At 44.4% G+C, this 144179-nt stretch overlaps 1 long non-coding RNA gene across 1 annotated transcript; it reads right to left on the bottom strand.

The window, feature by feature from the left end:
• Positions 1-48387: 48387 nt before the first annotated feature.
• On the bottom strand, positions 48388-107541 carry LOC134761710 (uncharacterized). The gene is made up of 3 exons (XR_010140776.1): positions 107380-107541; positions 104434-104503; positions 48388-50256 (listed from the first exon to the last, which is right to left on the bottom strand). It is a non-coding gene; the product is annotated as an uncharacterized LOC134761710 (long non-coding RNA).
• Positions 107542-144179: the final 36638 nt, after the last annotated feature.

The following is a 144179-nucleotide window of genomic DNA, read 5'->3' as shown; positions in this document are numbered from 1 at the left end:
CTTGAGAATGTGAGGAAGGGCTAATTGGTGTTGCATTTTCTTACCAAGCTGTCTCACAGTGACTCTGCACCAAATTAAGCCGGAAGTGCGAGCACGTTCCTAAAGAGCAGGGCAGAAAGCTTCACCAAAGCCTCCTGCTCATGATGAAGAAATATGATGTTCTTAACATCAGAATTGCAGATATTTTTCACATAAGTGCATTCCAATGATATAACTTTACATTTAGGGAAGCATCCTTCAGAGGAACTGCATAATATTTTTCAAATTCAACCACAGAATTAATCATGTTCTCTCCCTGCTTTATTTTAAAGAGGAAAAAATGTCAGAAAGTAAAGGCAGTTTTTTGTTTGTTTGTTTGTTTTTGAGATGGAGTTTTGCTCTTGTCGCCCAGGCTGGAGTGCAGTGGTGCAATCTCAGTCTCTGCTCACTGCAACCTCCACTCCCCAGGTTCAAGCGATTCTCCTGCCTCAGCCTCCCGAGTAGCTGGGATTGCAGGCACGCATCACCACACCCAGATAATTTTTGTATTTTTAGTAAAGATGGGATTTCACCATCTTGGCCAGGCTGGTCTCGAACTCCTGACCGCAGGTGATCCACCTGCCTCGGCCTCCCAAAGTGCTGGGATGAGCCCCAGCACCCGGCCAAAGTGTTTGTTTTGAAAACAAATATAAAATCAAGTTTCCCAAAAAGGAGTTTTGAGGTGTCATTAGAAGATAATAAGATGAAGAGGGAAAGGGCATTCTGGAAGGGAAGCCTGGGACAGGGTGTCCTGCTATGGCTGGAGTGGGAACTGAGACTTGGAAGAAGGCAGGTGCCAGATCACAGGAAGCTCTTAGCGCTAATTTAGGAGATTTGAACACGTTCCTTCAAGAGGAGGCTTTGACAACTGTTATTAGGAGAGAAATGTGACCTGATTTCTATTTTAGAGCCTTCAACCTGGCTGCCTGGTAAATTGAAAGTTACGTTGGAAGAAATGCAGATTGGAATCAGGCAGACACAGTAGGAAGCTACTGCAACAGTCCATGCAAGAAACGGCAACAACCTGAACTGAGACAGTGGCAGAATGGAACTAGGGAGGAAGGGAGGCATGGTCGGTGATATGGCTTGGCTGTGTCCCCACCCAAATTTCACCTAGAATTGTAATAATCCCCAGGTGTCAAGAGTGGGGCCAGGTGGAGATAATTGAATAATGAGGGTGGTTTCCCCCATACTGTTTTCATGGTAGTGAATAAGTGTCATGGGATCTGATGGTTTTATAAATGGGAGTTCCCCTGCACAGGCTTTCTCTTGCCTGCTGCCATGTAAGACTTGCCCTTGTTCTTCCTTTGTCTTCCACCATGATGGTGAGGCCTCCCCAGCCATGTGGAACTGTGAGTCCATTAAACCTCTTTCCTTTGTAAATTACCCACTCTCGGGTATGTCTTCATTAGCAGTGTGAGAACAGACTAATACAGCAGGAGGTATCTGCTTGTCAGAAGGGTTGAAGGAGATGTGGGCTAAATTCAGTGAACGGATGGCTGTTATTGGCTCACCTTCCTCTGTGTGTGTCAGTACAAGAGCTTTGCACTGGGATCAGGCAGGCCAGTGTCTCCTCCGGTGCTGTGACTGTTTGCCTTTTAGAACTTGACCATTCACCTCCCAGGGTCAAGCTCTGTTAGGTAAAATAAGACAGAGCAGCTAACTCCCAACCCTGACATCATGGGAACTCATTCTATGTCTTCATTAAGGCCTCCATAAAATTAGAAATTATTGTACAATTGCCCTTTTCTGCCTTATTTATACATTGCTCTGATTCTCTATCACAGTCTAAAAACCTAAGAAATATCACCCTCAAAATATAGTGGCTTAAAACAACAATTTATTGATTGTTCACGGTTCTCTGGGTTGACAGGGCTCAGCTAGGGACTCTCACTTGGTTTTCTCATGCGCTGGAGCTGTAGTCATCTGAGCTGGGGTGAACATCCAAGATGGGGCACTTACATGGCAGGCAATTGATGCTGACCATTGGTTGAGAGTTCAACAAGGGCTATTGGCCAGTGTGCTTACATATGGCCTTTCCACATGGCTTGGGCTTCTCACAGCATTGCAGCTGGGTTCCCAAAGGGAACACCCTACAAGTAAGCTTTCAAAGAGACTCAGGCAGAATCTGCAAGGTTTCTTTTGACCTATCTTTGGAAGGCACAGACTATCACATTCACTGCACTGTATTGGTCGAGCAAGTAACTAAGGTCAATCAGATTTATAGGAAGGAAAATTAAACTCCACTTCTTGTTGAGAAAATGGCAAAGTCACATTACAGGAGAACATATGGGAAAGGAAATACTGTTGCTGCTATTTTTGAAAAATACAATCTGCCATATAGGTATTTGAAAACATAACCATTTTTCCCACTAACTCTTTGAGAATGGAAAGTTTTGCTTATTTTATTTTTATCCTCCCTGTTTCCTTTGTTCTATATCCCAATCTGCATGCCTACTCTATGTCAAGACTAATATCATACACATTCTAGAAAGTAAATGGGTTTTGTTAAGTTTGAATTGAGAGGGTAAAAGAGAAACCTGCACTTTATTAAGTGAGGAGAACAAAGAGCGAATAAATCTTTACAAGATTATTTTAGGGGTGTGGACAAACCTTTCTTTGTAATTTTATTTTTTAGATATTGGGTCTTGCTCTGTCACTCAGGCTGGAGTGCCATAGTGCAATCCCAGCTCACCGCAGCCTCAAACTCCTGGGCTCTGGTAATCTTCCTACCTCAGCCTTCTGAGTAGCTGGGACTACAGGCATGCACCACTGGGCTTGGCTAATTTTTTATTTTTATTTTCTTGGAGATACTGTATCTTTCTATGTTGTCCAGGCTGGTCTCAAACTGCTGGCCTCAAGTGATCCTCTTGCCTAGGCCTCCCAAAATGCTGAATTACAGGCTTAAGTTACGGCATCCAGCCTGGGCTTTTTTTGTCTCAATTTGTGGATTGACTGTGTATTATCAGGGTTGTCCAGTGAAACAAAATCAATAGGAGAGATACACAGATGACAGATGGAGAGCTAGATAGCTAGATGGTCAGTCGATAGACACATATCTCTGTAGATAGCAAAACTAACTAAAATAAAATGTTGAGGGCAGTAGAGGAGATATGGTGCTCAGAGCAGAGAGTGAACAACTGCTCTGAGGGCTGACAACACCCACAGTGAGAAATGGCACATGTACCTCGTGTACCTCCCAGCCCATCACTTGACAGAGCCCTCTATGTGCCCTACTCCCGTTAGTCCATCTAAAATACCCAAGGCTCATTGTTCCATTGCTCCCTAAAGATCTATAGGCAAGATCATCAACTCTTATTTGTTGAATCCAGTATCTGTCAACCCTGGGTACATAATAGAATCACCTAGGGAAGCCTTAAGACATACTCAGACTAGGCCAGGCATGGTGGCTCATGCCTATAATCCCAGCACTTTGGGAGGCCAAGGTAGGTGGATCACCTGAGGTCGGGAGTTCGAGACCAGCCTGACCAACGTGGAGAAACCACTTCTCTACTAAAAATACAAAATTAGCCGGGTGTGGTGGCGCATGCCTGTAATGCCAGCTACTCAGGAGGCTGAGGCAGGAGAATTGCTTGAACATGGGAGGCGGAGGTTGCAGTGAGCTGAGATCCTGCCATTGCACTCCAACCTGGGCAATAAGAGGAAAACTCTGTTAAAAAAAAAAATGGAAAAAAAAAAAAAAGACATACTTATACTAGACATTCTGAGTATCCCAGGAGGTCTGCCTGGTAGAGGTGTCAGAGCCACATCAGAGAGAGGCTGTGTGAGTGCATCATGAGAGCAGGGGCCTAAGAGATGAACATAATGTCCCAGAGAGCATGGCCTGCATCAGATGAGAATTCAATGCTAGAATTTCTCTAATAAACGCCCACCTCAACCCTAATCTCACTGAGGAAGAACTGGAGTTTAGGCATCTGCTCTCTGAAGCACCACAGCAGAAACATCAGGACTATTCTGTCCTATTCCTCTCCATGGTGGTCTGAAAAATGTCTCCCACCTCTCAAAAATATCTAGGTCCTGCTCCCTGGAACTTGCAAATGTTATCTTTTTTTTTTTCTTTTTGAGATGGAGTCTCACTCTGTCACCCAGGCTGGTGTGCAGTGGCGTGATCTCAGCTCACTGCAACCTCTGCCTCTGGGTTAAAGTGATTCTCCTGCCTTAGCCTGCTGAGTAGCTGAGACTACAGGCACATGCCATGACACCCAGCTAATTTTTGTGTTTTTAGTAGAGATGGGGTTTCACCATGTTGGGCAGGCTGGTCTTGAACTCCTAACCTCAAGTGATCCACCTGCCTCGGCCTCCCAAAGTGCTGGGATTACAGGTGTGAGCCACCACACCTGGCCTGCAAATGTTATCTTATTTGAAAAAAGCATGGCTGGTCACGGTGGCTTACAGCTGTAATCCTAGCTCTTTGAGAGGACGAGGTCAGAGGACTGCTTGAGCCCAGGAGTTCAACATCAGCCTGGGCAACATAGTGAGACCTTGTCTCTACACTTTTTATATATATATATATATATATATATATATAATTTACATATATATATAATTTACATATATATAATTTACATATATATAATTTACACATATATATGTAAATTAGCTGGACATGGTGGTGCATGCCTGTAGTCCCAGCTACTTGGGAGGCTGAGGTGGAAGGATGGCTTGAGCCTGGGAGTTCGAGGCTGCCGTGAACTCTGATCACGCCATTGCACTCCAGCCTGGGTGACAGAGCAACACTTTATCTCAGAAAAAAAAGTCTTTGCCGATGTGATTAATTTAAGGACCTTTGAGATAAAGAGATCGTCCTGGGTTAGCCAGGTGGGCCCTCAATGGAACCACAAGTGTCCTTATCAGAAAGAAACAGAGGGACAATTACACACAGAAGAGAAAGAGGCAGTGTGACCACAGGAGCAGAGATTGAGTGACACAGCGACAAGCCATGGAAAGCCTGCAGCCACAGAAGCTGGAAGAGGCCAGGAACGGATAATCTCCAGAGCACTGGAAGGAGCTCAGCCCTGCTGACACATTAATTTCCACCCAGGGCTACCAAATTCAGATTTCTGGACTCTAGAACTGTGAAAGAATACATTTCTGTTGTTTTAAGCTACTAAGTTTGTGGTCACTTGTTACAGCTGCCACAGGGAACTAATACACTCCCCTCTGCAACCCTGGAAGAGCTGTGCTTATTAAAAAGTACAGACAGGCCAGGCATGGTGGCTCACACCTGTAATCCCAGCACTTTGGGAGGCTGAGTGGGGCAGATCATTTGAGGTCAGGAGTTTCAGACCACCCTGGCAAACGTGGTGAAATCCCGTCTTTATTGAAAATACAAAAATTAGCCAGGTGTGGTGGCACCCACCTGCAATCCCAGCTACTTGGGAGACTGAGGCAGGAGAATCACTTGAGCCTGGGAGGCAGAGGATGCAGTGAGCCAAGATCACACCACTGCACTTTGACCCGGGTGACAGAGCGAGACTCCGTCTCAAAAAAAAAAGTAGAGAAAAGAGACAGAAAGTAGCAGGGAAGAAGCAATGTATGGGCAGCTCCAAGCCTGGATCCATCCATCCTGAGCTGGTAGCAAGGAAGAAAGCTATTGAATTATATTCAGTTCATCAATATTTGGAAAAAAAATATGGACGTTTTTACTTAGGGCAGACTAGGCTCTTTAGATATCCAAAAGTAAGGCTGAAACAGGTGAAAGTGAGTGAGGAAGCTATGAAATTGACTTACAATATTATCCATGAGCAGGTTCATGGAAGTAGGTAGGAAGAGTGATGGTTTAAACAATAAACAAAGGATGGGTACGGTGGCTCATGCCTGTCATCCCAGCAGTTTGGGAGTTCGAGACCAGCCTGGCCAACATGGCAAAACCCTGTCTCTACTAAAAATACAAAAATTAGCCGGGCATGGTGGCACGCGCCTATAATCCCAGCTACTTGGGAGGCTGAGGCAGGAGAATTGCTAGAACTGGGGAGGCAGAGGTTGCAGTGAGCCAAGACTGTGCCACTGCATGTCAGCCTGGACAACAGGGTGACAGTCTGTCTCAAAAAACAAAACAAAACAAAAACAAAAAGAAACAAACAATAAACAGAAATCTCACATGAGTACCTGGATTGCAAGCACCTAAATGGAAGAAAGGCAGAAATACTGAAAACACCTCCGATGAGAGACAGCACATGGACCTCCCAGTCCTTGACAGAGCTCTCTTTGAGCCCTGCCTCAGAGGCTGGTGCGTCAGCTGTGCAGAGTAGAGGGGAAGCGCCCATTCTGGGCCAAGGTGGGGTAGGCCTGTCCATGGGCTGCGGCAGTGGCACCCACCATTTAGGGCAGGAATAACAAAGCTTCCACTGGAGAGCACCTAAATCACGAGAGTCCTGCTGTCATCTCTGATCCTTACAGTAACCATGCAAAGTGGTTATTTCACACCATTTTCCAGATGAGAAAAAGAGTGGGTCCAAATAATTAAAAGTAACTTGCCGACTGGGCACGGTGGCTCACACCTATGATCCCAGCACTTTGGGAGGCCGATGCTGGCGGATCACGAGGTTAGGAGATCGAGACCATCATGGCTAACACGGTGAAACCCCATCTCTACCAAAAATACAAAAAATTCTCCAGGCATGGTGGCAAGCTCCTGTAATCTCAGCTACTCGGGAGGCTGAGACAGGAGAATCGCTTGAATCTGGGAAGCAGAGGTTGCAGTGAGCTGAGATTATGCCACTGCACTCCAGCCTGGGCGACCAAGTGAGACTCTGTCTCAAAAAAAAAAAAAAAAAAAAAAAAAGGTAACTTGCCAAGGCTTACACATCCAGTAAAAGGCAAGCCCCCCACCTGCCGGCTGTTCTGCTCTTGACGTGAAAATATGCCATCTATTGTCTATTTTTCTATTCTACTCACACATGTCTAATGTCAGGCCTGCAGTCCGATTTAGCTTCTTTCCAAGAGCATGGATATGGTTTGGATCTGTGTCCCCACCACATCTCATGTGGAATTGTCATCCTTCATGATGGAGGAGGGTCCCTGGAGGGAGGCAGTTGGATCATGGGGGTGGTCCTTCGTGAATGGTTTACCCCATCCCTTTTGGTACTGTCCTCATGACAGTGAGTGAATTCTCATGAGATCTGATCATTTAAAAGCATGTAGCATCTCCCTACTCTCTCTCTCTCTCCTGCTCCCACCATGTAAGACACTTTACTCCTCCTTTGCCTTCTGCCATGATTGGAAGCTTCCTGAGGCCTCTCCAGAAGCAGAAGCCTCGAAGCCTCGATGCTCCCTGTACAGCCTACAGAACCATGAGCCAATTAAACCTCTTCTCTTTATAAATTACCTAATCTTGGGTATTTCTTTAGAGCAATGCAAGAATGGACTAATACTAACATTTTATTATTTTTTATTTTATTTATTTATTTATTTTTGAGACAGAGTCTCACTCTGCCACCCAGGCTGGAATTCAGTGGCATGATCTCGGCTCACTGCAACCTCTGCCTCCCAGGTTCAAGCAATTCTCCTGCTTCAGCCTCCCAAGTAGCTAGGATTACAAGCGCAAGCCACAACACCCGGCTGACTTTTGTATTTTTAGTAGAGAAGGGGTTTCACCATATTGGCCAGGCTGGTCTCAAACTCCTGACCTCAGGTGATCCACCCACCTTGGCCTCCCAAAGTGCTGGGATTACAGGTGTGAGCCACCATGCCCGACCTAATACAAGCATTTTAACTGTAGGAGCCAGTACTCAAGAATGAGAAATCTACCCTATGGAGTGTACTCGTGATTAGGCCAGCACCTGTTATTTATTTATTTATTTTGTTTTGCTTTGAGTCCTGTGTGTGTGTGTGTGGTTTCTTTTGAGTATCATGCATGAGTTCAGGAGACTATCTTTGCAAATATTCTGTGAAATAGATTGATGGTTGCTAATTTGTTTCTGTACATGAAAGAGGAAAGTGACTGACTTCTTTTTGAGTTTTCATAAGGTATGGATGGTAGAAGAAATATTCTAACATAATACAGGTTGAAAATAGGACATATGTTTATTTGCTTGTTTTTGTTTTTGTTTTTTGTTTGTTTGTTTGTTTTGTTTTTGTTTTTGAGATGGCGTTTCACTCTATCACCCAGGCTGGAGTGCAGTGGCACAATCTCAACTTACTGCAGCCTCTGCCTCCCAGGTTCAAGTGATTCTCCCACCTCAGTCTCCTGAGTAGCTGGGATTACAGGCATGCACCATTACGCTTGGCTAATTTTTTTTTTTTATTTTTAGTAGAGAAAGGGTTTCACCATGTTGGCCAGGCTGGTCTCAAACTCCTGACCTCAGGTGATCCACCTGCCTCGGCCTCCCAAAATGTTAGGATTACAAGGATTAGCCACCATGCCTGGCCATGTTTATTTGATTACACATTTTTCTACCATGATTGACAAGACCCTAACCTCTGCAGTTGAACAGAAATTACTATGTTTAAATACCCCTTACCCAAAATTCTTGGAACCAGAAGATTTTGGATTTTGAATATGTTCAGATTTTGAAATATTTGCACTCTACTTACGGGGGTTTAGCATCTCAAACCCCAAAATTGGAAATCTGTAATGCTCCAATGGTATGCTCAACCTGTATTCAGTTCACATTTTAATAATTATTTGGATTTTGTTAAAAGAAAAACTTCAGGCAAATTAAATTTAACAGGGTTTAATTGAGCAAAGAATAGTTCATGAACTGGGGAGCCGCTGAACCAGAATAGGTTTAGAAAGTCTCTGGCAGAGCCATTAGGTGAAAGAAGATTTATGAACAAAAAAAAGGAACGTGACCTAAAAAAAAAAAAAACAGAAGGGAGGGACAGAAACAGCTGGATTGGTTACAAGTTGGCATTTGCCTTATTTGAACAGGGTTTGAACAGTTGGCCACCTTTGATTGGCTGAAACTTGGTGATTGGCACAGGAGTAGGTGACAGTGTATTTACATGTACAGTTAAGTTATAGTTCCCTATGTATGAAGAAATCTTTAGGCCCAACTTAAAATGTATCTGGCCGGGCGTCATGGCTCATGTCTGTAATCCCAGCACTTTGGGAGGCCGAGGCAGGTGGATCACCTGAGGTCGGGAGTTCGAGACCAGCCTGGCCAATATGGTAAAACCCCATCTCTACCAAAATACAAAACTTAGCTGGGCCTGGTGGTACGCCTGTAATCCCAGCTACTCAGGAGACTGAGGCAGGACAATTGCTTGAACTCGGGAGGTGGAGATTGCAGTAAGCCGAGATCACATCACTGCATTCCAGTCTGGGTGACAGTGAGACTCCATCTCAAAACAAACAAACAAACAAACAAAAACCAGCTTTAATGTATCTTACTGAGGATCAAAGCATATAATGCACATGCGTGCTTAGTAGCACAGAGCCAGCACATGTGACAGCGATGGTTTTTGTGGTTAAAGTTTCTGTCATTGTCGTCATTTATCGGTGGCTTGTCTTGCCTGCACAGACCTGGCACCATGAAGAGTCCAGCATTCTCAACCTTTTGTCTTAGTCACAAAAAAGAAAAATATTTAATAATGTAAGTATAATTCACCTAATGGTTATTCTAATGTCCTTTGCATTGTATTATTTGAAAGCTTGATTTGCACTTACAGACTCAACAAATGAATTTTGAGGAAATAACTGAAATGATTTGAAATGAAATGAACTGACACAAAGAGTATGTGGTGGCCAGGCGCGGTGGCTCATGCCTGTAATCCCAGCACTTTGGGAGGCTGAAGCAGGCAGATCACGAGGTCAGGAGATCGAGACCAGCCTGGCCAACATGGCAAAATGCCATCTCTACTAAAAATACAAAAAATTAGCTGGGCATGGTGGCGGGCGCCTGTAGTTCCAACTACTCGGGAGGCTGAGGCAGGAGAATTGCTTGAACCCAGGAGGCGGAGGTTCCAGTGAGCAGAGATTGCACCATCGCACTTCAGCCTGGGTGATAAAGCGAGACTCCGTCTCAAAGAAAAAAAAAAAAGAGTACATCCTGCAAGGCTTCTAGAGAGATGAGAAATGAAAAATGCAGTATCTCATTGTTACTATGTACTATTAAAATGTTATTAATACTATTCCTGGTTACTGATCAATCTTTATTATTTTCCTTTCATAAAGAAAAAAATGTATAAAGGCATCTAGTTGTTACTATATATTGCCAAAATGTTATTAATACTATTCTTAGTTACTGATCAGTATTATTATATTTTCATAAAGAAAAAATTTATAAAGGTTTTCATAGGTTCATTGAGTTTCTGTCTCAAACACCCTCATTTTTCTAAAAGAACATCTGTTTATTTGATCACACATTTTTTCAACCATGATTGACAAGACCCTAACCTCTGCAGTTGAACAGAAATTATTATTTTTGAAGGGGGGAATGTCGATATATAACCAAACTCAGAGATTAAGTATGAAACCTCAATTCTAGTATGAAACCAGAATGCCAACTTACTAATTTACAGATAGGAAATATGACAGTTAACCTCACATTATTAGCAATCTAAGAAAAGCATTTTTCCCTAAAGAAAAGAGAAAAAACAATTGACTTTATAGACTTTGGGCCTTTAACTTTTTTCTAACGACTATAGCAGGGAGCTATACTTAGCACTCGCTCTCCTAATACAATATTTTTGTATTTTTACTAGAGACCGGGTTTTGCCATGTTGGCCAGGCTGATCTCCAACTCCTGACCTCAAGTGATTTGCCCACCTCAGCCTCCCAAAGTGCTGGGATTATAGGTGTGGGCCACCTCATCAGCCATTCTGGGTAGATATTAAAGGTTAAGTATTAAAAATAACCTAAAGAGGTAACATAATATTGCTATGTATTTCTGAATATATAGGCTGCTCTATTCAGACACCACACACACACGCACACACACACACACACACAGAGATGTGGCTGACTGCCACAGCTACAACTTGAGACCGTCACTAGGGCAGTTACTACTGTCACTACTTGAGACCGTCATTACGAAACTGAATGAAAGGATGAACGTAGAAATGAAAACTTAAGACAAAAGAAACTATTTTAAAGGAAGGGGCCAGGGGAAGAAGAAGAGGGCTCCCTGCTTCTAGTGAGCAAGGGCAGCAGCCCCGAGCTTCTTCAGCGCTTCATATTTATTGGGTAGAAAGAGCAGGGAGGATGAGGTAATGATTGGTAAGCTACTTAATTGATCACAAATTCATATTATTACTAACAGGCTTCAGATGTACCTAATCACAAGAAACACTGCGCTTGGGGGCGTGATTGCCCTCAGCATTCCTTCTGGGTGGCAGACGCAGTTGGTCGGTCTGCCAACATTCTGCATTCATGAGAAACACTTTGCTGCTTACTCATACAGCCTCCAGTGGTATACTGAGTTGATCACGACCCTCATTCTTTCTGCCTCCAACACACAGACACATCCTTGGTATTCCAAGTGACTTCTCTCTCTAATGGTTGCTTGGTTTTACTTGCTATCACATGTCCTTTTCAAAAGTAACATTCCTTTTCAAGAATTCTCACTGCTATCTAGTAGTGGGTGTTCTGAGTCATAGCTTCCAGGCCTTTTAGCAGACATGGCTTGCAGTGAAAAAAAAAAAAGTGTCAGTGTTTGGATCTAAGAATGTCTTTGTGCAGTTCTCTTACATGAATGACAGCCTGGCTGGATACAGCAGCCTGAGTCATACCCTGATAGCTCGAGAACATGTCAGTCAGTGACTTTTGGAATTGACGGTGGAGTGGGACACTTATCTCTATCCCCTCCCTCTGTTTGGAAACTTCTTCCCCAAGAAATTTAACAGTTGGATGTTTTATTATTTATTAAGTTTACCTGGGAAGAAAGCAATATTTTAGAAATTTCCCAGCTTGTTTCTTTTCTTTTCTTTTCTTTTTTTTGAGACTGAGTTTAGCTCTATCGCCCAGGCTGAAGTACAGTCACGCGATCTCAGCTCACTGCAACCTCTGCCTCCCGGGTTCAAGCAATTCTCGTGCCTCAGCCTCAGCTGGGATTGCAGGCACCTGCCACCACACCCACCCAATTTTTTTATTTTCAGTGGAGACGAGGTTTCGCCATGTTGGCCAGGCTGGTCTCAAACTCCTGACCTCAAGTGATCTGCCCTCCTCAGCCTCCCAAAGTGTTGGGCTGACAGGCATGAACCACCGTGCCCGGTCCCCAGTTTGTTTCTTCAGTACCAGGAAGCATTACTGGTTCGTGTCATTTGGTACCTTATATTCAATGCAATTTCCATGAACTCTCCAACAAAATACTTCCTGGAAACTTAGTTCTAAAATCAACCTAGAAAACTGAAGAAAAGTTCAAAAATGGAGACTAATCAATCGGGAATTCCTCTTCAGTTATTGACCTATCCTAAATGCTACAATGATTAAGTAGGTGAGTGGTGGCTTAAGAACCGGCAGACCAGTAGCCTATACTGGAGAGCTTACAGATAGACCTATATGCAGAAAAGATTACTCAACAAATAATTTGGGGGCATTTAAAAATTATCTAACCGCCCCCCCCCCCCCCGCATATTATCACACACACACACACACACACACACACACACACAAATATATATATTCTGGATAGATTTTTTTTCTTTTTTTTTGAGAAGGAGTGTCACTCTGTCCTCCAGGCTGGAGTGCAGTGGTGCAATCTCGGCTCACTGCAACCTCTGCCTCCCAGGTTCAAGTGACTCTCTTGCTTCAGCCTGGGATACAGGCACTATGCCCAGCTGATTTTTTTTGTATTTTTATTACTGACGGTGTTTTGCCATGTTGGCCAAGCTGATCTCGGGCTCCCGACCTCAAGTGATCCGCCCTCCTCAGCCTCCCAAGTGCTGGGATTACAGGTGTGAGCCATTGCACCTGGCCATTCTGGGTAGATTAAAGGTTAAGTATTAAAAATAACCTAAAAAAGTGACATAATATTGCTATGTATTCTCAGTACAGACAACACCTTCTGGAACCTGGCACAAAAATCAAATATCACAAAGGAAAAGACTGAGACATTTTCCTATGTAGGAATTAGAAATTATTGGGAAAGATACAAACATAAGAGCCAGAATTTGGGGGGTAAAATGTTACTAAGGCATGTAATACACAAATGGTTAACATTTATGACATTACATCTCTTTCATGTAGTTTTGTTAAAGGTGATCATACAAATTGGGTCATTCTTGTCATACTCAATGAAAACAGAATAGACAGACCAGGGTACAAAGTGCTCGGGGTGCGTAACATTGCTCTGAGAATGCAATTCTCTGCAAGTCTGGCTGCAGTAACTGCCTGCTGTCACCTGAAACCCTATTAATCTAATAGCTACTGAAACAGCTCGCTCAGATTCTACAACTGGTCTCACCCACCGCTGTCACTCACCCATCAGAGCTTGCCAGCTCCCCAAAACTCACTGGTGCCAATGAATTTTCTTTCAAGACAATGCACAACATTTTCCTTTGTTTTTTGTTTTTGTTTTGTTTTGTTTTGTTTTGTTTTGAGATGCAGTCTGTCTTGCTCTGTCACCCAGGCTGGAGTGCAGGGGCGCGATCTTGGCTCACTGTAGCCTCTGCCTCCCGGATTCCAGCGATTCTCCTGCCTCAGCCTCCTGGGTAGCTGGGATTACAGGCTCCCGCCGCCACATCTGGCTAATTTTTGTATTTTTAGTAGAGACAAGGTTAGGTGATCCACCCGCCTCAGCCTCCCAAAGTCCTGGGATTACAGGCATGAGTCACCGCGCCCGACCTGTTTTTCCTTTTTTTTTTTTTTTTTAAATAAAATCTCCAATCTCCGGTTTGTTCTTTGGACATACTGAAGGCCACCTCATCTATGTGTATCCCCCAAATGACAATTCCTGCCTGTCAAATAAAACAGTTGAATTCAGAGATTCATCTCTACGTTTTTATTTTGGCTTCAACAGTTTAAATTTGGGGATGAAATAAATGATAAACTCATAGACTGAATTTGCCATCTTGATACATAAATCGGAGGCTGGGTGTGGTGGCTTACGCCTGTAATCCCAACACTTTGGGAGGCCAAGGTGGGCGGATCACCTGAGGTCAGGGGTTTGTTTGAGACCAGCGTGACCAACATAGCAAACCCTGTCTCTATTAAAAATACAAAAATTAGCCAGGCGTGGTGGTGGGCACCTGTAATTCCAGCTACTTGGGAGGCTGAGGCAGGAGAATGGCTTGAACCTGGGAGGCAGGGATTGCAGTGAGCCAGGATGGTGCCACTGCACTCCAGCCTGGGTGACCGAGTGAGACACCATCTCAAAAAGCAATAATAAAATAATAAAAAAAAAATCTTGTTGAAACTTTTTACAACTCCCTCAAATAAAGTAAGGCCTCGACTTGGGGAAAGTAATTCTATAATCTTTTTTTTTTTTTTTTTTTAGACAGGGTTTCTCTCCTGTCACCCAGGCTGGAGTATAGTGGTATATTCTTGGCTCACTACCACCTCCGCCTCCCAGGCTCAAGAGAACCTCCTGCCTCAGCCTCCTAAGTAGCTGGGACTACAGGCGTCCACCACCATGCCTGGCTAATTTTTGTATTTTTAGTAAAGATGGGGTTTCACCATGTTGGACAGGCTGGTTTTGAACTCCTGACCCCAAGTGAGCTGCCCACCTCAGCCTCCCAAATTGCTGGGATTGCAAGTGTGAACCACCAAGTCCAGCCTCCCTTGGCCATTCTACAATCTTTCCTAAGCTTCCATGAGCAGCCATGGTCCCTCACCTCCAGGAATGAAGTGCCCTGACATTCCAGAGGAGACCAGAATTTTGAGGACTAAGCTCACAGGAATTCACTGTGTAACCACTGGTATCGACAAAGCTGTGTTCACGTACCTAGACTAAAGTTACAGAAGAGGATATGAAGTTTAACACCTACTTTGCCAACTCAGCCCTGTATTCCACCTCATTCGTATATGGGTACGTCTCTGCTCTAGCTTTTATACATTCAAATGTCTCTGTTTCTCTTGTTCTATCATCTGAGACTCAACAGCAAGGAGTATTTATTTGGTTCTCTTCGTAATCTTTCTATCATGCCATTGGCACTTGATGCCTCTACTTAGAACCTTCCTCTTTTCTTTCCCTTTCTTTTTGAACTTCTCTGGTTTATTCCTACCCAACCCTCAATCTCAGCTTCCTTCTTTTCCTCAGAAACCACATGTGCTTTCATTCCCAACGATTTACTCAATGCCTAGGATAGCCCCTTGCAAATACTAGGATCCCAATACATATTTCTTGGATAAGTAAGTAAATAACATAGCAGATGCTACAAATGTGTAAGGAAAATATTGCATAGAATTCAGCACAAAAAAAATGGGCAGAACTTATGAACAAGCAAGTCACAGGAAAACAATGTATCAGTTGGGTCTAAGGAGTGAGGTACTGTTATATACTATAAATAGCTTATGTCAGGATAATTTTAGAGGGAGGGATTTTGCCACTGTCAGAGTAAAACTTGTACATACCCTTTGGTCCAGCAATCCTGGCTCTACACAGAAATATGCTGTCATATACACAAAGGTACTCATTGAATCACTGTATGAAATACTCAATAATTGGAAATGATTCCATAATCCATCCTTATAAGAATAGTAAATATGTCAAGCTGAAGTCTAGATCACAGCCCAAGTGACTCTCTTTAAAGATGTGAATTCAGGCTGGGCACAGTGGCTCACGCCTGTAATCCCAGCACTTTGGGAAGCCGAGCAGGCGGATCAAGAGGTCAAGAGATCAAGACCATCCTGGCCAACATGGTGAAATCCCATCTCTACTAAAAAAATACAAAAAAAAAAAAAAAGAAATAGCTGGACGTGGTGGTGCTAGTCCCAGCTACTTGGGAGGCTGAGGCAGGAGAATCGCTTGAACCTGGGAGGCAGAGGTTGCAGTGAGCTGAAATCGCACCACTGTGCTCCAGCCTGGATGACAGAGTGAGACTCCATCTCAAAGAAACAAAACAAAACAAAACAAACAAACATATATGTATATATATATTTATATATGTATATATGTATATATATACATATATTTATATATGTATATATGTATATATATTTATATATGCATATATGTATATACGTATATATATTTATATATGCATATATGTATATACGTATATATATTTATATATGCATATATGTATATATGTATATATATTTATATATGCATATATGTATATACGTATATATATTTATATATGCATATATGTATATACGTATATATATTTATATATGCATATATGTATATATATGCATATATGCATATATGTATATATGTATATATATGCATATATGCATATATGATATGCATATATGCATATATGCATATATGTATATATATTTATATATGCATATAAGTATATATGTATATGTATTTATATATGCATATGTGTATATATGTATATGTATTTATATATGCATATGTGTATATATGTATATGTATTTATATATGCATATGTGTATATATGTATATGTATTTATATATGCATATGTGTATATATGTATATGTATTTATATATGCATATGTGTATATATGTATATATGTATTTATATATGCATATGTGTATATATGTATATATGTATATATTTATATATGTATATATTTATATATGTATATATATTTATATGTATATATTTATATATGTATATATTTATATATGTATATATATTTATATGTATATATTTATATATGTATATATTTATATATGTATATATGTATATGTATATATGTATATGTATTTATATATGTATATATGTATATGTATATATGTATATGTATTTATATATGTATATATGTATATATTTATATATGTATATGTATATATATTTATATATGTATATATGTATATATTTATATATGTATATATGTATATATTTATATATGTATATATGTATATATTTATATATGTATATATGTATATGTATATATGTATGTATATATGTATATAGGTATGTATGTATGTATATACGTATATATGTATGTGTATATATATACACATATATGTGTATATGTGTATATATATACACATATATGTGTATATGTGTGTATATACATATATGTGTATATACATATGTATATATGTATATACATATATGTGTATATACATATGTATATATGTATATACATATGAGTGTATATATACATGTGTGTATGTATATATACACACATATGTACATATATGTACATATGTATATATACACATATATGTATGTGTGTATATACACACATATGTATATATACACATATATGTATGTGTGTATATACACACACATGTATATATGTGTATATGTGTATATATGTGTATACACATATATGTATATATGTATGTGTATATGTATATATGTATATATGTATATGTATATGTATATGTATATATGTATATATGTATATGTATATGTATATGTATATATGTATATATGAATTCAAAGGCCCAGTCTCTCTTCGAGTTGTGATTCTACCATCTTAGAATCCTTTGTTTTCACTGTGTGGATGAGGTAATGAGTGAGGATGACATTATGACATATTTTCTCGTCAGCCTGGAAGTGTTCTCCACCACCTGTGCCCATGACTTAGTTACATGGTCCCACCTCTCTCCAAGAGGAGCTAGGTTCTTCGTGTGTACATGGGAGAAAAATTTAAAAGTTGCTCTGGAAATAGTTTCAAGGTCATTTGCTAACGTGCAAAATGTAAGCTGCAGAATGCATGCAGGGAATGATTTCATATTTTTAAAAACTGCAGTGATTGTGCTCTTGCTCTTATGTAATAGTTAACATTTTTATAAGTATATTAATAGTTAACATTTTTCTAAGTAACAGTATATTGCATGGAGTTTTTCCTGTTGCCCTGAAATTAATGACTAGAGTTCAAAGTTGATGTCAAAATGGGCTTAGCATTTCCATATTCTATTAATTTTTTCTTTTTGAGACAGGGTCTCACTCTGTTGCCCGGGCTGAAGTGCAGTGGTACAATCATAGCTCACTGCAGCCTCCACCTCCCAGGCTCAAGCAATCCTCCCACCTCAGCCTTCTGAGTAGCTGGGACTATAGGCACAGATCACCACACCCGGCTAATTTTTTAATTTTTTTGTAGAGACAGGATCTCACTATGTTGCCCAGGCTGGCCTTGAACTGCTGGAGGATTATCAAGTGATCCTCCACCTCGGCCTCCCAAAGTGCTGGGATTACAAGCATGAGCCACCATGCCCAGCCAACATTTCCATATTCTAAAGAGGACTATACCCAAATGTCACCACCACACCTCAATCGTCTGAGACTCCACCCATGTACAAGTGTAAATAGGGAAGATACTGTGGGGAGGAGGTAGAGAGTCACTGGAGCCTTGACAGGGGGCTATAGTTATACTCTGAATTGCTTGTTTGTTTGTTTGTTTTTTGGAGAAGGAGTCTCGCTCTGTCGCCAGGCTGCAGTGCAGTGGTATGATCTCGACTCACTGCAACCTCCGCCTCCCGGGTTCAAGTCATTCTCTTGCCTCAGCCTCCCGAGTAGCTGAGATTACCGGCACCTGCCACCATGATGGGCTAATTTTTGTATTTTTAGTAGAGACGGGGTTTCACCACGTTGGCCAGGCTGGTCTCAAACTCCTGACCTCAGGCAACCCACTCACCTCAGCCTCCCAAAGTGTTGGGATAACAGACGTGAGCCACCACGCCCAGTGTTTGTTTATTGCTTAAACCATCATTCTTCCTACCTACTTTCATCAACTAATTTTTGTATTTTTAATAGGGACGGGGTTTTACCATGTTGGCCGGGACGGTCTCGATCTCCTGACCTTGTGAATCGCCCACGTCGGCCTCCCAAAGTGCTGGGATTACAGGCGTGAGCCACCGTGCCGGTCTTCTAAGGCTTTTTCTTCTGTCCCCAGGAGGACTCCAATAGTAAAACGTGCTAAGATGCAGGGAGTCTGCTAGAATTGGACATTTGTATCACCTGCCCCAGCCGTGTGTTTGTTGAGCTGAGGAATCCACGTGGTCACGCAAGTGCAGTCCTCAGGACAAAGAGAAGTATAGTGAGGAGTTGTTGGAGGGTTTGTCATGGATCCCTGGAGTTTGGAAGCCTGTGTGAACCACAGCCACTCCCCTTCCAGAGATTTCTCAATGCAGGAGGCTCACTGCACCACAAGGGCAAAAGGCAACTGTAGAGTAGTGTGCCTGGAAGAAAAGGATGAGTGGATGGAACGAGTCATCCACACTCCACCTCTCCCATTCTTTGGAGAATTAAAAGACCTTCCTGGCTCCTGCAACTGCTCACAAGGGAGCCCTGTGGTCAGAGGAGGGAACAGACACAGTAGGGCTGCCCGGCCAGCAGGCAACACGCTATTTGTCAGAGGTCACATGATCTGATGGTTGGAGGGCAAAGGAAGAAAGCCATTTGGGAGTCCAGATGGAGGATGGGTTGAGGTGTAGTTGAACTTGACCTTAAGAAAACTCACATTGCATCTATGAAGATATCAATGGCTACATCTGCAGAAGCAATAGGGAGTTAGAACCAGAAATGCCAGAAAAAAAAACCTGAGAAACCACTGAAAAATGACAATTATTTCCTGAATCCCCTCTTCTTTCCCCCAAATGACTAGAGGACCTGGAGCATTAGGGGAGAGTAGCAGGTGGCTCATCTCAGAGCTAGGCCTTGCTTGCCAACTCTTCTCCACTGGGAGGTTGGTGAAGGCACAGAGAGGAGAGTTTAGAATGAAATGTTAAAGTAAAATCAATTTTGAGACTGAAGTCTTAAAGTAGACTGAATGTAATCAAAAGTGACTGAAGTTATTGGATCTCCCAGAGAAACCCTTAATGGCCAAGAATAGGTGATTTGATACTTCGTGGTTGATCAGAAAGAGTATAAAGGAGTTTTATTTTTATTTTATTATTATCATTATTATTATTGAGACAGTCTCACTCTGTTGCCCAGGCTAGAGTGCAGTGGCACAATCTTGGCTCACTGCAGCTTCCACCTCCCAGGTTCAAGCAATTCTTCTGCCTCAGCCTCCCTAGTAGCTGGGATTACAGGCACCTGCCACCATGCCTGGCTAATTTTCGTATTTTTAGTAGAGACGGGGTTTCACCATGTTGGCCAGGCTTGTCTTGAACTCCTGACCTAAAATGATCCTTCCGCCTCTGCCTCCCAAAGTGCTGGGATTACAGGCATGAGCCACCATGCCCAGCAAAGTTTTGTCTTTATTCCCCACTAAAGTAAACTTCCAATCAGTTTAAATTATGTCTTTGAATTAAAAGAACAAAGTTAAAAACTGTATCTTGGTAATGCTCTCTGCTTATTAGTTTTACCTGGAGTTGAGTAAACATTTTTAAATTTCCTTCTTTTTTTAAGCTATGGATCATTCTTTGCTTATACCTGTGGTTACTAATTCTGCACCATCCCTTTGTCTTCTCCCCTTTTTATCCTGCCTTCAGTGATGGGTTGGAGTTCCACATGTGCTCTCCTACGTTCATTACTTTGCATTATTTTTCTATTAATTTTTTATACGGTGTCTTTTTCTTGATTCTGACTTTTATTTGGCTGATTTGATTTTCTGCCACATCAGTTCAGCCTTTTACTGTTTCGCTAATGATCTGATTTTGGTTATTGCATTTCTCTCCATGGACTGGCTTTGTATATTAACTGCAACATCTTTTAAAGCGCCTCTTGAATTATAAGTAAGATCCGTTTTGGGGGGCTGATTACTTGATTTTAAATCCTAATCCTTCCATTTAAAAACTGTGGTGACCTTATCATTATAGAGAAAGGGATAAACCAAGAACTTTGAATTCACTGTGATATGTTCCATAACAGCAGCGAGAAGCTGGCAGCGTGCATTTAAAGAGCCAAGAGAGATTTGGGTCAGTGGAGACAGAGAAAGCCATGCGAGGGTGTTCAATCTTTTGCCTTCCCTGGGTCACATCAGAAGAAGAAGGACTGTCTTGGACCACACATAAAATACACTAAAACTAACAATAGCTGACGAGCTAAAAAAAAAAAAAATTGCAAAAAAATCTCATAACGTTTTAAGAAAGTTTACGAATTTGCGTTGGGCCACATTGAAAGCCATCCTGGGCCACAGGCAGCCCATTGGACAAGCTTGATCAAAAGATTCAGTGTGATGGAAGTAGGAATGGCTGGGTTTGTGTGCTAAGATTAGAAGTCAAAAAAAAGGTTAGATCCTGCAGGTTCTTGTATGATCAAATCAAGTATACGATTTTATCCTGTAGAAAAGGTTCTCCTTAAGTACATACCCTGGACTCAAGAAACCTCAGGTTATTCTTGTCACATGTCCTTGGATTTCTTATTTTTTATTTTTATTATTATTATTTTTTGAGACAGGGTCTTGCTTTGTCACGCAGGCTGGAGTGCAGTGGTGCGATCTCACTGCAGCCTGGACCTCTTGGGCTCAAGCAATCCTCCTGCCTCAGCCTCCTGTGTAGCTGGGACTGCAGGTGTGTGCCACCACACCCACCTAATTTTTTAAAAATTTTCTGTAGAGACGGGGTCTCACTGTGTTGCTCAGGCTGATCATGAACTCCTGGGTTCAAACAATCCTTCCACCTCAGCCTCCCGAAATGCAGAAATTACAGGTGTGAGCCACCATGCCTTGTTTCAAAACAGTATTTTAAAAGTATTGGTTAGGTGTGGTGGCTCTTGCCTGTAATCCCAGCACTTTAGGAGGACGAGGCGGGTGGATGACCTGAGGTCAGGAGTTCGAGACCAACCTGGCCAATATGGCGAAACCCATTTTTGTCTTTACTAAAAACACAAAAGTTAGCTGGGTGTGGTGGTGGGTGCCTGTAATCCCAGCTACTCAGGAGGCTGAGGCAGGAGAATCGCTTGAACCCGGGAAGCAGAGGTTGCAGTGAGCCAAGATTGAGCCATTGCACTCCAGCCTGGGTGACAGAGCGAGACTCCATCTCAAAATAAATAAATAAAAGAAAAGTGTGAATTAAACAACATACACTCTATGGCATAGAATACAAAATCAAACTAAAATGCTAAGATAAACCTGATATCTGTCCAGGTATTTCTGGTGGCCCACCCCGGGCCCACAGGAGTGCCCATTCACTCCCATATACCACTTGGGATATCAACTAGGAGACTCCATCCGCATCCCCACAACCTCTCAGTGCAGGCTTCACTCCCTGAAGAAAGGGTTTCCTCTTAATCCTTCCCACATAAGCCATGAGGGGCTCTGTTTAGATGGTTTAGCTGTAATAACATCCCAGCCCTTCAGAAGCCAGAGCTCCAAACAAAGATAAACTAAAGACAGTGTTCTCCACTAATACTGATGTATATTCAATTTATGCAATCCAGAGTGCAGTGGTCTGCACCGTCCCCTGCCTGCAGTGATTAATGGCCTGGCCCTAGCTAGGGTCCAGGAAGAGAGAGCCAAGGGAAGGAGACGCACTGGATTTTATATTATCATGACTGCAACAAACTCATTCGGTGGTATCAGCGCTGACTGCGGGGTTCTGATTATGAAATATGATGCATGTTGAATTTAATGACTTTCTCTGCCCTTCTGGTGAGTTCACTGCTTCCCAGTGTCATTTTCTGTTCTCATCTGAGTGGTAATAAAAGGAATATCATTGACTGTGGTAGCTCTGTAACCACTGTGTGTTTTATAATAAATTGCATTTCGAGACCTTTCTCCCCAGGGGAAAAGTGCGTGGTCAGAAGGATTATTCTGAGATGGGCTCTGGGACCCCAGTCTCCAAAAGGATGGGGAATAAGGTGAAGCTGCCCTTTTTTAGAGAATGATTCCCTAAGAACACTCATTTTTCAAGCAGTTATATATCAAAGGTCAGTGTGGACCCGTGGAAAATGATAAAACACAGTTTCTAAAACAAAAATGACTATGGGCCAACCAGAATCAATGCAGGCTGGACAAGGTCTAACCTCTCAATAATTCAAGAAGGGGAAAACTGGGAGAATACAAACTCAAAACTGGGATGGCAGTCCTGAAGGTCCTGTTCTTTTTGTGTGTGTTCAAACTAACCTTTTGTTATTTTCCTATGGGAAGGTCATCCCCATTTGGGGACAGGAAGAAGGAGAAGAAGAGAAATACTTAGTGAGTGACAACTGTGTACCAGACCAGTGCTAGGCACTCCACAGCATAATGTCACTGACTCTCACAACACGTGTGTAAACCAGGCCTCATCACCCCCAGTTTGTAAATAGTGAAGTTTAGGCTCATCTAAGTTGAGCAATGTTCCCAGAATCCGAGAACCAGTGGGGATCAGAGCCAGGGGTCCAGTTCACGGGCATCTGATGCCAAGAAGTGTGTTGTGCAGGCCAGAAGCACCGGTCTTACCTAGGAGCTCAATGGAGATGCAAGCTCTCAGATCCCTGCCTCGCTGCACCTGTGAAAGTGTGAGAAGCACGCTTTACACTCCAAGCCATGAAGCTGGCAGGGGATGGAAAGTTTCCTAACATTTGGGGCCATTAGGACATGCTCCTCTCTCCACTGTCCAGAGGGACTGCTGTGTTATGTAGCAGTGACCACCAGAACTTTCGATTCATTCATTGGTCATCCTGCTGGAAGTAGTGTTTACTCGGGACAGGGCTGCTCAAACTTCAGAGTGTCTGACAAGCACCTCTACTGCTGGTCAAAGGACAGGTTCCTTAATTCTGTGCTGTAGTAGTCATAGTCCTCCAGACAAAAAGAACTAATGAGAGAAAGAGAAAGATACACAGATAAATACACAGATAGATAGATACATACATATATACACAGAGAGACACATACATATATACATACATAGATGACAAATAGATCAGATACACGACTGATAGATACATACATACACACATACATACATAGATCTGTATATGCACAGATAGATACATAAATAGGTACATAGATAGATACATAGATAGGTACATAGATATGTAGATAGATAGATGCATAGATAGATAAATGATATATAGATACATAGATCCAGATAGATAGATGATATATAGATACACAAATACATAGAGATAGACAGATGATAGGTACATAGACAGATACATAGATAGGTGATATATAGATAGATAGATACATACATACATACAGATAGATGATTGATAGATACATAGATGATAGATACAAAGATACATAGAGATAGATGATAGATGGATAGAGATAAATAGATAAATAGATAGATATATAGATACATATGTGTCTATGTATAAATAGACAGATACATAGATACATATGTTAAGGAGAAGTCTCATAACATTACGGAGGCTGACAAGTCTAGACTTTGCAGGTCAGACTGTCAGGCGAGACCTGGGGAACAGCTGATGCTGCAGTGTAAGTCAAGGCCAGCCATCTGCTGTCAGAATGTCCTCTTGCTTGGGGGAGATCAGCCTTTTGTTCTATTCACATCTTCTACTGATTGGATGAGGTCCACCCCACAAGGTGGGGCAATTTGCTTTACTCAAAGACCACCAACTTAAATGTCAATCTCATTCAAAAACAACCTCATAAGAACATCCAGAATAGTATTTGACCACATATCCAGATACTGTGGCCAGCCAAGTTGACACGTAAAATTAACATCCCATGTATCTTAATTGCAGTAGTGGTCACGCACATCTAGATATGTGGGAAGAATGATGTGGAACTCTACTCATACATGGCACCAATGTCACATATTTGGTTCTTATATTGTCCTATCATTATTCAATTATTCAATAATTATTTTAATTACTTAAAATTAAACAATTGTTTAATAATTATTAAGATAGAACCATCGAGGGCTCCTACACGGGAGTTCACTGTACTATCTTTGCAACTTCCTGTGTGTCTAAAATTATTTCCCAAGAAAAGCTTGATTTTTTTTTTTAAATCATGCAGATTCCTACCCATTTGCAGCTGCTTTTCCCCCTTTCCTAGCTCCAGGATTCCGATGCACTTGGACTACTGGTGATTTGGTTGCAAAGAGGCTACTGCTGACCTCCGTGTAAGAATTGTCCCTAACAGAGGCATAATCTGGCTGGAGCTGTGATTTAATATGTGCAACAAGGAACTATGTTATAGCACTTTTCTACCTTAGAGGGGAAAAAGGGAGTAGCAAATTAGAATGTAGTACTGCAAGTAAACAACAATCCTTTGTAATTTTTGGTGTAGAGCATCATCCAATGTTATAAAAGGAAGGGACAGTGGGGGGTGTCTCTTCCAGATATCTCATTGGACAGATGAGAAAGAGACCAGAAACATAAATTGCCTCCCTCTTGAGTTACCTGTCCAGGCACTCTCCTCCTTAGTAACAAAATCTGGACCAGAAGCAGAGCCCTGGGACTCTCAGGGCCTGAGCCAACCAGTCACAATCTCACTTCCAGATTAGTTTCACAGGACTTCCAACACGTTGTCATACTTCATTCTCTCCAAAGTCCTCTGCGGTAGGGAGGGTAGATATTGCCAAGGTCATTTTACAGGTGCAGAGACCAAGGTCAGAAAGGCAACTCTCCTTGGGACAATGGACTTGGCAGGTGCTCTTTCCCCTTCAACAAAGTTAAGTAACACATCTTAAGTCCCACAGACCCAGACTTACTAACACTAAGACAGTCTGCAAATAAGCACAGCCAGCCCCAGGATGTGGTATGAGCTCTGTTGAAATATGAATCAGCATCCCTTGACATATCCACCTTCTGATCCCAGCCCAGGCACTAATTGTATTAACTAGGAAAAATCCTACTGGGGTTCTAGTTTTCTAATGTTTAAAGTGACAGCATGGAACTAACAAATGAAGGATTGTTTGTTTGTTTTTGTCTCAATTTTCTCTGTGATTTATAATCTAGCCTGTACTTTGGAAAAGCTCACATATTAAGATAATTGTCAGTAATTTTCTGGCTTTTGCAAAAGTATCTGTGCTTGCACGGTGGAGACAGAAGATAATGTGACAAGTGGCAGAAAATAAATGCCTATACTGGCAACTTGGGGCCACTTTACCTCAGGCTCTGTTCCCCACTTCCCCACATCTAAACCATTACAGATTCCAATTGAATCTACTTCTTTCTTCAAAGTAAGACTTTATTTATTAGGAAACTTTTGGGTTCACAGCAAAATTGAACAAATTGAGCACAGTGTACAGAGACTTCCCTTATATCCCCAGCCCCCACGCATACACAGCCTCCGCCACTATTAACATCCCCCTCCAGAGTGATACATTTATCAGGAACTTGCATTGACACACCATTATCAGCTAAAGCCCACAGTGTACATTAGGGTTCATTTCTGGTGGTGTACATTCTATGGGTTTTTTTTTTTTTTTTTTTGGAGACGGGGTCTTGCTCTATCACCCAGGCTAGAGTACAGTGGCACGATCTCAGCTCACTGCAAGGTTCACCTCCCTGGTTTATGCCATTTTCCTGCCTCAGCCTCCCAAGTAGCTGGGACTACAGGCACCCGCCACCATGCCTGGCTAATTTTTTGTATTTTTTAGTAGAGACGGGGTTTCACCGTGTTAGCCAGGATGGTCTGGATCTCCTGACCTCGTGATCCGCCCCCCTCGGCCTCCCAAAGTGCTGGGATTACAGGCATGAGCCACCATGCCTGGCCCATTCTATGGGTTTTGATGAATGCATAATGACATGTGCATCCATTATGGTGTCATACAAGTATTTTCTTTTTTTTTTTCTTTTTCTTTTCTTTTCTTGTTTTTTTTTTTTTTTTTTTTTTGAGACAGAGCATTGCTCTGCCTCCCAGGCTGGAGGGCAGTGGTGCAATCCCGGCTCACTGCAACCTCCGCCTCCCGGGTTCAAGTGATTCTCCTGCCTCAGCCTCCTGAGTATCTGGGATTACAGGTGCACACCACCATGCCCGGCTAATTTTTGTGTTTTTAGTAGAGATGGGGTTTCACCATGTTGACCAGGTTGGTCTCCAACTCCTGACCTCAAGTGATCCACCAGCCTCGGCCTCCCAAAGTGCTGGGATTACAGGCGTGAGCCACCGCACCTGGCCACAAGTATTTTCACTGCAGTAAACATTATCTGTGTTGCACCTGTTCATCTCTCCCTCCCCTCAATCCCTGACAGACTCTGATCTTTTTATTGTCGCCATAGTTATGCATTTTCCAGAATGTCTGATAGTTACAGTCATACAGAATGTAGCCTCCCCAGATTGGCTTCTTTCACTTAGTAATATGCATTTCAGTTTCTTCTATGTCTTTTCATGGCTTGACAGCTCATTTCTTTTTAGCATTGAATAATATTCCATTGGCAGGATATGCCCGTTTACCCATTCATCTACTGAAGAACCTCTCGCTTGCTTCCAAGTTTTTGCAATTATGACTAAAGCTGCTATAAATATCTGCACACAGGTTTCTGTAGGAACATGAGTACTCAGTTCCTTTGGGTAAATACCAAGGAGCCTAATTGCTGGATTCTAAGGTAAGAGAATGCTTCGTTTTGTAAAAAACTGCCCAACTGTCTTCCAAAGTGGCTGTACCATTTTGCATTTTCACCAGCAATGGATGAATGCATTCCTGTTCCTCCACAGCCTCATCAGCATTCTATGTTGTCAATGTTTTGGAATTTGGCCATTCTGATACGTGTGCAGTGGTGGTTCTACTTTAAAATGTGCCTCGGCCTGGCGCAGTGGTTCATGACTGTAATCCCAGCACTTTGGGGGGCTGAGGTAGGCAGATCACCTGAGGTCAGGAGTTGGAGACCAGCCTGGCCAACATGGTGAAACCCCGTCTCTACTAAAAATACAAAAATTAGCCAGGTGTGGTGGCGCACACCTGTAATCCTAGCTACTTGGGAGGCTAAAGCAGGAGAATTGCTTGAACCTGGAAGGCAAAGGTTGCAGTGAGCTGAGATCATGGGTCACTACACTCCAGGCTGGGTGACAAAGCGAGACCACTTTTCAAAAAATAGATAAATAAAATGTGCCTGAAATGCATGTTTATCTCTGGATTCCCATAGCCCCAGCCAAAATTCAGGCTTCTCATCATTTCTTGACTTCTTAACTGTGACTCCAACACGAGTCTTATCCTCTTTTTTTTTTTGAGAGAGGGTCTCCCTCTGCCACCTAGGCTGGAGTACAGTGGCTCAATCATGGCTCACTGCAGCCTCAACTTCCTAGGTTCATGCAGTCCTCCTCAACCAATCCTCAACCTACAGAGTAGCTGAAACTGCCAGTGCCAGCCACCAGGCCCAGCTAATTTTTGTATTTTTTGTAGTGACAGGGTTTCACCATGTTACCCAGGCTGGTCTCAAACTCCTGGGCTCAAGTAATCCACCGGCCTCAGCTTCCCCAAATGCTGGGATTACAGGCGTGATAACTCAAAAGCTTTTCATCCTCTTTAAAATGCAATTAAAATTCCCTAGTTGGGATTCCAGGTCATCCATGGTCTGCCTCTCGGATCTTATTACTCTTTGTTGTCCACACTCCAGAACCACTGGCAGCTTCCCATGCACCATTCACCTGGTGTCCTACGGCCCTTTGCCTTGGATACTCTCCCTGATCTCTGCCCATGATAACTCCTGATTATTTTATTTATTTATTTGTTGTCGGAGTCTCTGTGTTGCCCAGGGTGGAGTGCAATGGCACAATCTTGGCTCACTGTAATCTCCGCCTACTGAGTTCAAGCAATTCTCCTGCTTCAGCCTCCAAAGTAGCTGGGACTCCAGGTACACGCCACCACACCCAGCTAATTTTTGTATTTTTAGTAGAGATGGGGTTTCCCCATGTTGGCCAGGCTGGTCTCAAACTCCTGACCTCTGGTGATCTGCCTGCCTCGACCTCCCAAAGTGCTGGGATTACAGGCATGAGCCACCGGGCCTGGATACTCCTGATTATCCTTTAATATCAGGCATTCATTCCCCAGTAAAACTTTCTATGCCCCTTGAGACTGATTTGACAACCTTGTTCTGTATTCTCATGGCATCCTATAAATTCCATTGCCATCCTGCCTCCCCTGTTCCCCAGGCAGTGAGCTCCTTGTGGGAGATCTTTTATTGCCCAGTACAAGGCAGGCACTGCATTGGCTAAGCCAACTATCATGCCATGAGAAAATGAAACAATACCTTGGCATGGGAGATGTTAAGGAATTCAATTGGAACATAACAGGGTAAGAGATAATGCATTCATGTATCTAACAAGCATTCACGAATCACCCCCTCTATGTCAGCCTTGTGCTATGAGACAGAGACGAAATGATAACACCATCACCTCTAACTTATTCTTGCCCCAAATTCCAATTGAATTGCATCAAGCCTCAGACATAGCTACCAGTTTACAAGACATTCAGGGTCCAGAGCACCAGGTTTAACAAGACCTTTGGGATGTAATCAGTAAAGTTCAGAATGTAGAAAGCTATAGAGGATAAATGACCGGGTTTATTAAAAAAAATAAATTGCAAATAAAAATGTTTTTAAAAGAGATGAAGATGGAACTTCTAGATTTAAAAACACTTAAGGGACACATTAATCAAATGCAATGTGTGGGCTTTAAGTGGATCCTATTTAATAAGTGAATTCTTTAAAAAAATATTTATGAGACAATTGGGGAAATGTACAAACTGCACAGATGGCTATTTGATAATATTAAGGAACTATTGCTAGCTTTTTAGGATGCAATATTGGTATTACGATTATGCATATTTAAAAATTCTTATCATTTAGACACGCATTCTGGAAAATTTATAGATACCTGGGTTGGGGCAGCATGGATGAGAAAAGATTGGCCATAAATAAAGAATTGTGAAAGCTGAGTGGTGGGTACCTAAGGTTCATTGCTATGATTTCTATTTCTGTGTATGTCTGAGATTTTGCAGAACAGGTGTAAAATGGTGAGCATAACAGACACCCCTGTTATCACGTTATTTATAATTACTAAATAAATAATGACCAGTGAGTTATTTATAGTTGGGATAAGGCCAGAGATACTTACAACCTCTGATGTATTAGTATTGACTTCCATTTAAGTACCATAGGAAATGCTTTTCCAACATTTTGTTTTGCTAAGGTCGGCAGTTTATAGGGGTCAGGGCTAGAGCTCTTCCTACTCATTGTCAAAAACCCTGTGGGTATGTTCATGAAGATCTGGGTTTGGGGCTGGGTGAGGTGGCTCACGCCTATAATTCCAGCACTTTGGGAGGCTGAGGCTGGAGGATGGCTTGAGCCCAGGAGTTTGAAACCAGCCTGGGCAATATAGTGGGACTCTATCTCTATAAAAAAATCAAGAAATTAGCCAGGCCCATTGTCCCAGCTACTCAGGAGCTTGAAGTGGGAGGATCACTTGAGCTCGAGGTACAGGGGGTCAAGGCTACAGTGAGCTGTGAATGTGCCACTGCACTCCAGCCTGAGCAACAGAGTGAGACCATGCTTACAAAAAACAAAAAGAAGCATCATGTGCTTATTTTCGAGATAATCCGATAGAGGTATTATGGGCCTGCACTAATGAAGATTTGGGGGAAAGAATGTCAAAGAGAAAAATGGATGTTTCTTTTTTTTTTCTTTTTTCTTTTTTCTTTTTTTTTTGAGACGGAGTTTTGCTCTTGTTACCCAGGCTGGAGTGCAATGGTGCCATCTCGGCTCTGCGCAACCTCCACCTCCGGGGTTCAAGCGATTCTCCTGCCTCAGCCTCCCAAGTAGCTGGATTACAGGCATGTCCCACCATGCCCGGATAATTTTGTATTTTTAGGAGAGATGGAGTTTCTCCATGTTGGTCAGGCTGGTCTCGAACTCCTGACGTCAGGTGATCCGCCTGCCTCAGCCTCCCAAAGTGCTGGGATTACAGTTGTGAGCCATCACACCTGGCCGAAAAATGGGTGTTTTCAATGGAAGAGAACAGACTAGTCAATCCCTAGGAACCAGAGAGAGTAAATAAATATGCCAATTAAATGTTTAATAAATAAATGAATGAAAAAATTCATGTTGGATCCACCGATCAATGAGTATCTATTAAATACCAGCTATGAGTCTCACTATGGTGAAACCAGAAAAGGAAGTTGACACCACTTTTTTTCTTTTTTAATTTAATTTTATTTTATTTTAGATTCAGGGGGTGCATGTGCATAGGTGGATTGCATACTGATGGGATTGGGCTTCTAGTGTACTCATTACTAAGAGTGAACATGGCACCCGATGGGCACTTTTTAAGCCCTTGCCCTTCTGCCACCCTCTCCACTTTTGGAGTCCCCAGAGTCTATTATTTCCATCTTTATATCCATGTGTACCCATTATTTAGTTCCCATTTATAAGTGAAAACATTCAGCGTATGGTTTTTGTTTCTGAGTTAGTTCACTTAGGATAATAGTCTGTAGCTCCATTCGCTTTCCTTCAAAGGACATGATTTCATTCTTTTTATGGCTGCATAGTATTCCACGGTGTATACGTACCTCATTTTCTTTATTCAGTCAACCACTGATGGACACTTATGTTGGTTCCATGACTTAGCTATTGTGAATAGTGCTGTGATGAGCATAGGAGTATAAGACATCAACTCTTTTCTTAAAGAATATACAATTAGTTGCACAAAGAAGAGAAATACGTATTAAAAACCAGAAAACAGGATAGACTACTATGGAACTAAGTGCTTTGTAGAGACATTTATTGCTGGGTAGAATTCACTGGAAATGGCTCCATGGACGTCATGCCAGTTACCCTAAATCAGGCTAAAAAGGGTAGCTCTTGGAAAGCAGAGAAAAGCTGTGGTGGATTTCAAAGACAACGCCATAGTTTGGATGTTTGCCCCTCCAAATCTCATGTTGAAATGTGATCCCCAGTGTTGGAAGTGGGGCCTAGTGGGAGGTGTTTTGGTCCAGGAGGCAGATCCTTCATGAATGATTTGGTGCCCTCGCTGTGGTAATAAATTACCATGAGATCTGATTGTTAAAAAGAGCTTGGGACCACCCCCATCTCTCTCCTCCTTCCTTTCCTGCCATGTGACACACCTGCTCCCCTTTCACCTTCTTCCATTAGTGAAAGCCTCCTGAAGCCTCACCAGAAGCCAAGCAGAAGTTGGCACTATGCTTATACAGCCTGAAGAACTGTGACCCAAATACACCTATTTTCTTGATCAATTACCCAGTCTCAGGTATTCCTTTATAGCAATGCAAACTGTGTCTGGACTAACACAGACAATAAATGCCTAAGCATGTGCACATGCCCATGAAAACCCAGAAATTGTGGGAAGGATTTGGACTGGAAGGTGGTGAAAATCCCACTGATGAAGTCAGGAAAAATGTCCACTGAACACATGGAATCAAAGGATTTCTGGATTAGGAAAAACCTTGAAAGTCATTTACCTAACACTTGAATCCTTTCTACAACTTAGCCTCTGGCCATCTCACTTCCTGTTTCAGAACAGCCTCCTATCATCTGACTTCCTGTTTCAGAATAGCCTCCCACCATCTGACTTCCTGTTTCAGAACGGCCTCCCACCATCTCACTTCCTATTTCAGAACAGCCTCCCACCATCTCACTTCCTGATTCAGAACAGCCTCCTGCCATCTCACTTCCTTTTTCCTATGTGTAAGAAACAACATAGATGTGATTTTGGTCCATCAATGGATGATTGGATAAAGAACATGTGTGTGTGTGTATATATATATATGTGTGTGTGTGTGTCTGTGTGTGTGTGTATAATGGAATACTATTCATCCCTAAAAAAGAATAAAATCATGTATTTTGCAGCAACATAGAATTAGAGGCCATTATTTCGTGCAAAACAACTCAGAAATAGAAAGACAAAAGCCACATGTTCTCACTTATAAGCAGGAGCTAAATACATGTAAAAGGAGTGTGGAATGATAGATACTGGAGACTCTGAGGGTGGGTGGGGGCTGGGGATGAGAAATTGCTTAACAGGTACAATGTACGTTACTGGGTGCTTGGGTGATGGACACACTAAAAGCCAAGACTTCATTACTGTGCAATATTACATGCAATAAAATTGCACTTGCACCCCTTTAATGATACAAAAACAAAACAAACAGACAAACAAACAAAACCCTAGAGAAAGCCTCAGTCAAAAGAACTTGAGTAAACCCAAGGTACCGATAACCTCAGAAAAACAAATTACAAATTAAATTTAGGAATCACTTCTCCTAACCCCTTAATTTTACAAGGGAGCAAATTGGACTCAGAGAGGTAGAAGGCTTTCCAAAGGCCACACAGCTTTCCAGAGCTCCCTCCAGGACACTGTCCCCCTCCCAGCCCCTGCCGGGTCTCATAACACCTGGCCCAGGTCTCCACTGTGTCCAAGAATTCCCTGGCCCTGTTTCGCGCCTTACTTGATTTCTCTCACTACGCATGAAAAATGTTAATAACATTTTCTCTCCAAACATCCTTTCTCCAAGGGATAATAGATCAAGGAAAGAGAAAGGTTTGCCATCGTGGAGGGACATTATCATTTTTATACAAATGCTAAAACAATTCTGAGCTCTCAGCCTGAACTAAGCTACCTTAATCTTACCTGTGTCTCACACCTGGGGAAACTTGGTTTAGCAAAAGGAGTCAAATCCGTTTCAAGTGTTCTATCTTAAGCCTCTCAGTTTTCACTCAGTTTGTTTTATCACAGAGTGATAGGAATTAAAGGCCTTCGCTGCAGTTTAGGCAGCTTGCCAATACCTATTTTATAGCAATAAAATATGTACAAATTAAGGAATCTCATGTGGAAAATTCATTCAACAGCCTCAAAAGCCAAATGAATGGTAATTACTTTGAACACAATGTGGCGGCAATCAAGCTGGATTGGATCATGCTTTTAAATGTACGTCTACATTTTAAGAACGAAGATAATTATGAATTATGAAAATAACTAACAGAGACAATGGCACAGCAAAGCTGTTGTTTATGAAACATGAAAGGGACATTTTCAGAGGAGTAGGGGGAATGAGTCATTCTCCGCACCTGCCAGGGAATATTGAATATGAGACAGAGGCAAAGTACAAGGCTGGGATCGGCTTCTCTCCCCAGTCATTTCACATGGGGATTCATGCTGCTGAGCTTGTTGATTGCAGAGGTTGACGTGGGGGTTGGGGGATGGGGGGTAAGGTTTCCAGCTCTGTGTCTCACACAGTGTGGGAGTAAATATGCATCATCATTCTCTACATTACAATTCTCTAATAGAACCAAGCAATGCCAAGATACCCGGATGAAAATGTTCTCTGGATGATCAGTTGCCAAACCCTCTTTCTCTAAACGAAATTATTTTGTGAAACATTTCTTGCAACACAGGGTCTGTGAAACAGGGTTTCTTTTGTCGGTTTTCCTATCAGATGTGAGACCCTGGGGAAGTCATTTAACCTATCTGTTCCTCCCTTTCCCCAACTTGAAAGTTAAGGAGGCTGGGCATGGTGTCTTATGCCTGTAATCCCAGTACTTTAGGAGGCCAAGGCAGGAGGATCACTTGAGGCCAGGAGTTTGAGATCAGCCTGGGCAACATAGTGAGACCCCATTGCTATAAATAAATGTTAAAAATTAGTCAGATGTGGTGGCGTACACCTGTAGTCCCAGCTACTTGGGAGGCTGAGGCGGGAGGATCATTTGAGCCCAAGAGTTTGAGGCTGCAGTCAGCTATGATCCTGTCACTGCACTCCAGCTTGTGCAACACAGTGAGTCCCTGTCTCAATAAAAGAAAAAAAAAAGAAAGTTATGGGATTGGCTAACAAATCTCCAACATATTGTGTGTCTGTGCTACAATGGAGATGGTGTCCCTTGGAGATGTGAGTGTGGAGGCCATATAGATGCCTGGGGGAAGAGCTGTTTGGGAGGAGTAGGCAGCATGGTCTTAAGGCATGAACATGTCTAGAGTGCTTGGGGAGTAGCAATGAGGCCAGGGTTGCTGAAGTGAGGGAGGGAAATAACAGGACATAAGACCAGAGAGTTAAACCAGGGCCAGATCATGCTAAGCCTTGAAAACTACTGTGTCAGTTTTTACCCTGAGAACAATGGAAGTTTGGTGAGATTGTGACTTGAGGAATTGTGTGATCTGACTTAGCATTTTACCGGGGTTCCCTCTGACCTGTAGGGTAAGAATAGACTGGAAGGGACTGAGGATGGAATCATAGAGATCGGTTAGGAGGCTATGACAATCCAGGTAAGAAATGACAGTGGCTGGTTACCAGAATAGGAGAATTAGAGGTGATGATAAATTGTCCAATTTTGGATTTGCAGGGGAAGGATGTAGGGGACATTCAGCAGAATGTGCTGCTGTTAATCCTCCCTACAAGCCTTCCGTATAACTGAGAATCCCAATGACCTCAAAGATAAATATAATCTTCCATCGTAACAAATGTTGGTGACACCGTTCCCAGCTCATGGCTCTGACATCTTCCATTTGCATTTTTAATTTGCCAATAAAGCTTCAAGTACATATATATTTCTCAGGTTCAGTTTCAGTATTTCTGAACTTCTCTCTGAATAACAAGTCCTCACAGACCACAAATGGCGTATCACAGACTTTTCCTGAAACAAAGCAAAAGTGACTTTTTTTATGTCCAAATACCTACCGGCTTAGGCTGAGTTGTCTCAAAAAAGCAGAACCTCAGACAAGGGTTTATTGTGGGCAGCTTATTTTGGGAAGTTATCCCAGGGAACAGGAAAGATCTTGGAAAAGGGACACGGGGAAGGAAGGTATATCAGCCAGTGCATTCCACAAAAACAAAATCAATCAATCAATCAAACTATCTATCCATAAAACATTAGATCTATTTACATCTATCTATAAAATATTAAGAAATTTATTTTAAACGATTGACTCATGCAATGATAGGAACTGGCAAGTCTGAAATCCATAGGCCAGGCCAGCAGACTGGATGCTCAAGGGGGAACTGATGCTGCAGCCTCAAGACAGAGTTTCTTCTTTGAGAAATCTCAGTTCTTATTCTTAAGGTCTTTCAAAGGATGGGATGAGGCCCAGCTGTTACAGGAAAGGGATCCTGATCCAGACCCCAAGAGAGGGTTCTTGGATCTTTGCAAGAAAGAATTCAGTGTGAGTCCGTAGAGTAAAGTGAAGGCAAGTTTATTAGGAAAGTAAAGGAATAAAGAATCACTATTCCATAAACAGAGCAGCCCCAAGGGTCACTGGTTGTTCATTTTTATGATTATTTCTTGATGATATGCTAAGCAAGGGTTGGATCATTCATGCCTCCCCTTTTTAGACCAGATAGAGTGACTTCTTGACATTGCCATGGCATTTGTAAACTTTCATGGCACTGGTGGGAGTGTAGCAGTGAGGACGACCAGAGGTCACTCTTATCGCATCTTGGTTTTGGTGGGTTTTTGCCGACTTCTTTACTGCAACCTGTTTTATCAGCAAGGTCTTTGTGACCTGTGTCTTGTGCTGACCTCCTATCTCATCCTGTGACTTAGAAAGCCTTAATCGTCTGGGAATGCAGCCCAGTAGGTCTCAGCCTCATTTTACCCAGCTCCTATTCAAAATGGAGTTACTCTGGTTTACACACCTCTGACAAAGCCACATTACTAAGGGTAATCCCCCTTACTTAAAGTGAAGTGGTTATAGATGTTAACCATGTCTACAAAATACCTTCACAGCAACACCTAGATTCCTCTTTGATTAAATAGCTGGGTATAATAACCTACCCAAGTTGACACATCACACTCACAGTCATAGAAAGTGTAGCCGAATATTCGCAAAAACGGTTGCCATTATTCCCTTCGCTGTGTAGAAGTTCATCTGCAATGCAGCCTTGTGGCTCCTTACATCCAGAGATAGAGTATATTTGAATCTGGGCTAAACTTGTGATTTTCTGGGACAAATAGAATGTGTCAGAAGTGACATTGTCCCAGTTTCGGCCTAGACATCCACAGGCTTTGCACACTTGCTTTTGTTTTCTTGGGACTCTGCAACCTCCAATGTGAGGAAGCCCAGGCTACCCTGAGGAAGAACAGGAAACCACAATGACATCCCCGCAGAGGCTGCCCTAGCCTATCCTATGCCCATCTGACTCAGCACCTGCCCACAGAATGCATGAGCCAGCACAGCTAAGATCAGCTAAGTCTGGAATAGATAAGCAGAATGCCCATCTATCTGAGCCACACATTTATGAGCCAAATTAGTGGTTGTTACCTTAAGCAACTAAGATTTGGAATGGTTTGTTATATAGCAAAAGCTTTCTAATACAGAAGCAAAATCAATACAAGGATGATTTATCAAACTAGTCATTGCTAAGGGAAATTGGGGCTGGGCTATGAGCTTTAGGACTGTTCATCTGAGAGTCAGAAGAGAAAAGCATTAACCCACTTGTCCACTTCTTAGTTGGTCAAGGATTGCCCCATGGGGTGTTGATGTTTTCATACCTCCAGAATATGGGTGAGTAAGTGTCCACAGGATTCCTGTATGAGTCCCATGCTGCAACATCAAAGAAGCCCTTGATGGAAAATCAAGACCCCTGTAGTGCACCTGACTCAAAGTACTGTCAATTTATACATTAACAAATCAGACAAAAAGTGAACTAAGGGGATGTAACATGGGGCACACGGAATACCCAGTATAGTTGCATGACTGAACTGTTCAAGCTCACCACAAAGTTCAGTCTGTCTCAGACCTTTTCAAGGTGGCAGGCAGCTGGCAGCAATCTGTATAAAACATTTAATATAATAGATTAATAGATTAATGGATTAGTGGATCCCATGGTCATGCACTAAGCTACAATTCCTGCTATTGCAACTGGTCTTGAGAGTGCAATAGATCTATCTCTTTAGTCGACCATTCTTTTAGACCCTCTTCACTTTGACCAGCACCTCAGTAGGTCCTGAATACTTACTAAATGGGATGACCTACAAAATCTTTTTGTGCAAGGGGTCTGAGAGCTTCTTTGCTTTGCTCTTCCTGAACTGAGTTTGCTACAATTGCACATTTCCAGCTACCTCTGAGCATAGAAGCACCAAGAGGAATCTTACTGCTTATTTTCTGCCCTCCTAGTGTGTAGCCATAGCCTCATTTCCTCATGGTAATCAGGAAAGTATTAACACAATATTTCTTCTAAAATTGAGATTTTTTTCTTTGCCTCCTGGTCCACACACATGAAGAGCCCAGCATGCCCAGGTGATAGCTGTGGTTTCAACATTAGTGGAATTCTTACTGTGACCCCTAGTGGAAGAATTTCCTCCTTAGAAACCAGAACTTCTATTCCAGCAAGGACTAAGGTTTCAGGAAGAAGAGTCATAAACATTTTAAATGTGTCATTAAGAGTGATAGTGAGAGGATCTAAACCCACTTTGTTTTGTTTTGTTTTGTTTTGTTTTGTTTTGTTTTTGAGACAGAATTTTGCTCTTGTTGCCCAGGGTGGAGTGCAATGGCATGATCTCAGCTCACCACAACCTCCTCCTCCCAGGTTTAAGTGATTCTTCTGCTTCAGCCTCCTGAGTAGCTGGGATTACAGGCACGTGCCACCACGCCCAGCTAATTTTTGTATTTTTTAGTAGAGACAGGATTTCACCCTTTTGGCAAGGATGGTCCTGATCTCTTGATCTGCCTGCCTCAGCCTCCCAAAGTGCTGGGATTACAGGCGTGGGTGTGGGTCACCACACGGGGCTCCAAACCCACCTTCACTGCTTGGCTCCTGGATCCTGGCATTCGAGTTTCTTGGGGACATAGCACCATATATAGGCTTCACTGCATATACTGCATTCTGGAGGACAAGTCTCCAACCCAACAGGATTTTTTTCCCTTGAGCTGGCACCTTCACCAAGACTTTAACAGATCATTTATGTATTGTATTAGAGTGGCTGCTTTAGGGTGATATCATTTATGATAGAAGCAGTGGATCCCATGGTCATGCACTCTTTGTCACAACTCCAAAAAAATATTAGGTAGGTGTAAAGTAATTGCTGTTTTTTCCATTAAAAATAGTAACCTGGGCCGGGTGCAGTGGCTCACATCTGTAATCCCAGCACTTTGGGAGGTTGACACAGGTGGGTCATGAAGTCAGGCGTTCGAGACCAACCTGGCCAACATGGGGAAACCCCATCTCTACTAAAAATACAAAAAATTATCCAGGCATGGTGGCATGCACCTGTAATCCCAACTACTCAGGAGGCTGAGGCAGGAGAATCACTTGAACCCGGGAGGTGGAGGTTGCAGTGAGCAGAGATCACACCACTGTACTCCAGCCTGGGTGACAGAGCAAGACTCTGTCTCAAAAAATAAAAATAAAAATAAAAAACAAAAAAGTAGTGACCCATGTGCTGCACCTGAGTTAAGGTACTGTCAATTTATACATTGGCAAATCAGACAAAAGACAAAATAAGGGAATGTAAAGTGGGGCACATGGAATACTTGAAAAGTAATGGTGAAAACTGCAATTACCTTTGCTCCAACCTAATGGGTCTCTTGCTTTGAAGCAATGTTGTTGGTAATTCTATATCAGTAAATCAGGCATTCCCTAGCCCTTGTGTGGCAGTGCCAGCAGAAGCACCAAGGGCAGGGAAGACAGACCATGTTTGGAATAGGTAATAATTCAAGTAAACGTGAAAAACTATCATCTCTAAGGTGGAGGAAGATCAGTTTAATCAACTTGCCACCTAATAACCACCTAGAGGGGTTTCTCATGGATGGCACTGTAATACATGCTCAGAGCCAATATCTGCTGCTAGCAAGGTAAATATTCAGCAATAGCAATAACTAGATCAATCTTGGACCCATGTGTAACTTGCCCCATGACCAACTCTTTAGCCAGTTGTACAAGCACCAACATAGCCTAGGAGAGAGAACAACTAACACCTATCATCACTGAGTCATCCCATCCATCTGGTCACTAACCAACCATCGTGGGGAAGACGTTCTCTGGTGAGCATTAAAATGATGCATTGACCAGGCGTGGTGGCTCACGCCTGTAATCCCAGCACTTTGGGAGGCCGAGGTGGGCAGATCACAAGGTAAGGAGTTCAAGACCAGCCTGGCCAATATGGTGAAACCCTGTCTCTACTAAAAATACAAAAAAATTAGCAAAGGATGGTGGCGCATAACTGTAATCCCAGCTACTCGGGTGGCTGACACAGGAGAATTGCTTGAATCTGGGAGGCGGATGTTGCAGTGAGCAGAGATCGCACCACTGCACTCTAGCCTGGGCAACAGAGTAAGACTCTATTTCAAAAAACCAAAAAACAAAAAAAATGAGGCATAAAGATTAGCACACGTGTCCTCCCACCTCTGCCTTCCACTTTCTTTTCTCTGATCTTTCAGTCTTGCCTTTTTATGCCTCCAACCAATCAGATAAGCCATGAACCTCTGCCAGGAGTACAAGTACAGTTACAAAGTACACCGTTCACAGTTTTACCCACTGGTAGTAGCCTCTTCACCCTTGTCCTTCAGGGATAGTCAGCTGTGGAACTGTAGTACAGCAACAGTCAATTTTCATGAGTGGAAACATATTAAATATTATAATTATATTATATATCAATTGCAATATTTATTATATTTATATATGCATATGTTACTATTTAGTAATACATAGTTATATAAAATAACAATATATAATTAAAAGTTGGGCGCAATGGCTCACACCTGCAGTCCTGGCACTTTGGGAGGCCAAGGCAGGCAGATCACTTGAAGTCAGGAGTTTGAGACCAGCTTGGCCAACATAGTGAAATCCTGTCTCTACTAAAAGTACAAAAACTAGCTGGGCCTGGTGGCATGCACCTGTAATTCCAGCTATATGGGAGGCTGAGGCAGGAGAATCGCTTGAGCTTGGGAGGTGGAGGTTGCAGTGAGCTGAGATTGTGCCACTGCACTCCAGCCTGAGTGACAGAGACTCCATCTCAAAAAAAAAAATAAGATAATACTATATAATTATACACAATTATAGTAACATATGATTGTATTATATATGCATGTTACTATATATTATTATATTATATTATAATTACCATATTAACTATAATTATATATTAATTTATATGATTTATATTACATAAATAAAAATTATATTATAATTAATATAATTAATATGTTATAATACATAATTGTAAATATAATAATGTAAATATAGTGATATGATTATAATATATATGCTTGCTAATATATAATAATATATAATTATATAATATATAATATAATAATATGTAATTATATAATATATATATTATATAATTATAGCTTCTGTCTGCTTCACAGTTCCCTCTTCCTCTTGGCCCCATCCAAACGGGCACCCTTATGATTTACTCTATAAATGGGTAAGAGTGGTGTTTTCCCATGCCCTATGTGCTGCCTGCTATTAAATAATACTGAGCATATGAACCTATCTGTCAGCCATGTCTGAATGTCTCCTCTGTCAGCTGATCAGACGGAATATCCACAATGCCATAAGCATAAGCTCAAGGTGAGTTACTTAGCATGGAAGTCTAGACCATCAGTTCATGCTTCCTATGTGTGCCTTCTGGCCTTGTTCAGATCCAACTCTAAATGGACCATTTCCATCATACAATAAATTGTTGCTGTACATACCCAAGCTTATGATTCCAGCATGTTTCATAATTTTTAGCTAATGATGGGCAACGTTTTTCTGAGGTCCTGTGGTTGTTCAGTCTCTACTAAGGCGCAATAACATGGCTGGAGGTGATTTTTCAAACAGCAAGCCGTTCTCTGCCACAGAGTGCATGGCCTTGCTCCAGAATGCTTCAGGATCCTAGGGGTCTACATCGTGACTCTCCTATGGGGATCTGTAGGGTACCTCTAGTACTGTGGAATCTGCTGGGGCATATGGCCTTCACAGCAGGATGTCTTTCATCATAGCTTCTGTCTGCTGCAGAGCTCCTGCTTCCTCTTGGCTCCACCCAAACTTTCAGCCTTATGAATTATCCTATAAATGGGTCACAGCAGTGTGTTCCCATGTAGTACATGCTGCCTCCGCAATCTGTGGATGAACTAAGCACAGTGCCTCTTTCTTAATGGTAGGGGCCACATGGCTCACTAACTTTGCCCTTTATGCTCCAGGCCACTGACTGGATCCATAAATACTTTACTAATATGGCAGAACTCTGAATTTCATAGAACTTATCTTCCATCTTTTGGCAACATGTATCATGTTAGTGTACCCAGAGTACTTGACATTTCCTGCTCAACAAATCCAATGATCACGATGTCATTGATATAGTGGACAACTGTGATGTTCTGTGGAATGTCAAGAGGACCAGGGTCCCTGTGGAAAATGTTATCACAAAGAGTAGGTAAGTTAACATAGGGCAAGTGGTATGTGTATTACTGTCCTTGCTGTGTAAAAGTTAACTGCCTTTGGTCTTCCTTAATGACAGGGATTGAAAAGAATGTATGTGACATATTGAGAATCATATATCAAGAGTCAGATGCTGTGTTGATCTGTTCTAGTAAACATATCACATCTGAGATCACAGTTGCAATTGGGGCTATTACCTGGTGAAGGCGATAAAACAGCCCACTGTCATCCATCATAATCCAGATGATCCTTGTTGATGAGCTGATGGGATTTGGCGGGATCACCGCACTTGCATCATTTAACTCCTTGAAAGTGGCATTTATTGTTTTACTTCCTCTTGGAATACACTATGGCTTTGGGCTTTGTGGAGGAAAAGTTAAATATTAAATTTGAACTCAATTGAATGTGGACACAAACAATGGTCACCAAGTCCCAAAAGAGGGTGCATGAGCCCCTTGAGGCATTCTTCCAGTACTGTTTCAGAGAAATCTCTATTTCAATCTATTCCTACACATTAATTATTGAAAAACAACAGACAGCAGCAAAAACAAGTTGATCTTTTTGTGTTCCTTGAGCCCAGTTGTGAAGGGCCCTCATGACTGGGCCTCATGCCAAACAACTTGTTACAAAAAGAGCTAAGGTCCCAGACCGTGTCGGAGCTTCATGATACCTCTCCTCAGCTGTGCATGAATGGGTGGCCGACTCTGGAGCCCAGGCTGTTGCTTCCCAGTCTGGTGATGAATCCTCCATAGTCTGGTAAGTATATATATATATATCTTTTCCCTTCTCCCTTTCCCATTGCAATTTGCTTATTATATCATTTGCTTATTATATCTGCATTGCCATTTACGTGGGATAAAGGTTGTTTGCCCTTAAAAGTATTGTGTGTGACTTTTCCTTTCCCCTCATGTGTCTCTCGCATAGAACAGGCTTTTACTTGTTTTTTTTTTTGTTTGGTTTTTTAATAGAGGATCTTACCACATAGGGCAGAAAACCAATGTGAGTATTCCATGTATCCATAAGATAACGCACTTGGAGGCTAGGAGGATACTTACAGGGTAGTTCTGTAAATCTCTTGAGCCCTCTGTGACATAGACTTGGGTCAAAGCTCTATCTGTCACTTGGTTTCCATAAGCCACCGTACTAAACAAGGGACTTTGTGAATGTTTGAGGTCCCCTGCTATCAGGGTCATTTCACACTACATCCCACAGCTCTTGAAAAGTCTAGCTATTTCCAGTGCACAGTTAATCTGACTGAAGCTTCCTTTGGGAACTCACATAACTCTACATGCTTATGATGGGGTTGCAGAATCCTCTTGTCTTTCTCTTCAATAGGGCATCTAGCTTTGTTCTGAAAACTCAGTCATCATTACTTCCATTGTAGCAGCTGGCATCAGCTTCCTGGTGCACCAGCTACCAATTTTCTTCTTACTCAATTTTTTTCCTGGTTATCCACGTCACATAACACCCTAGACAACTTTCTGTCTTGTCTCTAGGAATGCCATGGTCATTGTGATAGATCTCTGTGGGTCGGGGCACACTGGCTGCCATGCCAACTTTATTGCTCACTATATTAATTAACTCTGCCTTGCCCTGTCAGTTAAATGCCACCACCAGGCTTCTGGAGTTCTGAGATTCTATTACCCTCGTTGACATTAGGAAGCTCAGCTTCATGGCAGCATCTCCTAGTACCAACCTCAGCCAACAGAAAACAGCTACCACTGAACCTCTGAAAGAAGTCTGTGCTTCCTTTACCATCATATTTCTTACTGTCTTGGTGAAGAGAGTGAGGTAAGAGAGTTTTTTGTAAAAGGATGGATTTTCTGGTTTCACATAATGAATCTTTCTAACATTCCCACCTCTCTCAGTCTTTTGACTGCTCACTCAATATTCTGCCAACACAAAGTTGGCAAAGCCACCTTATTTACCTCTATGGTTTGGCTGTTTCCCCACCCAAATCTCATCTTGAATTGTAGCTCCCATAATCCCCACATGTCATGGGAGGGACCCAGTGGGAGGTAATTAAATCATGAGTTTCGGTCTTTCCCGTGCTGCTGTCATGATAGTGAGTAAGTCTCATGAGATCTGTCAGTTTTATAAATGGGTGTTCCCCTGAACATGCTCTTTCTTGCCTATTGCCATGTAAGATGTCTCTTTGCTGTTCCTTCTTCTACCATGATTGTGAGGCCTCCCCAGCCTTGTGGAACTGTGAGTCAGTTAAACCTCTTTCCTTTATAAATTACCTAGTCTTGGTTATGTCTTTATTAGCAGCATGAGAATAGACTAACCCATTTACTAAGAACCATCATCCTGTGTAAGCTTCAAGGAGCCCACCCAGCAAGATTGGAGGACTGGCTCCATGTGACCTCACCAAGATATTAACCCCTAAGTTATGGGAAAGTGTTCTCATATTAATAAATTTTCCTTATTTACCTGTATATGCTACCCCACCACTAGCAGCAGCACTCTTGGCCTAACACCACAAGTTTCTCTCCTATAAATCCTCTCAATGTATATTTGCTCAGTCTTACAATTCTTTTTTTTTTTGAGACAGTTTCACTCTGCCGTTTAGGCTATAGTGAAGTGGCACAATCTCAGCTCACTGCAGCCTCCACCTCCTGGGTTCAAGCGATTCTCCTGCCTCAGCCTCCCAAGTAGCTGGGACTACAGGTGCCCACCACTACACCTGGCTAATTTTTTGTGTTTTCAATAGAGACAGGGTTTCACCCTGTTGACCAGGCTGGTCTCAACGCCTGACCTCAGGTGACCCGCCCACCTTGGCCTCCCAAAGTGCTGGGATTACAGGCATGAGGCACCACGCCCAGCCGAGTCTTGCAATTCTTTAGGTGAGTACATTATTTTCCTCCAAAGCCCAAAGTGGCTGGGCTGGGCTATAGCCTGGCCATGTGAAGACACAGGAATGGGTGATATGGTGAGCAAATATCATCTTGCAGAGTGTCTTCATGTGAGCTTTTTGCAGACTTCCAGGCAAAGAGAAGCTGCTCTTCTCCATCAAGGAAGAGCACTGCTTCTGCTGGACTGAAAGATTCAGGAGAATCCAGGTTTCAGTATTCTCAGGCTATCCAACAAATATCTCCATCTCTGTCTCTGCGTCTCAGTCTTTTGGGTTTTCATTTTGACAAAGGATACCTATCAAGCCTATGCAATTCATTTTCTTTTTCTGTTCTTACCATACAGTGCTGTGCCAAATTTTCAGCACGGTTTGTCCTACAGCCAAGAGAGACGGAAATATCTGTAAATGTGTCCATGAAGGCTTTCTGAGTTGATGGCTGACTAACCTGAGTCTTTTCATTGTATTTCTTCAACTCTTCCAAAGCTGTTGACAGAAGCCAGCCAACTCCAGAAGCTTTATCATGACCAGCAACCTCATACTCATCAAATGTGCATGCTTGAAGTAAGCCGAAGCTTTGCCTTCTATTCAAATCTCAGCTTGATCCACCATCTATGAGAGGCTTAGTCACTGTGAGCCTTCTGCAGGCCAGAGGTTACCACTACCCCACTTTCCCAGTCAACGGGGTCCAGGTTGCACCTAACTGAGGAGTGAGGGATCAGGTCTCTGAACCCCATCCTGAAGATCTGCTTTCTAGAGACTCTTCTATTGTAGCCAACATTCCTCTGGAGAGCACAACCTAAGAGAAAGATTTTGCCCAGGTAGTTTTTCATTGTTGTTTTGTTTTTTATTTAAGGGGGTGAGGAGTAGAGGTCTGGGAAAAGTGCATCCAGAAAGCGGGGAAAAGCCAGGCATGATGCTCACACCTGTAAGCCCAGTGACTTGGGAGGCTGAGGTGGGAGAATCACTTGAGCCCAGGAGTTTGAGACCAGCCTGGACAATGTAGCAAGACCCTCTTTCAACATTTTTCCAAAAATTAGCTGGGTTTGGTGGTGCACGCCTGTAGTACCAGATACTCAGGAGACTGAGGCAGGAGGATCATTTGAGCCCAGGAAGTCAAGGCTGCAGTGAGCTATGATCATGCCACTGCATTCCAGCCTGGGTGACAGATCAAGACTCTGTCTGAAAAGATTAAAAATAAATAAATAAATAAAAATAAAGGAGCAAAGGCAGATATAGGAGTATGCCTGTGGGCTGGTCCTCCCTTCAGCAGGCACCTAAGTCTTGGTCCCTCTGAGATCCTCTTAGTCAGTGTGATGGTTAATAACAGGTGTCAGCGTGATGGGGTGGAGGGATGTCTAGATGGCTGGTGAAGCATTGTTTCTGGATGTGTCTGTGAGAGTGTTTCCAGTGGAGACTGACATTTGAGTAGGTGGACTGGAAGAGGAAGACCCATCCTCAATGTGGGTAGGGACCATCCAATTGGCTGCAGGAGCGGCCAGAACAAAGTATGCAGAAGAAGAGGGCCGAGCAGCTCAGAGAGTATCTTGCTCTTTCTCTCTTCCTGTGCCAGGCACTTTGCTTCCTTTCCTCCTGCCCTTGGACATCAGACTCCAGGTTCTTCAGCCTTTGGGCTCTGGGACTTGCACCGGCTGTCTCCCTGGGGCTCTCAGGCCTTCAGCCTCACACTGGGAGTTGCCCTGTCAGCTTCCTTGATTGTGAGGCTTTCAGGCTTGGTCTGAGCCACGCTACTGGCTTCTCTCTTTCCCCAGCTTGCAGAAGACCCCTTGTGAGACTTCACCCTGTAATCATGTAAGTCAATTATCCCTAACAAACTCCCCCCCCTTTTTTTTTTTTGAGATGGAGTTTCACTCTTGTTGCCCAGGCTGGAGTGCAGGAGTGCAATGGAGCAATCTAGGCTCACTGCAACCTCTGCCTCCTGGATTCAAGAGATTCTCCTGCCTCAGCCTCCCAAGTAACTGGGATTACAGACATGTGCCACCACACCCAGCTAACTTTTTTGTATTTTTGGTAGAGGTGGGTTTTTACCATATTGGCCAGGCTAGTCTCAAACTCCTGATCTCAGGTGATCCACCTGCCTCAGCCTCCCAAGGTGCTGGGATTATAGGCGTGAGCCACCGTGCCTGGCCTAAACTCCCTTTTACATATACATATGGCCTATTTGTTCTGTCCCTCTAGAGAACCCTGACTAATATAGGCAGGTAGAATGTCCATGGTAGTGCAGAAAAGGGTAACATTTACCTCTAAAGCTTGGGCCAAAGGGTAATCATTTCCCCACCTTTGGGTTCTGGGCATGTTAGATGCTAGGGGTTCCCACTCCATAGACTCTCAGAAACTCTAAGACAGAAGGAGAGCAATTCATGGTGCAGAATAAGGCAAGGCTCATCAGAGAAATGAAGACACTGGAGTATTTACTCACCAGCTTCTATCACTCATAGGTGGAAGGTCACTCCTGTGGAGTTAAATCCAGGCACATCCAACTTGTCCCCAACTCAAGAGGCAAGCACAGTCCTTTGACTAAAGAACCCTGAGACTTAGGAGGCCACCAACACATATGGAACTTGACATGGTTTAGCTGTGTCCTCACCCAAATCTCATCTTGAATTGTAGCTCCCACAATTCCCACGTGTTGTGGGAGGGAACTCTGTGGGAGGTCATTGAATCATGGGGGCGGTTCCCCCATACTGTTCTCCTGGTAGTGAATAAGTCTCACAAGATCTGATGGTTTGATAAGGGGAAACCTCTTTCACTTGGCACTCATTCTCTTTCTTGCCTGCCACCATGTAAGATGTGCCTTTCACCTTCTGCCATGATTGTGAGGCCTCCCCAGCCACGTGGAACTGTGAGTCCATTAAACCTCTTTTTCTTTATAAATTACCCAGTCTCAGGTATGTGTTTATCAGCAGCGTGAAATGGACTAATACAGGACTTCTGCAGGTGACTTCCATGGTAGGCCACGGGCACAAGAACCGTAGACACCAATAAGGTTCCTACAATTACCTCTGCCTCTACAACCAGTATTGGGAAGGGCAACAGGCCAGGTCAATTAGAGACGTTGGTTCCAATAACTGAACATATCTCCCAAATCCTTTTTGTCATCCTCTACATTAGCAAGCTTCTGGCAAAACTCCCTTCCCATAAAAGGCACCTCCAAAGCACCCCTCTGATGTGTCAGAATTTTCTTTCTGAATAAATGCATGCCTTTTTCATTCTCACATTCCCAGGGTTGTCAGTAGTTTTGAAATTCTCTTGCAAAACTACCGCTTTGAGCCTTTGTGCAGGGAACAGCAAAATAAATGCTCTGATTACTGCAAAAGATCAGACATGCATGCCGTACAAGACATTATCTTAAAGCCACCACAAAAGACCTCTTCTCGTTTTATTAAAATTGGCAGGCAATGCCGGAGTGCTGGAGCGCAGGGCCAAGGAGCTTGCAAGGGCAATCCACACGCCGTTCAGCACTAATAGGCGACAAGTTCTGATATTCCAAGAATTTCTAATTTGTGTCTGCTTTCACCTTCCCAGAGCCGATATCCAAATTGATTCTGCCTACTTCAGTCTCAATGTGTGAAAATGCTGACAGACAGAAACACCTAAGGGTAAGACGTCTGCCGAGTGATTGGTTAAACAGCTATTCATTTTGAAATATATCTTTGAGAAGCAGAATAACAGAGGGCCACAGTAGTGTGCAGCCCATTAATTATACAGTTGACAAGAAAATTACCCTTCAGATCAACGTTAGTGGAGACTTGGCTGGAAGGGGGGTGTGAGGACGGACGGGGGAGAAATGTTCAACAGGTTCATCTGCACAGCCTACAGTGAGTGCGGTCCTCCTAGCTCAGGAAGGAGGAAATTGGTGTATATGTCACCTATAACATGCTACCAAACTGCAGGACAAGCCAATAGCCACTTAACAGATGTCCTTACCCTAAAATTCTAGCAAAGGACACCCTGGTGTGCATTCAAGGACTAGCTTAGTCCAGTGGAAACGGCATATGAGTGAGAATAATTCTGCAAAAGTCACAAATTCCTGTCCGTGTGATCTGGGGATATTTCATCACCTGTCATAAGCCTCATGTCTCTTATTCATAAAACGGGGAAGGAAAAAGCAGCCTGGAGGGTAGTTACGAAGAATACATGGGAATACAGGTAAAGTACCTGTCACATATAGGTGCATGTTCAATGCACACACGCCTGTGTTCCATTTTGGGGTTTTCCTGTGCTCTATGGCAAAATCCTGAGCACCTGGTTGTAACCATGAGACCTCCTGGCTGTGTATCTGCTCCTGCAGCCCTCTCCAGTAGTTTGTCCAGAGGCTTGGAGTTCAGACTGGCAGTTTTAGGAGTGCCTGCCTCTCTAGAAAGGGAGGAGGGGAGTCTAGACGTGGTATGCTGCTCCTCAGCCCAGGTCTAAATTTCTGGAGGGGCCAGGCGCAGTGGCTCACGCCTGTAATCCCAGCACATTGGGAGGCCGAGGTGGGTGGATCGCTTGAGGTCAGGAGTTTGAGACCAGCCTGGCCAACATGATGAAATCCCATCTTTACTAAAAATACAAAAATTAGCCAGGTGTGGTGGTGCACGCCTGTAATCCCAGCTACCAGGGAGGCTGAGCCACAGCAATCGCTGGAACTCGGGAGGTAGAAGTTGCAATGAGCCTAGATCACACCACTGCACTCCAGCCTGGGCAACAGAGCAAGACTCTGATTCAAATAAATAAATAAACAAACAAACAAACAAATAATTTTCTGGAGGAAACCAAGCCTCCAGTGCTTCTCTGACATCAGGTTGTAACCTCCTCACCTCCCCCTGCTGAGGACGGCCCTTCGGGCTGGCTGGTTCCCCCAAGTCCACTGCTACGTCGTGGATCCCACCTCCACTCTCCTCCGGAATTGATCCTGATTGAGAAACCTAGTTCATCCCATTGAGGCCCTAGATCTAGATGGCACATTCAAACTGGGTCTTTGCAGGAAAGTTGAATAAGAGGACCCATAGACACAACTGTGACCTTTAGGGACACAAGGGAGGGAGAGCTTAGCGGAGCTCAGAGAGGAAGGGCGGACTCAGCTGTAGCATTTCATGGAGGGATGCAGCCAGGCCATGGCAATCTTGCAGGAATGGAGCCCGGAGGATAATGCCCCTGACTCTGCTCTGCCTTCTCCCATGGCCTGTGTCCAATCAGAAGCTGGAGAATGAAGAAGCCCATTGCTGTGGCCCAAGCAGGTCAGTCGTCTGGGGCACAGACAGAATAGAAGAGAGAAGAGAGAAGGAGTCAATAGACAGCAACAAATACTCAGCCCCACACCACCCCTGGTGGTACCGTTGAACTGGAACTGGGTGACAATGAACTGAAACTGACTGGCCTCACAGAACATGAGACTCACAGGACTCCTTGAAAACACCGGACCAATCTTAGGTGCAAGTTTTTTCAGCTCCATCTCTGACTCCAGTGGCTACTCTGGTAAGCCTTATTTTTTTTTTTTTTAAGTCTTGCTCTGTTACCCAGGCTAGAGTGCGGTAGTGCCATCTCGGCTCACTGCAACCTCCACCTCCCGAGTTTAAGCGATTCTCCTGCCTCAGCCTCCTGAGTAGCTGGGATTACAGGTGCCCGCCACTGCGCCTGGCTTATTTTTGTATTTTTAGTAGAGACGGGGTTTCACCATCTTGGCCAGGCTGGTCTCAAACTCCTGACCTCACGATCCACCTGCCTCGGCCTTCCAAAGTGCTAGGATTACAGGCACGAGCCAGCACGCCCAGCCTCTGGTGAGCTATTTGAAGCAGGCTTCCTCCAGCTTTAAGTGGGTGACATGGCAACTCTTTGCCCTAGACCAGTCCAAGGACACAGCAGAGATTCCTATAGAAATCTCCTCATCTTTTATCCATACACAACCTGAAGTGTGGAGAGTTCACATTGTGGGGCTACGCTTGACTCACAGGTGCCAGGAGCCAGGGATCCCCATTAACAGTTCAGAAACATATTTCATAAGCTGCCTTAAAAGGTCTGAATTCAGCCAGGCACAGTGGCTCACGCCTGTAATCCCAACACTTTGGGAGGTCTAGGTAGGCAGATCACCTGAGGTCGGGAGTTCGAGACCAGCCTGACCAACATGGAGAAACCCCATCTCTACCAAAAATACAAAATTAGCCGGGCGTGGTGGCACATGCCTGTAATCCCAGCTAATCAGGAGTCTGAGGTGGAAGAATCGCTAGAACTCGGGAGGCAGTGGTGGCAGTGAGCCGAGATCATGCCATTGCACTCCAGCCTGGGCAACAAGAGCAAAATTCTGTCTCAAAAAAAAAAAAAAAAAAAAAAAGTCTGAATTCTTTTTTTATTTTATTTTTTAAAATCTGTATAAAGTGGCCAGGCATAGTGGCTCATGCTTATAATCCCAATATTTTGGGAGGCTGAGGCTGGAGAGTTGCTTGAGACCAAGAGTTTGAGACCAGCCTGGGCAACAGAGTGAGACCTCATCTCTGCAAATAAAAATAAAAATAAAAAAATCAGCTGAGCAAGGTGACCTGTGCTTGTATTCCCTACTACTCCAGAGGCTGAAGCAGGAGAATTGCTTCAGCCCAGGAGTTTGTGGCTACAGTGAGCTATGATCATGCCACTGCACTCCAACCTGGGCTACAGAGTAAGACCCTGTCTCAAAAAAAAAATTATGGGGTACAAGTGTAATTTATGGATAGATTGCATAATGGCGAATCGGGGCTTTTAGAGTATCCATCACTCAAATAACGTACATTGTACTCATTAGGTATATTTTTATTATCCACCTCCCTCTCACCCACTCTCATGCTTCTAAGTCTCCATTTTGTATCATTCCACATTCTACATCCAAAAGGTCTGAATTCTGCTTTTCAACTTTAACCCTCTGGGACCTGGACACCTTAATTTTCACCTAGTGTCTGCAACTCCTTTGCCTGAGTAGATGGTATTGTTTCCAGAATCTCTCTCACTGGCCTGGATTTAACTCCCTGCTCTAGATTTCAGACTCTTAAGAGGCTAAATTTCCTGCCCAGTCCACTGAATCATATCCAGGATCCTGGCTGGAAACAGATAAAAAAGTAAACATGGGCTATTTGAGAATTACATAGAAGGTTTATTTATAAGATGAAAGTTGTTATTGGTTCTAGGCCCAGGGAGTAAGTTCCAGTTTTCCATAGCAGTGGTTGACTCTATGACTTACCTTTTTTTTCTCTTTTTTGAGATGGAGTCTCACTCTGTCGCCTAGGCTGGAGTGCAGTGGTGCGATCTCGGCTCACTGCAAGCTCCACCTCCTGGGTTCAAACAATTCTTCTGCCTCAGCCTCCCCAGTAACTGGGATTACAGGCACCTGCTACCATGCTTGGCTAATTTTTGTATTTTTAGTAGAGACGGGGTTTCACCATGTTGGTCAGGCTGGTCTCGTGTGATCTAACCGCCTCAGCTTCCCAAAGTGCTGGGATTACAGGCGTGAGTCACCACGCCCAGCCTCTGTGACATCTTTGAGTTGGTTTTCCATCTTTCTCCTCTGGTCCCTCACTCCAGTTCCCTGACACCATTTTGCAGATAAACTCCCTGCACTTCTCCAGCCTCTGTCTCAATACCTGCTTCCCCATTGCCTGGCCTCCTAAACTAACAGATATTCTTTCTCAAGTGCAAATTTAGGACTTCTGGAAGGCCCAGCCATTTCAGAGCCAATTCGTTACTTCTAACTCACACTCAAAGCCCATCTCTCTCTTCCTCCATGCTGTTGAGAGCACCTAGGATGTCTGGCCATGCTCTGACCACGATGCTCTGGGAATGGCTTCTCTGTGCCTTTCTCTCTTCTCTCCAGCCCTTGGATCCACCCTTCTGAACAGGCCCCTGGAGACCTCCATGCATACGGTTTCTTTGTACCTTGGAACCAGAAAGGATCTCTCTAGATTGGAGGCATCAGAAGCAGTTAGGAAACTGAGGACCTGACAAAAAACATGGCAGTGGATATAAAGAGAGGTGGATGGAGCTGAGCAAATCAAGGGATGTATTAAGATTTAATGTGACAGTGTAGGATTTAATGGCTGTGGGAAGGCATTGGAAAAAACAAAGGCAAGGCTAGGTCCAAGCCTCTCCTTTGGGTGCCATTGGTTAGACCAGTCTCTGAGAACATTTCCTAGTGGAAAGATCATAGTAATTCTAGTCATCCTAGCTTCTCTCCCTACCAAATGTTGACCTCTTCTATATCCCCTACGCATGTTCAGCCAAGTTCCATCTGACATTTTGGGTCTAGAACTCTACATGTCTCTAAAATGCATTCTTTGTTGGTTGAACTAACACAAGTTCAAATTTTTAAAATTTAATTTTGCCAAGAAATCTGAAGAAAACCAAATTATACTAAAGACATGGCTGGGTGTGGTGGCCCATGCCTGTAATCCTAGCACTTTGGGAGGCCGAGGTGGGTGGATAGCTTGAGGTCAGAAGTTTGAGACCAGCCTGGACAACATGGTGAAATCCCATCACCCTAAAAATACAAAAATTAGCCGAGCATGGTGGTGCGCACCTGTAGTCCCAGCTACTAGGGAGGCTGAGACAAGAGAAACACATGAACCCAGGATGTGGAGGTTGCAGTGAGCTGAGATTGTGCCACTGGACTCCAGCCTGGGCAACAGAGCAAGTCTCTGTCTAAAAAAAAAAAACCAGCATGGCACATGTATACATATGTAACTTACCTGCACATTGTGCACATGTACCATAAAACCTAAAGTATAATAATAATAATAATAATAATAATAAAATAAAAAAATAAAAATAAATAAAAAAAGACTTGGAGGAGTGACACACTAGCTTGCCTGGCAATTTACAGGGCATGGAGTTTCTTACTTCCTGTTCTCAGTGCTACAGAGGACTTCCTCTCTCCTTTCCTGGCCTTAGGAATTACCCCATCATCTGAGTGCTATTTCCTAAGGAGATGGAGGACATCTTTTTTATTCATAGCCCTGCTTGAGCCACAGATAGTGCTTGCACTGAGACCTGTTGTGACAGCCAGAGTCTGGGAGGGAGAAAAGTCAGTCTGGATACACAAGAATATATAGTCCAAAACCACTTATGGGAAAGACTCAGGTCAAAAACGGACAGGGGACAGAGGCCAACCCACAAAGACAAAATTCTAGATAATCATTCCAAACAATGGTGACATGAGACAGAAGCAACCCACCCCAACCCGCCCGGCCCCCACTGTGAGGCTAGAAAAGCAAGATCTCAATGCTAGTCAGAAAATTGAGGCTGGACAATTTGCAATTGCAAAAATGTGGAACCAACCCAAATGCCCATCAGTCAATGAGTGGATAAGAAATGCGGTATGTATATATACAATGGAATATTACTCAGCCATAAAAGGAATGAATTAATGGCATTTGCAGTGACCTGGATAAGATTGGAGACCATTATTCTAAGTGAAATAACTCAGGAATGGAAAACCAAATATCGTATGTTCTCACTTGTAAGTGAGAACCAAGCTATGAGGATGCAAAGGCATAAGAATGATACAATTGACTTTGGGGACTCAGGGGGACAGGAAGGGAAGGGGATGAGGAATAAAAGACTACACATTGAGTGTAGTGTATACTCCTCAGGTGACAGGTACACCAAATCTCACAAATCACCACTAAAGAATTTACTCATGTAACCAAACACCACCTGTTCTCCAATAACGTATGGAAATAAGAAAAGAAAAAAAAAAAGAAAAGTGAGGCTGAGAAGTGTGAGTGAAGGTAGGTGTCAGAGAATAAAGGACAGGCTGGGGAAAGGATCACTCTTGGCATGGACATCAGGTTCCAGTAGCAAATGTCTTTCCCATGCAATGCACTGGAAAAGGGCACAAGAGGCTGGGCACGGTGGCTCACGCCTGTAATCCCAGCACTTTGGGAGGCTGAGGTGGGTGGATCACCTGAGGTCAGGAGTTCAAGACCAGCCTGACCAATGTGGTGAAACCCTATCTCTACTAAAAATACAAAAATTAGCTGGGCGTGGTGGCACGTGCCTGTAGTCCCAGCTACTCAGGAGGCTGACGGAGGAAAGTTGCTGGAACCCAGGAGGCGGAGGTTGCAGTGAGCTGAGATTGTGCCACTGCACTCCAGCATGGGCGACAAGAGTGAGACTCCGTCTCAAAAAAAAAAAAAAGAGCACACGTTCAAGATGGTAGATTCTGTCCTAGGAGAATACAGCTTTCCACCATTAGCAAGACAGGCTTGTTTACTGACTGTGGATGGTGAGCCAAGCACTGTTGTAAGGCCCTTGACTCACACATTTTGTGAATGCTTCCCAGTCTTAAGGTGGAGATTATTCCCCTGACATATCAAATTAGATACATATAAATTAGGAAATTAGAACCTGGAGAAGTCAAATTACTTGCTAGCTGTGCTGAGATTTGAATATAGGTATATTGCCTTCTAAAGCCCCTGGTTTGTTTGTTTGTTTGTTTTGAGACAGAGTCTTGCTCTGTCATCCAGGCTGGAGTGCAGTGCTGTGATCTCAGCTCACTGCAACCACCACCTCCGGGCTTCAAGAGATTCTCCTGCCTCAGCCTCCTGGGTAGCCGGGTTTACAGACACATGCCATGACACATGGCTAATTTTTGTATTTTTAGTAGAGATGGGGTTTCACCATGTTGGCCAGGCTGGTCTCGAACTCCTAACCTGAAGGGATCCACCCGCCTCGGCCTCCCAAAGTGCTGGGATCACAGGACTGAGCCACCATGCCCGGCCCAAGCCCCTGTTATTTTTATTAGAGTATTCTAACTTCTCTGAACGGACTTGCCTTCTCTCCCTCCTGAAGTGCTATTTATATCACGCTTTGGCTCAACCATGGTACGAGGCATATGGCATCTCAAGAACATGAGCAAGCGGGAATGAAGAAATCAGGGGCTGATGAGTCAAGAGCTGGGCCCAAGCCTAACTCTAAATTCTGCAGGGTCTGGGGAAAGAGTACGAATGGAGGCCTGCACAGCACAACCCAAAATATTGACAAGTTATAAGTCAAGTCAACAGACTGATCAATCCAATATGACCTATCCATCATCCTCGATAAACAGATTTTCATGAGAACCCAACAAGCCAAGTTAGAGTTGACAGTTCTTAGGTTTCTCTAGGTTCTGTGCTTGTGGCATTATGGAGCCTCTCAGCTCCCCAGCTGATACGTTTTTTTGTTTGTTTATTTGTTTTAATTTTGAGATGGAGTCTCACTCTGTCACCCAGACTGGAGTGCAGTGGCACAATCTCGACTCACTGCAGCCTCTGCCTCCCAGGTCAAGTGATTCTCCTGCTTCAGCCTCCTGAGCAGCTGGGATTACAGGCACCCACCACCATGCCTGACTAATTTTTGAATTTTTAGTAGAGATGAGGTTTTGCCTTATTGGCCAGGCTGGTCTCGAACTCCTGACCTCAGGTGATCCGCCCACCTTGGCCTCCCAAAGTGCTAGGATTACAGGTGTGAGCCACTGTGTCCAGCCTAGAACCCTCACTTATTTCTGGAGAGAACAACAGAGCCAGGTTAGCAACAGGTGGCACCAGGAGGACAGGTAACAGTAGGGAGGAAGAAAAATTCCAGGCTTCTCTCCTCCTGGCAGGGCTGAAACTGCTGATCAACTTCCGCCCGGGTCAGGTCTGGCTCGGGAACACACTGAGTCTGATGGCTGTAATGAAGGGTACCAGTGATTCTAATCAGAAGAGACAAGGGAAGGCAGGGGCTGATCATTTCCCTATTAGGAGTGACAATATAAACAGTGAGAAGGTCAGGGAGGCTTCCCTGCTTGCTAACCATAACTCCACCCAAAGTTAGCTTAAACCACTTAGAGCCAGTTTAGAGATCTACCAGGGAAGCTTCATGATGCTCTGTTAAAGGCCAGGAGCAGTGGCTCATGCCTATAATCCCAGCACTTTGGGAGGCGAGGCAGGAGAATCGCTTGAGTCCAGGAGTTCGAGACCAGCCTGGGAAACATTGTGAGATTTCCATTGCTACAACAAATTTAAAAAGTTAGCCAAGAGTGGTGGCGTGCCCCTATCATCTCAGCTACTCAGGAGGCTGAGACAGGGCTACAGGGGGAGTGAGATATGATCATGCCACTGCCCTGCAGCCTGGGCAACAGAGCAAGACACTATCTCTTAAAAAAAAGAAAAAGAGGCTGAGCACAGTGGCTCACGCCTGTAATCCCAGCACTTTGGGAGGCCGAGGCAGGTAGATCACTTGAGGTCAGGAGTTAGAGACCAGCCTGGCCAACATGGTGAAATCAAGTAATCCTCAGCCCCCCAAAATGGATCTTACTTATAATTCAAGAAGTGCTTTAAAAGATGTTGCAGTTAATATACAAAGCCAGTCCATGAAGAGAAATGTGATAACCAAAATCAGATCATTAGCAAAACAGTAAAAGGCTGAACTGATGTGGCAGAAAATCAAATTAGCCAAATAAAAGTCAGAATGGAGAAAAACACACCGTATAAAAAATTAATAGAAAAATAATGCAAAGTAATGAATGTAGGAGAGCACATGTGGAACTCCAACCCATCACTGAAGGCAGGATAAAAAGGGGAGACGATAAAGTAATGGTGCAGAATTACTAACGAAGGGTATACGCAAAGAATGATCCATAGCTTAAAAAAAGAAGGAAATTTTAAAATGTTTACTCAACTCCAGGTAAAACTAATAAGCAGAGAGCATTACCAAGATACAGTTTTTAACTTTGTTCTTTTAATTCAAAGACATAATTTAAGCTAATTGGAAGTTTACTTTCTTGGGAAATAAAGATAAAACTTTGCTGGGCATGGTGGCTCATGCCTGTAATCCCAGCAATTTGGGAGGCAAAGGCGGAGGATCCTTTTGAAGTCAGGAGTTCAAGACCAGCCTGGCCAACATGGTGAAACCCCGTCTCTACTAAAAATACAAAATATTAGCCAGGCATGGTGTTGGGTGCCTGTAATCCCAGCTAGTTGGGAGGCTGAGGCAGGAGAATCGCTTGAACCTGGGAGGCAGAGGTTGCAGTGAGCCGAGATGGTGCCATTGCACTCCAGCGTGGGTGACAGGAGTGAAACTCCGTCTCAAAAACAAAAAAAAAAAGAAAGAAAAAAAGAAAAGAAAAAGAGATGCTCTGTTAGATCTGAAACTACTGATTGGTGGCTGGGGATAGTAGGTAGGAAGTAGGGACTGTTGTTAACATGTAAAGGCTCCACAGCTCTCCAGTGCTTCCGCCGCATAAATCCTCTTTCTAAACGCATACTCTTTTCTTTTCTTTTCTTTTTTTTTTTTTTGAGACCAAGTCTTGCTCTGTCACCCGGGGGCTGGAGTGTAGTGTCATGATCTCGGTTCACAGCAGCCTCAAGTTCAAGCGATCCTCCCTCCTCAGCCTTCTGAGTAGCTGGGACCACAGACATGCACCTCCATGCCTGCCTAATTTTTGTTTGTTTGGTAGAGACCGGGTCTCTCTATGTTGCCCAGGCTGGTCTTGAACTCCTGGGCTCAAGCCATCCTCCCACCTCGGCCTCCCAAAGTGCAGGTATGCACCACCCTAACTGGCAAATGCATACTCATTTTTAAAAAGAAAACATACTTTCTATTATCATTCTATTCCATATATATTTACATTTGGCTGTTTATTTGGAATAAGTAAGTCTGTTTTGAATTTTCACACAATTTTTAAAAAATTAGATGACATCACTACTTTGGCTGCCCTCAAACCTAGCATTACAGTACTGTCAGAGAAAAACAGTGGAATTTAGACATCAGAAGTTCAGCAGAACCTCTGATTTTGTCAATTAACTACTTCATATGTTCAGAATGTTATTCAACTTTTTCAGCCTCAGCTTCCTCATGATTCATGCAACTTAAAGGATGTTTCAGGTCCCCATGTGGTAAAACAGAAGCTAAAGTACTTTCCAGGTAATGTGATTCTATACAAAGAGCATTGCTTTAGAATGAGAGGGGGGAGGGTTTGAACTGTGGTCCCACCATTTACTAATTGTGTAATCTTGGGCATGTTTCTTAGGCAACTTGACTTTGAGTTTTTTCATTTGTAAAATAGTAGACACAATACTTTTTTTTTTTCTTTTTGAGACAGAATCTCGCTCTGTTGCCCAGGCTGGAGTGCAATGGGGCAGTCACAATTCACTGCAGGCTGGACCTCACAGGCTCAAGCAATTCTCCCATCTCAATCCCCAGAGTAGCTGGGACTACAGGTGTGCACCACCACGCCGGGCTAATATTTTTAAGTTTCTGTAGAGACAAGGTCTCACTCTGTTTCTCAGGCTGGTCTCAAATTCCCGGCCTCAAGTGATCCTCCTGCCTTGGCCTCCCAATGTACTGGGACTACAGACATGAGGCACTACATCTGGCTACAATACCTTTTACTCTTGTAAAGATCTGAATGAAATAATAGTAAAGGAAATGAATACAGTTCCTTCCATATGGTAGATAGTTACAAATACTAATTTCCTTCAATTTTCCTAGAATAAAATATTACAAGAATTCTAATTAAACCTAATTGATTGAACTGGATTTTTTTTTCTAATTCTTCTCAAATAAAATAAAGGAAATTGAAGTTATAAAACCGAAGGATACTATAATAATTCTAGGGGACTTTAATACTCCACTTTCAATAATGAATAAATCATCTAGACAAAAGAAGATCAACAATGCCTTAAACCAACTAGACCGAACAAATATCTACAAAACATCCATCCACCAACACCAAGATACAGATTCTTCTCTACTGCACATGGAGCATTCTCCAGGATGGACCATACATTAGGCCACAAAATAAGTCTTAATAAATTTAAAAAGGTAGACCGGGCATGGTGGCTCACGCCTGTAATCCCAGCACTTTGGGAGGCCGAGGCGGGTGGATCACTTGAGGTCGGGAGTTCGAGACCAGCCTGACCAACAGGAAGGAATCTCATCTGTACAAAAAACAAACAAACAGACAAACAAAAGACAAAAACATTAGCCCGGCGTGGTGGCGCATGCTTGTAATCCCAGCTACTCGGGAGGCTGAGGCAGGAGAATCACTTGAACCTGGGAGGCAGAGGTTGTGGTGAGCTGAGATTGCACCATTGCACTCCAGCCCGAGCAGCAAGAGCAAAACTCCATCTGAAAAAAAAATTTAAAAAGTAGAAGTCATACAAAGTTATCTGCTCTAATCACAATGAATAAAATTAGAAATCTAGACCAAAAGGAAAATGCAAATTTTCATGTATGAAAATTAACCAATACACTCTTAATCAACGGGTCAAAGAAGAAATCACAAGGGAAATTAGAAAATATCAGAGATGAATAAAAAATTTTTTGTAAATTTTTAATTAAAAAGTAAACATTAATGTCGAAAATGCAAACTTGGGGAAGACAGAAAAGATCACACACAAGGCCGTCACTTCACATTTGGAAGTCTGCACAGCGGCCAGGCAGAGGCGCTCCTCACTTCCCAGACGGTTGGCAGCTGCGGAGAGGGGGCTCCTCACTTCCCGAACTGTGGACAGATGGGCAGAGGTGCTCTTCACTTCCAGGATGGTTGGCAGCTGGGCAAAGGGGCTCCTTACTTCCCGGATAGTTGGCAGCTGGGCAGAGGCGCTCCACAATTCCCAGAAGGTTGGCGGCTGGGCAGAAGTGCTCCTCATTTCCCAGTTATTTGGGCGGCCAGGGAGAGGCATTCCTCACTTCCCAGATGGTTGGCAGCTGGGCAGAAGCGCTCCTCACTTCCTGGACTGTGGGCAGCTGGGCAGAGGTGCTCCTCACTGCGATTCTCACTTCCCAGACAGTTGGCGGCCAGGCAGAGGCGCTCCTCACTTCCCGGACGGTTGGCAGCTGCGCAGAGGGGCTTCTCACTTCCCCAACGGTTGGCAACTGGGCAGAGGCGCTCTTCACTTCCCGGACCATTGGCAGCTGGGCAGAGGCGCTCCTCACTTCCCAGAAGGGGCGGCGGCCGGGCAGAGGTGCTCCTCACTTTCCAGACGGTGGGTGGGCAGAGGTGCTCCTCACTTTCCAGACGGTGGGTGGGCAGAGGCCCTCATCACTTCCCAGATGGTTGGCGGCTGGGCAGAGGCACTCCTCACTTTGCAGAGCTGGCAGAGGCGCGCCTCACTTCCAGGACTGTGGGCAGCCGGGCAGAGGCGCTCCTCACTTATAGGACTGTGGGCAGCCAGACAGAGGTGCTCCTCACATCCCAGAGGGTGCGGCGGCCTGGCAGAGGTCCTCATCACTTCCCAGATGGTTGGCGGCCTGGCAGAGGAGCTCCACACTTCCCGGACCCTTGGCAGTTGGACAGAGGCGCTCCTCACTTCCCGGACGGTTGGCAACTGGGCAGAGGCGCTCCTCACTTCCTGGACAGTTGGCAGATGGGCAGAGGCGCTCCACATTTCCCAGACGGTTGGTAGCAGGGCAGAGGCGCTCTTCAGAGGTGCTCCTCACTTCCCAGATGGTTGGCAGCCAGGCAAATGCGTTCCTCACTTCCCAGATGGGGCGGCAACCAGGCAGAGGTGCTCCTCACTTCCCAGACTGTGGGTGGGCAGAGGCCCTCATCACTTCCCAGATGGTTGGCAGCCTGGCAGAGGAGCTCCACACTTCCTGGACCGTTGGCAGCTGTGCAGAGGTGCTCCTCACTTCCCAGATGGTTGGCAGCCTGGGAGAGGTACTCCTCACTTCCCAGATGGTTGGCGGCCAAGCAGAGGCACTCCTCACTTCCCAGATGGGGCAGCAGCCAGGCAGAGGCGCTCCTCACTTCCCAGACTGTGGGCAGCTGGGCAGAGGCGCTCCTCACATCCCAGATGGGGTGGTGGCCTGGCAGAGGCGCTCCTCACTTCCCAGACAATTGGTGGCCGGGCAGAGCGCTCTTCACTTCCTGGACAGTTGGCAGCTGGGCAGAGGCGCTCCTCACTTCCCATATGGTTGGCAGCTGGGCAGAGGTGCTCCTCACTTCCCGGACTATGGGCAGCTGGGCAGAGGCGCTTCTCACTTCCCAGACAGTTGGCAGCTGGGCAGAGGGGCTTCTCCCTTCCCGAATGGTTGGCAGCTGGGCAAAGGCACTCCTCACTTCCCGGACAGTTGGCAGCTGGGCAGAGGCACGCCTCACTGCGTTCCTCACTTCCCAGACAGTTGGAGGCCGGGCAGAGGCGCTCCTCACTTCCCAGACAGTTGGCAGCTGGGCAGAGGCACCCCTCACTTCCCACACGGTTGGTGGCCAGGCAAGAGATGCTCCTCATTTCCCAGACAGTTGGTGGCCGGGAAGAGTTGCTCCTCACTTCCCAGTCAGTTGGCCGGCCGGGCAGAGGTGCTCCTCACTTCCCGGACTGTGGGCAGCTGGGCAGAGGTGCTCCTCACTTCCCAGACGGTTGGCAGCCGGGCAGAGGCCCTCCTCACTTTCCAGCTGGTTGGCTGCCCGGCAGAGATGCTCCTCACTTCCCAGACGGTTGGCTGCTGGGCAAAGGCACTCCTCACTTCCCAGAGGGCTGGCTGCCTGGCAGAGGCGCTCCTCACTTCTCAGATGGTTGGCGGCCGGGCAGAGGTGCTTCTCACTTCCCAGATGGTGGGCAGCCTTTCAGAGGTGCTTCTCAGTTCCCAGACGGTGGTAAGCCAGGCAGAGGCGCTCATCACTTCCCAGACAGGGACACGGCCAGGCAGAGGCGCTCCTCACTTCCCAGATGGTGGGTGGCCTGGCAGAGGCACTCCTCACTTCCCAGATGATTGTCAGGTGGGCATTTGCGCTCCTCACTTCCCGGATGGTAGGCAGCTGGGCAGAGGGGCTCCTCACTTCCCGGACGGTTGGCAGCCGTGCAGAGGCGCTCCTCACATCCCAGACGGGGTGGCGGCCAGGCAGAGGCACTCCTCACTTCTCAGTCATTTGGACGGCCGGGGAGAGGCCTTCCTCACTTCCCAGACAGTTGACAGGTGGGCATATGCGCTCCCCACTTCCCGGATCTTTGGCAGTTGGGCAGAGGCGCTCCTCACTTCCCAGATGGTTGTCATCTGGGCAGAGGTGCTCCTCACTTCTCGGACTGTGGGCAGCTGGGCAGAAGGGCTCTTCACTTCCCAGATGGTTGGCAGCTGGGCAGAGGCGCTCCTCACTTCCCAGATGGTTGGCAGCTGGGCAGAGGCGCTCCTCACTTCCCAGATGGTTGGCAGCTGGGCAGAGGCGCTCCTCACTTCCCAGATGGTTGGCAGCTGGGCAGAGGCACTCGTCACTGCGTTCCTCACTTCCCAGACAGTTGGCGGCCGGGCAGAGGCGCTCCTCACTTCCCAGATGGTGCGGCGGTCGGGCAGAGGCGCTCCTCACTTCCCAGATGGTGCGGCGGTCGGGCAGAGGCGCTCCTCACTTCCCAGATGGTGCGGCGGTCGGGCAGAGGCGCTCCTCACTTCCCAGACAGTGGGCCGTTGGGCAGAGGCGCTCCTCGCTTCCCACATGGTTGGCGGCCAGGCAAGAGGCTCTCCTCATTTCCCAGACAGTTGGTGGCTGGGAAGAGGCGCTCCTCGCTTCCCAGTCGGTTCGCTGGCCGGGCAGAGGTGCTCCTCACTTCCCGGACTGTTGAGCAGCTGGGCAGAGGCGCTCCTCACATCCCGGACTCTGGAAAACTGGGCGGAAGCGCTTCTCACTTCCTGGACTGTGGGCAGCTGGGCAGAGGTGATCCTCACTTCCCGGACTGTGGGCAGCTGGGCAGTGGTGCTCCTCACTTCCCAGCTGGTTGGCTGCCCGGCAGAGATGCTCCTCACTTCCCAGACAGTTGGCAGGTGGGCATATGTGCTCCTCACTTCCCGGATGGTTGGCAGTTGGGCAGAGGCGCTCCTCACTTCCCGGGCTGTGGGCAGCTGGGCAGAGGCGCTCCTCACATCCCGGACTCTGGGCAACTGGGCGGAAGCGCTTCTCACTTCCTGGACTGTGGGCAGCTGGGCAGAGGTGATCCTCACTTCCCGGACTGTGGGCAGCTGGGCAGTGGTGCTCCTCACTTCCCAGCTGGTTGGCTGCCCGGCAGAGATGCTCCTCACTTCCCAGACAGTTGGCAGGTGGGCATATGTGCTCCTCACTTCCCGGATGGTTGGCAGTTGGGCAGAGGCGCTCCTCACTTCCCGGACTGTGGGCAGCTGGGCAGAGGCGCTCCTCACTTCCCAGATGGTTGGCAGCTGGGCAGAGGTGCTCCTCACTTCCCGGACTGTGGGCAGCTGGGCAGAGGCACTCCTCACTGCATTCCTCACTTCCCAGACAGTTGGCTGCCAGGCAGAGGCGCTCCTCACTTCCCAGATGGTGTGGCGGTCGGGCAGAGGCACTCCTCACTTCCCAGGCAGTGGGCCGCTGGGCAGAGGAGCTCCTCATTTCCCACATGGTTGACGGCCAGGCAAGAGGCGCTCCTCATTTCCCAGACAGTTGGTGTGACCGGGAAGAGGTGCCTCCTCACTTCCCAGTCAGTTGGCCGGCCGGGCAGAGGTGCTCCTCACTTCCTGGACTGTGGGCAGCTGGGCAGAGGTGCTCCTCACTTCCCAGAGGGTTGGCAGCCGGGCAGAGGCCCTCCTCACTTCCCAGCTGGTTGGCTGCCCGGCAGAGATGCTCCTCACTTTCCAGCTGGTTGGCTGCCCAGCAGAGGCACTCCTCACTTCCCAGATGGTTGGCGGCCGGGCAGAGGTGCTCCTCACTTCCTAGATGGCGGGCAGCCTTTCAGAGGCTCTTCTCAGTTCCCCGACGGTGGTAAGCCAGGCAGAGGCGCTCATCACTTCCCAGACAGGGAGGCGGCCAGGCAGAGGGGCTCCTTGTTTCCCAGACGGTTGGCAGCTGGGCAGAGGCGCTCATCACTTCCCAGACGGTTGGCGGCCAGGCAGAGGCGCTCCTCCTCACTTCCCTGACGATTGGCGGTAGTGCAGAGGCGCTCCTCATTTCCCAGACAGTTGGCGGCCGGGCAGACGTGATCCTCACTTCCGGGACTCTGGGCAGCTGGGCAGAGGCGCTCCTCACTTCCGGGACAGGGCGGCGGCCAGGCAGAGGCGCTCCTCACTTCCGGGACAGGGTGGCGGCCAGGCAGAGGCGCTCCTCGCTTCCCAGACGGTGGGCAGTTGGGCAGAGGCGCTCCTCACTTCCCAGACACTTGGCGGCCCAGTAGAGGTGTTCCTCGTTTCCCAGACAGTGGGCAGTTGGGCAGTTGGGCAGTTGGGCAGAGGGTCTCCTCACTTCCCAGACAGTGGGCAGTTGGGCAGTTGGGCAGAGGGTCTCCTCACTTCCCAGACGGTTGGCGGCCAGGCAGAGGCGCTCCTCATTTCCCAAACGGGGCGAAATAAAAATTTTTTAAAAAACACAACCATTGTGGAAGTCAGTGTGGCGATTCCTCAGGGATCTAGAACTAGAAATACCATTTGACCCAGCCATCCCATTACTGGGTATATACCCAAAGGATTATAAATCATGCTGCTATAAAGACATATGCACACGTATGTTCATAGTAGCACTATTCACAATAGCAAAGACTTGGAACCAACCTAAATGTCCAACAACGATAGACTGGATTAAGAAAATGTGGCACATATACACCATGGAATACTATGCAGCCATAAAAAATGATGAGTTCATGTCCTTTGTAGGGACATGGATGAAACTGGAAACCATCATTCTCAGCAAACTATTGCAAGGAAAACCAAACACCGCATGTTCTCACTCACAGGTGGGAATTGAACAATGAGAACACATGGACACAGGAAGGGGAACATCACACACCGGGGACTGTTGTGGGGTGGGGGGAGGGGGGAGGGATAGCATTAGGAGATATACCTAATGCTAAATGACGAGTTAATGGGTGCAGCACACCAACATGGCACATGTATACATATGTAACAAACCTGCACGTTGTGCACATGTGCCCTAAAACTTAAAGTATAATAATAATAAAATAAAATAAAATAAATAATTTAATAAAGTTTAAGAGAAAAAAAAACACACACAACATACCAGCTGGGTGCTGTGACTCAGGCCTGTAATCCTAGCCCTTTGGGAGGCCAAGGAGGGCGGATCTCCTGAGGTCAGTAGTTCAAGACACGCTTGACCAACATGGTGAAATCCTGTCTGTACTAAAAATAAAAAAATTAGCCGGGCATGGTGGTGGGTGCCTGTAATCTCAGCCACTCTGGAGGCTGAGGCAGGAGAATCGCTTGAACCTGGGAGGCAGAGGTTGTAGTGAGCTGAGAACGGGCCACTGCACTCCAGCCTGGGCCACAGAGCAAGACTCTGTCTCAGAAACAAAAACAAAAACAAAAACAAAAAACAATGTACCAAAACGTATGGGATACAGCAAAGGCAGTGTGCAGAAGGAAATGTTTAATTGCAAATGTTACATTAGAAAAGAAGGAAGATCTCAAATAAATAAGCTAACTCTCCAACATAAGCAACTAGGAAAAGCAGAACAAATCGAACACAAAGCTAGCAGAATGAAGGAAATCATAAAGATTAGCACAGAGAAAAATAAAATAGAGAATATAAAAAACAGTAGAGAAAATCAATGAACTAAAAGTTGTTTCTTTCAAAATTGACAAACTTTTAGTTAGACTGACAAAAAAGAGAAAAGAAAACCAACTTAAATCAGAAATGAAAAAGAAGATGTATCACTACAGACCTTATATAAATAAGAATTGGAAAGGAATGCTAAGAATAACTGCAAACCAAAAAATTAGATACATAAGTGAAATAGTAAAGTTTCTAGAAATACACAAATTATCTAAACTGACTCAAGGAGAAATAGAGACTCTCAATAGACAATAACATTAAAGAGATTGAATAAGTAGTCAAAATCCCCCAAGAAGGAAAAGTTTACAACCAGATGGCTTCAACAGTGAATTCTAACATTTAAAGAATTAACATCAATCCTGCCGGGGTTACAAAGTGTAATCCCAGCACTTTGGGAATCCAAGGCAGGCGGATCATGAGGTCAGGAGTTTGAGACCAGCCTGGCCAACATGGTAAAACCCCATCTATATTAATAATACAAAAATTAGTGGGGTGTGGTGGCACATGCCTGTAGTCCCAGCTACTTGAGAAGCTGAGGCATGAGAATCACTTGAACCTTGGAGGCAGAGGTTGCAGTGAGCCAAGATTGGGCAACAGTGAGACCCCATCTCAAGAAAAAAAAAAAAAGTAAAAAGAAACAGAATTAACATCAATCCTTGTCAAATTCTTCTAAAAATTGAAGAGGATGAAACATTTCCTAACTCATTCTATAAGGCTAGCATTACCCTCAAAGCCAGAAGAAAATAGAACAAGAAAAGAACATTATAGAATCAAAATCTCTTTTGAATATAGATGCAAATATATGAAATGCACCATTTTAAACGGTTAACCCTTTAAAATGGTACATTTTGACAACATTAATTGCATTCACAATAATGCACAATCTTCATCTATTTCCAAAATTTTTCATCACCCCCAAACAAAAACTCTTACCATTCAGCAATAACTCCTGATGAATTCACTGATTTCGATACATTTGTCTCTGTGAATTTGCTCATTCCAGATACTATTAGTCAGTTTTCACACTGCTGATAAAGATATACCCAAGACAGGGCACTTCTTACATGGCAGCAGACAAGAGAGAATCGAGAACCAAGTGAAAGGGGTTTCCCCTTATCAAACCATCAGCTCTCATGAGACTTATTCACTACCAGGAGAACAGTATGGGGGAACCGCCCCCATGATTCAATTACCTCCTATCGGGTCCCACCCACAGCATGTGGGAATTATGGGGCTACAATTCAAGATGAGATGTGGGTGGGGACACAGCCAAACCAAATCACAGATGTTTCATGTAAGTGGAATCACGTAATGTTTACCATTTTGTGCTTTTTATTTCACTCGGCATGTTTTCAAGGTTCATCCACGTTGCAGCATGCATCCAAACTTTGTTCTTTTTATGCCTGAATAATATTCCATTGTATAGATATACCATGATTTGATCATACATTGGTTTTCACCTTTTGTTTCCTTGTTTTCACTTCTTGGCTATTATGAATAATCTTGCGATGAACGTTGGCATACAGGTTGTTTGAGTCCCTGTTGTCGTCTTTTCTGGGTATCTATCTAGGAGTAGAATTGCTGGGTCATTTTGTAATTCTATGTTTAGCTTTCGAGGATCTGCCAAATTGTTTCAATAATGGTTGCACAGTCCAGGTGCAGTGGCTCACTCCTGTAATCCCAGCACTTTGGGAGACTGAGATGGGTGGATCATTTGAGGCCATGAGTTTGACACAATGGTTGCACAATTTTACATTCCCACCAACAGTGTACACGGTTCCAATTTCTTAACATACTTGCCAACACTTTTTATTTTCTTTACATATTTTCAGTTGCAGACATCTTAGAAAGTGGTATCTCATTGCAGCTGTTATTTGCATTTCTCTAATGATTAGTGATATTGAGCATCTTTTCATATGTTTATTGGCCATCTGTCTGCTTTATTTGAAAAAATGTCTATCAAGTCATTTGCCCATCTTTAAAGTAAAATTGTTTGTCTTTTTGTTATTGAGGTATAGAAGTTCTTTCTGTATTTTGGATATTAAACTCTTATCAGATATATGATTTGTGAATATTTCCCCCTTTCTGTAGGTTGTCTTTTTATTTTCTTGATTTTCTTGATAGTGTCTTTTGAAATATAAAATTTTAAAATGTTGATGAAGTCATTTTTTTTTGTTCTGCCACTTTGCTTTTGGTGTTAAGGACATAAAGATATAACCTTATGTCTTCTTCTAAGAGCGTTATAATTTGAGCAAGTACATTTAGGTTTGATCCATTTTGAGTTAACTTTTTTTTTTTTGACAGTCTCGCTCTTGTCACCCAGACCGGAGTGTAGTGGCACAATCTCCGCTCACTGTAACCTCCACCTCACGGGTTCAAGAAATTCTCCTGCTTCAGCCTCTTGAGTAGCTGGGATTATAGGCACACGCCACCATGCCTGGCCAATTTTTGTACTTTTAGTAGAGACGGGGTTTAGCCATGTTGGTGAGGCTGGTCTCCAACTCCTGACCTCAGGTAATCTGTCCTCTTCGGCCTCTCAAAATGCTGGGATTACAGGCAGGAACCACTGTGCCTGGCCAAGTTAACTTTTTTTTTATGATGTGAGGTAAGGATTCAACTTCAGTCTTCTGCACCTAGATACCCGGTTGTCCCAGCATCATTTGTAGAAGAAACTACTCTTTATCCATTGAATGTACTTGGCACCCTTATCAAACATCAATTGGCCGGAGATGTACAGGTCTATTTCTGAACTCCCAATTCTATTTATTTGATCTATATGCTTGTCATTATGCCAGTACCACAATATTTTGATTAGTGTAGTTTTAGTCAGTTTTAAAGGGAAAATTAGCTCGTTTGTCATCCTTTGGTTGAAAACAAGTGGATAATCAAATCGTGGTATGTCCGTACAATAGGATATTATTCAGCTATGGGTATAGCACCAGGTGCAAGAAAAAGCAGCTATCAGATGCGGAGTTGATACCAGGTGAGTTGGCTGAAAGTCAGTGCACAGAGCAGGTGCCTCCCCAAACTCCGTGCAGACAAGTAACTACTTTTTTGCAACAGAAAATAAGGAGTTTATTCTCTAGAGAAACCAAACCAGAATAACTCTAAATTCAGGGCATGGGATAGGATGAAAAGCATGGGTGAAGTGCTAAACTAAAGGCAGGAAATAAAGTGAAAGTCTGCAAGGTGAATTGGTCACGTAAGCCTCTAGCTCATGATCTGCTCACAGCACTTCTACAACTAAAATTTTGATAATGATGAGGGAAATCTAGAATGAATGAAGTAGAGGGAAAGAATACATATTATTAAATATAAAATAATATATTAATAAATATAGAATTAATACATAGAATAAATATTAACTATGATCCTTGATTAGATACAGCAGTGGGATCTATAGGTTTTTCCAGGAGTATACTTGTATTAGTTTTTTCAGGCTTATATCTGGCTCCCATCTTGAAGAGCACTCTGTGATGAACAGGGTGTCATGAAGAGCTTGAATAAATCTGTATGTTGCAAGGGGTGAGCTATCTCAGACACCTCTTGTACACCATTGCCTAACTCAGTCCTGTGTCTTACTCCAGCTGCTGTTGTAGCCACCAATTCTGAGCAGCAGACTTCCACCAGTTCTGCCCACTGCAACCAGACAGCACCTCACTCCAAGTTCACACTACACACCTCTTACTTCTTACCTTGGAGCTTCTCTGATGTCACAGCATGGATGCCTGTGAGAAATGTGGCACTCTCATGCGGAAACCAGGAAATAATGAGGAATAAAATCTATGAGACTACCTTGACCAGTGGAAGATGGGATCTGATGGATAAATGCTTCCCCCTTTTGTCTTCCACATGAGGTCCACAGAATGTTCTGGTGAGATGGAGCACTTGTAGCCATGGCTAACTCCATAGCTCATCTTTGTATTTTTTTCCCCTCTGTCTTTACTCCACTCCCCCAGTCCCTCATTCCTGTCTCCTGGAACAATCCCAATAACTACCTAAATGCATGCTCTTGTCTCATTCTCTGCATTTTTAGAGGAGTCCAAATTAAGACAAATCTGAAAATTTTACCCAACTGTATGGGCAAAAGATATAAAATTATAATAAAGATATTTTCAGATATGCAATGACAGAAAGGAAAAGGATAGAAGGTAGGAAGAAAACGAAGAAGGAAGGAAGGAAGGAAAAGAGGAAGAGAGGAAGGTGGAAAGGGGATGGAAGGAGGGAAGGAAGGAGAAGGGAAGGGAAGGAAGGAAGGAGAAGGGAAGGGAAGGAGGGAAGGAAGGGGAGGGAGAGAAGGAGGGAGACAGGGAAGGAGGGAGGAAGGAAGGAAGGAGAAAGGAAGAAAAAAGGAAAGAAGGAAGAAAAGAAGGAAGGGAAAGAAGAAAGAAAGAAAGAGAAAGAAAGAAAAAGAAAGAAAAGAAAGAGGAGAGAGAAAGAAGAAAAAAGGAGAAAGAGAAAGAAGAGAGAGAAAAAGAGAAATACATGGGGATGAGGAAAACTAGTACTAAATGCAATTCAGGAGATTGGCCAAGTTTCAGAATAACAGCTGTGCAGCAGATTCAAAGAAGGAGCACTGCAGATTAAACTTTCAAGAGGGATAACTCTAGGCATTGGGGTGAGGTGGGGGGGTAGGGGAAATAATATAAAGAAGATTTCACATGTGTGAGCCTTTGGGGAGAAAATCACCACATATAGGAGACTGACAGGTCTGATGGTAAAATTCAATGATTTGTACATTGAAACAAAGCAAGTGAAAGATAAAGTAATTATTTACTCCCCCACATTTCCCAGAGAGGAAATGTAATCATAAAAAAGTATGGCCCACTAGTGAACAATATTTAGACAGCCATAATACTATAAATTTTTGTGAATGATTTTTCTAAACATATAGCTAGATGGGTAGGATAAGGGAGGAAAGGGGTCTGTGTAGGGGGAACCGTGAAAAAGAGCTAATTCATCACTTATCACGCAAAAAAAAAACAATCGAAAATATTTAAACATATATCAACAAGAAGCAGTAAAAAACTGCTTTTCAGTATTTTTAAGGTTTTCAGTTAATGCAGCAGTCTGCTACTGAGAGAAGTACATTCTCAGTCTAAGAATGAGGGTATAAACATGATATTATTTTATTTTCTCCTCTGACCTCTATCTTCAACTGTGTTATATTGAATTTCATTTTCACTTTACTTAATAATCTCTTGACCAGACCCCATAGCTCTCTAGTCATTTTTTTTCCTTGAGACAGAGTTTTGCTCTTGTTGCCCAGGCTGGAGTGCAATTGTGTGATCTTGGCTCACTGCAACCTCCACCTCCAGAGTTCAAGCAATTCTCCTGCCTCAGACTCCCGAGTAGCTGGGATTACAGGCATGCACCACCACACCCGGCTAATTTCGTATTTTTAGTAGAGACAGGGTTTCTCCATGTTGGTCAGGCTGGTCTCGAACTCCTGACCTCAGGTGATCCACCTGCCTTGGCCTCCCGAAGTGCTGGGATTACAGGCATGAGCCACCGCACCCGGCCCTCTAGTCATTTTTCAAAAGGTGCGAAATGTCCAGTCCACCTTCCTTGATTTTAAAACTTCAGTCACAGGCCAGGTGCAGTAGCCTATAATCTCAGCACTTTGGGAGGCTGAGGCAGGAGGATCACTTGAGGCCAGGAGTTTGAGGCCAGCCTGGACAGCATAGCAACTCCCCATCACTACAAAAAAAATTAAAAATTAGCAGGACATGGTGGCATGCACCTATAGTGCCAGCTACTTAGGAGGCTGAGTTGGAAGGATCGCTTGAGCCCAGGAGTTCGAGGCTGCAGTGAGCTATGATTGCACCACTGCACTCTAGCCTGGGCAACACAGTTTCTAAAAATAAAATGAAATAAAATAAAATAAGATACTTCAATCTTAGAAGCCACGTGTGGGGAAAAGAAAGAGAGATCAGATTTTTACTGTGTCTTATTTCCTTTCTCAGTCTCTCATCTCACCTAACAAAAAATACCCACAGGTGTAGAGGGGCTGGCCCCCTTCACCATAAATACTCTCCTTCCCTCCCATCCTTTCCATCCATTCATGCTTCCCCCTACACACACACACCTTTCCTCCCTTATCCTACCTACCCAGCTATGTTTTTAGAAAAATCAATCACAAAAATTTAGATTATTACGGCTGTCTAAATACTCTTCCGTGCCTCAGGCAAGGAATCCAGAGGAAGCAGGAGACGTGCTGGCAATTTCACTCCCCTATGTCTTGGTCAGGAATTGGGGCTACAGTAAAAGAGTAAACATCTTTTTTTTTTTTTTTTTGAGATGGAGTCTCGTTCTTGTTGCCCAGGCTGGAGTGCAGTGGTGCAATCTCGGCTCACTGCAACCTCCGCCTCCAGGGTTCAAGCGATTCTCCCGCCTCAGCCTCCCGAGTAGTATTACAGGCACCTGGCACCACACGCGGCTAATTTTTGTATTTTTAGTAGAGATGGGGTTTCACCATGTTGGCCAGGCTAATCTTGAACTCCCGACCTCAGGAGATCCGCCCACCTCAGCTTCCCAAAGTGCTGGGATTACAGGCGTGAGCTACCAGGCCCTGCTAAAGGAGTAAACATCTGAATGTATACCTGATACTGTTATCGTCGCCTCCTAGCTAACACTGGCCATGGACATCGACCATGCAGCTAGAACCTCAGTGTTTATCTGCTCATAGGGCACTTGTAGAAATCTTTTGAAGGGTCCTCAGGAACCTTTCCACCATCAGGTTTACCTCTTCCAACCCCATCCAACCTGACACCTGGCCTCTTGCTGCTGCTGTTCTGTCCAGCAGAGTGCCAAAAAGATGGCTCCATGCTGGCCAACTTCCCCAGGGCCTCTTTGGTCCAAAAGCAACCCTGCATCCTTGCCATGCTGCTCCTCCCACCTCGCTCTCATCTCTTTCTCCTCTGCTGAAATAGACATCAAGGGCAATCAGCCAGCCTGTTGCAAAGCAAACACCCAACAGGGGAATGAGATGCCAGTCTCTCCTTCTTTGGGGTACCCTTAATCTCTTCTTGAAATCCCCTCTCTCGTTTCTTGGTGTGGAGCTGCCACGGGAAGCATGCAAATGAAACAGAATGGAGGCAGGGTGTGGTGGGTTCACACCTCTAATCCAGCACTTAGGGAGGCTGAAGTGGGCGGATCACTTTAGGTCAGAAGTTTGAGACCAGCCTGGCCAACATAATGAAACCCTGTCTCTACAAAAATACAAAATTAGCCAGGCATGGTGGTGCGCTCCTGCCATCCCAGCTACTCGGGAGGCTGAGGTGGGAGGATCACTTGAACCTGGGAGGCGGAGGTTGCAGTGAACTGAGATCGTACCACTGCACTCCAGCTCTGTCTCAAAAAAAAAAAAAAGTGAATGGAGGAGACATCAATTTCTCCCCCTAGGCATATGGTTCCCACAATCTTCCCAGAGTTTTGGGTGTTCTGCTTACTAAGGTTGGAGAAGAAGGAGTAGGTGATGGCAACAAAGCTATGAGAGTCAATATCGTGTAAGTATCCAGAGCCAGACTACCCAAATAGAAACCTGTTTCTACTTTTGGGCAGAATTATTAATAACTAACCTCGTCAAGCCTCAGTTCCTTCATCTGTAAGATAGAAACACTTCAAAGGGTCATTATAATAGTTAAATGAATAAATAAATATAAGGAGTTTAGAATAGGATCTGGGACGTCGTAAACACTACATAAATGTTATCTGTTCTTATTATTTCTGCCACACGTTAGAAAGATCTTGAGAGATGAGTCTTGTCATCTTGTCAATTCTCTTTAGACTGTGGGAGTTCTTAGCACCTATTATTTTTAGCTTTGAGGCTATAGCTACAATTCTGAAACCAAAGCAAAAATCTATTTAATGTCCTGCTACACATATTATTTAGAAATATGGAGATAAATGCTAGAAGAAATAGCTAAAAGAGTAGACAGTGATTGCCTCTAGAGCATAAGACTTGAGAGATACATCTCCCGGGGGGACTGCTACTACTCATTATCAGCCCTTTAAGTACTATTCAATTTTTAAAAATTAGATGCATGCATTACTTTGATAAAATTAATTCTTAATTTTTAAAGAAGAAAATACTCTGAGAATATAAAACAGAATTCTACATGTTAATTAGCATCTATTTTGTTTTGGTCATATTTTAAAGATGTCATGACAAGCCTGGAAAACATAGATAGGACCCAAAGTTATCATCCAGTTGGGACTGGAAAACTTCTATACAGACAATGCAGAAACCCTTAAGTAATTCTTTAATCCTCCGTTTTTTCTTTTCTTCCTTTTTCTCTCATAACAAAAAAAAATGCCCTAGTTTTTATTAAACAAAGCATTCTAAAATTCACTCTTAGGTAACTGAGTGCACTATTTCTTGATGGGCTCTCATATTTAATGGGATTTAGAATTATTTTACAGTAGTGTTGTTTTTTTCAGGATGTTCACTGCTTCCTGAGTTACCTGCCATCTTCCTGGGGGCATTTTTTCTGCATGACAGTGTATTCCGCACATTTAATTATACACTTTTGGGAAACTGGGTGAATGTGAAGCCGTGTCGTTGTCTGGGGTAAATACTCAAGGTTCATTGTCTTACATCAAGGGAATCGAGGATGTGGGCACACAAGAAGTGAGTTTAAGAGTGGAGGTTTAATCGACGAAAGAAAGAGAAAAGAGAATAGTTATCTCTCCTGCAGAGAGAGAGTGAGGGGCTCGCCAGTGGGTCTTTGGTCCGCAGTGAAGTGCACGGGTTTTTTGTTTGTTTGTTTTTGAGACGGAGTCTCGCTCTGTACCCCGGGCAGGAGTGCAGTGGCGCGATCTCAGCTCTCTGCAAGCTCCGCCTCCCGGGTTCACTTCATTCTCCTGCCTCAGCCTCCCGAGTAGCTGGACTACAGGCGCCCGCCACCAGGCCCGGCTAATTTTCTGTATTTTTAGTAGAGATGGGGTTTCACGGTGTTAGCCAGGATGGTCTCGATCTCCTGACCTCGTGACCCGCCCCCCTCAGCCTCCCAAGGTGCTGGGATTACAGGCAGGAGCCACCGCGCCCAGCTGTGCCCCAGTGAATTTTATAGACTGGTTTAAGGAAGCAGTGTCTGATTTACATAGGGCTCAAAGATTGGTTGGACCAGGTGTGTCATTTACTTAGCACTGGAAGAAGCTAGGTGCCCCACCCTAAACTTTTATTATGCAGATGAAATCTCTACCTGGCCGGCGTCATGTTATCTGTTCTTTACTGTGCACGTGCTTGACAAAGAAAAGGGGAGATGGAGACACCACGTGGAACATGCCTATCCCCAAGGCAGACTTTTCCTATTGGCACAACTGCCAGCATTAACCCCTGCAAGCTTCCAGCTTGCTTATCTATGTCTGCAGCTTGATTTTACAGGCTGCTCTCTGTTACAAAAGAAACAATTTGGGGGCTGCTTTTCATTAAAAGGAAAACCTGACCGAAGACTCTCTTACCCTCACTATCTGCCTAAATAATTTCTTTTTAACTCCTATATCAACTGTATCCTATGCCAAGGTTCAAGTGATTCTCCTGTCTCAACCTTCCAAGTAGCTGGGATTGCAGGTGTCCGCCACCATACATGGCTAATTTTTGTACTTTTAGTAGAGATGGGGTTTCACCATGTTGGCCAGACTGGTCTTGAACTCCTGACCTCAAGTGATCCGCCCACCTTGGACCCCCAAAATGCTGGGATTACAGATGTGAGTCATCATGCCCAGGCCGAATGTTTTTAATATGATAGGCAGCAATCAGTAATATGATTTGTTTTTTGCTTTTCTCAACACTGTTTCAAATACGCTTGTTTTGCTCTCTCTCTCTCCCAAGACAATTGTATTAGTCATCTTCAGAGAAATATAGCATATAGATACATACATATATAGAGAGAGAAAGAGAGAGTGTGAAAGAGAGTCAGAGAGAAGAAAGATGAAGAAGAGGAAGAAGAAGAAGAGAAGAAGGAGAAGGAAGAGAAGGAGAAGGAGAAGAAGGAGAAGAAGAAGAAGAAGGAGAAGAAGAGGAGGAGGAGGAGGAAGGAGAAGAAGAAGAAAAAGGAGGAGGAGGAGGAGGTGGAATAATTTATTATGGGAATCAGCTCATACATTTATGGAAGACAAGGGGTCCCATGATCTCTTGATAATCGATGAAGCCAGTGGCATCATTTAGCATAAGACTGAAGGCTTGAGGACCAAGAGCTCCCATGTCCAAGGGCAGGAGAAGATGGATGTCTCAGCTTTAGAAAGAGAGCAAATCGCTCTCCCTGTGCCTTTTTGTCCTATTTGGGCCCCCAGCAAGTTGGATGATGCTACGTTGGTCAGGGCAGACCTTCTTTATGCAGCCTATTGATTCAAATGCTGATCTCCTCCAGAAACACCCTCACAGACACACCCAGAAATAAGGTTTTACCAGTTATCTGGACATCCCTTATCCCAGTCAAGTTGACATATAAAATTAACCATCACAACAACCCAATATGGCTCCCTTCAGAGGCATCTCCTTGGACTACAGGAAAACATATGCATCTCGCCCTGTCCACAGCCAGAAATACAGATCATTCTCACTGCGACTATTTTTCCTTATCCAAATATTACAAGGAAATCAAGTCAGCCTCTGGCCTTCAGAATTCTCCATTCATCATCCAGTTCCTGACCAAATTCTTCATTGAAAGAACAATTTTGTACATACTTCATTTGCTCCCCACTGTGAACTAGAATCAAATGACATCAAGAAGTCAGGAAATTGTTAATGAGTTCAACCATTATGGAAAGCAGTGTGACAATTCCTCAAAGAACTAAAAACAGAACTACCATTCCACCCAGCAATCCCACTACTAGATATATACCCAGAGGAATATAAATTGTTCTATCATAAAGACACATGCACACATATGTTCATTGCAGCACTATTCACAATAGCAAAGACATGGAATCAACCTAAATTTCCATCAATGGTAGACTGGATCAAGAAAATGTGGTACATATATACCATGGAATACTATGTGCAGCCATAAAAAATGAGATCATGTCCTTTGTAGGAACACAGATGGAGCTGGAGGCCATTATCCTTAGCAAACTAACGCAGAAACAGAAAACCAAATACCACATGTTATTACTTATAAATGGAACTAAATAATGAGAACACATGAACATAAAAAGAGGAACAATAGAGACTGGGGTCCACTTGAGGGAGGAGGGTAGGGGTGGGGTGAGGATTGAAAAACCACCTATCAGGTACTATGCTTATTACCTAAGTGGTGAAATAATCTGTACACCAAACCCCCAAGTCTTAAGTTTACCTATATATCAAACCTGTACATGTATCCCTGAACCTAAATTAAAAGTTTAAAAATAATAATAAAACAGGCTGGGCACGGTGGCTCACGCCTGTAATCCCAGCACTTTGGGAGGCAAAGGCAGGTGGATCACCTGAGGTCGGGAGTTCGAGACCAGCCTGACCAACATGGAGAAACCCCATCTCTACTAAAAATGCAAAATTAGCCAGGCGTGGCGGCACATGCCTGTAATCCCAGCTACTCGGGAGGCTGAGGCAGGAGAATCACTTGAACCCGGGAGGTGGAGGTTGCTGTGAGCCGAGATCACTGCACTCCAGCCTGGGTAACAAGAGCAAAACTCAGTCTCAAAATCAACCAATCAATCAATCAATAAAATAATAATAATAAAAGAAAAAAATGATGCAGCCATTTAAAGTAACCTGTGTCCCTCGATTGAGAAGCCCCTTACATATAAAAAAAGTAACTTTGTTCAGCCAATTTTGGGTTACTAACATATGTTAACATGCTTTGTAAAATGGAAAGTGCTAAAGGTTTTCTGTAACCAGCTGCATCTCTGAAGACATGACGCATCTGTTCCCTCACAGCTAAGGAGAGAATTTCAGTGAGGAGTAATCATACCATTGGGAATGTGGCAGGGCAGCAGGGAGCCAGCCCATGCTAGGTAGGGGTTCCTTTGTGCAGCTTGCTAAATTAATATGGAAGACAGGAGAGCCAGGCTTTTCACCAGTGCTAATCCCTGTATGTTCCAAATCGGAGCTATTAATTCTGCTTGCCTGGGATCAGCAATGGAATTTTGCATCTGTTTCAGTAGCTAGGAACATGGCAGACAATGCCTTCGTGTTTCAAGTATTTTACAGTTTCTTTTTATTTTAAAAATTATAAGGCTAGGCATGGTGGCTCACCCCTGTAATCCCAACACTTTGGGAGGCTGAGGTGGGAGAATTGCTTGAGACCAGGAGTTCAAGATCAGCCTGGGCAACATAGTGAGACCTCATCTCTACCAAAAAAAAAAAAAATGTTTTAATTAGCTAGACCTGGTGGTGTGTGCCTGTAGTCCTAGCTGAGGCTGAGGCAGGAGGATCACTTGAGTCTGGGAGGTCGAGGCTGCAGTGAGCTGTGATTGTGCCACTGCACTCCAGCGTGGGTGACAGAGCAAGACCCTGTCAAAAAAAGAAAAGGAATGGAAGAAAGGAAGGAAAGAAGGGAGGGAGGGAGAAAGGGAGGGAGGGAGAGAAGGAATGAAGGAAGGAAGGAAGGGAGGAAGGAAGGATATTATAAATAATTTCAACATGCAGCAAAGTGCTAAAAATGATATAACTGCACCTCTGTGTCCATCACACAATTTAAGCAGGTGTTAACATTTTGCCATGTTCAGTTCAGTTCTTAAAGAAGTAAGCCATGACATGAACATGTCCCAAATCCCCCTCCATGCCTGAGCAGAAGCTAGCATTTTAGCTTCCACATGAAGCATAATTTCTATACATGTACATTGCCTAAGCAACCCCAATACCCATCACGGTAGAATGGATGAATTACTTAGAATGTATTCATGCAAGAGAATATTATAAAGCAATGAAAATGAGCAAACTACAGTATACACATGATCATGGAAGACTATTTCTTTCTTTTTTTTTTTTTTTTTTTTTTGAGATGGAGTCTATCTCTGTCACCCAGGCTGGAGTGAAGTGGTGGGATCTCGGCTCATTGCAACTTCTGTCTCCCAGGTTCAAGCGATTCTCCTGCCTCAGCCTCCTGAGTAGCTGGGACTACAGGCATGAGCCACCATGCCCGGCTAATTTTTGTATTTTTAGTAGAGATGGGGTTTCACCATGTTGGCCAGGCTGGTTTTGAACTCCCGACCTCAGGTGATCTGCCCGCCTCAGCCTCCCAAGTGTTGGGATTATAGGCATGTGCCAGCACCCCTAGCCCGTGGAAAACTATTTCAAGCAAGGAAAACAAAGTTAAAAAGGTAGGATGTAGTTGAATTGCATTTAAATAAAGCTTAGAGACCAGGAAAACTAATTTGTTATCTAGGGTTATATAAACAGAAAGTCAAGCTAATGGAGGGTGGGAGGGGCCACGCCAAATTTAAAATAATACACAGGAGCTTCTGGGGCACTGGCTGTTTTGTTGCATAGGGGTTCATTTTATAATAATTAAATTATATGTAAATATGTATTTGGTGTACTTTTCACAATGGACATTTCACAATAAAAGAATCTAAAACATACTACCTTTGTGAGGTTTAAAATTATAGAATGAGGATATTAAATTTGACATAAACTTTTGCAGTCTGATTTCTTTTAACTCAGATTTATGACTTTTTGTTTCATCTGTTTCATACCTGACCAATTCACTCATTTTAACCACTCTCTAGCATTGTAGGCATAAGCCACCATTTGCTCTTTCATTTCCTTAGTGAGCAAGAGTGATTTCATATCCGTGTTTTGTAATTAAAACAGTACGCTAGAGAAAACTTTGTATTTTCCTCCTTATGCACAAGGGTGAGAGTTTCTGTTAGAGTCACATGGGCTTAAATTGCTGCATCACAAGAGATGTACATCTTCAACTCCATTGGGTTCTATCAAATTGCCCTTGGAAGTATGGCTGACCCTTGAACAACATAGCTTGAACTGTGTGGGTTCACTTATCCATGCATATTTTTCAACCAAACCCAGATTGAAAATACAGTATTCAGAAGCAGGGCGCAGTGGCTCATGCCTGTAATCCCAGCACTTTGGGAGGCTGAGGCTGGAGGATTGCTTGAGCCCGGGAGTTTGAGGCCAGCCTGGGCAACATCTCAAATAATTTAAAAAAAAAAAAAAGGGAAAATGTAAATCTTTGTATATAGAGAGTGGACTTTTTTCTTTTAAGAGACAAATTCTTATTCTGCTCTGCAGGCTGGAGTGCAGTGTGTGATCATAGCTCACTGTAACCTTGAACAAAGGCAATTCATTGACTTTTCACATATGCCGGTTCTCCAGCAGTGACTGCAAAGACTCATGTGCAAATTTTCAAATATGCAGGGATCCTGAAACTAATCCCCTGAATATACCCAGGGATGACTGTAATTGCAGCACTTTATGTTCTCATAAGAATTCCTGTCCCCAGCCGGGCGCGGTGGCTCACACCTGTAATCCCAGCACTTTGGGAGGTCGAGGCAGGTGGATCACGAGGTCAGGAGATCGAGATCATTCAGGCTAACACAGTGAAACCCCGTCTCTACTAAAAATACAAAAAAATTATCCAGGCATGGTGGTGGGCGCCTGTAATCCCAGGAGGCAGGAGAATGGCGTGAACCCGGGAGGCGGAGCTTGCAGTGAGCCGAGATTGCACCACTGCACTCCAGCCTGGGAGACAGAGCAAGACTCTGTCTCAAAAAAAAAAAAAAAAAAGAATTCCTGGCCCCGTATCATCTCCAACACTTTATTAGACTTTCCAGCTTTGGGTCATGGACCGCATGTAAGACAGAACTCCTTGTCGTTTTAATTTCCATTTCCTTGGTTATGAGTGACATTGAGCATCTTTTCATGTGTGTCTTGGCATTTCTGGTGCACTCATTTGTGAATGATCTGTCCTTATTCCTTGCCTATTTTCTACTGAGCTGTTTGTCTTTTTGCAATTGATATATTGCAGTTCTTTATATATTCTGAGTACTAATTCCTTGATGGTGATACAGGCTATATAAGTTGCAAAAACATTCTAGTTTGGCCTGTCTTATCACCTTATTACAGATAACATGGCAAGAAGGTGAGATGGGATAAGACATTTGGTTAAGAGAGGAAGATTAAGAGACAAAATACCTGTGTTCTTAACTGGTCTCAGCCACTTATAAATTAGTCACATGGCTTTCAGCAAATTATCTGATTTCTCTAGGCCGAATTTTCCTGGTCTCTAAAGTGAAGATGATAATACTCTTTATTTTATTGTTATTGGATTAAATGAGATAATATGTGTAAAACACTTAAGAGACTCTTCCAAAAACTGTAGTTATTTTTGTAGTGTCATTTGTTGTCACACAAACATTTAAAGTTTTGATGAAGCCAAATGTTTTATTGCCTCCTTTTGTGATGTGTTTCTTTTCCATCAAATTTAAGATATCCTCTCTTACCCCAGTGATATAAAGAAATTCTCCTAGGTGTTGCTCTAAGTATTTTATGATTTTGTTTTTTGCATATAGGATTTCATTTGGGGTACTAGTGTGCAGTAGAGAAATTACATGATCTTTTCTTTAAGAATGGTCATTTGTCCAAATACAACTTATTGAATAGCTGTGTCCAGCCAAGCGGCAGTGGAGACAGACACATTTGGCTTAGGTTCAATGGGATATGTATACATGGTTTATGGTCACCTATTCTAACCATCCTGACTTTTAGGAATATCCCCACTGCACACAGTCAGCTCACCTGGAGGCTGACACAGCATGGAAAGTGTGTGGGCAATGGAACAGAAACCGGGTGTGAAGTACATGGGTGCAAGGTTCGTCTTACATCAGACAGATAACAGTGCAAGCCGAGAGTTTAGTTCTCATTAATGCAGTCAAAAATGTAAATCCTCTTGCTCTAGGAATTCACTCAGGGAAACAATGCAGAGAATTGCAAACACATGCCGCACTCATGTTTCTTTTCTGATGGGAATCATGCTAAAAGGAATATATCAGAATCCCTGTTTTTGCAGGATATAGACCTATAAGGAGAATACAAACAAGTGCAGCTATGGAGGAGTCACACCACGTGTTTCCTGCCATCCAGTTGTCCATCACCAAAAACATGCTTCAATCTGAAAGGCTGAATTTCCTATCCATCTTCTCTTTAGAAAATGTAATACAAGGCCAGGCACAGTGGCTCACATCTGTAATCCTAGCACTTTAGGAGGCCAAGACAGGTGAACCACTTGAGGCCAGGAGTTTGAGACCAGCCTGGCCAACATGGTGAAACCCCATCTCTACTGAAAATACAAAAATTAGCTGGGTGTGGTGGTGCACACCTGCAATCCCAGCTACTTGGGAGGCTGAGGCAGGAGGATCGCTTGAACCCAAGAGGTGGAGGTTGCAATGAGCCAAGATGGCACCAGTGCACTCCAGCCTGGGTGACAGAGCTAGACTCCGTCTCAAAAAAAAAAAGAAAGAAAATAAAATGTAATACAAGCATTGTCCCATGAAGAGATGACCAGAAAGTATGCAATCAAAAAGTGTAGAAAAAACAATTGACGGGGTTTGACAAACAGTTCAATAATAATCCCATTTTCTTTTTTTCTTTCTTTTTTTTTTCTTTTGTGGTGTCCATAGCATTTTGGGCTCTTTAAAAAATGTGTGATTTGTTGGATTTCTCATCTCCTTCTAAATAAATTTTAACTTTCTCATCCAATTTTGTTTTCCTTAAAGAGGGATCCACAATAGTTTCAACTTCAGGTCTCCCAAAACCTGACTCTGTCCCTGCTAGTATGTTAACGTTTTCAGTAGCATCATTTCATTGGAAAGAGTTCTCTTTCTCAGCGGTATTATAGATGATAGTACAGAAAGATGGATCTATTTGCCCCAGGTCACATGGCAAGTTAGTGGTGGAGTCAGGACTAGAACCCGTGGCTTCCGAACTGGAGTTCTCTATGTTCTCTCCTGAGGTCTCCCATGTAGTAGTCTCCTTATCATCATCCTAGCTCAAGGACTACCACATGGTGCACAGTTATCAGTGCCCGTTTTAATAGGGTATTGTGAATGTGTTTCACTGATGTAATCCCCTAGCTCATCCCCTAGAGCTGGTTTTTCCTGGGCTCTTCCCTTCCAGGGAGAAAATATTAAGGACAGAGCAGCTGGATAATTTTCCCAGTTTGTTTCCTGCTCTCTTTCCAGAGACATTTTGTTCCTTTTTTTCTTCAATCAAATGACCTTTCTGCTCTAGCCAGCCATAAAATACCACATTATCGCTTTCAAATTCAAATGTCACCTTGTCGTTCTCTGCATTCTCTGCAGCTCCCCATGGCTGCAGAATAAAGCCAGAACTATTTGGCATAATATGGGCCAGTTTACCTTCCCAGCCTCATTTTAACCATTCCCTATCCATCCATCTGTCTATCCATCCATCCATCCACTCACCCATCTAACCAGACAGCCATCCATCCATCCATCCATCCATCCATCCATCCATCCATCCTTGCATCCATCCATCCATCCATTCACCCATCTATCCATCCACCTATCCATTTATACATTTATCCATCCATCCATTCAACCATCCCTCCATCCATTCACCCATCCATCCATCCACCCATCCAGCCAGACAGACAGACAGCCATCCACCCACCCATCCATCCATCCACCCATCCACCCATCTATCCATCCAACCATCCATCCATCCATCCACTCACCTAACCATCCATCCATCCATTTATTCATCCATCCATCAATCCATCCATCTATCCAGGCATTCATCCATCCAGCCAGCCAGCCAGCCAGCTATCTCATGAATCTGTCAATCAGTTATGTCTACATGCCTTCTCCTGAATTCTCAACAATTTCCCATAATATATATTTTGCTATACCTCACAACTGTAGATGGGAAAACTGAGTCTCAGAGGAGCCTCATGTGTAGTGAACAGCATTGACTTCCTATACTGTGTTAATTCCCCCTTCCTTCCTAATAAAATCCTGATCTTATTAAAATATCTGCCCCTTATCCACACAGCCCTCATTTCCAATTCTAGGTATACATGGACAGCAAAAAATCAAAGCCAAGCATAGACAAACATTTTCTGTAAAGGGGCAGACAGTAAATATTTTAGATTTGTGAGCCATATGGTCTCTGTTTGCTATGATTTGAATGTGTACCCTAAAAAGCATGTGTTGAAAAGTTAATCCCCAATGCAACAGTGATGGGAGGTAGGGCCTAATGAGAGGTGTTTAAGTTATGAAGGTTCTACTCTCATGAATGGATTAATGCTGATTATGAAATGGCTTGAGGCTCTGAAGTGTACCTCCTGCTCTCTCTCATTCTTTTTTGTTTTGTTTTGAAATGGAGTCTCGCTCTGTCACCCAGGCTGGAGTGCAGTGGCACAATCTCGGCTCACTGCAAGCTCTGCCTCCCGGGTTCACGCCATTCTCCTGCCTCAGCCTCCTGAATAGCTGGGACTACAGGCACGCGCCACCATGCCTGGCTAATTTTTTGTATTTTTAGTAGAGATGGGGTTTCACTGTGTTAGCCAGGATGGTCTCTATCTCCTGACCTCATGATCCGCCCGCCTCGGCCTCCCAAAGTGCTGGAACTACAGGCGTGAGCCACCACGCCCAGCCCTGCTCTGTCTCACTCTTTTTGCCCCTTTGCTATGGGAAGATGCAGCAAGAAGAGCCTGCTTGCCAGATGCCAGCCTGTTGATCTTGGACTTCCCAGCCTCTGAAACTCTGAGACATTAAATTTCTATTCATGCTAGGTGCAGTAACTCATTCCTATAATCCCAGTGACTCAGGAAGCTGAGGCAGGAGAATCATTTGAGGCCAGGATTTTCCAGACCAGTCTGGGCAACACAGGGAGACCCCCAACTCTAAATAAAAATTAAAAATTAGCTTGGTGTGGTGATGCATTCCTGTAGTTCCAGCTACTAAGAAGGCCAAAGTGGGAGGTTCCCTTACACCCAGGAGTTCAAGGCTGCAATGAGACATGATCATGCCATTGCACTTCAGCCTAGGTCACAGAGCAAGACTCCATCTCTTAAAAAAAGAAAAAATATATATACGTTCATTATAAATTATGCAGTATCAGTTATTCTGTTATAACAGCCAAAAAGCGATGAAGACACTGTTGCATCTATTCAACTCTGCCATTGTATCAAGAAAGCAGCCACATGGCTGGGTACGGTGGCTCAGGCCTGTAATCCCAACACTTTGGGAGGCCTAGGTGGGTGGATCACCTGAGGTCAGGAGTTCAAGACCAGCCTGACCAATATGGTGAACCAATATGGTTCACCAATATGGTGAACTAAAAATACAAAAAATTAGCTGGGTGTGGTGGCGGGTGCCTGTAGTCCCAGCTACTCAGGAGGATGAGACAGGAAATTGCTTGAACCCAGGAGGCGGAGGTTGCAGGGAGCTGAGATTGTGCCACTGCACTCCAGCCTGGGTGACAGAGCAAGACTCCATCTCAAAAAAAAAAAAAAAATGGAAAAAGAAAGCAGCCACAGAGGATACACAAGCCAATGGGTGTGATTGTGTTCCAATAAAATTTATTTATGAGCAGTGAAAATTAATTTGATATAATTTCACATGTCATAAAATACTATTCTCCTTTCCATTTTTTTCAACTATTTAAAATATAACAACCATTTGTTGCTCATCAGCCATGAAAAAGCAGATGGTGAGTTGGGTGTTGTCCCACAGGCTATACTTTTCCAATTTCTGGCCTAAGCCACTTAGTTGCATGGTATCCTCCTGGCAAAGTCAGGGGAGACATATGACCTAAGGGGACCCAGTCACACTCAAGGGAAGAATCTATAGTGTCCATTGTTGGTATGAGAGTAATCCTTTCTATTCCCAAGTCAGTAATAGTCATCTTGACTGTAATTCCATGGATAGTCAAGATGACAATGGAAGCCATCGACCTACTAACTTGGGAATAGAAGGGATTACTCTACCCTCAAGATGACTATGGAAGGCACTACTCTCAAGACGACTATGGAAGGGATTACTCTCAAGGTGACTAAGGAAGCCGTTGACCTATTGACTAAGGAAGCCACTGACCCAGGCACTACTGTCATTTTTCTTGTAACTGAAAATGGTCTCAGACTCTCCTGGCTGGTGGCCTCAGGAGGTGGAACCTCATGGGCCTGTCCTGAGACAGTCAGGAGAAATGAGGCCCCAAAATCTTAAGTAATGTATTAATCAAAGTCTCCTGAGAAACAGAATCAATAGAAGGTTCCACTTCATTCTATTTCCTTCTTATTTCATTCATACACACACATGTTGGGAGTAGAGGAGAGAGAGAGAAAGACTTTAAGAAATTGGCTCATGCAATCACAGAGGCCAGTTCAGAATCTGCAGAGTAACCTGGTAGGCTGGAGACCCAGGAAAGAGTTGATGTTGTAGTCTGAGTCCAAAAGCAGTGTATGGGCAGAATTCCCTTTTTCCTCAGAGGAAGTCAGTCTTTACCTGAAGTTAAGGCCAAGGCAGGAGGGTGACTAACAACCAAGGGTTCCAGACCAGCCTGGGAACACAGTGAGACTTCATCTCTACAAAAATTGAAAAATCAGTCAGGCATGGTGGCATGCACCTGTAGTCGCAGTTACTTGGGAGGCTGACGTGGGAGGATTGCTTGAGCCCAGGAATTTAAGGCTGCAGTGAACTATGATTGCACCACTGCTCTCCAGCTTGGGTGATAGAGTGAGATTCTGCTTCAATATCCTTCAACTGATTGGACGAGGCCCACCCACATGATAGAGATTAATCTGTTTTGTTCAAGGTCTACTGATTTAAATGTCAACTTCATGTTTAAAAAACAAACAAAAGCCTTCACAGCAAAACCCAGATAGAGTTGACTAAGTCCCTGAGTACGTTGGCCTAGCCAGTTATATATCACAGATGATATATAATGCTGACAGCATTATTATAAAAATAATTAAGAATCCACAGTATATCTGAGATCAGGATTGATGGGAAGAATGGAAGCAGGTGCTTCCCAGCCACTAATACCATAAACCTGAGGTCCCCCATGGAAAGTCCTGCCTGGATTCAGTCCACAGCTGGGATTCTTTTTGTCTTTTTTTTTTTGGAGACAGAGTCTCACTCTGTCTCCCAGGCTGGAGTGCAGTGGTGATCTCGGCTCACTGCAGCCCTCCGCCTCCTGGGTTCAAGCTATCCTTGTGCCTCAGCCTCCCAAGTAGCTGGGACTACAGACATGAGCCACCACACCTAGCTAATTTTTGTATTTTTAGTAGAGACAGAGTTTTGCCATGTTGGCTGGGCTGGTCTCGAACTCCTGGCCTCAAGTGATCTGCCTGCCTCTGCCTCCCAAAGTACAGGGATTACAGGTGTGAGCCACTGCACCCGGCCCACAGCTGAGATTCTTAATTTCTCTCCCTAAGCTGAACATGGTGCAGAACAAGGTTAGCACTCAGATTTTGCAGTACATCTCTGGAGAGTTTATTTTAAGAAGATCAAGTGGGGCACTCCTGGGCTTCAGGATTGATTAGCCGCCCTATCTACAAGAACAAAGGGTGATCTGACACCCAATCACCCTCACTGAGTCTGACCTCCAGGAGAAAGGGTTTGAGATTCATACCAGAAATGGTCCAAATATTAACAGAAGGAGGAAATGAATATACTTCTTTTTTTTTTTTTTTTTGAGACAGAGTCTCGCTCTTTCACCCAGGCCGGACTGCAGTGGCACTATCTTGGCTCACTGCAATCTCCGCCTCCTGGGTTCACGCCATTCTCCTGCCTCAGCCTCCCGAGTAGCTGGGACTACAGGCGCCTGCCACCACGCCCGGCTAATTTTTTGTATTTTTAGTAGAGACGGGGTTTCACCGTGTTGGCCAGGATGGTCTCGATCTCCTGACCTCATGATCCACCCACCTCGGCCTCCCAAAGTGCTGGGATTACAGCTGTGAGCCACCACGCCCGGCAGGAAATGAATATACTTCTGACGTGCTGTGCAATGGTACAATGTTCATTATTGATTTTTGATTCAATGAGATTAATTAAAATGATATATTCCAATCAGTTACCAAATGTACCTGCTCGATAATGTGTCTAAATTCATTAACTAGTTTGTTTTAACGATATTTCGTTTTAAAGTTTTATTTTATCCACATATTGACTTCATTTTACTTTTGCAAATAAGAGCTTGATGGTAATATTACCAATAACTCATTATCATCCTTTGCTAAGCCAGGAGGGAATTTGCCACTTTGCAGAATAGCCAGTGCTTTTAATAGGAGAGTTTATGTAAAAGCTACGTTGTCTTGAAATAATTTGCACTCACAAATTAAGGGGCAAGCATAACTCTGATAGATTAACTGTATCCAGTAAAAAGTTTACCTTTAAAAGTGCTACTTCTGTTCTCTTTGAGGCTGAGTCTGAGGCTAACTAGGCTTAGCAAACCCTGGTGACAAAAGGAAATAGTTTTTGGAATGTTTTCTTCAGTCCATCACTGACATTTCCTGTTCATCTGGTAGTAAAGTTTAAATATTTAGTGGCACCGGAAGGGTGTTCAGGATACATTAAATATTGAACATCTCTAAGGGAGGCCCAGCTACATTTAACATGGCAGGTTCTCTTCCAAGATCCATCCGTAAATCAATCTGAGCACCTCTGCTGAGAACAGTTTTCTGGTGCTTTTATTCTTTCTTTCTTTCTTTCTCTTTCTTTCTTTCTTTCTTTCTTTTTCTTTCTTTCTTTCCTTTCTTTCTTTCCTTTCTTTCTTTCTTTCTGGTGCTTTTATTCTTTCTTTCCTTCTTTCTTTCTTTCCTTTCTTTCTTTCTTTCCTTTCTTTCTCTCTTTCTTTCTTTCTTCCTTCCTTCCTTCCTTCCTTCCTTTCTTCCTTCCTTTCTTTCTTTTTTTTTTTTTTTTGACAAGGTCTGTCTCTGTTGCCCAAGTTGGAGTCCAGTGGTGCAATCGTGGCCCACTGCAACCTCTGCCTCCTGGGTTAAAGCAATCCTCCCACCTCAGCCTCCCAAGTAGCTGCAACTACAGGCATGCACCACCATGCCCACATAATTTTTGTATTGTTTGTAGAGTCAAGGGTTTTGCCATGTTGGCCAGGTTGGTCTAGAACTCCTGACCTCAAGTGATCCACCTGCCTTGGCCTCCCAAATTGCTGGAATTACAGGCGTGAGTGACAGCGCTAGACCTTCTGGTGCTTTGGGGTAATTTATTGAAAAACTAGTTAGTCTTTCCCCACATGCAATGAGATTTGCAAAAATATTCTCAAGTAGAGAGAGAGGGGTTGGAAGAGACGTTATTTGGGTCACGTACTCTGGACCAACCAAAATAACAATCTCATCTCCCTGAGATTTTCAAAAAGTCTCAGGGAGATGAAGGTCACTCCCCTGAAAAGAGTGTGTCTAGGCAGCAGGTCTCCCTGTGAGTCACAGGTGGGTCGAAGAAAAGTTTGTAGAGTCTCTCATTCAAGGGTTGGATGGGGGTATCCAGAAATTTTGGGTGTAGCTTCAGGCTGAAGTGCAAAGGTTAACAGCAGAGTTCCTACACAGCAGAGAGCTACTGTGAAAACTTCAGAGTCTGCTTCAGGGTTGCCACTGCCTTTCTAGCATTCTTAATGCATTTCTAGTGCATTACCCACTTACTCTCTTGAAGCCTAGCCTAAAGGGCCCTTGTCACTCAGATGCCCTCATTATCAGCTCCCTCTGGGTAGATCTTGAGGAGATAGAGATGTCCACCCTGCAGACTCAGGACTTATTTAGGGAAACTTGATTGCAAGTGAGAGAAACTCATTGTGAACTGGTGTAGGCAAAGGAAGAAATTGATTGGTCTATGGTGTCCAAGGAACAGTTGTACAAACGGTAATAGCCCTGTAGGATTCATCTTACCCACTGTCCAGAAAACCTAATGCACCGAAAACAGCAAAGAAAGAGTTTAATTTTTGCAAGGCAGCCGAGCAGAGTGATGGGAGATGTTTCTCAAATCTGCCTCCCTGAAAGCTCAGTGGCTAGGGTTTTTAAGGATAATTTGGTAAGCAAGGGGCTAGGGAATGGAAACTGCTGATTGGCTGGGGATGAAATCATAGGAGTCCAATCAAACTGTCTTCACACACTCATCAATTTCTGGGTGGGGGTTTCTCGTGGGAGTCAGTTCCTGGGTGTGAGTCACAGGTCCAGGTGATGTCAGTCAGTCTCCAGAATGCAAAAATCTGGAAAACATCTCAAAGACTAATCTAAGGGCCAAGTGCAGTGGCTCACACCTGTAATCCCAACATTTTTGGAGGCCAAGGCAGGTGGATCACTAGAGGCCAGGAGTTGGAGACCAGCCTGGCCAACATGGCGAAACCTCACTCTATTAAAAATACAAAAATTAGCCAGGCATGGTGGCAAGTGCCTGTAGTCCCAGCTACTTGGGAGGCTGAGGCAGGAGAATCATTTCAGCCCAGGAAGTGAAGTTTGCAGTGAGCCAAGATGGTGTCACTGCACTCCAGACTGGGCAACAGAGCAAGATTCTGTCTCAAAAAAAATACTAATCTTAGGTTTTGACAGTAGTGATGTTATCTACAGCAGAAATTGGGGAAGTTAGAAGTCTTGTGTCTCTGATTACAAAGTCTTGAGCAATATGGGGCTTATAGAAAATCAAGCTAAAGAATAATGACTGGTTAACGTTAACTGTGCCTACATTTTAGCAGAATTCCAGCCCCTCCCATTATCCTAACCTTGCAGCCTTTCATTAGACTTACAAAGGTGGTTTCAATCCCCCAGCAAGGATGGGGTTAGTTTCGTGATGAGCTGTTATCCCCTTTGTTTTAAAGCTAACAAAGGCAGTTAGCTTAGAGGACTAGAAGCAAATGGAGTCAGCTATGTCAGACTTCTCTCACTGTCATAATTTTTGCAAAGGCAGTTTCAGAAACAGCCTTGAAATAGGCAGGATGGAAATGGACCTCCAAATTCTCTAGAACCAGAGACTGGGCTTCCCCTCTCTTGTTCCTGCTTTTCTCTGCATTTTTACTTCCCCCAGGCTCCCAGATGCCTGGATTTCCACACATGGTTAAAATATACATGCCAACAGCCCCCCAAACATCAAAGTTTTCATTATTATTAAGGAACTATGGTCAAGTGGTACCACAGTTCCACTGTGGTGGTAAAGGCATCATGCATTCACGTATTTCAGGGAAGGAAATTATAACCTTGTTTGAGTGAAGTACTCAGCCCTAGATGAATAAGCCGTAGCATGAGAGAGGGGAAAGGGATGAATAATGTCATAAATGAACATGGCAGCTCCACTAGGGATGGGAGAGGGTAGTTATTGCCCAACAGGAAATTCTCAACAGACAATCCCATAGAGCTCCACTGTAAGGCCCCACCTCTGCTTCCCTTGCACTGTTGTCATCCTCCAACCCTTAGACAGGGCCAAGTACTTGCTACCTTGGTGTATTATTCTGTTCTCATGCTGCTAACAAAAACTGGGTATAAAGGAAAAAGGTTTAATGGACTCACAGTTCCACATGGCTGGGGAGACCTCACAACCATGGCAGAAGGCAAAGGAGAAGCAAAGGCACATCTTACATGGCAGAAGGCAAGAGAGCGTGTATAGGGGAACTCCCCTTTATAAAACCATCAGATCTCATGAGACTTATTCATTATCATGAGATAAGTATGGAAAAATCTGCCCCCATGATTCAATTAACTCCACTGGGTCCCTCCTACAACACATGGGAATTATGGGAGCTACAATTCAAGATGAGATTTGGGTGGGGGCACAGCCAAACCATATCACTTGATGTCCCTTACAAGCCAGAGAGACAGTGTCTTGAGTGTGTGTGTGTCCTGAGTGTAAACAGCTGTAACTACCATGGATACAAAGATGAGAATAAGGACATTCTCCAACAAAAATGTTCCTATGAAACCATCCCAATTTTCCCCTAGAAATGATGTTCATGGTTTCTTTCGAATAAACATATAAATTGATCCTCTCAGCCTTAAAACTCAAGAAAGTTACTTTTGTCTTATCTGAGTTCCTTTCTCAGGAAAACACCATCAGCCCTCCCACATAGAATCAAGGAGCTGAAACTCACAAGACCATCACATCTGGGTAATGAGATCCCAGACCCCTCATCCATCATAATTGCCTAAGCAACTACCTGCTTCCCATTGGCCAACTTCTCTTCCTTACCCCTCCCTAATTCCTGTTTTCCACACATGATTACATTTTGTCTCTGCTGTATAAACCCCTAATTTTAGTTGGTCAGGGAGATAGATTTGAGGCTGATCTCCCATCTCCTTGAGTGCAGCACCCAATTAAAGCCTTCTTCCTTGGCACTACTCCTTGTCTCAGTGATTGGCTTTCTTTTTGGTGAACAGCAGGACCTAGACTGAACCCCTGACATTTCAGTAACACCTTGCTGTAATGTAAACTAATTTTACATAGAGAAGAGAAAAGCACCTTGGGAGTGGGTGAGCTTAGGTGTTTGTGAGATGCTAATCTTATGGTACAGGGTATGACTTCCATCCTATTTCAAATGTACAAAGCCTAGCTTCTTGCAAAATGCTTGAGTTTCTCAGTCTGACACTGTTTGTTGGGTCACACATATGTACATGTCTCCTTAACACACACAGGTGCACACACACATACAGTTTTCTATAGAAATAATTTTGTTTATTTTTTTTTCCTGAACATCTCAATGGAAAGAGCTTTGGATTAAGGACTTCAAGATCTCATTCCACCCCTGCCTCTGTGTGGGTGAATTCGAACACATCTCTTTCCTTCACCGACTCAATGAGTTAGCCTCAAACAGAGACATTTGGAAATGCATGAGGAGGCATTGAGTTGCTCCTATAATTTTAGGGAAGGGAAAAGGAGCTCTAAGGACATTGAATGGGTCAAAGATGCCAATTTTCCAGCCACAGGTAATGGGGGATGTTCTTGCCCCCCAGTGATAATCATGCCCAGATTGAGAAACACTGGCTGATGGCCCCTAAGTTCTCTCCATGTGAGAGAAAACAAGGCCAATGCTTCTATGTCTTTCTCAAAGGTTGGAGCAGAGGAGCCTTCACCAGGAGAGGGCAGAGTGTCCAACCAGACCCATGACATCTCACGAGCCCAAGTCTCTAGAGTAGTCTTAATGGGGTCCTCTCAACTGTGCCCCTCAGTGTTGGCCCCTCAGATCTACTCAGGTCCGGCTTCTGCAGAGAGCTCCTGATTCCAAGCAAACCCTCACCTCAACTGGCTCCCTCTCAGTTCTCCTCTCTCTTAATAAGGACTGCAGATCCCATGGAACACGTGCTGCCTTTGACATTCCCTAATTATGTGAATTTTACAAATTTAGTTTCTATAAAAATCTGTGTGGTTACTGCTGAAATGAGAATAGCAAGAAGTTCTGGATAGTGCCCCAGGGGGCGGATGCAGGTTCCAATCCATTTGACTTTTCCCTGCAGTACTGTAAAGGCCTCTCTCTCCCCATCACAATATGTTAAGTGTTTTGTTTTGTTTTGTTTTGTTTTTCTTGTTTATTTTTATTTTTATCTTTTTAGAGACAGGGTCTTGCTTGGTCACCAAGGCTGGAGTGTAGTAGCACTATCATGGCTCACTGCAGCCTCGAGTTCCTGGGCTCAAGTGATCTTCCTACCTCAGCCTCCCAAAGTGCTGAGATTACAGATGTGAGCCACCATGCCCAACCCATTAAGTGTTTAAGGTAAGGCTATGGGGCAGAGATAGTGAGGAGATTTGATTGTCTGTGCTGACATTAAACTACTAGAGGTTGATGCTAGGAGTGTAGTGTTGAGCAGACCCCAAGACCATATTCAGGCTTGGCAGGATGATATTCTCTGCCCGATTAATGTGACATTTCATGGAACAAATGGAAAGTGTTTACCATTCCCGCCCTAGGTGATCAATTCTTTCCAGCCTTGAAAGCCATGTCCAGGTGGAGTCTGGTTTAGATGTAGAGTCTAAAGCAAAAGGAAAGTCAGGAGGAAAGGGTAGAAGAGCCAGTCAAGGTACCCTACATCTGTAATCTCAGCAATTTGGGAGGCCAATGTAGGCAGATTGCTTGAGCTCAGGAGTTCGAGACCAGCCTGGGAAACACAGGGAGATCCTACCTCTACAAAAAGTAAAAATTAGCTGGTCATGGTGGTACACACCTGTGGTTCCAGCTCCTCACGGGCTGAGGCAGGAGGATTGCTTGAGCCAGAGAGATCGAGGCTACAGCGAGCCAAGATCATACCACTGGACTCCAGCCTAAGTGACAAATGATACCTGTCTCAAAACAAACAAACAAACAAACAACAACAACAAAAAAAAAAACAGGAAAATGTAGGAAAAGGTAGGAAAAGGGTGAAGTGTAGATTGCCCACGTAGAGTGCAGAGTGTTCTCATCAACTGACAAGACTCCTCCTCTCCTGCAAATGGCCTAACCACAGACCACTCCAAGGCCAGCCTGGAGCCTCCAGATGCTGCCCGTCTTGGCACAACACTACCTTCAAAACAAGCAGGTTGTCCAGCATTGCCTAGTGGGCTGTCTCAGTAGAGGTTCTTATTGGCAAAACCACACTTAGTTCTAGTATAAAAGGCAGCCTGAGGCCAAGGCAGGTGGATCACCTGAGGTCAGGAGCTCGAGACCAGTCTGGCCAACATGGTAAAATCCCGTCTCTACTAAAAATACAAAAATTAGCCAGGCATGGTTGTGTGCATCTGTAATCCCAGCTACTCAGGAGGCTGAGACAGGAGAATCACTTGAACCCGGGAAGCAGAGGTTGCAGTAAGCCGAGATCGCGCCACTGCACTCCAGCCTGAGCAACAGAGTGAGACACCGTTTCAAAAAAAAAAAAAAAAGGCAGTCTGAGAATCACCACAAGGGCTCACTTAGGAGCAAGGCTGGAGGCTCCAAGGCCAAATCTCATGCCATATTGAATTCCAGAACCCCTTTCACAGCACAAAAAGCCCTCCCCCATGGTGCAGTGTGGGACCTCAATCCTGAGCCCTGTTCAGCTGCCCCTGAATGCTGGACACCCTTTGTCACCCTCATCAGGAATCAATTCTGCAAAGAACCCCCTTCCTCATGTCACTGCCTGCTAAATTGTTCTCAGGCATTCACATTGGATCTGTGTCACTGTGCCCTAGTTACAAGGATGCCTGGAAACGAGTTCCTGGCTTCCGTCTTGAAGAGGCAAGACTCAAAAGCTTGGAAATTTTCCAATGTAGAAAGGGGATTCAAAAAATACCAAAGCAGCCCAAGAAATACATCTGCTGCAGAGATTCATCCAGATTCTGAGGAGGGTGCTGGGGCAGGTGTTTTCTTACGTGAGGCCCAGCATAATTACAGATGCTCTTTGACTTACAAAGGAGTTACATTTGGATAAATCTATCATAAACCAAAAATATCCTACTTTGAAAGTGCATTCAGTATGCTGGACCTACCAAACATAATTAGCCTAGCCTGCCTTAGCCTAGCGTTCTGTCTAGCTCAGAATGCTTATATTAGCCTACAGCAAAATCACCTAACACCAAGCCTGTTTTATAATAAAGAGATTATAAATCATTTTGAATCAAAATTAAAAATTCAAAGTATGGCTTTTACTAAGTAAATATCACATTTGCACCATCCTAAAGTCAAAAAATCATAAGTTGAACCATCGTAAGTCAAACCATTGTAAGTCAAACTATCGTAAATTGAACTATCTTAAGTCAGGGACAACAGAAGAAGCGGACAAGTGGTTTCCTGTCCACTTAATTCAGCAATGCCATGTCCAACACCTATGGCCACTTCAAAAAGACTAGTTTCAGCCAAGCATGGTGGCTCATGCCTGTAATCCCAGCACTTTGGGAGGCCAAGGCAGGCAGATCACCTGAGGTCAGGAGTTCGAGACCAGCCTGGCCAACATGGTGAAACCCCACCTCTACTAAATATACAAAAGAAAAATTAGCCGGGTGTGTGGTAGTGGGCGCCTGTAATCCTAGCTACTTGAGAGGCTGAGGCAGGAGAATCGCTTGAACCAGGGAGGCGGAGGTTGCAGTGAGCTGAGATCATGCCATTGCACTCCAGCCTGGGCGACAGAGCAAGACTCCATCTAAAAAAAAATTAAATTAAAAAAAAGAGACAAGTTTCCAGTGCTTTTTCTTCTTTCCCACTGGTTCCAGGGGTTTTATGTACTTCTGCTTCTTTTCAAAGGCAGCCTCTATCTACTCAATAAAGGTAAGCTACAAAATGGAACACGGACTCTTCAGGTCACCCCTTCTCGCCAGCAGCTCTTATCTGCAAGTGGTGCACACCATCAATCTTCTTCTTTTGTATTAATTGAGGTGAAATCTATATAACAGAAAATGACTCATTTTAAAGTGTACAATGCAGGGGCGTTTAGTACATTCACTGAATTGCGCAACTGTCTTTTCCAGCTGGTTACAGGATATTTGCATCACTTTCAAAGGAGACCCTGTACCCATTAAGTTGTCACATCTCATTCCCTCCTTCTTCCAGTCCCTGGCCACCATCAGTCTGCTTTCTGCATAGATCCCTGTGGATCTACGAATTCTGGATACTTCATATAAATGGTCTCACATAGAATGTGGCCTTTCATGTTGGCTTCTTGTACTTCATGTAATGTTTTTGAGATCCATTCATGTTGCAGTCATGTTTGTTCTTTCTTTCTTTCCTTTTTTTTTGAGATGGAGTTTTGCTCTTGTTGCCCAGGCTGGAGTGCAGTGGTGCAATCTCAGCTCACTGCAACTTCTGCCTCCCAGGTTCAAGTGATTCTCCTGCCTCAGCCTCCTGAGTAGCTGGGATTACAGGTGCCCCCAACACGCCCGGCTAATTTTTTTGTATTTTTAGTAGACATGGGGTTTCACCATGTTAGCCAGGATGGTCTTGATCTCCTGACCTCGTGATCCACCTGCCTTGGCCTCCCAAAGTGCAGGGATTACAGGCATGAACCACCACGCCCGGCTGCAGCAGTCATTTTTATTTTGACTTACTGTATTCATTTGCTCAGACTGCCATAACAGAGGAACCCAGACTGGATGGCTTGAACAAGAGAAATGTATGATCTCACAGTTCTGAAGACCGGAGGTCCGAGATCAAGGTGTCAGCAGCAGGGTTGGGTCCTTCTGAGACCTCTCTTCTTGGCTTGTAGACAGCCTTCTTCTCCCTGCATCTCTTCTCAGCATCTTCACTCTATGTGCATCTGTCCAAATTTCACTTTTGCACAGGGACACCAGTCATACTGGATTAGGGCTCACCTGACCGATGTCAATTTAACTTGATAACCTCAGGAAGGGTCCTATCTCCAAATAAAGTCATATTCTGAAATATCGGAGGTTAGGACTTTAACAAATGAATTTTTGGGGGGAGGCACAATTACACATAGCACATATCATTTCACTAAAGATTATAGGAAATAAACATGGGCTCTCAAAATATTTCTGACACAAAGAAGCCTAGTAGATGGTCATCCTCTAATTGCTTGAACTTGCATTGAATTGTTATCAGAAGCCCAAATATTTCTTCTTTTTTTTTTGACAGGGTGTTGCTCTGTCATCCAGGTTGGGAATGCAGTGGCACAATGACAGCCTCCACCTCCCCAGGCTCAAGAGATCCTCCCACCTCAGCCTCCCAAATAGCTGGGACCGCAGGAGTGACCACCACACCCAGGTGGTTTTATTTATTGATTTTTCTTAGAGATGGTGGTCTCACTACATTGCCAAGGCTGGTCTCGAACTCCTGGACTCAAAGGATCTTCCTGCCTCAGCCTCCCAAAGTGCTGGGATTACAGGCATGAGCCACCATGCCTGGTCGGCTTCTGTGTTCTTGAAGTCTGTCACCTATCCGCTTCCTGTGGTCCCTTTTCAGATCACACAGGTCTCCTTCTCCTGGAAAGTCTCATTCCCAGAAATTTCCTGATGAGACTCTTTCAACTCTTCCGTGCAACTTCCTTGTCCACCAATGCCCACCCCCCACACACACTGTTATGTCTCCCCAGAGAAGGTCAAAGGTTAGGCATAGGGAAGGGTCCCAGGGCTAACGGGCTGCAGTGGACATCCCGGTCCAGCAAGGGTCTGAAGGTCCCTGACCTGCAGAGGTGTTTTATTTGTATGCAAGGAAGTTGCACGTGAGAGTTGGAAGAGTCTCATTAGGAAAGAGTTGGAAGAGCTTTTCTCTCTCCCAATCTTTAGGGGCCTGAATTCCCACCAAGTCATAATGTAGGATAACAAGTTCCATCAAATCAGTTAGTCCTTGCTTTCTGGGAGGACCTTTCAAGAGAATTGTTCCCAGGTAAAATATTGCCAAGGGACATGGTAAAATATTGCCAAGGGACATGGGGATCCTGACACCAGGAGGCAGGCAGAATACCTCATCCCAGCGGCTGAGAGACTTCTGTACAGTTTAGTGTGATATTTCTCATCACAAATTTATTTTCTTTTTCTTTCCCTTCTGCAAGCACTTGGATTCAAACCTACTGAATGAAGGCTGGGCATGGTGGCTCCTGCTTATAATCCCTGGATTTTGGGAGGCCAAGGCAGGAGGATTGCTTGAGCCCAGGAGTTGGAGGCTGCAGTGAGCTATGATTGCACCACTGCGCTCCAGGCTTGGCGACAGAGCAAGATGCTGTCTCAAAAAAACAAACAAACAAAAAAATCAAAACAGATCTACCAAATGAGAAGGGGGCACAGCACAGGGAAAGAAACCATGTCCCCTCCTTGTAAAGATAACTCGATGTGTGATGAGTGGTAAGCCATGTGCAGCTATCTGGGCCTCAGTCTACCCATCCGCCAATTGGGACTAATTCTACCCATTCTACATTTCTCAATCGCAATCACTCAAAACACAAAATGCAATGCAGAAATCACTCAAAACGCAAAAGGCAATGCAGAAATGAAGATTTGGTTCCCCCACCCTCCCCCCGGGGCCCCATTTTTACTCATTTAGCCTTACAATAAATGTTCAATAGAACCTCATCCTGGGGTGGAGCCCCAGGGAATGTCCCCTGAGCTTGCCTTGCCTTTGCTAACCTCATCCAAACAATTTTTCTTGCCTCCATGAAAGAAAATCCAACGCTTCGTTTACCGAATTAACCTCAGATGTTAGAAATGATTTCTTCATAGCTACAGGGAGGCTGTCTGGGTTAAGTCAAAGTACTGTTCCGCAGAAGAGGCCAAAAGCCAATCTATTGAAAAAGCAATCTGGATTTATCTGAAAAAGAGATTTATCCTTTAGAGAGCAAGGAGCAGAGCAAGAGATTGGCGAAAGCTCACAGATCAATTCTCTTTTAACCTTTGAACTGAGTCTGTGTCACGTTGATCCGAGTTCAGAGGGGCCAAAGCCTCTTCTAAGCAAAACAATAATGCTCTTATATACAGTAAAACAGATGAAGTGGAAGAAATATGTTAACTAACACCGTAATGGACAATTGCCTGCGTTCATAAGACGTCCAAGCCTTGTTTCCACACAGCTCTGCATGCTACATTAACTTTACCCTCCGAGTAAGAGTTTTACTCAGACGTGAAATAATTGTTCCTCTAACAACAAGTGACAACAGGGAAATGCCCGGTATTAATACTGACACATTCTAATCCATCCTGATGTGGAGAGTGAGTGATTTCCTTAAATGACGAAACAAATTGTAAAGGTGTAATCCCTCCCCAGTCCAGAGCCAAATTTAATCTATGTTACAAATTAGTGTTCCTAGTGCTAGAGGAATAATTTATGCTTGCCTGCAAGTAGGAGCTGTGTGTGCTTCCAATTATATTTATTACACTGACTAAGTGAAAGGAGGAAGGTGCTTGGGGGAAGACGATTGGAGAGGAAGAGATCTATTCTGGTTACCCCAACCGCTCCTGAGAGTCTCCTCCTGCCGCCTCACCATCTGGTTAGACTAGAAAATATCCGACCGACTTTCCCTTTTGTGAAAGCGCTGTGCCAGCTGTAGGACTTTGGTGATCTCATTTGCAGCCTCATCCGGATTTGGCCATGCAATTCCATCTAAGCCAGGATATTTGAACTCATGCTAAAAGCAAATCGTTTCAAGATGGCTTACAGCATGCAAGGAGAGTGTTTCTGACACAGTCCCTGTTTCAGCATCCTAATAACCAGGAGACAAAGACCAAGTCTCTCGAAACCAGGCAGGCATTGGAAGCTCGGGAGGACCTGTTAACACAGCGTCCTGGGCACCACCTTCAGATTTCCTGATTCTGTAGGTCGAGCATGGATCCCAAAATATGCATTTGTACTGAGTTCTCCGGGGATGTGGATGCTGCTGTCTGGGAACCATGCTGTGACACCCACTGATGGAGATTATTATCTTCATTTTATATAGGAGGAGACTGAAGTTTTTTGTTTTTGTTTTTGTTTTTTTTTGCTTTTGAGATCGAGTCTCGCTCTGTTGCCCAGGCTGGAGTATAGTGGTGCAATCTTGGCTCACTGCAACCTCCGCCTCCTGAATTCAAGTGATTCTCCTGCCTCAGCCTCCTGAGTAGCTGGGATTACAGGTGCCCGCCACCAAGCCCAGCTAGTTTTTGTATTTTTGGTAGAGACAGGGTTTCACCATGTTGGCCAGGCTGTTCTCGAACTCCTGACCTCAGGTGATCTGCCCGCCTTGGCCTCCCAAAGTGCTGGGATTACAGGTGTGAGCCACCGCACCCAGTCATATATGTCAGAGACTTTGGATTTTGTCTGATGGAACTTCCCAGTTGATGTCAGCGTGGAGTCTGAATGTTGTTTCTGTTCCTCCCGCATTTTGATGCTGGGCCCACTGAGTGCATCCTAACCCTCCTGCCACCTCCCCGCTTAGCCAGGGCTGAACAGCAAGTTCCTCTCTCTGTTTTCCTCTCCCAAATGCCTTCCAGACAGCTTCCATGTGCTTACCAAAGAGTACCAGAATAGAGAGAGTTACCATGGGCACACAGAGCTGCTCCAACTTGCCCCAGAATAGAGTTAACATTTTTGCATTCTCATACACACGTGCACACACACACTCCAAACACCACAATTCATACCTCCTCCATCTAAGCAGCATGTGCTGGGCTTCTGTGTAAGATTTTATTGGAAGTAAATATTTAATACAATCCCATTATTTTGGATCACAGATGTAGAAAGTAGGGGGCCAGAAATAGTGTACCCAAAATTACAGCAATAACCAGGGCTGCAACCAGGCATATTCTGTTGCCCTGTCTCTTTCTTCTTCTTCTTGCTACTTCTTCTTCCTCCTCCTCCTCCTCTTCTTCTTCTTTCTTCTTCTTCTCCTCCTTTTTCTACCTCTTCTCCTTCTCCTCCTCATCCTCCAGCTTCTCCTCCCTCATCCCCTTCTCCCTCCAGCATCCCCTCCTCCTCCTTCTCTTCCTCTTCCTTCTCCTGACTTCCCCCTCTATCTCCTTGTTCTTCTCTTTCCCCTTTCTCTTTTTCTCCTCCTCCCAGTCCTCCTTCTCCTCCTCCTTCTTCTTCTCTCCTCCTCCTCCTTTCTCTCCTCTCCCTCCCCCTCTTCCTCCTTTTCTTGCCCCCTTTTTTATTCTCTTCCTCCCCCTCCTCCTTTTCTCCCTCCTTCTCTTTCTCCTCCCCATCCTGCTCAACTTATCCCTCTTTCTTTTCTTTCTTTCTTTCTTTTTTTTTTTTTTTGAGATGGAGTCTCACTCTGTCCCTCAGGCTGGAGTGCAGTGGCACAATCTCAGCTCACTGCAACTTCTGCTTCCCGGGTTCAAGCAATTCTCTGCCTCAGCCTCCCCAGTAGCTGGGATTACAGGCACCTGCCAACACGCCTGGCTAATTTTTGTATTTTTAGTAGAGATGGGGGTTTCACCATCTTGGCCAGGCTAGTCTTGAACTCTGATATCGTGATCCCCCTGCCGCTGCCTCCCAAAGTGCTGGGATTACAGGCATGAGCCACCACGCCTGGCCCTTCTTTCTTCCCATCCTTCTGCTCCTCCTCACTTCATTCTCCTCCTCCCCCTTCTCTTCCCCTCCTCTCTCTCCTTTCTCTTTCCTCCTCATCTTCCTTATTCTCATTCTTATTCTCCTTTTGGGCATTCTTTCAAAATATCATGCTCCTTAACAAACTGCTTTTTTTTCATTTTCACGAAACAGCTGTTACTAATTAGAAACAAGGCAGCTATATAAAAATCACTTGGAGAAATTTAAACTTTTTTTTGAGACAGAGTCTCACTGTATCACCCAGGCTGGAGTGCAGTGGTGCAATCTCGGCTCACTGCAACCTCCACCTCCCGGGTTTAAGCTATCCTTCTGCCTCAGCCTCCCAAGTAGCCTGGACTACAGGCGCTCACCACCATGCCTGGCTAATTTTTGTATTTTTAGTAGAGACGGGGTTTCATCATGTTGGCCAGGCTGGTCTTGAACTCCTGACCTCAGGTGATCTGCCCGCCTTGGCCTCCAGAAGTGGTTGGATTACAGGTGTGAGCCACCACATCTGGCCAATTTAAACATGTTTAATTCTGTGAAATTCAATGTAATAGATATTCCCCTATAGTGTCCTGGGCTGTAGAGTTTTTCCCTGGTGAGTCTTGTCAAATGCCTCCTCCCCCTGGGTTTTCATGCATCATTCTTCCCTCCAAGGGTCTCTGTCTGCATCAGAGAATCTACTCCACAATGCTCAAGAGTAAACGAGGTTCTAGTATTATTATTTCCTAATGAAATTAAGCTTGAAGAACCCTTGACAAGATTGCTTAGATACAGATATAAGCTATGAACAGGCCTCTTTCCTTCTGATGTGGTTTGGCTGTGTCTCCACCTAAATTTCATCATGAATTGCAGCTCCCATAATGGGAGGGACCTGGTGGGAGGTAACTGAATCTTGGGGGCGGGTCTTTCCCGTGCTGTTCTCGTGATACTAAGTAAGTCTCACGAGATCTGATGGTTTTATAAAGAGGAGTTCCCTTGCACATGCTCTCTTGCCTGCCGCCATGTAAGACATGACTTTGCTCCTCCCTCACCTTCCACCGTGCTAATGAGGCCTCCCCAGCCATGTGGAACTGTGGGTCCATTAAACCTCTTTCCTTTATAAATTACCCAGCCTCGAGTATACCTTTATTGGCAGCATAAGGACAGACTAATACACCTTCCAAACAAGAATCATGGGGCAGGAGGAGGTTCAAGCCATCCATATGCTCTGGGAAGGACCTACCATGTTGACCTTCATAGGTCCTTCTTGGAAGCTCCCATAAAGGATTTTAGAATACAGTCCCCAAGAGCCCTTGTGCTACTTTTGCCCATCTTGGGGTGTCACAGGGGAGCAAACCACAGGGTTACTCAAAGTGTGAAGCCACAACCTCCATATCCTCTGCTGTTCTCAGAAATCACCCTGCTGCCAAGTTCAGTGTCCTCACTGTTTTCACTTTCTTTTTGGCAATCCAACTGTTTTCATCTATAATCCTTGTTTCTCAAAAAGTGGAAGCCAGCCAGGCACAGTGGCTCACACCTGTAATCCCTGCCCTTTGGGAGGCCGAGATGGAAGGATCACTTGAGGCCAGGAGTTTGAGACCAACCTGGGCAACATCTTGAGACCTCGTCTCTAAAAAGATTATAAATTAAAAAAAATGGAAGCATTTTATCTCACCTCTGAGAGTAAGCCCTGGCCAACAAATTACAAAGCCCAGTGTGCCCTCTTAAGAGGAAAAAGGGGGCTGGGCACTGTGGCTCACACGTCTGTAATGCCAACACTTTGGGAGGCCAAGGCGAGTGGATAACCTGAGGTCATGAGTTCAAGACCAGCCTGGCCAACATGGCGAAACCCCATCTCTACTAAACGAAAAATATACATATACAAAAATTAGCCAGGTGTGGTGGTGCACGCCTGTAGTCCCAGCTACTCGGGAGGCTGAAGCAGGAGAATTGCTTGAGCTGGGGAAGGTGAAGGTTGCAATGAGCCGAGATGGTGCCACTGCACACCAGCCTGGGTGACAGAGACAGACACTGTCTCAAAAAATAAAAATAAAAAGAGGAAAAAGGGGATGAGACCGTCTTGTTCTACAGTGATAAACCTACAAGGAAAGAAGACAGAGTTACCATCTCATTCTGTGTGCCAGGCTCCAGGGCTTCTGCCTTCTCCAGGGCTCCTGCAACCTTCCTGCTATCCCTGCAAGGAGAAAAGGAAATGGCTTCACGAGCAGCATCTCAAAACCACAGCTGGGGGCACGCAGACCACATGCTGGGCTCTGGCATGCAGGTCCTGCTCTAACCCCTTCTAGCATCTACCTGGGGACAGACGTTCCCTTCACTCCTCACCCAGAGCAGTCATCTGTGGGGCAAAGGGGAGGCTGAGGAGCTGTTCTTGTCTGCACCCCTGACCCAGAATTGTTGCCCTCTCCTGATCACGTCCCTCCAGTGTTCCAGGCCTGCAGATTCCAAATCCAATTTCCTTCTTAGGCTTTTTTTTTTTTTTTTTTTTTGAGATAGAGTCTCGCTCTGTCACCCAGGCTGGAGTGCAGAGGCATGATCTCAGCTCACTGCAAGCTTTGCCTTCCAGGTTCAAGCGATTCTCCTGCCTCAGCCTCCCAAATAGCTGGGATTACAGGTGTGAGCCACCGTGCCTGACCATGATTGTTTTTTAAGAAACAGGGTCTCATTCTGTCACCCAGGCTGGAGTGCAGTGGTGCGATCATAGCTCATTGCAGTCTCAAACTCCCGGGCTCAAGCAATCCTCCCTGCTCAGCCTCCTGAGTAGCTGGGACTACAGGTGTACACCACCACACTCAGATAGTTTATTTTATTTTTTGCAGAGACAGGATTGCTCTGTTGCCCAGGCTGCTCTTAGACTCTTGGTCTCACACAATCCTCCTGCCTCGGCCTCCCAAAGTGCTGGGATTACAGATGTGAGCCACCATGCCCAGCCAATGTTTGCCCTTTTTCCCCATCAGAACATCAGCTCCTCAAGTAAGAGAAACAAATGAGCTTACATCTTTTTTCGTCTCCTCTGTGCCCTACACAGGCACATGAAGAAGAAGTAGAGAACATACACAATAAATATTTTTGAATTGCATTAAAAACATGCTATGGCTTTACAGATCTTGTCTGTAGGGAGAGGAGGAGATACATCTGCTCTACAAGTGCCCAGGGAAACAGAGAGACAAAGATGCAAGTTTCTCCTTTCATCCTCTCTGTGCCCTACATAGATACATGAAACAACATGTAGAAGATACACAATAAATATTTTGATTTTCATTATACTATCTGAAAAAAAAATCCACATCTGTGCCTGCAAAAGCATTCACTATTCTTACCTCCTGGAATGAGAACCAGGCACTGAAGCATTCTGCCTCTTTTTTTATGTTCTGTTTTTTTTTTTTCCTTTTTTCTTCTTCCTCCTTATGCTAATGGCTTAGTTTTTTTCTTTTGCTTAACTGCTTCAGAAAGAAATGAAGTGAATGTCAAATGTTCTTATGCAAGAGGGGTCCAAGTGTGACTCATGAAGGTTTGGGATGAAGAGGAGATACTATCTCCAAAGCTGGAGTCCTGTTCATGGGAAGAATTCTCAGCCCCACAACTCAACCCTATCCTGTCTGATGTGGGGCTGGAAGGAAGAGAGGCTCAGTGGTGACGCATGTTAATAAAGTATGCTAAATTATATGCTGGTGGCATTAATAGCAATCAGGCTTGTAGAACACAGGATCTAATGGCTCATAAATGAGATGCAAGTTCATTTTTATAGGCCCACTATAATAAACTAATTATTTTGGAACTCTCCAATTATGCATTTTTCAAAAAGCTGAATTGCATTAAAAACATGTTACGGCTTTATAGATCTTGTCTTTAGGGAGAGGAGGAGATACATCTGCTCCACAAGTGCCCAGGGAAAGAGAGGGAGAGAAAGAGAGAATCCCAGGCAATAGATAACGAATAAACCAGCTGCCAGATGACAAATGTAGTCAAGGAAGACAAAGAGCTGTCAGTTTCCTCATCAATTACAGCTGGTCCCTAACCCACGAGAGAGCAAATTGCCACAGCCATCAGAGATGGCTCTGTTAGAATTATGGCGTTTGAGATCTCCACTGATTTATTCAGTGCCTGGAGTACAGAAGGGTGTCTGTTGCTTTGGGATTAAGATTTCTGCACTCAAAGCCACCCAGGAGCTCAGGGAGAGCCTGATGATGTCAGAAACACTCTCGGTCCATATCTCCCAGTAAGGACAGGCTTCTGACAGGCCCACCAAGCAAGCCAGAGGATGTTGATGTGCCCAAGGAGGCCTGCGGTCTAGCTGCGGGGAGCATGTGGGGAGGGACTAACATGTCACACTGACTCTCAGCTAATTAAAGACGGAGGGCCTACTTTAGAATGAAGCCCTTGTACGTGTCTCTGAAGGTCCTGCACACTCAACACAGGTTACCTGTGTGGCCAGGTGGGTTCAAATTCCAGTTCTGTGCCTCATTTCCCATGCAACAGCCACACTTACTTGTTATTCAACCTTGGAGAGGAGGGAACATTGTTTAAGGTTCATTCTTTTCCCCCTTTATGAAACATGTAATCCCAGCACTTTGGGAAGCTGAGGCGAGCAGATCGTTTGAGCCCAGGAGTTCAAGAGGAGTCTGGGCAATAAGGAGAAACCCTGTTTCTACAAAAAAATACAAAAGAAATTTAGCTAGGCATGGTAGTACATGCCTGTAGTCCCAGCTACTCCAGAGGCTGAGGTGGGAGGATAGCTTGAGTCCAGGAGGTTGAGGCTGCAGTGAGCCATAAGGGTGCCACTGCACTCCAGCCTGGGTGGCAAAGCGAGACCTTGTCTATGAAATAAAAAAATAAATAATAAATAAAACATTGTATGCTCATGGTAGGATAATGGAGGTAAAACATGTTATATTCTACCACTAGTTGATCAGAAAAATAAAAGCAATGAGACCCACGTTATGCATCAGATGGCTTCACAACCATATATGTGAATACGTATTCGCAACCATCCAATGCATAAGGTGGGTCTCATTGCTTTAATTTTTCCCACTGACTAGTAAGATGTCTCACCTTGTCCTCTGGAAGATTCTCTTCTCCTTGAATTGTCCAAAGATGCCGGGGATGCAAACAGTGCAAAATGGGACAATTGGACTTCTGTGCTCAAGAGGAATTGTTGCTGGAGTCTCTGTCTCATCTACTGCTATCTTCGCATGCACATGTCAGGGCTGGCAGTACCCTGCAAGATTCCACAAAGAAGATGGTGTGATAGTTGGGAGACTCTCGTCTCCACTACTTGCCGCTGAAGTTGCTGACCAACTGCCGCAGCTTCACCAGGAAGACAGATCCTATCCTCTCGGACAGATCTCGGCAAAGGGCCCTAAATGTGGATGCCCATGGTTACAGGCTCCACTGCCCATATCTCCAGCTCCCTCCCGCTGTCGTCCTCAGGGTGCCTGCGACTCCAGAGTGCTGGGTGCAGGCTGATCCTGCAGACCCAGGACCAATGTCTATCTTTTATCCCCAGGGATTCAGTGCTGGTGGTCCTAGAACTCTTCCTTCTCAAGCCTCAAAACTGAAGTACTGGATTAAATTCTCTTTCCCCAGTGGGCTCCCCCCCACCCACTTTTCGGGAGGAAGTCCCCCTCAAGAAGTCAGAGGAAATCTTTCTAAAGGAAAATCGTAGAATGAAGCTAAGATGCTCACAGCATTCTTTGCAGCAAAAAGAGGGAAGGCAATTTGCTGACATCTCACTCTAGAAGACGGGGGAAAAAACCACAAATTTCATCTCTGTTGGTCAGAGTATACCTGACCCTACCGAAAAATAACCAATATTCTCTTAATGTCCTCCTTCTCTTTCCTAAACCCCGTATGTAGGGCTGTCTTCCAATATCCTGTTTCTCCTACCCCCAAATACACATTTTTCTTTTTTTCTTTTTTCTTTTTTTTTTTGAGATAGAGTCTCGCTTTTGTCACCCAGGCTGGAGTGCAGTGGTGTGATCTCAGCTCACTACAACCTCCACATCCCAGGTTCAAGCAATTCTCCTGCCTCAGCCTCCTGAGTAGCTGGGATTACAGGCACCCACCACCATGCCCAGATAATTTTTTTGGCATTTTTAGTAGAAATGGGGTTTCACCATGTTGGACAGGCTGGTCTGGAACTCGTGACCTCAGGTGATCTGCCCACCTCAGCCTCCCAAAGTGCTGGGATTACAGGCATGAGCCACCACACCTGGCCACATTTTTTCTGTTTTTATAACATGCTAACATTTCTAAAATTCAGATATGTGCTTAACTGATCCATACATTCTTTAAAATTATTATATTTTAAAATAACTATGCTACCAATGATACATATCATAATGTTTTAAATCAATATATCATTATAGTTAGAGGAACTTCTCAAGCCTCAAAGTAGCCAATAAATACTTTTGAGTCGGTAAATTAAATGTTTCTTTATTTGTTTTTCTCACTAAATTGAGATTCTCCTGCCCAGATATAGCTTATATCACATTTTTTCACTATTATGTCATAAGCATACGTTATCATTAAATATTCTTTAAAGTCATTATGGCAAAGGTATTGATCAAAATAAACAAACTATTACATAGATATGGCTTAATTTGATCACCCACTTTTCTCTTGTTGGACTTTAAAATTGCTTTTTTTCCCAAGAAAATATATATGCTATGAGTATTCTTATATATAAATCTTCATCTGTATCTTTGATTATTTACTTTACATAAGTTCCTAGAAGTGCAATTCCACATGGAACACAAAGAGGGGCCTACATAAGGGTGGAGGGTAGAGGGTAAGAGGAAGGAAAGGAGCAGAAAAAATAACAAATGGGTGGTACCTCAAGATGATCAGGATCTCTTCAGACTGTTACATCAGTGATCAGAAAAGTCAATACACATCTGAGATAAAACCGTGAGGCTATACTGCTGCCCTTGTCATGTGAAAGCAATCAACTTATTACAAGGATAGAAAAAAAAGTTTTGTAGATCCACATCTGTATAACAGGTACTAGGGTTATTTATGAATGTGTTCTAGAAAAGCCACTATATCTGAAAGGCTATCTTAAATTGGAATTTCCACTTTGTTACATTTATGATAAACCACAGTCATTCTCCAAGATCTGTCTACCTTCTGCATGGACCAAAGAGAAGAATTCAATGGGAATGTGCTAGAATCATCATCCTGGAGCTTTCAAGTCTTTTAGGGTGGCATTAATCTCTGCTCTTCCCCCAGGATTACAACATTTCTTTGAGTTACTATCCAGGAAGGAGGGGGAGTGCTGAGGATCGTCACTTGTTTCTTTCTGTCATAAGAACTTCCACTCCATCGGTCAGAAAACCAATGTGGGAATTCTTCAGTTACTAAGTCCAGTTTATATTGAAATATCAAAATAACTAAATAAATTACATTAAATTATTAGCCCCAGTTATTCACTCCCTTTGCACAGAATTTCATAACCACTCCCTTGTTGTGACCTAGTAGTGGACAAATTGTACTTTCACACTTCATGAACTTGAACTTAATAACAAAAAGGAAAACAACCCAATATAAAATAGGCAAAAAACTTCCGCAGACATTTCGCAAAAGAAGATGATATTAGTGACCAATAAGTTCAGGGAAAAGTGTTCAACGTTGTGGTTTTTTGTTTTTGTTTTTTGTGTTTTTGTTGTTGTTGTTTTGTTTTGTTTTTTGAGACAGAGTCTTGCTCTGTCACCCAGACTGCAGTGCAGTGGTGTGACCTCGGCTCATGCAATCTTCGCCTCCCGGGTTCAAGCGATTCTTGTGCCTCAGCCTCCTAGGTAGTTGGGATTACAGATGCCTGCCACCATGCCTGGCTAATTTTTGTATTTTTAGTAGAGACAGGTTTTCACCATGGTGGATAGGCTGGTTTCGAACCGCTGACCTCAAGTGAGCCACTCGTCTTGGCCTCCCAGTGTGCTGGGTTTACAGGCATGAGCCACCACGCCTGGCCTGTTCAACATTTTTTAAAACCACAATAAGATATCATTATACACCCATTAGAATGGCTAAAATTATACGGACTAGCAACAGTAAATATTGGCAAGAATGTGGAGAAACTAGACCTTGCTGATGAGGGTGTAAAATGGTACAACCAGTTTGGAAAACGGGTATTCTTTTGTAAAGTTAAAAATGCATATATCCCGGCTGGACGCGGTGGCTCACGCCTGTAATCCCAGCACTTTGGGAGGCTGAGGCGGGTGGATCACGAGGTCAGGAGGTCAAGAGATCGAGACCATCCTGGCTAACATGGTGAAACCCCATCTGTACTAAAAATACAAAAAATTAGCCAGGCGTGGTGGTGGGCAGCTGTAGTCCCAGCTACTCGGGAGGCTGAGGTAGGAGAATGATGTGAACCCGGGAGGCGGAGCTTGGAGTGAGCCGAGATCGCACCACTGTACTCCAGCCTGGGTGACGAGAGAGACTCCGTCTCAAAAAAAAAAAAAAAAAAGCATATATCCCAACACCCAGCAATCCCTCTCTTACATATTTACCCCAAAGAAATAAAAGTATAAGACCACTAAAAGCTCTTTACAAGAATGTTCATAGCAGTTTTTAAATATAATAATCAAAATTGAGGACAACGCAGGTTATTGTGGCAAGAAGAAACAAATGTAGGCTCTGTCAATTCCCTTTCCTTTCAGGAGAGTCAACACAAATGTTCATTAGTAGGAAAATTATTTTGAAAATTGTGCTTATTCAGATATTATTTAGCAATAAAAAAGAACAAATGACTGCTACATATAAATCTCACGAGCATGAGCTGAGATCGTGCCACTACACCTCAGCCTACCGAGTAGCTGAGATTACAGGCATGTGCCACCACACCTGGCTAATTTTGTATTTTTAGTAGAGACAGGGTTTCTCCATGTTGGTCAGGCTGGTCTCAAACTCCCGACCTCAGGTATCTGCCCACCTGGAATATATCCTTTCCTTCCAGGATAGTCAATACAAATGTTCATTAGTAGGAAAATTATTATGAAAATTGTGCTTATTCATATATTATGTAGCAATAAAAAAGAACAAATGACTGCTACAGATAACTACATAGAGGAATATTAACATTATGTTGAAAAATGGAAGCTGCAGAGAGAAGATTGTATTCCACATGATGGTATGTGTATAGGAGGTTTGAGAATTGGCAAAACTAGTCTATGATGATGAGAGTCACAGCAAGGGTTGCCTCTGAGGGTTGGAAATTGACTTCAAGGATGACATAAAGGAATTTGCTGGAGTGATGTTACTGTCCTTATATCTTATATCTTATTAGTTAAACCTGCTTATACAATGGCAAAATTCATTAAATTGTAAGCTTAATATTTGTGTATTTCACTCTACATAAAATTTAACCTGAATTAAAAAAATAAGAAAATAAAACAGATTCAACATGGGATAAAGACAAGGCCATTACTATCTCGTGTGTTGCTTTTGCATGCATTAGACAAAAGAAATTCTCCCTAGGAAGATGCAACCCAGTGGGCACGTGGCTTAGCTATGAGTAAGAGCAGTCCGTCTGTGCAAATTAGCAAAAGGTATCTCTTCCTCCAGGTGATGGCTGAGCACAGCTTGGATTTCAGCTTCCACTCACCCCCTCATCCCAGTGCCCTTTATGTAGGATACACAAGGACGCGTGTATATGACAGCTCTGGGTAAGAGAGTTCTAAATGCATGTCAACACTCATTCATAGTTTCTGCTAAGAGGGCTCAGAGCACCTTGCCCATTCACAGTGGTCATCTGGTTACATTGGTATAGGACTAGCTGCAGATGACGGACACCTTTACTTACTTACTTTCTTTCTTTATTTCCTTCCTTCCTTCCTTCCTTTCTTCCTTCTTTCTTTCTTTCTTTTTTTGAGATGGGGTTTCACTCTTGTTGCCCAGGCTGGAGTGCAATGGCGTGATCTCGGCTGGCTCACCACAACCTCCGCCTCCCGAGTTCAAGCGATTCTCCTGCCTCAGCCTCCCTAGTAGCTGGGATTACAGGCATGCACCATCAAGCCCGGCTAATTTTGTATTTTTGGTAGAGATGGGGTTTCTCCATGTTGGTCAGGCTGGTCTCGAACTCCCAGCCTCAGGTGATCCGCCCTTCTCAGCCTCCCAAAGTGCTAGGATTACAGGCGTGAGCCACTGTGCCCGGCAGACACCCCTTCTTTTATACTCTCCTAAAGACAAGTCTGGGGTGCCCCAGACCATTCAAATCATTGGTAACTCTTATCTTCAGGTTTATAACACTAATAACACTATAACATGTCAGGTTTATAACACTAATATCTAGCTAGTATTTAGATATTACATGGAACTACATTTACAGAAAATAGAAGATACAAAAAGCTTTTGATTTATCTATTTCTCATTATCCTAGAATTTTATCATTTCTAATTTTTAAGAGTTTTATCCCACACTTTGGCGTAACGAAGAGAGGCAACTCATTTGGCAGATGCTAATATTGACGACACATATTTCAACCCACAAGAAAAAAAGGTGATTTGTTCCATTACAGGGCAAAAATATCTGTTTAGTAGCATCCATTGTATTCTCTCAAACCACAGCAAAGCATATAAACTTCTACGTCTGGGCACGAAAGGAGTAAGATCCACTTTTTTTTAATAAGCCACTAAACAAATCACCACATAATTCAAAGTTTCCCCTGCATTTGATTACAGCGATCTAAAGAGAAGAACCTATTAGTAGAATTATAATCAACTAATCATTTGCAGAAGGATAAACTGGCCAAATGGAAATAAATCAAGCACCTATATATTATGTGGCAAATCTAATTGCATGTTAACCAGCCCAAAGATCTATGTAATTCCCCTATCATTTTTTTTGTTCCCCACTTTTGAGCTTTTTTCTTTTGCTTTTGCTAAGAGAAGGTGAAACAGCCCAGTTCACAACCCGCTCATGGTAATTTTTGTGTAGGCCACCTACTGCTTTCAATTATTGTCTCATCTGTGAAATGTTAATAATTATTCTCCAATTGTTACTGACCTTCTTTTTGTTAAAAAAAAAAAAAAAAAAAAGTTAGGTGCTTTTCATAGGACACTTTTTTTTTTTTTTTTTTTTTTTGAGACGGTGTCTTGCTCTGTCACCCAGGCTGGAGTGCAGTGGTGCAATCTTGGCTCACTTCAAGCTCTGCCTCCCAGGTTCACGCCATTCTCCTGCCTCAGCCTCCCCAGCAGCTGGGACTACAGGTGCCCGCCACCATGCCTAGCTAATTTTTTTGTATTTTTAGTAGAGACAGGGTTTCACCGTGTTAGCCAGGATGGTCTTGATCTCCTGACCTTGTGATCCGCCCGCCTCAGCCTCCCAAAGTGCTGGGATTACAGGTGTGAGCCACCGCGCCCGGCCCATAGGACACTTTTAAATTGTCTTCTTTGCCCAATGTTTTATGGACTCATCTTATGGCCCCATTTGCTCCGCTATAGGACAGCTGGCTGGATTGAAGGAATTTATCTCATTCATGATCTCTGAATGGTAATAATGATTTTGGTTACAGAAGGAAGCCTTTAGCATTTGTGGCCTATGATATTGTCTTTGTATAGGAAGGAAAATTCTTCAAAAGCTTTGAGAAATGAGCTTGGGCCAAAATGAAGCAATGAGCTGAGAAATGGAGCCATCTCATTTCAAAATGGTACTCCTAAACATAAGACAGAAGTCAAGAGACAATGGCTGAGGATGTGAGGGTGGAAAAAGTAAATGTTTCATGAGCCAGGCACTTGATTTTTGTTTTGTTTTGTTTTGTTTTGTTTTGTCTTGTTTTGAGACAGAGTCTTGCTCTGTCTCCCAGACTGGAGTGCAGTGGCGCAATCTCAGCTCACTGCAACCTCCACCTCCTGGATTCAAGTGATTCTCCTGTCTCAGCCTCCCAAGTAGCTGGGATTACAGACATCTGCCACCACACCCAGCTAATTTTTGTATTTTTAGTAGAGACGGGGTTTCACCATGTTGGCCATGTTGGTCTCAAACTCCTGACCTCAATTGATCCACCCACCTCAGCCTCATAAAGTGGTGGGATTACAGGTGTGAGCCACCACTCCCAGCTGGGCACTTGATTTTTTTTTTTTTTTTTTTTTTTTTTTTTTTGAGACAGAGTCTTGCTCTGTCGCCCAGGCTGGAGTGCAGTGGCGCGATCTCAGCTCACTGCAAGCTCCACCTCCCGGGTTCACGCCATTCTCCTGCCTCAGCCTCCCGAGTAGCTGGGACTACAGGCACCTGCCACCACGCCCGGCTAATTTCTTTTGTATTTTTAGTAGAGACGAGGTTTCACCGTGTTAGCCAGGATGGTCTCGATCTCCTGACCTTGTGATCCGCAGGCCTTGGCCTCCCAAAGTGCTGGGATTACAGGCGTGAGCCACCACACCCGGCTGGGTACTTGATTTTCACTTCTGTCCAACAACATCATGAAACCACTTAATTGGCCATCTTCAGATCTTCTCATGGAGTTGCCCTATTTTCTGGAAAAGTGAGTTTTTAAAAATTCACATGTTAGTAAGTATCTTCCTTGGCTAGGCCTTAATTTCTCTATGTAGATGAATTTCTTTCTCAATGAAGTGAGTGAAGAAGAGGATTTCTCCCTGCTTATCTTTTGATCAAACTTCAGTGAATCACACATTTCTCCCTCAAACCCATTCTTGAATATACTCAATTCTTATTTACAGTATTGATTCATCTCAAGTATATAATAATACAAACTTCCTCATTTTAGGAAAAAGAAAACATCAAAGCAGCAAAATAAACAAAATTTTTAAAAAATCCTTTATCCCCCTATACCAAATTAACGGTTGTTAATTATTTTGTGTAGTTTTCTTTCGGGTACTTAAAACTTCTTTAGGCCACGCACGGTGGCTCAGACCTGTAATCCCAGCACTTTGGGAGGCCAAGGTGGGTGCTTGAGTCCAGGAGTTCAAGACCAGCCTGGGCAATAGGACAAGACCCCATTTCTACAAAAACTAAAAACATTAGCTGGCCATGGTGACACATGCCTGTAGTCCCAGCTACTCAGGAGGCTGAGGTTGGAGGATCCTTTGAGCCCAGTAAGTCAAGGCTGCAATGAGCCATGATCACGCCACTGCACTCCAGCCTGGGTGACAGAGCGAGAACCTGTCTCTAAAAAAAATTTTTTTTTTAATTAAAAAAAAGAAACCTTTTTTATTGGTTCCCTCTATAAAAATTGTTTTGATACTTTTTAATTTCAAATTAATGTATTGCAAATATCTTCATTGTCTATAAATGTTCCCTAAATCATTATTTTAATGACTTTACATTGTCTAACCATGTAATATTATAACTTATTTAATCAGCTCTGTATTAGTGGATATTCACTGGTTTTCATTTTTGGGTAGCATTAATAATGCTGCAATGCATAGTCTTATAATAAAGTTTTTGCATATTACTTTAATTATTTCCTTAGAAAAAAACTTAGAAATGGAATGCTGGGTCAACATTTATGCACAGATATATTTATTATTATTATTTTGAGTTAAGGTATTTTTCTATCACACAAGCTGAAGTGCTGTGAGCTGGGACTACAGGTATGCATCACCACACCCAACTACTTTTTAAATTTTTTTTAGAAATGGGGTCTCACTATGTTTCCCAGGCTGGCCTCAAACTCCTAGCCTCAAGTGATCCTCCCACCAGCCTCCAAAACTGCAAGGATTATAGTCACAAGCCCCCATGCCTAACCAACATTTATGTATATTTTTAAGACTTTTAAAATATACTATGAAATCATCACCCAGAAAAGTTGGGACAATAGGTACTCCCACCATTGTATTAGACTGTATGGTCACATGGATACCTCACCATCATGGGTATTATCATGTATATTTAAACATCTTTCCCAAATCAATAGAAGAAAAAAGCATATCACTACCTTACTTTGCATTCTTTTGATACCAGTAAGTGGAACATTTTTTTTCTTATGTTTATTTCAGAGTTTTGTTCTGTTAAGAGTAATTTTGTTACATTTATTCTCTATTTTGCATTATCCTCCTTTTTAATAAACAGTTCAATTCCCTAAGCTGCTATAAAATACTTCACTTTTTCCTTGTAAGAAAAGTTTTATTTTCATATTCTTAATTAAAGAAGAGGGTTCAGAAGCAAGATATAAATCAGTTTCGTCCTTACAGGCAAACTGCATTCATGACGTGCATTTTCACTTTATAAGAATTAGATGGTAAATATCTGATGTAGCCTACAGGATGGAGGGCTAGCACTAAGGTTCCATCTCAAGCAAACCTGGCTTCCACATCTTCCCTCAGAGGCCGGGCACGGTAGCTCACGCCTGTAATCCTAGCACTTTGGGAAGCCGAGACAGGTGGATCACCTGAGGTCAGGAGTTCAAGACCAGCTTGGCCAACATGGTGAAACCCCACCTCTATTAAAAATACAAAACTTAGCCAGATGTGGTGGCGCATGCCTGTAATCCCAGCTACTTAGGAGGCTGAGGCACGAGAATCCTTTGAACCCGGGGGGTGGAGGTTGCAGTGAACCGAGATGGCACCACTGCACTCCAGCCTGGGAAACAGAGCAAGACTCTGTCTCAAGAAAAAAAAAAAAAAAAAAAAATCCTCTTCCACAAATACCTAGTGACCTCGTAATTGTCAAATTCCAACTTCTCTTCCTAACTTCTTTCACCCTTCTGCAGAAATTTCTGCATTTTTTCTTAAACCAAGATAGAAAGGATCTCACTTTATCACTCAGGCTGGAGTGCAATGACATGATCATAGCTCTCTGCAGTCTCAAACTCCTGGGCTCAAGTGATTTTCCTGCCTCGGCCTCCCATGTAGCTGGGACTACAGGTTTGCACCACCATGCCTGGTTACTTTAAAAAAAAAAAAAAAAGTTGACAGAGTTGGGGTCTCACTCTGTTGCCCAGGCAGGTCTCAAACTCCGAGACTCAAGCAATCCTATCTCTTCAGCCTACCAAAGTGCTGGTGTCCCAGGTATGAGCCACCATTCCTGGCCCCTTCCTTTTTTTTTTTTTTTTTTTTTTTTGAAACAGAGTTTCACGCTTTTTGCCTCAGCTGGAGTGCAATGGTGGGATCTCGGCTCACTGCAATCTCTGCCTCCCAGGTTCTAGTCACTCTCCTGCCTCAGCCTCCTGAGTAGCTGGGATTACAGGCATGTGCCACCACATCCGGCTAATTTTGTATTTTTAGTAGAGACGGGGTTTCTCCATGTTGTTCAGGCTGGTCTCGAACTCCCGACCTCAGGTGACCCGCCAGCCTCAGCCTCCCAATCTCTGTTGCCTCCCAATCTCCGTTGTTTTTGACCACATTTCCTTTGCTTGGCTTCTCTGAGATTAATCACCCCAGGTTTTCTGGCCATTGCCTCAGTTACTGCTTCTCAGCCTTCTCCACCAACTCCTCTGTGCATTGATTCCACACTCCTCTCCTTGGCTTGGCACCTGCAATAGTTTTCTAGGGCTGCTGGAACAAAAAAGTACCATGAACCAGGTGACTTAGAGCAACAGACATGTGTTGTCTCACAGTTCTGGAGGCTAGAAATTTAAAATTAAAGTTTTGGGGCCAGGTGTGGTGGCTTACAACTGTAACCCCAGCACTTTGGGAGGCCGAGGCAGGCGAATCACTTGAGGTCAGGAATTCAAGAAGACCAGCCTGGCCAACGTGGTGAAACCCCATCTCTACTAAAAATACAGAATGTAGCCAGGTGGGTTGGCAGGCACCTGTAGTCCCAGCTACTCGGGAGGCCGAGGCAGGAGAAACACTTGAACCTGGGAGGTGGAAGTTGCAGTGAGCTGAGATCGTGCCACTGCACTCCAGCCTGGGTGACAGAGCAAGACTCCATCTCAAAAAGGAAAAAAAAATGCCAGGGCAGTACTCCCTCTGATGGTTCTAGGGAAAACATATTTTCTTGCCTCCTTCTAGATTCTGGTGTTTTCCAGCAATCATTATCATTCTTTGCCTGCAGCTGCATCATTCCAGATGTATGACTGCCTTCTCCCTGTGTCTTCATGTCAGATTTTTATTTTTAAGAAATTTTTAGTAGAGGTGGGGGTCTCATTATGTTGTCCAGGCTGGCCTCGAACTCCTGGCCCCAAGCGATCCTCCTGACTCAGCCTCCCAAAGTCCTGGGATTACAGGCATGAGCCACCTCACCCAGTCAGCTTATTTTCACAAAGACACCTGTTATATTGAATTAGAGCTAAATAAGTACTAACATATATTAAATATTTCTAAAACTCTCAGATATAGAGAAACTGACCCAAATTATTTTCAAGTTCATGTAATTTAGATAGATCTTTGATAAATAAGACTGGTTTAACATCATTAGTTTAGTAAAACAAATGTCTTCTGTGTTATGTGTATTAGGGTGATATAAGTAGAATAAAAGTTTTATGTATGGACTTTTCAATACGAATTATGTTTTATCATATCTGCCTAAAAATAGTTTCCAAATCTTTTGCTAACTTTCAACCTTAAGGATATACAAAGTTGTAGAAGATTTGCATAAAATCTTGTAGAGAGAATCTTAGCTTGTGTGGTCAAAGCTGGCCAAGACTGGATGAAAAGTTTATGTGATCAATTACCATTCTTGCTGCCCTTATGTAAATAATCAGACCAAATCTAACAAGACCAGACTTCATGAACCAACATACCTTCACTTTGGTTATCTTTGATCAAAAAACCAGTGAGAAGAGAGTGACTGTAGAGGGAAGTTTTATGTTTCAGTGGAAAACTATAGCACATCTTTGTGGGTTATCAAGTTCTGGTACTGTCCATTGTCTTAGAGGTTTTCTCATCTATCTAAAAGTAGAACTACATCTTGCCATCTTGCATATTTCATTCATCCTTACCAAATTCTGCATTCTTCCAGTTTCCTTCAATATCTGGCTACAAGTTTCCAAATTAATGTTTCCACTTTTTCTTTCATTCTCCTGACTTGGCATCACTGATCATTAAAATCTAACTGCCCAGAGGCCAGGCACAGTGGCTCACGCCTATAATCCCAGCACTTTGGGAGGCCGAAGTGAGCAGATCACAAGGTCTGAAGATTGAAACCATCCTGGCTAACATGGTGAAACCCTCTCTCTACTAAAAACACAAAAAATTCGTCGGGTGTGGTGGCACACGCCTGTAGTCCCAGCTACTCGGGAGGCTGATGGCAGGAGAATCACTTAAACCCAGGAGGCAGAGGTTGCAGTGAGCCAAGATTGCACCACTGCACTCCAACCTGGGCAACAGAGCAAGACTCTGTCTCAAAAAAAAAAAGAAAATCTAACTGCCCAGATCCTACTGGGACTCTAGGTTGTCTTGTAGTTGACTTTTCCTCAAGATTCAAGAGCTGAAGATGGATGCCTTGAAGTAAACTTTGAAGAACCAATCACTACAACAGGTCACTTACGGACAAACTCTGTGCCTGGAGTTACTGTTGTGTTGGTTTCTCAGGAAACGCCCTGAACTCCTGCATCTTCCATGCTCTGCTCTGGGAAATAACAATGACTGTGGGGAATCTTAACAAAAAGTCCCTGTCATGTGAAAACTGATGGTTCACACCATCCAGGAAATATCCTCCACTACCAGTTCCCAACAGATCATTCAGCTTGTCCATAAGGAATAAAAGATGACCCAAGAAGAAATGATCTTAAGAAGAAAAGGAACCAACAAAGACCCTCTGCTTGACCAGACTTTAGTTAGGCTCCTCTGAACGCTCATCTTACTCTTGAACTTGAACTTGACCTTGACCTTGACCTTGGGCTTCCATGTCTGTCTTGCCTTGAAGGGCCTTCATCACCCAGTCTTAGCAAGAATATTACTGGCAGTGAATCCATAGGGGTCTGCAGCAACCTCAATTCCTGCCTCCTCAGGAGAAAGAATTCGACTGAGGGGCCACAAGGCAGAAGGAGAGACAGAGGCAAGTTTTAAAACAGGAGTGAAAATTTATTAAAAACTTTAGGACCAGTCACGGTGGCTCACACCTGTAATCCCAGCACTTTGGGAGGCCGAGGGAGGCAGATCACCTGAGGTCGGCAGTTCGAGACCAGCCTGACCAACTTGGAGAAACCCCATCTCTACTAAAAATACAAAATCACCCAAGCGTGGTGGTGCATGCCTGTAATCCCAGCTACTTGGGAGGCTGAGGCAGGAGAATCACTGGAACCTGGGAGGCAGAGGTTGCAGTGAGCCAAGATCGTGCCATTGCACTCCAGCCTGGGCAACAAGAGTGAAACTCCATGTCAAAAAAACAAAAAAAAAAAACAAAAAAAAAAACTTTAGAACAGGAATGAAAGGATGAAAAGTGCACTTGGAAGAAGGTCAAGCGGGCAACTTGAAAGACAAGGGTGCAGTTGGACCTTCTGACTTGGGGTTTTATATGTTGGCATACTTTCAGAGTCTCGCATCCCTTCTCCCCTGATTCCTTCCTTTGGGTGGGCTGTGTGCATGTGCAATTGCCTGTTAGCGCTTGGGAGGCGAGTATGCTCAGTGTGTTTACTGGAGTTGCACGCATGCTCACTTTAGGCGGTCCTAGAGGATGGCCATAGACCAGTTAAACTCCGCCATTTTGCCTCTGAGTGCACATGCTTGAGCCAAGTCGCCCAATTCCTGAGATCTTACTGGGAAGTGCTGATCACCAGTTTCAGGTTTTTCTGCCATATTGGGTAGTCCACAGGTCACTAGACCTGCTCTTTGCAGGGTATTTTAGCCTTGGCATTTTTCCACTGAACACTAATTTTGGCAGGATGTTCATTTTGTGGGCATATGTGCCACACTAACAAAACAAAACAAGCAAACAAAAAACCATGTGGAAGGGTAGAGTATTAATTTCTTGTGGCTGCTGTTATTAAGGAAAAAATTACTCTGATACTTATTAAAATGGTAAGGAAGACTTCATTTGAGGCCATTGCAATAGGGATCAGGCTCATCTTTGAATACAATAAGGACAAGTGGGGAATTGTAGACAAGGAGCACTGCCTTTCCCTGGCACTGGCTATGACCACTAATTATTTTAGACAGACAGCTTAACAACTACCTGCCCATTACCTGGTGGTTACCTGACATTCCTGGTTGGGGTCAGTGGTGCCCTCTTCTGCTCTGCTCATGTCTGTCTGGCTACCTACTGTAACAAGAATGCTGCTAAGTCAGGTTAACAGGAATCTCCCCACCCTTTATATCTAATCACCCTTCATATCTCATCAAGTTTCCCATCCTCCACCTTTGACATGTGAGTCCTTGGCCTGCCTTGGTTCTTCAACCTCAAACATCAATAATGAGCATCTCCAAGGTGGGTAGACAGCTAAAGCCAAGGGGAAAAGGACTGTCTTCCAGTTCTAGGGTCACAACTGTAAGACGGTTTAAAAAGGACTACAATCAGCCCGGTGTGGTGGCTCACTCCTGTAATCCCAGCGCTTTGGGAGGCCGAGGCAGGCAGATCATGAGTTCAAGAGATCGAGAACATCGTGGCCAACATGGTGAAACCCCATCTCTACTAAAACACAAATCCTGTCAGTCAATTTAACAAAAATCCCCTATCCTTGATGAATCCTCTTGGTAATTTTCCAACCACTGACACTGTCACTCTGCTCCTTGGCTCAAAATCCCCACCTGTCCTTGTTGTATTCAGAGATGTGCCTGATCCCTACTGCAATAGTCTTGAATAAAGTCTTCCTTCCTATTTTCACAAGTATCAGAGTATTTTTTTCTTTAATAACAGCAGCCACAGGAAATTAATACACTATCCCTCCATATGGTTTTTTGCTAGCTTGTTTTGTTTTGTTAGTGTGGCACATATGCCCATAAAAAGAACATCCTGCCAAATTTTGTGTTCAATGGAACAATGCCATAGGCTAAAATATCCTGCAAAGAGCAGGTCTAGTGAGCTGTGGACAATCCAATATGGCAAGCAATGGAGATGCACATTTTATCCCCTTTGAAAAGCAACAAATCCAATGTTGTTCAGCCTTGAGTGCCCTTTTGGAAAGAAAAAGTGACTCTGCTGGAAGCATAGGTCTAACTGGCATTTCCCAGAAGGCAGAAGGAAAAGCCCAGTGGTTCCCCGGGTAAAGTCTCATATGGGCTCCGCTCCAGAGTCATAAACTGTAAACCTAGGAACTCTGTTGTAAGAATTTTGTCAGCATTGTAAAATCTCCTTGTAAAGTTACTTTTGTAGTTCTTGAGTGCTTTTCCATGATAATCAGTCTTAAAACATTGACATTAACAGAAGGGCTTTTATGCTGTCTTCAGAGATGTCAAGGATGTGGGGAGTTGAGGAGCTTCCTTTTCACCAGACATGGAGGAAAAGGAAGCTCTGGGAGTGAACAGGTACAGCGACCACTAAGACTGAGATCTGTGGACAAGGACAAAAAGGAGGTACAAAGGGTGGCTCTAGCTCAGAAGAAGACTTATGAGTCTTCTTTTCAAGAAACAATGAGACACAATCAAGTAACCTTTTCTTCAATATCAAACATCAACAGTGAGCATCTCCAAGGTGGGTAAAGGCAAGGGGAAAAGCAGATTCTCCCAGTTCTAGGGTCACAACTGTAAGGTGGTTTAGAAAGGACTACCATCTGCTGGGCGCGGTGGCTCACACCTGTAATCCCAGCACTTTGGGAGGCCGAGGCAGGCGGATCACTAGGTCGAGAGATTGAGACCATCCTGGCCAACATGGTGAAACCCCGTCTCTACTAAAAATAGAAAAATCGACTGGGCCTGGTGGTGCATGCCTGTAGTCCCAGCTACTCGGGAGGCTGAGGCAGGAGAATCACTTGAACCTGGGAGGTGGAGGCTGCAGAGAGCCAAGATCATGCCACTGCACTCCAGCCTGGAGACCGAGCAAGACTGCATCTCAAAAAAAGAAATAAAAGATTATAATCAATACATATAGGTGCCTGCAAAGTGCATAATTCCAAGTCAATGTTTTTTATTTTATTTTGTAGTCAACAAGGATGATGGATGGTTATTATGCTAGTGTATTAGTCTGTTCTCACATTGCTAATAAAGGCATACCTGAGACTGGGTAATTTATAAAGGAAAGAGATTTAATGGGCTCACAGTTCTGCCTGGCTGGGGAGGCCTCACAATCATGGTGGAAAGCAAAGGAGAAGCAAAGGCACATCTTACATGGCAGCAGGCAAGAGAGTGTGTGCAGGGGAACTCCCATTGATAAAACCATCAGATCTTATGAGACTTATTCACTATCACGAGAACAGTATGGGGGAAACCACGCCCATGATTCAATTATCTCCACCTGGCCCCATCCTTGACATATGGCAATCATTACAATTCAAGGTGAGATGTGGGTGGGGACACAGCCAAACCATAGCAGCTAGAGAACAAGGTACGTGGGATATGAGAGAAAGAGGAGACCCTGCATTTACCTGGAGTGACTGAATGCTCAGGTAGGGGACAAGGTCTTAAAGATGATGAGAAGGTGATCTGATTGTGGCAAAATGCAGTTTACATTTCCCTTGCTTCATTATTGTCTTCTCCTGCTCATCCCAATGTGCTGTGAGTGTGTCTTCTAACTAGCGTGTCCTAGATTACTGCACTAGGACCTCACTGACAAGTCTGCAAGAAGAGAAGCTGTAAGGCTGATATCTCTGAACTTCCTCTCCCATTTTGTCTTCCCTGCCCTCCACAGGACCTTCCCAAACAGGTCTGCAAAGGGCAGCACACTGTCAGATGGGTAGTGGGGCCATAAGAGCTGATAAACCAGCATGTATATATTTGCATGATCCACCCCTCCTCTCTGTGAATCAGTTATGATGTCTTTGGCAGAACATAACAGATAAGGCTGACTCAAGCTGCCTTAAACAATAAGGAAATTGGCTGGGTGCCATGGCTCGTGCCTGTAATCCCAGCACTTTGGGAGGCCAAGGCAGGTGGAGGGCTTGAGGCCAGGAATTCAAGACCAACCTAGGCAACACAGCAAGACCCCATCGCTACAAAAAAAAATAAAATAAAATATTAGTTGGACATGGTCGTGCATGCCTGTAGTCCCAGCTACTCAGGAGGCTGAGATGGGAGGATCACTTGAACCCAGGAGTTCAAGGCTGCAGTCAGCTATGATCACACTACTGTATTCCACTCTGGACGACAGAGCAAGACTCAGCCTCAAAAAATATACATATATACATAAATGAGGAAATACATTATCATAGTCAAAAGTAAATTTAAAGGTATGACCAGTGGCTTCATAATGTAATGAAGAACCCAGGTCCCTTCCATCTCTTCTTTCTGCTGTCTTCAGTATTCACATCTTCCTTGTTTTTTGTTTGTTTGTTTGTTTTGTTTTGTTTTGTTTTTTTGAGACAGAGTTTCACTCTTGTTGCCCAGGCTGGAGTGCAATGGCTCAATCTCTGCTCACTGCAACCTCTGCCTCTCAGGTTCAAGCCATTCTCCTGCCTCAGCCTCCAAAGTAGCTGGGATTACAGGCATGTGCCACCACACCTGGCTAATTTTTTTTGTATTTAGTAGAGATGGGGTTTCCCCATGTTGGTCAGGCTGGTCTCAAACTCCTGACCTCAGGTGATCCACCCACCTCGACCTCCCAAAGTGCTAGGATTACAGGTGTGAACCACTGCCCCCAGCCGGTGTTCACGTCTTTCTAAGGCCAGGCAGGACAGACTGGGTGGGGTGGGGTGGAATGGGGTGGAGCCTTCCCATGGGGGCTGCATACATGAAGCCCCATCCCGGGGCTGGGCAGCAGTGAACCCCTGAGAGTTTTTGAAAGCTGCAGTCCAAGGGTTAGTGATGAAAGCCTTACCCAGATGGAAGCCAAATTTGAAAATGAACCCCCTGAGCTAAAGGGATCAGGTAAAGTTCTGTTTATCCTTACATGGGCCAGTGAGGTCTACAGCCAAGTTCATACCATCGAGTGAGGAATAAAGGAAGCACAGGTGAGTCCTTATCAGGATGTTAAGGAAATTTAAATCATGATTTCTGGGCTTCAGGAAAAGGTGCTACCAAACCTAGAGGTGCTTAAGAGAATGAAATACTGCTTGGCTGGTATTGTGGGGCAATGCCAGGGAAATTGACTCTAATTTTTCTGTAGTTCTTTATTTGCTTCTCTGTCTTGAAAAAAAACAAAAATGCCATGTCCTTTTGTCCTACCCCTGAGCAAAATAATGGCTACCCTGTTTTCTCTACAAATAGATGCTTCAGCTGGATCTCTGTTACTGACGACGGGCTTCTCATGTCAGAAGAAAGTGAGCCACAAAGGTCTCTAGTCTCTTGTCTCCTCCACCGTGCAGTCAGCGTCCAGCGAGCAAAGCATCCAGCTGTATCCTTTGCCAAAGGCTGGACTCATCTGCATCTTGTCCACATTGTGTCTCTCCTCTTGGTTTACTGAGCTCTCAAATTCTGCATTTATGTCCTATTCCTGGGCATAGGAATATGGGCACTTGTCTCTAGACAGGATGAAAATTTGACATCTTTTGACCCACTTAGGTATGCAGTGGCTCACACCTGCAATCCCAGCACTTTGGGAGGCCAAGGCAGGCGGATCATTTGAGGTCAGGAGTTCAAGACCAGCTTGGCCAACATGGTGAAACCCTGCCTCTACTAAAAAAAAAAAAAAAAAAAATAGCTGGGTGTGATGGTGTGCTCCTGTAGTCCCAGCTAGTTGGGAGGCTGAGGCCGAAGAGTCACTTGAACCCGGGAGGTGGAGGTTGTAGTGGGCCAAGATTACACCACTGAACTCCAGCCTGGGTGACAGAGCGAGACTCCATCTCAAAAAAAAAAAAAGGATATGCAGGAAGGAAGTCCTAACCAACTTTGTGACTTCTCTTATTTATTTATTTTTTTAAATTAAAAGTTACTAAGATTGTCTAGGCTTGTCTAGGCTGTACGAACAGAGAGGATGTATCCGCCAGCCCCTCAGATGTGCCCCTCTTCTGAGATGGTATTTAGCAGAGATGCTGGAACATGTTTGACTCACCCAGGATGTTGTGTAGAATCAGCCGGATGACACATGCTTTTTTGGTGAGTGTTTTGTTCCCTTCCAAAAATAGACACTGCCTTTTAAAAAGTCCCAAGTCCTTCTTCTTGGCTCCAATCCCATCCCCCACAGTTCCCACCTGCCTCCTTAAGCAGTCATTCTCAGCCTTTAAAAACAGAAACCACACTGGGAGCGGTGGCCCATGCTGTAGTCCCAGCACTTCGGGAGGCAGAGGCAGGAGGATGGCCTGAGACCAGGAGTTTGGGCCCAGCCTGGAGAACATAGTAAGACCCCAACTCTGCAAAAAAAATTATTAAAATTTAGCTGGGTATAGTGGTACGTGCCTGTAGTCCCAGCTACTTGGGAGGCTGAGGCAGGAGGATCACTGGAGCCCAGGATTTCAAGGCTGAAATGAGCTATGACTGTGCCACTATGCTCCAGCCTGGGGGACAGAAACCCCAGGCTGAAACCCCCAACTCTAAAAAAGCAATCCAGAAACCAAGAACATAATGATCAATTCCTGGTTGCAGTAGATCCTTGGGAGGCTGAGGTGGGTGGATCACTTGAGGTCAAGAGTTTGAAACGAGCCTGGCCAACATGGTGAAACCCCACTCAACTAAAAATACAAAAATTAGCCAGGCTTGGTGGTGGGTGCCTGTAATCCCAGCTACTCCAGAGGCTGAGGCAGGAGAATCGCTTGAACCTGGGAGGTAGAGTTTGCAGTGAGCCTAGATCGTGCCACTGAACCCCAGCCTGGGCAACAGAGTGAGACTCCATCTCACAAAACAAAAAAAGAAGTAGATCCTAATTTTTTCAAGATTAAGTGTTTCAAAAATATCTTCCTGAATACTAGAGATTAGGGAAGAATAATTGAAAAAATGAGAAGATATATACTAGTTTTTAAAAGTAAACAAGTTTTGGGGGATAATCTTTCAAAAGTTATATCTTTCATTTGTCCACTTTCAGCACTGTGTGATTGAGAAAAAGTCATCATCCCTTATATGTTGTCCCCATAGCTGGCATTTCCAGGCACTGGTCTTCCTATACCTGGTAGATTGCACCCCATCCCACCCCACCATGCCTGCACTTCTCAACATTTGACTCCAGAGAGAGTAGAAACGATAGGCACCCTCAGTTGCAGGGAAGAACAATTTTATGCAACAACTGAGATGAAGCTGCGTGCTTGGACAGGATGCATGAAACATTGCGTGTGCTAATAAGCGGTTTGAAAATCTTACATTTAGGACTCCCATCAGGCCCTAGATAAGAAGCCAGCCTCACTACAGGGACCAACAAAGTTGGACCAGGGGACCATCTACAGAACCATGCATAGACCATCTGGATCCAGTATCCAAGGGAAACCAGAAGGTGGTTAAAACTATCCTCAAAGCATCGGCCAGAGATGAGCAAAGACAAGGAGGTGAGCTTGTTTGGCACCAATTATATGACTAACGACAGGAAAGTGGGTACAAGAGCTAAAGCAGAATGTGCCAAGAGGTGGGGGAATATTGATGTTTGAATTGTGCCCCCCCAAAAAAACTGTTGTATTGAGATCCCAACTCCCACCAAATTTGAAAATGAACTGTTGTATTGAGATCCCAACTCCCATCAAATTTGAAAAATGAACCCCCTGAGCTGAAGGGATTAGGTGAAGGTTTGTTTATTCCTAAGTGACCAGTGAGGTCTACAGTCGAGTTGATACCATAAATTAAGGAATGAAGGAAGCACAGGTGAGGCCATGTCAGGATGTTAAGAAAATTTAAATCATGATGTCTGGGCTTCATGAAAAATGCTACCAAACCTGGAGTGTGCTCAGGAGAAGGAAATACTGCTTGGATGCTATTATGGGGCAATGCCAAGAAAATTGACTCTAAGTTTTCTGTACTCCTTTATTCACTTCTCTGCCTTGCAAAAAAAAAAAAAAAAAAAAAAAAGGCATGTCCCTTCTGTCCTATCCCTCATGAGTTGTGAGCAAAATGATGGTTATCCTGTTTTCTCTACAAATAAATGCTTCAGCTGGATCTCTGTTACTGATGACGAGCTCCCAGTACCTATGAATATAACCTTATTTTGAGGTAGGATTTTACAGAAGTAATCGAGATAAAATGAAGTCACGCAGTCTGGAGACAGAAAAATACCACATAGAGGCTGGGTACAGTGGCTCACACCTCTAATCCCAGTGCTTCGGGAGGCTGAGGTGGGAGGATCACTTGAGCCCAGAAGTTCGTGGCTGCAGTGAGCTATGATGGCGCCACTGCACACTAGCATGGGCAAATGAGCAAGAACCTATCCCCACTAAAAGGAAAGGAAAGGAGAGGAGGGGAGGGGAGGGGAGGGGAGGGGAAGGGAAGGGAGGGGAGGGGAGGGGAAGGAGGGGAGTGGAGGGGGAAGAAAGGGGAGGGGAGGGAAGGGAAAGGAAAGGGAAGGGGGAAGGAAAGGGAGGGAAAGGAAAAGTATAAAAGGTAAGGGGTAAGTACAGGAAAAAGTAAATAAATCGAGGTTGGAGAACCAGAAAATTCTACAGGGAAGTGATGGTAATTGAGTTGCGGCTGGATGAGTCGTGAGCAAATGAGTTGTGAGCTGGAATTCACAAGGTGGAAAGATGAGAAGGCATCCCCTCCCTGTGAATAGCCAAGATCTGCTTGGAACAAAGGACATGTACATGGGTTAAGTGCCCACAATGAGCCTGAAGTGGTAGGAGAGGTTCTGGAAAATTGTGCAGAAATGTCTTAGCCCTATTATTATGAAAAGTGCAACCTGGAAGATTTCTCCTGCAAAATGCTCCAAGTAAACAGGCACTCCCCAAAGAAGTTTGGGCCTGTCACTCATCATACATGCCTCCCGAACATCCTTATCCCCGCTAGCTGAACATCTCCATTGCATAGCGCAAGGATGGGTTGCAGCCCTAGTAACGTTCTGTGTGTTTCTAGCTCAACACTGAGTTCTCTAATAAGAGACTGGTTTATTCTGTGGGGACCTATTACAGACAGCATTGTAGCCCCCTCCCAATTCATATATTGAAGCCCTAACCCCTCGTGCAACTACATTTGGAGACAGGGCCTTTGAAGGAGGGGATTAAGGTTAAATGATGCCAGGCATGGTAGCTCATGCCTGTAATCCCACCACTTTGGGAGGCCGAGGTAGGAGGATCACTTGAGATCAGGGGTTCGAGACCAGCCTGGCTAACATGGCAAAACCCCGTTGCTACCAAAAAAAATACAAAAATTAGCCAGGAGTGATGGCAGGCCCCTGTAATCCCAGCTACACGAGAGGCTGAGGCAGGAGAATGGCTTGAACCCGGGAGGTGGAGTTTACAGTGAGCTGAGATGGTGTCACTGCACTCCAGCCTGGGTAACCGAATGACACTCTGCCTCAAAAAAAAAAAAAAAATGAGGCCATAAGAGTGGGGCCCTCGCCCAACAGGACTGGTGTCCTCATAACAAGATGTGAAAATCTTACCTTCAGATGCCCATCAGGCCCTAGATAAGAAGCTAACCCCACTACAGAGACCAACAGAGTTGGACCAGGGCACTGTCTAGAGATCCAAGCCAAGACCATCTGGATCCAGGATCCGAGGAGAGCCAGAAGGTGGTTAAAACAATCCTCAAAGCATTGGCCAGTACTGAGCAGAGCCGAGGTGAGCTCATTTGGCACCAATTATGTGACCAATTAGAGAGAAGTGAGCACAGTAGCTAAGGCAGAATGTGTGAAGAGGAGGGAGGCCATTGTTGGTTGAACAATTGGGAAGATGAGAAGACCTCCTAGAAGATACCAGAAGGATGCATGCACAGAGAAAAGGCCACACGAGGATACAGAGAGAAGGTGGCCCTCTGCTAGCTGGAGAGACTTCACCAGAAATCAACCCTGCCATCATCTTGATCTTGAACTTCCAGCCTTCAGAACTGTGAGAAAATATATTCCTGTTGTTTAAGCCATCCAGTCAGTATGTAGCCCAAGTGGACTAAGACGGACCCCAACTCTCAGCTGGTGCCGAACCTAATCTTTGTCTCCCAAGTCTGCCAAAAACTCCACTGTGATTTTCAGAGGCTTTCTGCTTGGGATTTTAGTCTCTCACCCTGCAAAGTCCCAATATTTGGCAAATTTCCTGAGACCAAAACTGGCTGAGTATTTGAGGCCCCCAGTTCCTTTTCAAAGCTCAGCTACCTCTGTCCACCCCTTTCCCACCCCCCAAAAAAGGGTTCTCTGCTAGACTGTGTGTGTGTTATGGGCTGAATGGGGTCTAGCAAAACTCATATGTTGAAGTCCTAACCACCAGTACCTTATAATAGGACTGTATTTGAAGATAGGACCTTTAAAGAGCTAATTAATTATGTTAAACTGAGGTCATTAGAGTGGGCCCTAATCCAATATGACTGGTGCCGTTATAAGAAGAGGAGATTAGGGGGCCAAGTGCAGTGGCTCACGCCTGTAATCCCAGCACTTTGGGAGGCCAAGGTGGGTGGATCATTTGAGGTCAGGAGTTTGAGACCAGCCTGGTCAACATGGTGAAACCCCATCTCTACTAAAAATACAAATATTAGCCAGGCACAGTGGCAAATGCCTGTAATTTCAGCTACTTGGGAGGCTGAGGCAGGAGAATTGCTTGAACCCAGGAGATGGAAGTTGCAGTGAGCTGAGATTGCATCACTGTACTCCTGCCTGGGCAACAGAGCAAGATTCTGTCTCAAACAAAAAAAAAAAAGAAGAAGAAGAAGAAGTAGAGGAGATTAGGACACAGACACACACAGAAGGGAGACCATATAAGGTCACAGGGAGAGGATGGTTATCTACTAGCCATTGGTCATCTCATAACAAACCCTGCTGAAACCTGGATCTTCGACTTCCAGCCTCCAGAATTGAGAAAATACATTTCTGTTGCTTAAACCATCCAGCCTACTGTGCTGTGCTATGGAAGCCAGGGCAGAATAACACGGTATGGGTTTTGCACAGGGTTTCACCCTCAGCCCATGCAAAAGTGCAAGCAGTCAGGAAGCAGCATTTGCAAAAGCCTGTTCAGCTCTTCAACTCCATTCTTCTTCTCTCTTCTTGTCCTGACCCCTCTCGTTCTCCTTAGCTAGACAGATCTCTGCTGCCTTCAAACAGATGGTTTCCATATCTTATCTGGATTTCTAGTTGTTCCAGGCAGGACTATGTTTTGTCACCAGCTATTCTATTCCACCTAGAAGTAGAAGTTCTGATCTCCACGTCGTCTTCTTCCCCTTCCTCTTTTTTCTTTGAGATGTAGTCTCACTCTGTCACCCAGGCTGGAGTGCAGTGGTGCTATCTCCACTCACTGTAACCTCTGCCTCCCAGGTTCAAGTGATTCTCCTGTCTCAGCCTCCCAAGTAGCTGGGATTACAGGCATGCACCACCACGCCCGGCTAATTTTTGTTTGTAATAGAGACAGGGTTTCACCATGTTGGCCAGGCTGGTCTTGAACTCCTGACCTTAAGTGATCTGCACACCTCAGCCTCCCAAAGTGCTGGGATTACAGGCGTGAGCCACCTTGCCCGGCCCCCTTCCTCTTCTTTTTCTTCCTTTTCCTCCTTTCTTCTCTTCCTCCTCTTTCTTCTTTTTTGTCTTCCTTTTTATTTAACTTTTTCAAATAAGACAGTGTACTTTTAGAGGGAAGGGATTCTATTTTATCTCTTTGGATTCACAGCACCTAGCCTAACCAATCAATATCTGTGGAACAGAATGCACTGTAGAATCCAGCGTGGAGCTAAGCGCATAGTAGACACTCAACAAATCCATCCATGGATTCAAAGCGATACAAAACATTTGGAATCAAATCACAGAGCCTGAAATTATTGTAGAGACTCTCTTGTCTGAATCCCTCATTTCACGGGTGGCGAACATGAAGCCCTATAAGGCTGAGGGACCACCTAAAGTTACATGCAGGTCACATCAGAGCACAGGCAGGGAAAGCCACTAAGACCACAGGCTCCCTTCATGGGCCACTTCCCCTAAACTGGCTGCTGAAGTCTCACGAATGATCAAGAACAGAATCCAAAAGGGTTTTGTCCCAAGCACTACACCAGAAATGTTGATTCTATAAAAGTCCTCTGAGCCTGCCTTAGATTTTTTTCAGATTTAAAGGAGGCCAGCAGGCCAGGCGCGATGGCTTACGCCTGTAATCCCAGCAGTTTGGGAGGCTGAGGAGGGAGGATCAACTGAGGTCAGGCATTCGAGATCAGGTACATTTGGCAACTGATTGGAATAGATCATTTTAATTAGTCTCATTGAATCCAAAATCAATATTGAACATTGTACAGCACATCAGAAGTATATTCATTTCCTCCTTCTATTAATAGTTGGATCATTTCCGGCATGAATTCCCTTTCTCCTGGGGGTCAGACTTGGTGCACTAGGAGGGAGACTGGGTGTCAGATCACCCTTTGTTCTCACAGAGAGGGCGGCTAATCAATCCTGAAATCCAGGAGTGCCCCACGTGGCCTTCCTAACATAAACTCTCCAGAGACGTATTGCAAAATCTGAGTGAGAAACTTATCCTGTACCAAGTTCAGTTTAGGGAGGGAAATTAAGAATCTCAGTTGTGGGCCGGGCATGATGGCTCATGCTTGTAATCTCAGCACTTTGGGAGGCTGAAGTGGGAGGATCATTTGAGGCCAGGGGTTTGAGACCAGCCTGGCCAACATACCAAAACACTGTCTCTACAAAAATACAAAAATTAGCTGGGCGTGGTGGCACATGCCTGTAGTCCTAGCTACTTGGGAGGCTGAGGCAGGAGAATCGCTTGAACCTGGGAGGTGGAGGTTGCAGTGAGCCGAGATTGTGCCACTACACTCCAGCCTGGGCGACAGAGCAAGACGCCGTTTCAAAAAAAATAAATAAAAAAAAAGGAGGCCAGTAAGGAGATTTTGCTGTCAAGGTATATTGTGAGCTGAGTGGGAGGGTGTGGGATGTTCCATTTTCATCACCATAAACATCCCAATATCTGTTTTGGCTCAAGTTCAATAACTTTGAGCCTTGTCTCTCTTGTTCTTGCTATTCTATTTTTTTTAATCATGCCTAAAATTACAGTGTACCAGATTCAGTCAACTACCTACCAGATTCCCTTAAAAGTGTATAACGTTGTTAAAACCATTGTTTTTAAAAAGCTCCTTTAAAACATGACATTTATTAGCCGTTATATTAAGATAAACGATCAAGTTATCCCCAATGTAGATGTTACCCTTTGATTTAAATTCCAACTTGAGTAAACTAGGCAAGGAACATTAAAAGCAGAATGGTTTTTAGGACCCACCGGGTAATGCTAGAATTGTGGCATGCTAAACACGAGCAGAACATATGCCAGAGACTCTCGGTTAATCACATTTGGGGCCCAATTAAACTCTTCCGACTTGCTCCTGCTTCTACCTGGGCCGCAGTGAAGAGAGCACAGCAGGTGAAATTGCCTTAGGCAGAAGGAAACTTCCACTCAGGCTGGTAAGGACAGGTTCAGCTGCTCATTAACTGGGCTCTTTGCAGATACTGAAGGACAAGGAAGAACAGGGCCAGAGCAAAGCCGGGGATAGGAGACATAAATCCCTAAATGTTGTTCTCTCCTCTGCTTCTCAGGAACCAGGACTTTTCCCCACACTTACCTGTGAACGGTAGCAAAGGTCTCACACCTGGAAGGAGACAAGCTCTGCAGGGTGAAGGTACTGGGGCAAGAAATAGCTTGAGCCCTGTTAGAGGTCACACCATCCTTTTGTGGTCTTTGTTAAATTCAATTGTCACCAGACCACAGATGTGTGATAATTCATAGCATACTTTCTTTTTCAAATTGAGAAGGACATCCAGATTATTGATCTCAGTCTCCCCAAGATGACTGTCCATCCTCAAAGTATCTCAGGGCCAGGCATGGTGGCTCACACCTGTAATCCCAGCACTTTGGGAGGCCAGAGCAGAAGGATCACTTGAGCTCGGGAGTTTGAGACCAGCCTGGGCAACACGGTGAGACCTCCATCTCTATAAAAAACAAAAACAAAAACAAAATAGCCAGGAGCCATATCATGCACCTGTACAGTCCTAGCTACTCTGGAGGCCGAGGAGGGAAGATCGCTTGAGCCCAGGAGTTTGAGGCTGCAATGAGCTATGATGGCACCACTGCACTCCAGCCTGGGCGACAGACCAAGACCCTGTCTCTAAAAATAAAAATTATAAATTTAAATTTTTTTTAAAAAAAGATCTTGAAAGAATTGCTTGACGGTGCTTTTCTTTGAGGAAGTGTTTCCTTTGGTCAACCTGATGTTCCTTGCAGGCACTTTGCTGTGACGGGGGTGACTGAACGTGCTTTAGAGGAAAGCTCTGTCAGAAGCTAGGAGCAGGAGGCTGGGCGCGGTGGCTTACGCCTGTCATCCCAGCACTGTGGGAGGCTGAGGTGGGTGGATCACTTGAGGTCAGGAGTTTGAGACCAGCTCTGCCAACAGGGGGAAACCCTGTCTCTACTAAAAACACAAAAATTAGACAGACATGGTAGTGCACACCTGTCATCCCAGCTACTCGGGAGGCTGAGGCAGGAGAATCGCTTGAAGCCAGAAGGCTGAGGTTGCAGTGAGCCAATATCGCGCCACTGCACTCCAGCCTGGGCAACAAGAGTGAAGCGAAACTCCACCTAAAAAAAAAAAAAAAAGAAGAAGAAGACGAAGGGAGAAAGGAGAAAGGATAAAGAAGCAGCAGCAGCTAGGAGCAGGAGATAGAGCAGACATCGGATCCCAGGGAATCTTTGTCAGGAGGTATTTTTCTCCACTCTGCTCCTGAGCTAAAAATTAGAGGGGCCTCTTGGGGAGGAAACAGAATGCAGGAAGAAAGAACACTGCTGCCAAGCTGTCTGCTGGAGTGAACACCAGGCCGAAGAGCTGAAGAGCTTCAGGAAATGGTGCTGATGGCACTTGGTGGCCTGTCTTCTGTCTCCCCGTGTTTCTGAGCTGAGCCACCGGGGACCATGCGGCAGACTCCACTCTCTCCAAGTTCCCAGACCCAGTGAAAAGTGCCCAGGGAGAACTTGTCAGCAGCCTAAGGCCCCCTGCTTCCGGCAGAAAGACCTCAAAGCCTGGCTTCCCAAGTTGTCCCTCAACACGTTTGGTGTCCTTTTCTGTGGCCGGGACCTAGCCATGTCTCCCTGGGGAACTCAGGACTGGCTAGTTGCCTTTTCTTTATTCCTTTCTTCATTCCTTCCACAAATATTTCTTGAGTCCCTGCTATGAGCCAGGCATCATTCAAGGCACTAGAGCTGTGACAAAGTCTTTACCTTCAGGGAAGGCACATTCTACCTGGGGTGGGATACAGACAATGCATAGATAAAGAAATAATTCAGCAGGGCACAGTGGCTCACGTCTGTAATTCCAGCATTTTAGGAGGCCAAGGTGGGCGGATCATGAGGTCAGGAGTTCGAGACCAGCCTGGCCAACATGGTGAAACCCCGTCTCTGCTAAAAATACAAAAATTAGCTGGGCGTGGTGGCACATGCTACTTGGGAAGCTGAGGCAGAAGAATCACTTGAACCTGGGAGGTGGAGGTTGCAGTGAGTTGAGATCGTGCCAATGCACTCCAGCCTGGGCAACAGAGGGAGACTCCATCTCAAAAGAAAAGAGAAGAGAAGAGAGAAAAGAGAAAAGAAAAGGAAAGAAAAATAATTCTAGATAGCAAGAGATGAGAAAGGAAATAAATAGGGTGGAATGATATAGGGAACACCTGAGAGAGTGTGAGCCTCCTTTAGGGACGGAGGTCAGAGGAAGTAACATCTGAGCTGAGACCTAAGATGAGGAAAAGAAGTAGCCACTAAAAAATAAAATGGCGGCCTGGTGCAGTGGTTCATGCCTGTAGTCCCAGTGCTTTGGGAGGCTGAGACAGGAGGATTGCTTAAGGCCAGGAGTTCAAGACCAGCCTGGGCAGCATAGCTAAACCCCTTTCTACAAAAAAATACAAAAATCAGCCAGGCATGGTCATGGACACCTGTGGTCCCAGCTACACGGGAGGCTGAGGTGGGAGAATCTCTTGAGCCTGGGAGGCAGAAGCTGCAGTGAGCCGTGATTGCACCATAGCACTCCAGCCTGGGCAACAGAGTAAGGACTATGTCTCAAAATAAAATAAGATAAAATGACAGTTAGTTGCAGTGGCTCACACCCATAATTCCAAGGCTTTGGAAGGCCGAGGCAAGAGGATCGCTCAAGACCAGGAGTTAGAGACCAGCCTGAGCAACATAGTGAGGCCCTATCTCTACAAAAATAATAAAAATTAGCCTAGCATGGTGGTATGCACCTGTAGTCCCAGCTACTCAGGGGGCTGATGTGGAAGGATCATTTGAGCCCAAGAGTTCGAGGCTATAGTAAAATATGATCACTCCACTGCACTCCAGCCTGGATGACAGAGCAAGAGCTTGTCTCTAAAAAAGAGAGAGAGGCTGGACATAGTGGCTCACACCTGTTATCCTAACACTTAGGGAGGCCAAGGCAGGCAGATTGCCTGAGCTCAGGCGTTCGAGACCAGCCTGGCCAACACAGTGAAACCCCGTCTCTACTAAAATACAAAAAAATTAGCTGGATGTGGCAGCCTGCACCTGTAGTCCCAGCTACTCAGGAGGCTAAGGCGGGAGAATTGCTTGAATCTGGGAGGCAGAGGTTGCAGTGAGCCAAGATCATGCCATTGCACTCCAGCCTGGGTGACACAGTGAGACTCCATCTCAAAAAAAAAAAAAAAAAAAAAAAAACAGAGAAGATCACAAATTTGAATATGTGTATATGGAAAAGAGGACAGCATGTTCAAGGGACACAAAGGAAGCCCAAGTGGCTGGAGCAAGAAGAAGAGGGAGACTGACCTCTGAGGGGACCTCCCAAGTCTACAGGCTGGGCAAGCACTGTGAAATCATGTTGTAAGTGCAGTGAGAAGCCACCCAATGGGTTTTGGGGGTTGTTTTGTTTTGTTTTGTTTTGTTTTTCTTTTTCTTTTTGAGATGGAGTCTCACTCTGTCACCCAGGCTGGAGTGCAGTGGTGCAATCTTGGCTCACTGCAACCTCCGCCTCCTGGGTTCAAATGATTCTCCTACCTCAGCCTCCAGAGTAGCTGGGACTACAGGCATCCACCACTACGCCCAGCTAATTTTTGTATTTTTAGTAGGGACACGGTTTCATCATGTTGGCCAGGCTAGTCTCAAACTCCTGACCTCAAGTGATCCACCCACCTTGGCCTCCCAAAGTGCTGGGATTACAGGCGTGAGCCACCGTGCCCAGCCACCCAACAGTATTAAGAAGTGACGTGATCTAATTTATACTCTATGAGCCTCATTCTGTGTGAGTCATAGGTGGAAGAGGAACAGATCTGAACACAGAGACACCAATTAGGAGGCCACCGCAGGAGACTGTCTGGGACGTGATGGGATTCCGGCCAGCATGGCGGCAGCCACGTGAGAGACAAACAACCACAAAGGAATTGCAGTATGGAGACAGACATGCAAGACCTGCCAATTAATTGGGTGTGGTGATGAGGAAAGAAGGGTTTGGGCTTTGAGCAATTGGGTGGATGGTGGTGATGCCTGCTGAGATGGGAGGATTGAGTGAGTGGCCAGTGGACTTGGATGTCCCTGGAGTGCGATGGAGGTGGGATGTGGGGTGCTCCAAGCCTCCCTTTGGACTTGTTGAGTTGGAGACATATTCAACACCGGATGAAACGTCAAGCAGGCAACTGGGTACATGTCTGGACTCAGGGACATGTCAGCTTTGTTCCCCGTTTCTGCGTTCCTATTCTGCTAGCCTCCCTTAAAAGAGACAGAAAGGTTTCATAGAGAGCAAGAAATCTCAGCTTTAGCAACAAAGAGGTGGGGGTTTGAATCTTCTCTTGGCCACATGATAACGGTGTGACTCCATCGCTCTGCTGTCTTCTGTGTAAGTGACAGCTGTTTTGGAGTTTCAACAGGTTTGGCCACAGTGGACATGTAATATACATGAGCTTCTATCTTTTCCCTATTCTTTGGATTCTTCCGTTAATGTCCAGGTCTCGAAGCTTCCTGATCCCTATTGGCTTCCCTTTCCCAAAAGTTTGTTTGTTTGTTTGTTTGTGTGTGTGTGTGTTTGTTGAGATGAAGTCTCACTCTGTCACCCAGGCTGAAGTGCAGTGGCACAATCTCAGCTCACTGGAATCTCCACCTCCCAGGTTCAAGCAATTCTCATGCCTCAACCTCCCGAGTTGCTGGGATTACAGGCACCCACCATCACACCCGGCTAATTTTTGTATTTTTAGTAGAGACAGAGTTTCACCATGTTGGCCAGGCTGGTCTTGAACTCCTGACCTCAAGTGGTCCACCCACCTCAGCCTCCCAAATTGCTGGGATTACAGGCGTGAGCCACTGCACCTGGCCCCAAAAGTTTGTCTTTAAACCAGAGGTCACTCACCAGATACCGACTCTTCATGGAAACCAGTTTCCCAGGATTTACTGCAGAAATACTCTAAACTTTAGCTTATAGCCACGTACTAGCTGAAGGATGCAGTTAAGTCAGCCCCCAGCCCCTGGCCTGCCCAAGTGAATGGGTCTCCTGATAGGTCCTGATTCCCTCCCCATCCGTCCCTGTATTCTCCAACTGGACACCTTTGCCTCTGTCCTCTCTTACTACAAGAGGACATTGGCTTTTCTCTCTGCCCACAATCTCCAACAGATTCATGTTTTCCTGAAACACAGCTCCCTTTATATCACTCCCTTGCATGGAACCTTTTCTTGGCCCCTTTCTGCCCACAAAAAGAAGAGATCACCTTGGCCCCATAGCCTTATGCAACGTGTCCCTGGCTTGCATTATGGAACTTCACATAGTCCATATTTTAGCTGAGAATTTCTCAAAATTTTTTTGAGAGCTTTGCACTTTTAAAAACCATTGAGAACCCCCCAAATGCTTTCATCAATATGGGTTATAACTTTAATTGATATTGCATTATAGATTAAAACCAACATTTCAAACATATTGTTATTAACTCAATAACAATGAGCCCATTGCATGATAACATAAATAACATATTTGTTAAAAGCAAACTATATTTCCCAAACAAAAACTGAGTGAGAGGAGCAGCACTGTTTTACATGTTTTTTGCAAATCTCTTGTGTCTGGCTTAATGGAAGACAGCTGGATTTCCAAACCCGCTCCTTCCTTCAATCTACTACAAAACGTTATTTTGGTTAAGTTAGTTATATATAGAAAATCCAGCCTCACACAGATATGTAAGTGGAAAAGAGAGACCCTCCCCAAAAGGGTCTTGGGAGCCTACAGGGGGCCTTGAACTCACCTTGAGAGCCAGGACTGTGGCTAAACTAGACGAAGCATACTTCTCTGAATAAGGCTGACTTTCCTCCCTGCACCATGGGCTCACACACTGTTCTCCCTCCTGTGATTCTTCCTTCCTTCATTCACCTGCTTAAATCCTAACCTAGACCCAGGTCTGATGTTTTTACAACAGATCGAAGAAGGCCTAAGTCCCGTCAGGAGCCAGCAGAGCCACTTGAGGCCTGAGGCACCACAGCGAGCCAACTCCTAGACTCAAGCAATCCTCCTGCCTCGGCCTCCCAAAGTGCTGGGATTACAGGCCTGAGCCACCAAACCGGGCATTTGGGGTAACGCCCCCCAAATGTCCCAGGTGAAGACTGACATTCTCCCTGCAACCCAGCTCTGCCAAGGTTTGCAGCTGTCTTGAAAGACCCCTAGGATGTTGTACTGGTCTGCATAGGCTGCCATAACACAATATCACAGATGGGGTGGCTTAAACAACAGACATTGATTTTCTCAAAGTTCTAGAGGCGGGAAGCTCAAGATCAAGGTGTCTGCAGGTTTCATTTCTCCCGAGGCTCTTCTCCTTGCAGGCGGCTGCCTTCTCACCGCGTCCTAGCATGACCTTTCCTCTGTGCACGTGCCCCTCCTAGTGTTTCCTCCTCTTCTTACAAAGACATCAGCCCTGTTGGACTAGGGTCCTACATTAGGGCATCATTCAACCCTAATTACCTCTTTAAAGACCCTATCTCAGCTGGGTGCAGGGACTCACACCTGTAATCCCAGCATTTTGGGAGGCTGAGGCAGGTGGATTACCTGAGGTCAGGAGTTTGAAACCAACCTGGCCAACATGGTGAAACCCCATCTCTACTAAAAATACAAAAATTAGCCAGGCATGGTGGCACGTGCCTGTAATCCCAGCTACTCAGTAAGCTGAGACAGGAGAATTGCTTGAACCCAGGAGACAGAGGTTACAGTGAGCCAAGATTGCGCCATGGCACTCCAGCCTGGGCAACAGAGTAAGAATTCGTGTCCAAAAAAAACAAAGACCCAATCTCCAAATAGAGTCACGCTGGGAATTAGGCTTTCTACATATGACTAGGGAGACACAATTCAGTTCATACCACATATTGGCACCCAAAGCAGCCATATCTCACCAGTCCCCTGCTGTATATATCAAAATAGTTTTCAGTAAAAAATCAATAAATGAAACAAGTCATCATAATATTAAGAACAAAAATGCCGATCGTGAAAAATTTTTTATATTGAACTAATCATACAGTACAAAACCTTTAAAACTTACAGTGTGAAAAAGAAGAAAAGAGAAATGTATCATGTCTTAGTTACATGCAAATGTTTTTGATAAAACAGGAAAATAACCCGGAAAAATTTTTCTGAATGAGTCAATTCTGCTAAATTCAGAGACTCATTAGTACGTGTAATGAGAGAATCGATATAACTCAAAGGTCTGTTTCTTTGTCTTTACAATGACTGTAGCATCTTTTATTTGAAATCATTAGATTTCAACAGGTTAAACAATTCATGTTTCGTTTTGTTTTGTTTGACACAGGGTCTCACTCTGTTGCCAAGGTCAGAGTGCAATGGTGCAATCATAGCTCACAGCAGCCTCGACCTGGGCTCCAGAGATCTTCCTACCTCAGCCTCTCAAGTAGCTGGAACCACAGGCACATGCCACCACACTTGGCAAATCTTTTTTATTTTTTGTAGAGACAGTGTCTCCCTGTTTGCCCAAACTGGCCACAAACTCCTAGACTCAAGCAATCCTCCAGCCTCAACCTCCCAAAGTGTTGGCATTGTAGGCCTGAGCCCCCTCACCAGACCAACAATTCATGTTTTAAACAATGTTAACAATCCCTGTTTAAATACAGGAATATGTATGTAGTTTAGATATAGGAACTTCAGCGGAAGCAAGTTCAAATGACTCTGAAACATTAGGAATCTTTCCTCAGAAGCAATGTGTGTTGCTGAGTCCATACATGGTGAGACCAGCTAGAAAGCTAAGAGTTCTCCAATTTGAGTTCCATATAGAAGACAGTCTTGGCTGAGTGTGGCAGCTCATACCTGTAATCCCAGCACTTTAGGAGGCTGAGGCAGGAGGATGGCTTGAGGCCGGGTGTTCAAGCCCAGCCTGAGCAACACAGTGAGACTTTGTCTCTACAAAAAATAAAAATTAAAAAAAAGCTGAACATAGTGCATGCACCTGTAATCCCAGCTACTCAGGAGGCTGAGGGAGGAGGATTGTCTGAACCTAGGCATTTGAGGCTGCAGTGAGCTATGGTAGTGCCACTGCACTCTAGCCTGGGCGACAGAGTGAGATCCTGTCTCTTAAAAAAAAAAAAAAAAAAAAAAAAGGAGAAGATAATCTTCAACAAAAGATGGATAATAATAATAAACGCTGACTTGCAATTTACATATATGTTGTATATCACAAGTATCAGAAGCTACTGTGAAACAGTTGTCTAGAACATAGACGAACAGAAGATTTGAAGGGAGAACATTTTATCACCGATTTTATTAGAATTGCTGGTGTAAGATGATAATAAAAAGTTGACCAATTTCTAGTCAATTTTATTGTTGTTTTAAAATTATCTAGGAACAATGACCAATAAATTTCTTTTTTGTGTGTGACAGGATCTCACTGCGTTGCCCAGCTGGAGTGCAGTGGGGCGATCAGAGCTCATTGCAGCCTCAAACTCCTAGTCTCAAGAGATCCTCCAGCCCCAGCCTCCCAAGTAGCTGAGACTATAGGTGTGAGCCACTGTGGCTGGTTAATTTTTAAATCTTGTGTGTGTGCGTGTGTGTGTGTGTGTGTGTGTGTCTATGAGATCTCACTATGTTGCCCAGGCTGGTCTCGAACTCCTGGCCTCAAGCAGTCCTCCTGCCTCAGCCTCACAAAGTGCTGGGATTCCAGGCATGAGCCACTAAGCTTGGCTGATGAATTCCCTTATTACTTTCATCCAAGGTAGACACTCCCACTGCCCTGTTTGTTATGCCACTGGCTATCACTGTATTAGATATCAAACTCCATCTGCCCCTTAGTTCCTCCCAAGGGTAAGTACAGATCTGCCATGCCCAAAGGAACCTCAGCCAGGGGCGTGTCTCAGTGCAGGCGATGAGGTTGTAGGGAATGGTTCAAGGCAGGTATCTCCTCATACAGATTTGCATGTGTAGAAGGTTTATGCATGAGTGAGGTGCCTGGGACAGTATGTAGGGAAAGGGGGACAGGGATATAAACAGCTCGTTATCTGTTCTTCCTGCCCAGACCCACAGGCTAATGTCTGAACCTTATGGAAAAAGAGAGCAACTGGAGACAGAAGCCTAAGAGGTGGTTTCCCAAAGAACTCAGAGGAACACAACAACTCAATCCTGTTACTACTAAAGTCTCCAGTGAAAAGATGGTACCCATAGCCAGGGAGCATGATGCTTTCCCCAATTTACGTAGAATCCCTGATTGCTCTGGCCTTTGGAGCAGCTTCAGTGGTGCCCTGATGTAGCATCCTCAGCATAGAAATAGGTGGTCTCCCAGGATATGCCAGCATCCCTAGCACTAGCAAGCCTCCTTCCGTTAGCTTTGTGGATGGAGAACATTACTGACATGCTCTTTCAGTGTTCCAGGTGGGAAACTCTGCTAGGAAGGAAGGAACGACTCACACACCTGGCTCCAAAGAAACTTGTGTCGACCTTATTTCTGCATCAAACGCATTTCTCTGCATCTCCCAGAGTTGGCTTTGGAACATTTCCGCTGAACGTGGCTGCTCATGTCAGGCACAAAACAGGGAGTAGCTTTATGATGAGAAGAGCACAGGCTTTGGTGCAGAACGCAAGGTCCCGGGAGGTGCCCAGAAGTGCACCTGCCTGGGATCCAGTGCTGAGCCCTGGCCGTGCATGGCCGTATCCACCCTCACAGCAGGCATATGGGGAAGTCAGGGTGATCACTGTGTGTGCCCGCCTCACAGGGCTCATCCATGTGTCCCTTCTACCTTCCATCTCCTCCTGCTGGGAAAAGGAAACTTCGTGCCCTGGATTCTTCACCCTGCTGGCTTACAAGCTACCCTGATCACACTCACTGGCTTTGCTGCTGCCCCGGCATGAAACCCATCTTTGGCCATTTCCACCCTGACCCTGTCGTTTTTTTTTTTTTTTTTTTTTTGAGATGGATTCTCGCTCTGTCACCCAGGCTGGAGTGCAGTGACATGATCTCGGCTCACTGCAACCCCTGCCTCCCAGGTTCAAGCGATTCCCCTGCACCAGCTTCCCGAGTAGCTGGGATTACAGGTGCCCACCACCGTGCCCGGCTAATCTTTGTATTTTTAGTAGAGACAGGGTTTCACCATGTTGGCCAGGTTGGTCTTGAACTCCTGACCTCAGGTGATCCGCCCACCTCGGCCTCCCAAAGTGCTGGGATTACAGGCATGAGCCACTGCACTGACCTGACCTTGCTTCTTAACTCAGTATTTCCTGCTCGAAATTAACAAAGCCTTCTCTTTTTATGCACCACATTGGGAGTTGCCCACACCCCTCAGATCCTAACTCCAATCCAGGCTTCAGACCAGGAAAAACCTGCCTGCCCTTTCCCCAGAAAGAAAGATCTTCTCCTGTGAGGTCCCCAAACTGCACCCCTTTGTCCTCTGGCTCCTTTCTGTAAGATCATCACTCTGTTCCATT

This window comes from Pongo abelii, chromosome 6 (assembly GCF_028885655.2).
Source record: "Pongo abelii isolate AG06213 chromosome 6, NHGRI_mPonAbe1-v2.0_pri, whole genome shotgun sequence".
NCBI classification, from domain to species: domain Eukaryota; kingdom Metazoa; phylum Chordata; class Mammalia; order Primates; family Hominidae; genus Pongo; species Pongo abelii.
Note: the sequence above shows the minus strand (reverse complement) of the source record. Positions and strands in the feature narration are given on the sequence as shown.